Source organism: Miniopterus natalensis, chromosome 12 (assembly GCF_054644295.1).
Source record: "Miniopterus natalensis isolate mMinNat1 chromosome 12, mMinNat1.hap1, whole genome shotgun sequence".
Taxonomy (NCBI): Eukaryota; Metazoa; Chordata; class Mammalia; order Chiroptera; family Miniopteridae; genus Miniopterus; species Miniopterus natalensis.
Genome location: NC_142092.1, coordinates 65356999 through 65500217, shown reverse-complemented (window position 1 = coordinate 65500217; position 143219 = coordinate 65356999). Strand labels below are relative to the sequence as shown.

At 46.9% G+C, this 143219-nt stretch overlaps 4 protein-coding genes across 6 annotated transcripts; 2 read left to right on the top strand and 2 right to left on the bottom strand.

Annotated features, from left to right (window-relative positions):
• Positions 1-894: 894 nt before the first annotated feature.
• Positions 895-1839, top strand: LOC107535548 (olfactory receptor 1L8-like). Its single transcript, XM_016211054.2, has one exon. The coding sequence runs from the start codon at positions 895-897 to the stop codon at positions 1837-1839; it is 945 nt and encodes a 314-aa protein (XP_016066540.2).
• Positions 1840-21931: 20092 nt separating this feature from the next.
• PTGS1 (prostaglandin-endoperoxide synthase 1) lies at positions 21932-40821 on the bottom strand. Its single transcript, XM_016211091.2, has 10 exons — positions 40749-40821; positions 34308-34424; positions 33807-33947; positions 33462-33605; positions 31284-31465; positions 31105-31188; positions 29179-29425; positions 26872-27158; positions 24258-24405; positions 21932-23024 (listed from the first exon to the last, which is right to left on the bottom strand). The coding sequence occupies exons 2-10, from the start codon at positions 34384-34386 to the stop codon at positions 22669-22671; spliced, it is 1668 nt and encodes a 555-aa protein (XP_016066577.1). The 5' UTR covers positions 34387-34424; positions 40749-40821; the 3' UTR covers positions 21932-22668.
• A 34379-nt stretch (positions 40822-75200) lies between these two features.
• On the bottom strand, positions 75201-119435 carry MRRF (mitochondrial ribosome recycling factor). Of its 2 annotated transcripts, XM_016210935.2 has the most exons (7): positions 119354-119435; positions 114057-114265; positions 110936-111091; positions 106883-107001; positions 101125-101216; positions 84807-84966; positions 75201-77241 (listed from the first exon to the last, which is right to left on the bottom strand). In XM_016210935.2, the coding sequence occupies exons 2-7, from the start codon at positions 114238-114240 to the stop codon at positions 77164-77166; spliced, it is 789 nt and encodes a 262-aa protein (XP_016066421.2). In that variant the 5' UTR covers positions 114241-114265; positions 119354-119435; the 3' UTR covers positions 75201-77163. The 2 variants fall into 2 exon arrangements, with proteins under 2 accessions (XP_016066421.2, XP_087679019.1); XM_087822893.1 differs by lacking the exon at positions 119354-119435 and having other exon boundaries at positions 114057-114269.
• Positions 119436-119494: 59 nt separating this feature from the next.
• Positions 119495-139535, top strand: RBM18 (RNA binding motif protein 18). 2 transcript variants are annotated; one of them, XM_016210932.2, is made up of 6 exons: positions 119495-119586; positions 122401-122529; positions 129337-129463; positions 132415-132501; positions 134176-134261; positions 137599-139535. In XM_016210932.2, exons 2-6 carry the CDS (start codon positions 122417-122419, stop codon positions 137756-137758), a joined length of 573 nt encoding a protein of 190 aa, XP_016066418.1. In that variant the 5' UTR covers positions 119495-119586; positions 122401-122416; the 3' UTR covers positions 137759-139535. The 2 variants fall into 2 exon arrangements, with proteins under 2 accessions (XP_016066418.1, XP_016066419.1); XM_016210933.2 differs by lacking the exon at positions 119495-119586 and adding an exon at positions 120324-120871.
• Positions 139536-143219: the final 3684 nt, after the last annotated feature.

Here is a 143219-nt window from a genome sequence, read left to right as displayed (position 1 = left end):
CATCCAGGTAGCTGGATATGACTGAAAAAACACATATGGTTTAAAAATTAACATGTTTCTCATTGATACTTTTAGATACGTGTATAAAAGATGAATTTAAAAGCATGAATTGAATACTCAACAATTGATGCCCACACTGTATAAAATGTGATTTAGGACAGGGGGTTAAAGAAAGGGAAAACAATTCACCAAAAAGGGGAGACTTGCACAGACTGGTCATGATAGATTGCCATGAGCTATGGAGGGTGAGCCTCTCACTCTGTGCTGGAGGAGAAAACACACACACACACACTTTGTTGAAGTGGCCTCAACATTCCTCTTAGATTTGCCCTGTAATTTTGGCAGACCCTTATTTTTTTCCAAGATAGTGCAAAGATGAATGACACAACTGAAGTTGCTTTGGTGGGGACTGAGTATCCTGTGACTTTTCTATCTAAAACACCTCCATCCACACTTCCCATCCATCACCATTCCTTTAAATACTGCTTTATTTTCTTCACAAGTTTTATCCTTACTTTATATTGTCCTTTGTGTGAGCTACACAAAGGCAAGGATTTGTTTTTATTGTTATGTCCCCATCAGAGAAGTACTGCTTTGCAAAGAATAGGAGTTAATGAACTTGAGTCAGAGAGGTCCATCTCTGATGATTTTTAAAGGAAAAATCTTATTCTGTCCCTCCAGCTTTCAGTGTAAGGACCTTATGATGCCCATGGACTTGGAAAGGGAGTAACCACATCAAGGACTATGAGGTTGATAAACTGTCCCTGCACAGCAGCTAATTGTGATTAAGTAGAGGAAACGAAGGCTTTGATGGGTTCTCGTGATTTGGGTTCTGAAGTTGGAGCATGTTAAATAATAAATAATAAATAACAAAGCTTCTTGTTACTGGAGTCAATGGAAAGAGTCAACCAAACCAGCAGTGTCTCTGAGTTCATTCTTCTGGGACTGTCCTCCCGGCCCGAGGACCAGAAGCCACTCTTCATTCTGTTCCTCATCATATACCTCGTCACTCTAACAGGGAACCTGCTCATCATTTTGGCCATCTACTGTGACCTCCAACTCCAGACCCCCATGTATTTCTTCTTGAGTTTCCTGTCTTTCACTGACATTTGCTTCACAACAACCATCATCCCCAGGATGCTAGTTAACTTCCTGTCGGAGAAGACCATCTCCTATGCTGGGTGTCTGACTCAGATGTATTTTATTTATGCTTTGGGCAACACCGACAGCTTCCTCCTGGCAGTCATGGCCTTTGACCGCTATGTGGCCATCTGTGACCCCTTCCACTATGTCACCACCATGAGCCATCACCGCTGTGTCCTGCTGGTGGCCTTTTCCTGCTCATTTACTCACATCCATTCTCTACTACACACACTTCTGCTGAATCATCTCACCTTCTGTGACTCCAATGTTATCCACCACTTTCTCTGTGACCTGAGCCCCCTGATGAAATTGTCCTGCTCCTCCACATTTGTCAATGAGATTGTGATAATGACAGAAGGACCTATTGTCTTGGTGACCCCCTTCCTATTCATTACTTTCTCTTACATGCGAATCCTCATCACAGTTCTCAGAATCCCCTCAGCGGCTGGGAAACGCAAAGCCTTCTCCACTTGCGGTTCTCACCTCACGGTGGTAACACTCTTTTATGGAAGCATCTTTTATGTTTATTTACAGCCCCTCTCCACCTACACCGTCCAGGACCACATAGCAACAATTGTCTACACAGCCTTGACCTCCATGCTAAATCCTTTTATCTACAGCCTGAGAAACAAAGACCTGAAACAGGGCCTGAGGAAGCTAATGGGCACAAGGAAATCCCAGGCAGCAGCCTCTTGATAAATCCACTGGAATCTGCTCCACTTGGATCTGGTTTCCACTGGCTCTTGGTAAACAGACTGCTGGAGCTTAGCATCTTGAACCCGTGTGAGACAAGGCTGTTCTGGGCACTTGCATCCATTGACCACAGCCCCACCACTGGCCCTGCCTCTGCTTAAATCACGATGTCCTTCCTCACCATTCCTCCACTTCCTTACGAAGATTCATCACTCACTCCTTTCCCAATACTCTTTTAATTCTTTTCCCAAAAATACGTCCTGAACAAATTTCTGTTTAAGAAGACATCCTCCAAAGCCCTTCGCATTTCAGTATACTGCTGAAAATAATTACTTACCATATAGCTGTTGAATGCCTTTGCAAGTACTCAGAGGGGGAAAGAATGGAGGGGGAAGAGGGGAGGGAAAGGTTACAGCTCAGCTAATCGCATCATTTGGAGGATTTTTCTAATGCCTTATTGTACTCTTTCTAAAAACTTTTTCTATCCAGGGGATCTCTCATGCCGCCAGTTTTCTGTCTGTCCTTTATTATATCGCCATGGCTTTATTTCTTTTAAATTTCCTCTCGTATTTTTACCATAAAATTAAAAACTGCGAATAGCCAGGAAGACAAGAGCCAAGAGTGATAACAGGAAACTCGCCCATTTCACAGCAGGGAGGCTGGGCCCCTTCTTCGTGCCTTCTCCCCCTAAAGCTGTCTGTTTAGGGTATGTAATTAATACTTTATGCCAGATGTCCCGCCCTTAGAACCATAAACTACAGAAATATTGTCATAAATTATATTGAATATATTTACACATGCGTGTAAGATCTCTGTTTATAACAGGTCAAAATTGGCAGCAGCCTAAAAACCTATCAATAGGGAATGGGAAAATTAATTATGATTAATTCCATAGAATGTAATAATATGCAGCAGCCTCAAAGACTGTTACTTCCTCGGAAAGGTATTAAGTAGAAAAATCAAGATATGGAACAAAATATAGAAGCATGAATCCATTATGTTTTATACATACATACATGAATGTATATGTGCATATAGTCACTAGAGGGAGAATTGAAGTGTGGGGTGGGGCAGTATGACATTTGTATAAAAACACATAAATAGAGCAACGTAAAAGAATAGAGAACCCAGAAATAAATCCTTGTTTATATAACCACTTGATTTTGGGCAAAAGTGTCAGTGCAGTTTAATGGGAAAAGGAGGACCCATTCAGTACACTGTGCTGGAGCAACTGGATGTGCACATGGAAAGCAAACCTTGACCTTACCCCACACCACATGCAACAATTAGTCCAAAGTGCTCATAGACCTGGGCATGAGGGCTAAAATATAGAAGTTCTTGAAGAAAACAGAAAAGTGTGAAGGCTGAAAATATAAAATTTCTTGAAGAAAACAGATGACTGAAGATTTCATGGTCAGAAAACAAAAAGGACTAACTACATATACAAAATTTTTTTTTTTTAAAAGCTGTTACTAGTGTGGGGGAGGAAGAAACTTGACTCTTCTAGGTTCTTCCTGCTGCTCTAGTCATTAAATCAGCATGAGACAGATTAACGAGAGAAAATAACCAAATTCAATTACATGGGTATGTATGGGAGCTCCACACACATGAGTCAGAGAGCCTATGTGCAGGAGAGGGTCAGCGACAGAAAGGGGAGATGAGGCATATGTACCATTTGGAGCTGAAGATGAGATAAAGCACCTCGGGGCTGCAGGGGGGAGGAAGGCCACTCAGGGCAATAAAAAGAGGAGATGCTCAGTAATTAGAAGTTTGCCCTGCGCTATACATAGGCCCTAAGAAAAGGACTGACCATGGAAGAAAAAATATTCAATTGGATTTCATCAAAATTTAAAACTTCTGCTCATCAAAAGACCCCTGAAGAAAGTGAAAAGAGAAAAATATTCACAGTACATAGATCTGCCAAAGGACATGGTCAGAATATATATAAAGAGCTCATGCAAATCAATAAGCAAAAACATACAACTCAATTTTAAAAAGTGGGCAAAAAACTTGAATGTTTTGCAAAAGGAGCTATTCAAATGGCCAATAGCTCGTGTGTAAAGGTACTCAGCAGCATCACTCATCAGGGACATGCAAGTTAAAGTCACAGTATGATACTGCTGAATACTCAATAGCATGGCTACAATTTAAGTGACAGTGCAAAATTTTGGTAGGATTTGGACCAACTCAAAGTCTCCTATATGGCTGGTGGGAATGTAAAATTATGGAATCACTTTGGATGACAGTCTGGCAATTCCTAATAAAATGAAACATGCAACTGCCTTATTGCTATTTTTTTAAGTGTGCAAATATTTATAGCAGCTTTATTCATAATAAGCCAAACTAAAAACAACCCAAATGTTCATCAACAGGAAAACAGATAAATAAATCATCAGTAAAAAGCTATACACTTAAGGTTTAAATCACCTCACTATATGCAGACCGTTCTTCAATGTTAGAAGAAGTGGATGACCTGGAGACTCTGAGCAAAGGCTCTGGGGAGTATTCTGCGCTGGTGCACAGATTAGTGCCAGGCAGACGTGGCTTCATCTGAATACAAGGGGAAGGAGGGGGAATATATTTGCGAATGTGGGGAGGTGCAGAGGGGGCATGAGAGAGTCATGATGCTACGTATCACCTCACAAAAATTCTATTTGCCTCACAAATTTTCTCCTTGTCTTGTGAGTCCCATTGACTTGAGTCCAGGATAACATCTGCATGTGCAGACAGGAGGCATTTCTGCTCAGAAGTGGATTTAAATTCCTCTAAATTTGACCGCACATATTCCTAATGGGAAAAGGACTGGGTAGTGGCTTCCCCGACTGGGGCTAAATTAAGACTGACCGTGGCAATGCCTCCCTCCCTCCTGGCAGGGATACCAGAGTCCCATCGTCCTTTGCCTTTCTACTCCTTCCTAGAAATGCACAAAAGCAGCAGCTCTGGAGAGCCTAGTCCTGCCACGTGCCTGTAGAGGGCAGTATAGCTGCACCAGAAATGTCGATCCAGAGAAGCCCAGTCTGTGTTAAGCGTGTAGTAACTGGAAAAAGTGGGAGAAGCAGGGCAGTTGAAAAGAGATCACATAATGGGAAATAATGGCAAGGAAGGGAGTTATCACTCTTAAGAAACTACCTCAGTGCAAGAGAATAATTTTCTGAGCTGTTTCTCTCATGGTGGTGCTGAGTCATGGCCAATACAGGAAGATGCCCCAAGATTCATTTTCCCCGGAGAAGGGGGATTGGACCGAAGCCAGACTACAACGATTTCCTGAGAACACACCAACTGGAGTACCTTGATGGCCTGCCTAGATAATAGTAGATTAGGATATCATTTTAGTCACATTTCGTGGTTATATTTATCATGCTGATTCTCTGGATCCCTAAAAGGATTCCTGACTTTGAACCTCACTGGATATACTATGACTGTCAACTAACAACTGCCACCTTATGTTTCTATAAACCAGGACAACACCCTGGTTAAAGCAAGTCCCAGGGTATGAGGAAGACACATTGCTGTGGTCTGCCAGTACATGGGAATCTAAAATTTGCTCTTTTGACTACACCAGATACGAATGTGGATGGCAGACTCTACCAGCAGGCATTCAAGGAATCACAGTGATGTCCAAGAGGGCAATATTGGCATGACATGGTTGTCACTCTGGAACTTTCCCCCCAAAAAATAATTATGGGAAGCCTTTGGGATACCTGCATGGAACTGCACCTACCAAGTGAACATGTGCATCGGCAATCTCTTGAGGAACACAATACTTTTTGGTGCATGCAGTATACTTGAATTAGGCTCATGCTACAAATACTCATGGCAGCAACACTTGTGATCACATAACTTTGGCCTTGAGGGCTAAAAGGGACTTAGGGAGTTGGCAGCTTGATTAAGTCTGTTGAATCAAGGAGAAAGCATTTTCCTAGAGAATTACAGTTATAATGTAAATGGTCGCTAGAGGGAGTCCTCTTCCAGGAAACTGGCTAAACTTAGCATTCAGCCCAGAAATAGGATGAAACTGTATTTGAACGAACCATGCATTTACTAAACTGACTCAGCATCTTGTTTGTCATTGACTGTGAGAGAGAACACACACCCTCACCCAGGAAGGAACAATTGTCATGTCGACAGCAATAGCACCAGATGTCATTTTTTATTTTATCTTGTTTATTGTATCTATTTTTCTAAACAGCCCCATTCTTTTTAGAAGAGAATAAAGTAGAAAAAAGAAGAACAGAGAGAAGGAAGGGAAGGAGAGAGCAAGAACAGAAGGAAGGAGGAGTGAAGGGAAGAAACCCATCCAGCAAAATCCTTGGCTAGTTGTTTCTGTGTGAATCTGGGGTCTCTCCGAGGGTAACGTTCAGGAATCTAAAATGTAGATTAACAGAAAGTCTAGTCTCTCTCCTGAACATGCCCCCACCTCTTTTGATACGTACAGAAATTCCTGAGGACTCTTCTCAGCATCATATGGGTGAGGCCTGCATCCCCTCCTTGACCCAAGAGCCAGAGGTGCTCCCTGGAGGACAGATGACATCACATCAGCTAACTGAGACCAGTAGCTGGAAGGAGCTGCTAGGCCACTGTTAGAGCTTGGAACAACTCTAAGAGCTTCTCCAAGGGATAAACCACATAAAACATTATCCTGACTCCATACTGAAAATCCAACCCTGGCATCAACATCACTTGAACCCAAATAGGCCAATACTATGATAAAGCAACACACAACTCCAGTCCGCCTTCATCACTGTCCCTGGACGAGCATGCCTGCGGACACACACACACACACCCCCCAAACCACACCTTTCCATTGCCTGAAAACTGTTGTTTCCCCACATTAATCTATCCCATCCACACCAAAAAATAACAGTTCACCTCTACTGACATCCTCTTCTTCCAAAACACCCATCATTGCTTCTCAACCGTTAGTCACCTACTAATGGGAAACCTGAGTCACACCTATTAGATGTGACCACCACTCGGAGGAGACTCTGGGAATAGTCTCAACACCAAGTATGAAGGACCTCACCTTCTCCATTCCCTTGGGTGTCTTCTGCTTTCTGAACTTGGAGAAGGCACAGAGCAGAGCTCCCTGGGGGCACAGCAGAGAGAGAGTCCCCTTTTCCCTCATAGCACAGGGAGCCCCAAGGAGGCCAGTATGGAACTGGAGAGGTCCTGAGCTCGGTGACTCTGGGTAACGCTGTCTTCTGAAATGAGAAGTCAGGATGGGGCTGGGCAACAGAGGTGGGGAGTGAGAATGGAATTGGAACCAGTACTGGGGACCTGTGAGCGCTGTTGACCATACGTGCTGCCCTCCTTGCTTGCTTTGGATTCCTCTGGCAGAGGTGAGGGGGATGTAAGGAGGCTGGAGCGGTTAGCTGAAGTGTGGATTCTGAATAAATTTACAGACACGGTGTGGAAGAGGCTTCTGCATCTGGAGAGACTGCGGTGGAGAGAAAACGTCTGGGTATCGGAAGCAACCGGGACTATATCCCCCACGTTCACGGTCCCCACCGAGCAGGTAGGCCTTCCTCCGGACCTGCCATCTGAGTACAGTGAGTTCCAAAGTGTCCTTGAATGAAACCTTGTCAAAATTCATTTTGAGTGTTTTGATAAGATATCAGTGAATCAGGAAAGGATTATCCATGTGTTATCGTCAAAATTCAAACAAAATCGAGGGCTATCTGTGTGTACAGAAAGGAATCAGTGGTCACTGACTCAGCCTTGGTTCTCACATGTTTGATTAACCTAAGTGCAGACCGGGCAGACTTCCAAGGTTTAACCATGACTGGCTACTTACTTTACCCAAATATTTTTCCCTGCCTCACAGTATAATTAGCCAACTTTTGGAGATGAGGGTGTTGACCTCCTGCCAGGCATTGTGCTTCTAATGCTTTAGTTCACTGAGTCCTCCCAGTAACTTTATGAGATGGGTGTTCCCATTGTCCCCACTTGATGAATGGAGAAACTGTCACAGAGATACTTAAGTAACTGCCCTGTACCACTTACCTGACAAGGACAGGACCCATGCCTAGAAAGTGGGCCATGGTCTTCGTCTCCATGCAGTGACATCCCCATAACAGCCAACGCATTTTCTCTCTTCAGGGAGGAGCCAAGGGGCCTGGGTTCCAGTCTTCATTCTAACAATAAAATGTCATGATAATTAAGGTCCTTTCTCCCACCAGTCCTCAGGGTTCCCCTTCTTTAAAATGAAGGGGTTAAACTACATGTTCTCTAAGAGTTTCTTCAGCTCAGGGGTTCTATGAGTCATTTTCAAGTTCAAGCAGTAAGAAACTATAGGCACCTTCCAGGAGAGAAGGAAGGGTCCTGCCATTCCTGGCTGGTCTCTGCCCCACCCGTGGTGAATTCAATGAAGTGTTGCTCTTCAGACAGCAGCCTGAGGTCCACTGTGTTTCTTCCTTACATCTGCTCAGCATCCTAAGTGACCATGCAGGCATTCTTTCATCCTACAAATATTTATCAAGAGACTATTCTGTTCCAGGCACTGTGCCAGGGTGGGTGGTGTAACCAAGAACCAGACGCAGTCCTCATACTTGGGCAGCTCAGTCTAGTGGGGAAGACAGTGTTGTCAGTACTAAGATTCAGTTCCATGTCGCGCGTGCGAGCCGGTTGCCTGATCCAGAATTGGTGGAAGAATAGTCGCCGGGCTTCTGAAAGGATGTGATAGCTATTCTAAGCCTGACTGGTGAGGATTTATCACTGGGGCTGACGGAAGGGAGAATGGGCATTTCAGGCAGATGAAATAGTAAGTCCCTAAGGCAAGAGGAAGCAGGAAATGTCTTACAACTAGAACACGGAATGCAAAAGAGAAGGGAGGCAGATGAGATGAGGCCACATGGCCCAGCAGGAGCCCATCATGGGAATCTCAGTGGCCACAGGAAGGAGCTGGCCTTTAGTCTGTTGGTAATGAGGAGGCTTATGCAACAGGAAGGTGACTGTTATGGGTTGAATTGTGTCCCCCCAAAAAGATATATTGGAGTCCTATCCCCACCCCCCAGTAGCTCAGAATGTGACCTCATTTGGAGATAGAATCTTCATGGGGGAGGCAGTCAAGTTAAAATGAGGTCATTAGGGTGGCATCTAACCCAACATGACTGGTGTCCTCATAAAAAGGGGGAATTTGGACACAAAAACATACATGAATACTGGGAGAGGATGTGAAAGGACACAGGGAGCAGACCACCAAGGTGGTCTACAAACCAAGGAAAGAGGCATGGATCAGACCCTTCTCTCAGCCCTCAGAAGGAACCAACCCTGCTGACACCTTGATTGTGGACTTGTAACCTTCAGACTTGTGAAATAATAAATTTTTATTATGCCCCTCAATTTGTGGTACTTTGTTACCTAGCAAACTAATACAGTGACTTATTCAAATTTGCATTTTTGAAAAATTGATCTGCCTACAATGTAGAGAATATATTGAAAGGGGACAGGAGTGGCTGCAAGGAGGCTGTGTTGAAGGAGAATATGATAAAGGTCTCTTTGAGGGCAGCGATGGCAGAGACAGAGAGGTTGGCAGGCTGGGAGAGTCTGTAGAGGTAAAATCTCCAGAATGTCATCATAGGTTGAGAAATGAGAGGAAATGAGGAATCGAGGGCAGTGCCTGGTCTGTGTTTGTAGTTCAGATAAACACGTGGCCAGAGTAAAGTCTGGTTATCCACTCCATCAGGAACCCCAGGCATGAGTTATATGATACAGGCAACTTAGGGACATGCTTAGAGTCACCAAGTTCTGACTTTTATCTTGAGGTGCCCCCAGCTTCATGCTGGTGTGAGTTCATTTTTTCCACAAATATGTATTTACTACTCACAATGTGCCAGACACTCTACTGGCCTCTGGGGATATAATGGTGAGGTAAAGGAAAAAGGATTGCTGTGTAATATGTCCAGAAGACCAGTATTAATGACATAAATCAATGACTCATCACGAACTGTGGTCTGAAGGAAGGGGAGAGTTCTATGACGGCATAAAACAGGGTGACTTGATCCAGGAAAATATTGGCTGGGCTGAGACCCAAAGGACAACAGAGAAGAAAAGCACGCAGGGCAAGGACCATCGTGAGCCAAGGCAGGAAGGAGTCTGACACATTTGAAGAACTGGATGAAGCCCCTGGGGCAAACAAGCCTGAGGGGAGGCTGGAGAGGATACTAAATACTAAATAAAGAGGGACTTTGTGCTGGGTTAAGTAGTGTCCTCCCAAAATTCATACTCACCTGGAACCTCAGAATAGGACCTTATTTAGCAATAGGGTCTCTGTAGACGTAATCAAGTTAAGATGAGGTCATACTGTATTTAAATGGGTTTTAATCCAATGACTGATAACCTTATAATACAGCGATATACTATATTAGTGGATCAGAAGACTCAATATTGTTGAGATTTCAGTTCTCCGTTAGTTGATCCATTGTAGGAGTTAGCAATTTTTTTCTGTAAATGGCTACATATAAATAGTTTAGGCTCTATAGGCCCTATGGTTTCTGTCACAGCTAGTTAATTCTGCCATTGTAGTGTGAAGACAGCCATGGACAACACAGCAACAAATGAGCATGACTGTGTCCCACTGAAATTTGAATTTTGTACAATTTTTATGTTACAAAATATTCTTCTTTTGATTTTTGTCAACCGTATAAAAATGAAAAAGCCATTTTCAGCTTACAGACTGTACAAAAATAGGAATGGGCAAGATTTGGGCCATGGGTCATAGTTTGCCAATCCCCGATCTATTGGTTGATGCAACCTCCATCAAAATCTTATCGCATTAGAATTGTAAGAATGTACATCTTAAATGTATGTCATTTTTATTTATCAAAAATAAATAAAATATCAAAAGCCAATTTTTTTTTTAAAATTCTGCCAGGCCTTTTTGTAGAAATTAAAAGTTCCATAAAATTTATATGGAAATGCCAAAGAATCTAGAAAACCCAAAATAAATGTGAAAAAAAGAGGACTTACACTACTCATTTTCAAGACTTACTAAGCCTTAATAATCAAGACAGTTTGCTATTGGTTTTATAGGTCAATGAAACAGAATAGTTCAGAAACAGATCCACACATATGTGGTCAATTAATTGTTTTCTGATGGAAGTGCCAAGGCAATTTAATAGAGAAAATGTAGTTTTTTTCCAACAATTGGTGCTGGAACAACTAGATATCTATATGGTTAAAAAAAAGACTTCAATCCTTAACTTACACCACATTTAAAAATTAATAATTCAAAATGGTTTTTAGGCTTAAATTTAAGAACTAAATCTATAGAAGTTCTAGAAAAAAACATAGAGAAAAGATTTGTAACCTTGGATTAGGCAAATATTTTTTTATGTAAGAAACAAAAAGCACAAACCATGATAGAAAATAGTAAGTTCAGCTTTATCAAAATTTTTAATTCTGCTTTGTGAAAGACACTGTTTAGAAAATGCAAAGATAGCCACAGACATATCTGCTAAGGACTTGTGTCCAGAATAAATAAAGAGCTCTCAAAATTAATAATAAGACAAACAACCCAATTAAATAATGTGCAAAAGACCTGAGCAGACAAAAAAAAAGTCATACAGATGGCAAATTAGCACATGAAAAGATGTTCAACATCATTAGGCATTTGGGAAATACAGATTAAAACCACAATGAGATACCAAATGGTTTGACAGTTTCTTAAAACATTTAACATACACCTACCATACAACCCAGCAATCCCACTCCTAGGTATTTACCCAAGAGAAATGAAAATATATGTTTACACAAAGAACTGTGGGCCAACGTTGATAGCAGCTTTATTCATAGTAGCCAAAAAATTGGAGATAGTCTAGCAACTGATGAATGGATGAACAAATTGTGGTACATCCATACATAGAATATTACTCAGCAGTAAAAAAGAATGAACCACTGATATGTGCAGCAACTTGGATGACTCTCAAAAGCAGCGTGCAAAGTGAAAGAAACAAAATGAAATAACACAAAAGAATACATACTATATGATTATATTTATATAACATTCAGGAACAGGAAATAAAAAATCAAGGTTTGCCTGGAGCTAGGAGTAGGAGAAAGGTAGTTACTACAAGGGGGAAGGATAGAAATTTTCAGGGCGGTGGACATGTTCTATAACTTGACTGTGATGGTTGCATAACAGTACATATTCGTCAAAACTCATCAAATGGAATAGTTAAATGGATAACTTTTATTGTACATAAATTATACTTTATGTATAATAAAACCTGACTTTAAGAAATAAAATTCTTTGTAGAAAATAAAGGTAGTTATATTTTAGACCCTGGGCTAGGGAAATATTTTTAAAATAAAATCAGAATGTTTTCACAAGAAAATATTGATAGAGGTAGCTCAGCATTAAAGCCAGAATCTCTGCAGTGGTCTACAGGGCTCCACATGAACTGGCCCTCTGACGTCTCTGGCCTCATTTCCTGCCTCTTTCTGCTCATTCAGTTCAGTCCACTTGCCCTTTTATTATTCCTCGAACGCACCAGACACACTTCTGCCTCAGAGCTCTCACCAACCCCATTTTACACTCGTGCACTTGCTTCAACATGAAGGAAATCACAAGAGATGACTATTCAAGACCCACCCTCCAGCTTGGTGCTTCAATTCTAGGTGTCATTCCAGACCAGACCCACCATGGCCCTGCTCCTCTGAGTGGGGAGTGGGGGCAGAGGGGAGGGGAGGGATTAGCCTGAGAAAGGCTCTCTATCCCAGCAGTGCTTGGAGTTTGTAACAGCCAAAGGCTGCGGTTCCAATTAAGAGACTGATCCGCTGAGAGACCATGGCTTAATTCCTGATCACCGCTCACTTAGGAGAAGCCAAACTTTTAACTAGAGATGTCACTTAATTAAGCCACAAAGAACTTCCCTGAGTGGCTAATTAGTGCTAAAGCAGTGTAGCCAGAAAATTCTCAAATGGTGTTTCCCTGGGACCTCGTTAACAAGATCATGGAGTAGACCAGGCCCCACAGAGGCAGCTCCGAGAGACTGAAACTTTTCTATAGTATTTCACATTCAACGCCTCCTGCCTTCCTCGAGGGGTTTTCATCACTGACAACATTACCAAAAGCATCTTCCCAGTCTGACTCCCCAGCTTCATTTCTCGTCATGACTTAGCATCCTCCCATTCCCAGAATAATGAACAGTTTTCATCCCTTACGCTACCACTACTTAATTAAGTGTCTGGAGTGCTAATTTGAGGATGAGTCAAAGCTCAGTCCCAGTGAGAAACAATGCTCTGTAAAGGATTAGCAATGCTGGCCCTGGAGGCGGCATGGGGGGATTGTAGCCTTTGAACCATGTGTTCGCCACCCACGCTCTTGGCTCCCCAAACCCTTACCACCTCTCCACACCTCCGTGTTTTCCTTGGTCACTGTAATGTCTGTGCGTCTCATCTCCACTTAGTTCATGCCTAGTTGTCACCCTTTCAGGCTGGATTTCCCCTCTCTGGGTTTCTCCTAGCATTTTTCCTATCTTGGGTCTGAATGGGATTAACGAATCTCCGCGCAGTGCTTGGAACGCCGGCTTGTGGTTGCAGGTACTGCACGAGCTGGGTAATTGGGATGCGGAGACAAGTTCTTGGCATGTGGGCCGAGAAGCAGGCCACCCAAGGACTGGTAGTGACGCTCTGGTGGGCAAAGGAAAACAAAAAGAGTAGACATTTCAGGGGGGATAGGAAGACAAAAAATAGAATGTAGAAGAACAGCCAAAACAAAGCAGTTGAGGGACCCTCCTCCTTGCAGACACCAGGGTGGGCTCCCCTGGGTGCTAGCCCGGGATGTTGAGAGCGGTGAGCAGTCAGTGGAGGGAAGAGCACAGGCTCATGTGAGTGGGAGTTCTGCACTGACAGGAAACGAACGGGAATGGAAGCCTATCCCAGATGGAAGCACAAAATGCAGGAAGAAACGACATGCAGTTACGGGTAAATCCAAATGAATAGTGCCCGTTTAAATTAATAGTAAGGATGTCTTGTGAGATTCAAAATACATGTTGAATTAAAGTACTTTAAAACTATAGCTCACAAGGCAGGAGGGAAGGAAATGGGGAAAAATATCTGTTCAAAGGCTTTGGAGAGTAAGCAAAAGCAGGTAGGAAATGGAGATAAATTAACCTCACAAGCAGGGACCACACTGGGTGAGATTCAAGCTTGATTAGCTTTTCTCCTGAGGGTGCTCTCCAGGTTGCACAAAGCGGGGCAGCTAGAACTCAAGCAAAAAGCCAGTAAGTCTGTATCGAGAATGACAGAGGGGCACATCTCTACATGCCCTCCGGGCATTAAAAGCATAATAAAGGAATAGTATGAACAACTTTATGCTAATGAATTCAACAGCCTATGCTGATAAATTTAAAACCTTCCTAAAACAAAACCTCCAAGCCTAGATGGCTTCGTTGATAAATTCTGTCAAACACTTAAAGATGACATAATACCAACCTGACATAAATTCTTTCAGCGAATAAAGCCTGGAAAGTCTAGAAAGACATGGGAGAGTATCTTTTTCCCTTTGCAGTGAGGAAAATATCCTGAATAAAGAAAAGACACTAACCGTAAGGGGGAAATGGTACGTTGGATTTTATCAAAATGTTTTCAATTATGATCTTTAAAATTTTATTAAGAAAATGAAAGGGCAAACCACAGATGAGGAGAAAATATTTTGCAATATCTACAACTTATAATGGTAACAACAAGACAGACAAGCTAATTTTAAAAGTGGGCAGAACATTTAGACACATATAAAAGAAGGCATGCAAATGATCAACAAGCCTCAACATCAGTCATCGTGAGGAAAATGAAAGTTAAAACTGCAGTGTGATTCCACTTCATCCCCACCAGGAGAATGACTGAAATTAAAAAGACTTATCATAATAAAAAATATGCCAACGATGGACAACCACCACTCTCGTACCTTGCTGATGGGAGCGCAACCCCTTTGGAGAACTATGTAACAGTTTCTTATAAAGTTAAGTATACACTTACCATATGATCCAGATATGCTACTCCAAATATTTACCTAAGAGAAGTGAAGATATATATCCAGAAGTGACTTGTATCTAATGTTCATAATAGTTGTATTCATAATAACCAAAACTAGAAGTAACCCAAATGTCCATCAGCAAGTAAAAGGATAAACAGCTTTCTGTATATTTACACAATAGAAAGCTGCCCAGAGTGAAAAAGGAACAAACTATTGATAAACACAGCAGCATGGATAATCTTACAGGATATTACATGAGCAGGGGAAGCCAGAAACAAAAAGGACCTATAATATGATGCCATTCATATGAAGTTCAAGAACAAGATTTCCACAATATATACAAATATTGAATCTTTATGTTGTACACTGAAACTAATATGATGTTGAATGTCAATTATATCTCAATTTTTTAAGTGGGAATAAATAAACTAAGAAAAAAAGAACAAGCTCCTCTATGGTGCTAGAAGTCAGAACAGTAATTACAGGTGATTCTCTGTCCCTGCTCTTCCATTAGCAAGGTTATGCCCACAGGTACTCCTATACTTGGCAAACTCTTGCACTGCTTAGCATCAATTCAGTGATGAGATGCCCTTCTTTCTCCCTGGCTGGAAAGCATTTAGAAGTATCCAGGCCAGCTCATGTGTAAGGTACAGCTGTTGTTCTGAATGGCAGCTACCAGTTTGGCTATATTTATAAAGCTGGATATGTAAAAATATTTCATTGGAGACACTTAGTTGGGGAACTGATGTCCATGTTTTTCCAAACCAGCAGAGAGCTCACCTCTGATCTCTTGTCTGACTGCATGAGAAGGATGGTCAGATTTAGACCAAGGAGGAGAAGGTTCCTCGACAGTGACGCAGGGTCACCCAGAGAAGCCACAAAGCCAGGCTATTCAACGAACCCACGGGCACATTGCCTAGTGGTCACTGAGCTTTTCAAAGGCTTTCAGAATTTTTTGGGATTTGGGAGAAATCATGTATTGTCCGAAATACTAAAGTAAACTTGAAATTTAAAATGTTTAATGAAATATCTACAAAATGCAATATGTTAACTAGTCAGCTAAAACCCACCTTGACATATATGTAAATTATATGAAATGGGGCATATGGGTGCATTTTAGTATGTTTACTATGATGTAGGATGGGGTATCCAAGAAAAGACTTGCCTTAACAGCATGAAGGCCAGAAAATCATTGCCTTGATTACATGCCATATTATAACTTTTCTGATACGTCTAATAAATCCCCCTTTCTTTTTGTGGACAAGGAGATTGAAATTGTTTCTTTCATTTCCCAACCACGAGGGAAGTCAGTCTATGTGGTCCTGGGAACCAGGAGTCCAAGCTCTTCAAGAGAAACCCCCGAATGACCATTGGACAAGAACCCAGGCAGCTGGCCCTTGTCAGCGCCTTTTCCTGCACTAGCCCCTGAGCCTGAGCACGACTGGAGTTGCCCCATTTCCTCTTATCCTGCTGCTCTGCATGCCATCCTAAGACCTGTGGGGGCAACTAACAGTGTCTCAGGCACATTATCTGGGATTTTGCCATCAAGCTACTTCCCTCAAGCCAGCATCTCAGATCCTGGAAAATTCCTGGAGCATAAGTCATTTGAACATGTGCCAACTGCAGTTTTTGTGACTGCTGACCTTCAGAATGGGAAGAGCATGAGCTTAGGGGTCACCCTGACCCCAGCAGTACTCAGTATAGGAAAGGCTGCTTAGCACAGATGGACCCAGAACTTGGCTGTAGGTTCTGACATTCATAGGTTTTATGACCTCACAGAAATATCTTCTCTCTAAGTTCCCGTCATCCTATCTGTGAAATGCAAGGAAGAAATCCAATTTACATGTATTTTACCACAGTTAAAAAACATGCCGAACCCCTACTTCACCCCATAGGGTAAATGGGGAGGAGGTGGAATCTAGGCTCTGGCCTGAGACCCTCTCATGGAGAAAAGAACTGAGAACCAAGACAGGAACAGGCTTTGTGGATGTCCCCGTGGTAGCGATGGGGAGCTTGGGGTTGGAGCTTCACTGAGTGTGGCTAGAGGGGAGCCAGAGAAGGGAAGTCAGAAGCAGATGGGGAGATAAATGGGAACAGCTTTTCAGACTTCAGGGAACCAGTTCTCAGTGAACATCATCGTGGTCTGCAGAGTGCAAGTCATAGATCAGAGGAAAGTCAGCAAGCCTGGAAAAAATGAGTCATGGGAGAGGAAAGAAAACGTCACTCACCTGAAGAGGCAAAGAAGGACCGAGAGACGGCACGATACGGTGCAGAGGCCTCCATTCGAGGCTCATTAACAGAACCATCTGGAAGGGTATGAACATCAGCCATGCTCACCGCATCGTGCACCCTCCACCCCGCACTCCCCATCCCTGCTGGGACGCGGCTTCTGGAGGTCTTGAGCGAAGCGCACAGTGTAAACTGGCCCATGTTGACATTTCTCTGCTGCCTCCTACCACTCCATGTAGCTGTAGGACTCTGAACATGCTGCCTAATTTTTCAACACCTCCACCTCCTCCTTTGTGAAGCAGGAAGACCTACTCATTCGGCTGTTCATACGAGCTCATGAAATAGGCAGGCAAAGCACAGACCACAGAGTAGGCTCCTGACAAATGCGTATCCCCTTCCCTACCTAATGGTGCATGTCGCACTGTGGGCCCATTTTCCCTTTCAGGCCAGAAAGCATGAGCAGACACAGCAGGGGGTTTGAACGGAGAATAGGAACCATTTCCCATAATGTGTATAAAAGATGACATTTTAAATAGAGCCCTTGTTATTAGGATTAAAATCTGCCAAAGGCAGGTCTATTCATAGTAGTTAAACAATGGAAGAAATGCACATGCCCATTGACTTTTGACTAGATAAGTCATTTGTGGTCCACATGAAATATTTACTCAGCAGTGAAGATGAACTTGCTCATACACACAGCAACATGGATGTTACCAGACATGTAGAGCAAAAGAAGCCGGACACAGAAGTACTTCATGACTCTATTCAAAGGAAACTCAAAACCAGTCGACTGATCAACAGTCACAGCAGAATAGTGGTTATATTTTGGAGGTTTTTGACAGGGAAGGGACACAAAAAATCCTTCTAGAGTGCCTGAAATTTTCTGTCTTGGTTTCTTTGGTGGTTACTTGAGTTTATGCTTATGTGAAAATACATGCACTTTGTTGTATGTTATCCCGGGGCGGGGGGGGAGGCTGCCGCCGAAGTCTGCAATGATGCCGTGCGGCATTGTCCTGAAACTCAAAACACCACCCCTGGAGTTGTACAGATGGCTCAAAAGTCCTTTTGACCAAAAGTATAGAGATTGAGAGCAAAATAAGTATTTAGACTTAGCCTGGGAGGAAATCAAACATGAATCACAGGTAAGACAGTAGAAGTTTTTCACTGTAATTCCCTTAATAGTGCCCTATAAAGGCATCTTTGATGTTTTAATATTCCTTACTGTCATTCACCTAAAGCTATTTTAGCTTAAAGCCCATTTTTATAGGAAAGCATGCATAAGTAGAAAAGTGGGTTGCAGGCACGCCTAACGTTTTGACCCTTTTTTACTCAAACGTTGTTAGCAGAGTGGTCGATGTGTCTACAGAGTGGGCTAGTCTTGGCACTTCCACAATTTAACTTCCCAAGTTCTTTGCTTGCAATTATTTTGAGCTGTTGCCAGGTAAACTGTGGTGCCACTGTGGTTTTCTTTGTGGTTCTTGGGCACAGGCCCACAGAAGCAAAACAGAACTAAAAACAGATCACTGGGTTAGCCCATCCATGTTTCCCAGCCCCTCTGAACACCCTTCCCACGTACAGAGAATTTCCCCAAGGTGCGAGTCAGAAAACTCGCTTCCCCACCCTCCCTTGGTGCTGGAATGCAGGCATGTGAGCTAGGCTCTGACAATCAGATGCAAAATATAAATGACTTTAATTCCAAGGAGAGAAAAGGGGGGAAGCAGAACCATTTTCTGGCCAGGGTGGCTGTAGAAGCAGCCAACGTTCATAGGCAGCGGGAGCGGGGTTTGGGCAGTGGAGGTGCCGTCTGAGACGCCTGTGTGCCGTGGCAGGAGCAGAGGCACCTTCCCCGGAGCAGTAGCTGCTGTTCCTGGGCTTGAAGCCTCTGAGCATAATCCTCTGGTCCTGCCAGTGCTTCCAGGAGCTACTCAATGTCCTGTAATAAATCTCTTCCTGCTTAAATGGGCCAGGGGTGTTCTATTATTTGTGCTGAGAGCCTAGAATGAATCATGTGCTGTATCAGTCAGCCTTCTCCAGAGAAACAGAACCAATAGGATGTGTGTGTGTGTGTGTGTGTGTGTGTGTGTGTGTGTGTGTGTGTGTGTTTGCATATATGTGTGTGTAAGGAGGAGGAGGGCTGTATTTCTAGGGTTGGGGCACATGATTGTCAGGGTTGGCAAGCCTGGAATCCGTAGGGCAGGCGGCAGGCTGAAAACTCAGGTAAGTTGATGCTCTAATCTTGAAGCAGAATATCTTTTCTCAGAAGCCTTCAGTTTTTGTTTTTAAGGGTTTTAGCTGATTAGATAAGGCCAACCATGTTATAAACGATTATCTCCTTTAAAGTCAACTGATTATAGATGTGAACCATGTCTGCAAAACACATTCCCAGCCACAGCTAGATTGGGTTTTGATTAAATAACTGTAGCCCAGCCAAGATGAAGCAATGCTACCCAGCACAGCCGCCAAATTGAAATTCCGGGAATGGGCATTCGTACGATAAGCGTTAAGATCTGTCACCCTGAAGAAGCCTCCTTGGTGCATTTGACCTAAGTTTCCATTTGCAAAAACTTCATACACAGTTGTCCATCCAAAACGAAGTCCATTCAACGTAGGCAGCTGCATTCAGGAAAAGACTGTCGCTGAAATCCAGCCCATGCTCCTGTCCCTCAGCCCTTGGCCCGGCCCCCGCTGCCATCCTCTCTCAGCCGGACCGCAGCCACAGCCTCCTCACCATGCTGCTGGCCTCTGGTTCCTCCTGCTCTGTACTGTCGTCCAGCTTTCTAAAACACTAGTCTCATTGTAGCTCCGCTGATGAAAATTCCTTCCAGAGCCACCATAGCGCTCTGTCATCTCAGGCCAGCGGCCATTAAGGTTTGGTTATAAGCAACAGACCCTATCTCTGGCCGGTCTAAGTGAAAGAGGGACTCCAGGAGTAGCCCTGAGGATGGAAGGAGAAGCTTAAGTCTTAGAGTCAGGAATCCAGGCTTCCCTGGTGATCTTGGGAGCAGGAACCAATGGACAGGCTTTTCAGAGCCCAGCTGTAGGGATGAGTCAGTCTGTCATCTCAATGCCCCTGCAACTCCACTGAGGACCAGTTTATCAGGAGAGTGCGTCCAGTTGGCCAGGACTGACTCACAGGTCCACCCTGTGGCCAGGAGGGGGTCACTGATGGAACCACCAAGACTGAAATTAACAAGAGAGGTGGGTTCTCAGGCAAAGTAGGGGTATTCTCAGACGAGGGGAAATAGATACGGGCAAGTAAGATGAGATACAAGCACTTCATGCCCACTTTCCAGCACCCAAGGGACCCTTCCAGATCAGAGCAACTGGGGGAGCAGGGAAAGACTGCATTCTCTGCAGTCAACAGGCCAATGGGGGGTGGAGGCAGCTCCAGCCAAGTGAAGAAAAGCAAGGGCTCTCTGGACCATAGGACAGGCAGCCCAGCCCCAGGGACCCTCAGTGTCGACCCCACGTCCCTCGCTGTTTCTGGGCCATTGTTGTCCCCCAGGCTCTCTACAGCCTGAAGTACAGAGGACGAAGGACCTTTCTCCACCTCTTACCTTCCTCTCCTGACCTCACCTCTCTTTGCTGGATCTGGGGGTGGGAGGGTCTATCTCTGTGCTCGGGTCAAGCAGTGGAGGGCAGAGCAGAGTGAGACAGGAGATCACCCTTACTGTTTTCTTACTTAGCGTCTGCTCTCCTCCCACTGGAATGTGAGCTCCACACTGGCAGAACTCTTGTCTGTCATTTTTTTAAAATGTTGTTAATAGAGAGAGGAAGGGAGAGGGATAGAGAGATAGAAACATTCATAAAAGAGAGACATCAGTCAACTGCCTCCTGCAGGCCCCCCACCCGAGACTGAGCTTGCAACCCGGGCATGTGCCCTGACTGGGAATTGAACCGGAGACCTCTTGGTTCATGGGTCGATGCTCAGCCACTGAGCCACGCCAGCCAGGCACTTTGTCTGCCTTCATCGCTCTAATAGGCCCTAGCCTGTGACAATAACTGGCATGTAATAAGCAGTTAAGAAAATAAATATTTGGCCCGGCCGGGCGTGGCTCAGCGGTTGAGCGTCGACCTAGGATCCAGGCCACTGGGGTTCAATTCTCGGTCAGGGCACATGCCCGGGTTGTGGGCTGCAACCAAACAATGACTCTCATCGTTGATGTTTCTTTCCATCTCTCTCTCTCCATCTCCTTTCCTCTCTCTGAAATCAATAAAGATATATTAAAAATATTTTTTAAAAAAGAAAATATTTGTATTAAACAAATAGCACGCAAGTAATTTGGAGGCTACACCCCACCTTCTGCCTTTGACCCTGAGCCAGACAGATGAGATCAAGCCTGGAACTGAGTCAAACCAGGGAGCAAGAGGAAACTGGACAGGGGGGTGGGAGGGATGGAGCACAGCTCTAGGCTCAGCCAGACCTGAGCCCCAACCTGGCTCTGGCACCTGCGGGGGCATGTCACATGACCATCCTGAGTCTGTTTCCTCCATTTTGAAATGGGGATTTTTAGACCACCTCCTTCGTGAGAATTAAATGTGTAAAATTGGCACACAGTAAGTGCTCTCCTCCCCAGATGCCCTTCATCTCTGTTGTACACTCTGAAGGGGAGGAAGCTGTTTTCATCAGACGGTGGGAGCTGAATGCTACATCTCCTGGGGCTGGGGAGTCGTGTGTTTTAGGAGAGCAGCCTGGAGGAGGTGATGCCTCACCCGTGGGGTAAATGAAGCATCAGTGGTGGAAGATGTAGACAGTGACAAGCCCCAGGGACCCCAGTGGAAAGTCCCATGCTGCAGCCTTGAGCACATCTGGCTTGTGGCTGGAAGAAAGGTCATTCCAGTGTTGCCTCTGCTTCTGGGATGGGATCAAAAGAGATACATAGCAGGCAATTTGGAAAAAGAATTTTATTCACTTCGTGAGAAACAGCTGCTTTGAGTCAAGACCTGGATGGAGATAGAGCTCTGGTGGCTTCCGACCAGTGGCCTGGAAAAAGCCCACTCATTCTCTCTATATCCTTGGACCAGGGTCTGAGTTTGGGTCCCAGAAAGAACACCCACCTCCTTTCCCCCTCAGTGCAGGCACAGGTTCAGGCGGAGCATTCTTGTTAGACATCAGATTCTCCTGCTCTGCGGATAGCTCCCTGAACAGGAAAATGAATCACATCAGCATCCTAGACATTCAGACCAGGACTGATCGGGCATACCAGCCAGTATTTTGGATCAGCAACCAGGAACACAGTGTTCTGGCTCACCAATCAGAAGTCTAGAATGCAAAATAAGAGCCCTCTAACTTTCTATGTGATTTCATCAGGAGCTCCACATTCTAGAATGCCTATATTCCAAATCAGCCAGAAATCTGACATTCTAGGCGGTCACCCAGGAACCCAGTTTTCTGGCACCCCCGTGAAAACCTGATCTAACATTCTGGGTAGTTAACCAGGGATTCAGTATTCTAGAATGACAAGACCACAACACTCCACATAGTCAGTGAAAAACACGAAGTTCTAAATTTCAGCCCTCATACTCTCGATGCCAAACTAGAAACCCAGCGTTTAAGACCATTAACCTTGGCCTCGGCACTCTGGAAAGACAAGCAGAAAGCTCCACCCTCCAGAATGCTGCTGCCCTCAGAGCTCTGTGGACGGCCGCTCCACACCAGCCCCGTCATTGTGGTGGGGGTCGGGTACATGGAAGGAAACGTAGGGACAAGTCTTGGTGTTGAGACAAACCAGCTTCTTCAGTGTGGCTGTCTTGACGATGTTGAAGCCCATCTCACCACCAAACGTGCTCGCCTTCCAGTACTCTGGAGAACAGATGGCATTCCCTAAGAGGCCCTTGAGGGAAAAGGGAGCCCCAATTTCTATCATACTCTCTCCAAAGATGGAGCTTGGATGGCACTTCTCAAGAAGCAGTCCCGGGTAGAACTCCAAGGCATCAATGTCTCCATATAGCTCCTCCAACTCAGCCGCCATCTCCTTCTCTCCTATGAGGGGGAGAAGTTAGAGTCAGAATCATGATGCCATCCATTGAGGTTAATCTGGGGAGGGAACTTTCTAGGGAAAAAGTCACCTTTTTCTGGGGAAAATAAAGGACTTCTGAAAAACATTTTGAGCAACTGAACATATATGCCCTAAAACCTGGCCTGATGATTGACCCTTCTCCAGGGCTTCCTCTAGGGAAGGAATTTGCTACTGAAGGAGTCAAGGGCCTGGATCTGCCACCAAACAGCACGTGACCTTGAGCAACTCATCTCACTTCTCTGTGCCCTATTACCTGATCATGACAACAGGGAAAGCTATCCAGCTTGTTTCCTTCACAGGCAGATTTTAAGGCCTTATCCTGGTCTAAGAGCCTGCATTCTACTGAATTCAGAGATGTGATGTAGCTTGTCGAAGCTCACACAGAGATTGAGCGATAGGGCTATCAGGAGACAGACATTGAACTTCCCTACCTATTACCTCAAATCCACCCTCCATAAGACACTAGTATATAGCCATGGGTCATGTCACACCCCCATCAAAACCCTTTAGTGGCTCCCCATTGTCTGTGACAAGGGTTCCCAAACTTTGCTGTCCAACAGCTGGGGATCAGCAACAACACACACAGGGAAAAGAGCCTGCATTCGACTGAATTCAGAGATGTAATGTACACACACACACACACACACACACACAGAGTCTTGGGTACCACCCCGTCCTACTGAATCAGAGTATATGGGAGAGACATCTAGGATTTGGTATTTTTAATCAGTGTTCTAAGTGAATTCTTAGGTAGCTGGCCCATAAATGTGTATTTAAGATCCCCTAGACAGAATGAAACCCAAAATCTTTAGCATAAAATCCAAGATTCTATACAATTTGGCCCCAACCTCCCATCACTACTCTTGCCCCACCCCCACATAAGCTCCTTGCTCTAGTCAGATCTAAGACTGTTATCCATAGTAGACTCATTCCTTATGACCTCTGTGCTTTTGTACTCTCTGTTCCTTTACCTAGAATGCTCTTCCCTATATTCTTTACCAAGAAAATTCCTACTTATCCTTCAAATCCAGCTCAGAAGCCACCTTCTCTCCCCAAGTGGGGTTATTTGCCACCCCACCCCCCCGTAATCCCAGTCACAGTGCTGTGCTGGCCACGTGTATTGGTGCATTCTGTTTCCCTCACTTCAGTACAAGTTCCTTGAGGGCAGAGACCGTGTCCAGGAAATAGCTGCTCACCTGTGAACTCCTGGAAAGAGGTGTAGGGCTTCATGCCAAACCTCTTGCGGTACTCATTGAAGGGCTGCAGCCGCAGCTCTCGAGATTCCTTGATGACTTCTGTGGCCACGTGCAGGATGTGGTGGTCTATGTTCCTACCCCCACCAATCTGCCAAGAGATAAACACAGCCATGGTCTGAGAGCCTGGCCACATTGTCCTGGAAAAGAACTTCAGGGTAGGAGTCCTTCCTGAGCAGGGACAGAGAGCATGGTTCAGTCTAGCCCTCACTACACCGGGCACCTGACGCTAGGTCTGCCACTGCCACGCTTCTTCAGGGACCCCCTGGGAGTCTCAGCTTCCTCATCTGTAAAATGTGGAGTGGACCAGGAGGACCACTGTAGTGACTAACCAGCCGCACTGTTCCCAAACACTTTGAATTTGGGTGGGAACCCCCAACATCCTATTAAGGAAGGTTCTGTTTGGATAGAACGAGTATAACTAGATGGGAAAGAGGAAAAGCATTGTTTGGCTGAAATCATACAGGCTGGAGCAAAGCTAGTAGTGGCCAGTGTGGCTCTCAGCTCGACCATTTACAAGCTATGTGGTTGACTTGTGGGCCCCAAAAAGATATGTTGAAGTCCTAACCCCCAGAACCTATTAATATGACCTTATTTGGAACTAGGTATAATTAGATGTCATACTCTAATAAGGTGGTTCCTAATCCAATGACTGATGCCCTGATAAAAAGAAAACCAGAGACACAAGGAGAACACCGGGTTGGAGTGATGCTTCTACAAACCAAAGAACACCAAGGGTTGCCGGCAACCGCCAGGAGCTGAGATAAAGGCATGGAACCGGGTCTTCCCTGGAGCCTTCAGAGAGAACATGGCTCTGCCAACACCTACATTTTGGACTTCTAACCTCCAGAACTATGAAAGAATAAATTTCTGCTATTTAAAGCCACCTAGTTTGTGGTCCTTTTGCAGCTGCAGGAAACTAATACAGGAACCTTCAGGCAAATTACTGAAGCTAACTCTCAGTTTCCTCCTATGCAAAAATGGGGAAGGTAAGAGCATCCACCTGATATGGTTGTGAAGTAAGAGAGATAAAGCATGCAAAGCACTTATCACAGTGTCGGTCACATGGTGACCCCAGTATGGTAGCCATGTGCTGTGATTATCAGGGGAAGGCCTGTTTTATCACTTGTCACACTCTGTTTGATATCCTGGGAGTCAACACACTTCCGTTGCCCTTCTGCCTTGTGCCAGAAAACAACAGAGCTTTTCACATGCATTGTCATGGTCATGCCTTGAAAGTTCTTTGGAAACCAGGCAGCCCCACACAGAAACTATTGTCTCTGTTCATGTCTGTGTCCCCACAGAAAAGAGTGGCCATAAAACAGCCAGCAGCTGCCCACTGGTGGCAGCATATGCTAATTTCAGCCAAATTACCATTAGGAAACCTAAATCCATGTGGTGCCACAGCTTCATGATAGGGCTTAGGGGCAAAGATTACAGAGAAACGGGGGATGAAGGGAGCTGAGATGAAGGACATGGGAGCTTCCAAACATGGGCACAGGGAGACTGAGGAGGGAGTTGGTTAGGAATTCCAGGGGAAAAGGCTGTATTAGTTTGCCTGGTGTACCATAACAAAGTACCACCAACTGGGCAGCTTAAACAACAGAAATTTATTCCCTCACAATTCTGGAAGCCAGAAGTCCAAGGTCAAGGTGTTGGCAGGGTTGGTTTCATTCTGAGGCTCATGATAGCCATCTTCTCCCTATGGCTCCCTCTGTACTTGTCTATATCCTGATCTCCTCATAAGAACACCAATCAGACCAGGGCCTGCCCAGTGACCCCATTTAACCTTAATCACCTCTTTAAAGACCCTATGTCCAAATATAGTCACACTCTAAGAACCTGGGGGTTAGGACTTTCAACATATGCATTGGGGTGGGGAGGACATTCAGCCTATAACAAAGGCCTCTGATGTAATAAAGACCTAGTATGTTCAGGCATCTATCTTCACATGTATTACCATACCCTGACTGCCCTCCTGGTCCTCAGGTTACCATGCCCTCTGCCCTGGGGGCCTTTGCCATGCTGCCCCCTCCATCCGGAACGCAGTCATCCCTGCCATTACACACTCCCTTTCCCTGGGCGATCCCTGTACATCCTGCAGATCTCTGCTCAAACATCACTTCCTCATCCACTGTCCCCAACCCTGGCGCAGAAGCCCCTTTCCAAGTTCCCAGAGCCCTGTAGGCTTTGAGGATTTGGGGGCCTGTGGTCCCTAACATGCTCTGTTTTGGAGAAGCATTTGTCACTGGGCCTACCATGCAAGAAGTGCTCAAATGATGTTAGCTACCATATGACTGTTCTGCCTTTCTAAGGTGTAAGCCCCAAAAGGACTCAAGAAACCATACCGATCTTGGTCACTATATCCCCAGCAGCTGGAGCAACGCCTGGCATCGCCAAATGGACAGAAGGACAAGAGAATGAATGAAGGCATGCTCAAAGCCACCCTGCAGGGGTGCCACTGTCCCCATTCTTCAGAAAAGAAAACTGGGATTTGGATCCAGGTCTGCAGGATCCCCGTGTCCACCTGCCCTCACCAAGGCTCCCCCAGGCTTACCCGGCCGGCGTTCTGGCGAGAGAAGGCATCCACCAGGGCCTCGACTCCATTGTCCACCAGCATGGAGGTGTTGAACAGGAACTGCTCATAGCTGTAGTCCTGGGAGCCCACCTTGAAGGAGTCGGGCATGAGCGGGTGCCAGTGGTAGAGCACGTTGAACTCCATGGCAATGCGGTTCTGGTACTGGAACTGGGAGCCGAACAGCAGCTCTGGGTTGAACTTGAGCTGCAGGAAGTAGCCGCTCAGCTGCTGCACATACTCCTCGATCACAATCTTGATGGTCTCCCCTGGGAGCAGGGTCAGCAGAGCACAAGATGTAGCCCCCCACTCGGGAAGAAGGCCGTTTCATGAAAGGGGCTTGCTTTGTACTTCTTTATTGCTGTTAACTGTTGTTTAATTTTATGTAACTACATTCACTTGTCTTTTTGGTAAGGGGTGTGAAAATGGACCTTTCTGTCTCTAGTTGGCCAGATAAGAACCTGCCAGCAGCTCCTACATTCCAAAGGGAGGTTGGGGGCCCAGCTAACCAGGACATGCAAAGAAAGTGTCTAACTGGTTCTGCGACCCTTGGGTGGCCACCCTCCTACAGCCCATTGAGAGAAGCTAGAGAGGCCACAAAAGATGGGAAAGTGGAGGTTAACTTAGTGAGGACTCTGGGAGTGCTTGTAAGGAGAGTGGGGGAATTTGGAAGAGACCCCCCTGAAAGCAGCTGCAGCAGCAAGAGAGGGACACTGTGGACAGAAGGTGAATCTAGTCCCAAATATATTTCTTACAGATCAGAATTCTTAGGCATAGATTTTTTTCTGCTCCCTCAGTAACCAGCTACAAAGCACAGAGCCAGGGAAGAAACAAATTAAACATCTCATAACAAAGTGAAAACTGGTCACCTAGATAGTAAAAGAGACAGATATTTTGGCCAGTCAGCCATTAGACAAATAGGCTTTTAGCAAATTGATCTGGACCCACCAGATTTGCAGTCAGCTGACCTGGGTCCAAATCCTGGTCTCACCATTTCTAGCCACCTGTGATTGGGCCCAGTTAGCTAACCTCTCTGAACTTGACTTTCCCTATCTATGAAATGTGTATTATAATGATACCGGTATAATAATATTCATAGCATTGTTGGGAGAAGTAGAGAAAAGAGCATCTAAGCGGCTTGGCACAGGGCCTGGCATCATAGGGAATCTGTGCATGCAGGTAAGAAGCAGGAGCACCAAGCGCAGGTGTGAGGGGCAAATGCCCACCACATACTCGCACATTTGCAGAAGATCAGACCAAGGCCTGCAACCCCTCCTCACTCGGGAACGAGCTCCCCTGGTGCAGTGGTGGAAATAGCATAAACCTTGGTGGCAGCCAGACCTGGTTCGTCTTCCTCTGCTGAGTGATCTTGGAGAATTTACTTGGCCTCTCTGAATCTTAATTTTCACAAGAGTAATCATATCTGGTCCATAAGGTTGTTGGGGAGGGTTAAATGAAGCACTGGATATACGGCTTCATCAACTTTGGTCACAGCTTTATCACCAGTCAATATGCTGGGCAGCCTCCAGCCACAGACTTGCCCTCTGTGGTCAAGGTCTCTGCAACACTGGGACTTTAGAAGCAGCCCCTTCTTTGGCTGCACGTATTCCTCTTGCCTGGCTCTTCCAGGCTCCAGTGAACCAGGCACTGTAATTGAGACCAGCCACCCCCAGGGGTGCCCAGAGATGGGGGACGGGGCTTACTGGTGACTCAGAGTGAACACGGGCTAAATGGGATGTTAGAGGCCAAGCTCCCAGGCAGGAAGCCATCTGACATTTTAGGCTGCAGACTCGCCCCCGTAGGAGACACAAAAATATCCTGTCCCTGAGTCATCTAGAAGCTACCAACCTCCAGGAAGGCAGACACATACGGGGCAGGAAACAGGATTCCTGAAGTCCCGGGAAGCTGGGGTCTGACCTGCACAGGCTGGGGATCTCACTGTGTGCATGTGGGTGCAGTACATGGGGAAACTGAGACTTGGGATGGCTACTGAAATTGACTGAGAGTCACCCAGCTAATATCAACCGTCACAGCCATTTGCTGAAGGCTACTATGTGTTGAGGGCTTTCCCATTCATCATCTCAGCAAGTCCTTACAAACATCATTATCCCCAGTGTCCAGCTTTGGAAACTGAGGCTCACATAGGGGAATGGACCTGCCCCAGGTGTCAGAGCTCATAAGCAGAAGAGCTAGGCTTCTAATCCCAGCTCTCTGTCCCCAAGCCCTCCACCCCCTGCTTGTCAGGACAGAGAGCACAGCCTTCCCAGACGGCTGCTTTGGAGTCCTCACCTATAAGGATGAGGCGGGCTGTCTGGAAGAGCTGCTCATCTTCCCAGGTGGGGTGCTCAGCCTTCAGCAGGTCACACACGCGGTTGTGTTCACGCAGCCAGAGCGTGGCGTAAAGCATGAGCCCGGGAAGCAGTCCAAACACCTCCTGGCCCATGGCCATCTGGCTCCGGGGCGGAATGCCCCGTGGGTAGTGCATCAGCACAGGCGCCTCTTCCACCGACGGTGGGTACATCTCTCCGTCCAGCATCTGCAGGATGGGGCCACCTGGCAGCCTGGGGACGGGCAGGGCGCCTGCACCTACCACAGCCGACTCCCTCCCACTCCTACAGCTGCCGTCCTCCCTAACCAACACTTGTCAGTTCTCCCTCCTAGATCGCTCTTAAGATGGGGCCCATTTCTCCCTACCCCCACCCCCTCTATCGGCATCTGAGTCACCCCATCTTCTACCCTGACTCCTCTCGAACTGGCTCCTTACTCTTCCTCCTGCCCCCGGGCAGTCCATTCTCAGCAGTCCTTTAAAAACCCACATCTGGTAGCACACCCTGGCTTAAACCCCTTCCAAGTCCTCTCTCTGCTCTGGGCAAAAATCAGAATCCTTAACACGGCCCCGCAGACGCCTCCACCCTCACCCGCGGTCATTCCGGTGTCCGAGCGCCCTCCTTGGGCCTCTCCCTGCCGGTCACTCGGGCTGCCCCCTCCCCAGGCCTGGGCACACGTGCCCTTGCTGCCCAGGAGCGCCCTTTCCCCTTAGCCCCCCGGATGCACCCTCAAAGGTCCTGCCACTCTCCGTGCATTCCTAAGCCCTGGGGAAGACTTCCCCATCCTGTGAACACTCTCGTGACTTCTCCCTGGGGGCAGTTATCACAGGCGTAATCGATTGTATGGCAGTTTCCTCATTCATTCAATAAATATACACCGAGGGCCTACTATGCGCCACGTACTGTCCTTAGTCCTGAAGATTCAGCGGTAAAATTTCTATTTTGGTTCTCGTTTGTTTGGATTTTCACGGTTCAATGTGGTAACCTCTCCACGCGTAGTTTGTTGAGCACTAGAAATGTGGCCGGTGTGAGTGAAGAGCTCAGTTTATTTTTCTCAATTTAGGTTTAAGTTTTGAAGCTGATACTTCAGCTGTTGGAAATTCTTTAAGTGTACTTAGAACAACGGGGGCATGTGAATCTTCTTTTTCAACTGTGAATTTTATGAAATCTAAATCCAGATCCTATATCCCAATGAAAATTTGGCAGCCAAATTGAGATGTGCTGTAAGTGTAAAATACAGATCAGATTTCGAAGATTTAGCATAAAAAAAAAGAATGTGAGATATTTTGTTTATTTTGTTATTGATTACATGCTAAAATGATAATTCCTGGATATATATGGGTTAGATGAAATATATTATTACAATCAATCTCACATTTTTTTTACTTCTTTTGATGTGGCCACTAGAAAAGTTTTAATTCCATCTGTGGCTCACATAATATTTCTATTGTACAGTGCTAAAAATAACAGACAAACTGACTTTGTGGAACTAGCATCCTAGTATTACGCCTGTGGCTCCTAATTGGCTGTGAGTTACTAAAGGTCAGTGCCCATGATTATCATGACCACTGCTCCCTAATCTGTGCCAGGTACCTCATAGTGTCCAGTTAACATGGTGGGAAATTAAATGAACAAAGGCAAACTGGAAATGTCCATCTCTTATCAAGCTCTAAAGTCTACCTCCCAGGAGCACATGAGAGGCCATTTCCATTCCTTATCTGCATCTCTGGCCTGGCAGTCTCCCAGGGTTGATTTTGTCTCCTCTCACATAGCTCTAGCTCCTGCGGCTGGCCCTCTCAGAACACCACCCAGGGCCCCCAACAGCCTCTGCCAGGGAAGACCTTGGTGGAAGGCCCTTCCCAATGCCCCACCCCATGTCCATTGCTACCTGGTACTTGAGTTTCCCATCCTTAAAGAGTCGCAGCTGATATTGACGGTCCAGATTATCCCCATAAATGTGGCCGAGGTCTACCTGAGGACAGAGAGACAGTCCACTCAGGTCATCATGAGGTCCTGCAAGTGCCAAGTTAGGCCCAGGGAAGCCCTGAGCCCCTCCTAGGTACTCACCCCATGGCCCAAGGCCTTGGTGAAGCCAGGACCCATCTTGCCAGAAGTTTTGAAGAACTGGTGGGTGAAGTGTTGTGCAAAAAAGGCAAACATGAGGTTGGCGCCTTGGGGGTCAGGTATGAACTTCCTCCTGAGCAGGAAGTGACGGCTCAGGAGCTCGGCATCTGGCAGCTGCTTCTTCCCTGGTTGGGGAGGTGGGAAAGAGCAATAGCTGCCTCTTCTCTGCATCTTCCCCCAGGGCCTCTGGGCTCACCAGACCAAACTGTCTGGGCAGGAAGCCCAGAGAGGCCTCCAAGGACCACCTCCCTCCTATCAGATGGCCCCTTGTACTTTCTCTACCAAAAGACCGTAGAAGTAGACCTGGGTGAAGTGGCATAATACCTGGAATTTGCTTTTAAATACCCCATAAAAAGTAAGGTGAGAGAAGACAGATGAAAGAAGATTGGCAAATTGTGCACAAGTCTTGAAACTGGAAGATGGATACATAGATCATTTTACTTTCCTCTCAGCTTTTGTGTATGTTTCAATGTTGAAAAACTCAACCAAAAAGAAAAAAGAAAGAAAAAAAACAAAGAAACAAAAGAACTTGGACTCCCCAGCCCAGGAGCAGCAGGTAGCCTGTGTTTGAAACTGGCTATGACATTCACAAACCATGTGAACACCGATAAGTACTTTCATCCCTCTGAGCTTCAACTTCCTCTTCTCTAAAGTAGGACAAATGAAACCTATTTTATGCAGTGGTTTGGAGAAGTGCATGAAGTAATGTAAGCATGGCAGAGAATTGGTGAGGTGGGATCTTTTCAATCAAGGATCAGTGAATGTTTTCTGTAAAGGTCCAGATAGCCAAGTCCAGAGGCTTTGCCAACATACAGTCCCTGTCACATCTGCTCAGCTTCGCTATTGCAGCAGGAAATCAGCCATAGACTGTACTTCATGAGTGTGACTGTGTTCCAGTAAAGCTTTATTTACAAAACAGGGGTTGGGCTGGGTTTGGCCTGCAGACTGGAGTTTGCCAACCTATTTTAAATGATGCCAGTCTTTCTGCGTCTGGGGTAAAGTCACCTTGAAGCAGGTGTCTGTCACTATGAGAATAAGTATTAAGTGTCCTTCCTTAATTCTGTCAATGTCAGATGACTCAGTACCCAATGCCCTTGCAGAAAGGAATAATTGAATTTTTGTGTTCTGGTAAAGGCATCCTTTCAGACACCCCATGTGCAGCCCAGTGGTGAAGGTTCAAGACTAGCTCTTTGAATTGAAATGGCTGACTGGTTTCCTCTAGCAGGAAAGGACATCAAGCACCCCAAAGCGAACTCCACGAAAGGGAACTTGGACAGGTCTAAGCAAAGTGTTAGCAGAGTCCAGAAGCTCTGCGAGACCCAGCTATTCTGGCAGAATGGTTGTGCTTTGGGAATAGTAGCTACACATGAGCATGGTGTAGTAGCAAACCATCAGCATGGTGCCCATGAGACCCAAGTAAGGACATCTATATGTTTGCATGTTTGAACCTGGGAAGGACATAACTCTGGGGCTGCACAGGACCAGGGCTTAACAGCGACACCAAGTGGTGGGAAATGAAGTGATGGCAGAGGCGGGCTGATGCCTCTCCTGTCCTCTCTGTACTTGAAGCTGAAATATGGCTCTGAGCTGGGTAAACGCTCAGGTTTTTGGACAGTCAGGACTGGGGTGGGAAGAAGGCCTTAGGAGAAAGACCCCTGCCAATGATACCGAGTGGAGTTTGGATAACTAAAGAAACAAACCTGACTTTATATGTAAACTGCATTGATGAAGCATGTAAAGCTATTTGCATCAGTGAAGAACCAATAAAAGCATACTACTACTTCCCTCCTACATTTCAACTTTTAAGGCACTCGCATCGCAGCAGGATCCCACCCATTCAGTAGACAAGGTTCAGGGAAAGAGGCAACCTGGAGTCATGGAAACACTAGTCTGACTCTGTCACTGACTTTCCAGGTGACCTCAGGCAAAACCCTCCACCACCCTTTCCTGTCCTCATTTTCCAGACCGGTCCTCTACCCTGGTTCTGAATATGTCATATATCTTGCCTTGGTCCACCTATCTGTGAAATGGGTCAGTAATTGCTCTTTTGCCTAGCTTTTCCCCAGAGAGTAGAACTGGGCATCTCCTGTGATCCCTAGCCCCCTAACCCCCCTCCATTACCTTTGGTCCCCATGGGTGTGGGGCAGTCTTGCGGCACAGAGGGCAGAACACGAGTGTAGTAGCTCAGGTTGGAGAAGGACTCCCAGCTGATGTAATCGTGTGCTAAGTTGTAGGTGGGGGGGCTGGGGATAAGGTTGGAACGCGCTGTAAACGGCAAAGATAATGGTGACAAGGGAGTTCCCTCCCCCCAGTTAGACCCCCCTTCCCCACTTTCTCTCAGTTGGACTTGTTTTATCTGGCATCATAGAGTCTCCCCACCCACTGCCCTTATCAGATGCCAAGAATTTCAAGAACTGGCAGGATTTCTTGCTCCTCCAGATTAGGGGGACCTTGTCCCCCACCCACCTGTGAGTACCAGGCGCATGAGCATGTCACGGATGAAGGTGGCATTGATAAGCTCCCAGAACCAGCGCCCGTGCGTCAGCAGGAAGTGGATGAAAGAGGGGCTGGGCCGCAGTGAATTCCGGAGCCAGGTCCACAGCTCAGCTGCGGGGGCAGTGGGAGCCACTCAGTTGGGCCCTCCTGGCAGAGGAGGGAGATGGGAACCAAGGGCCAGGATGCAACAGGGGAGGACATCTGGGGTGGGGATAAGGATGGGTTCTTGGGAGTGATGACATGTCACAGAGCCAGAAGCAGGTGTGAGGACCGGACGGGGCCAGGGAGTGAGGGGCGGCTGGGCGGGGAAGACTCGCCACAGAGCCCAGAACCAGGGAGCGAGGACTGAGTCAGGGAGGGTCAGAGATTAAAGCCAGGTGAGGAAGGAGAGTCAGCCATGGCCAGAGATGAGGGCAGGAGGTGGGGGTCTCAGAGGAGGAGCCCAGGGAAGTGGGAGGGGCCCAAGCTCACGGTCGGTGCAGTTGGGGCCCGAGTAGCCGGTGCGGGTGCAGTCACACTGGTAGCGGTCGAGGCCAAAGCGGACACACATGCCCTGGTGCTGGCATGGGTAGTAACAACAGGGGTTCACTGTCGGTGAGAAACAGAGATCAGAGATCACCCTCGGGTGACCCTTCGTGGGAGCCAGAGGCCTGGACTCAAGTGGCAATTCTGTCCTAACTCAGTGTACTTCAGTGTTCCCACAGCCATGAGCAAAAAGCCCCCAGGCCTACTGTTTCTAGGCCCTGCTCTGGATCTCCAATGTGGCCCCATCAGGGTCCCCAAGGGAAGTCCCCCTCCCTCCCTGCTGCCACCAACGGGGGAAAAGGGAGGGGGCAGGGGAAGAGTCCAGGCCCCAAGCTGTAGCATCAAAGGCTAGGAAACAGCTGATAAGACCCTGAAGCCACAGGCTTCTAGAGTGTTCACTTCCTGCCAAGTCAGCGCCCAGCACCGAGGGCAGGGTTTGAGGCATTGAGAAAAGGGGCCAGGATGGGGGGCTCTCTCAAACCAGCCCCCAACCTCTGGGCACCTGGACACCAGGAAGATGAGATCGCCCACCAGCCCAGCTCTCTATTGTTGCAAAAGGGAAGGAAAAGCAGGTATCATAATGCCACTTGCAGATAGGGAAACTGAGGCCAGTTAAGGGGAACCCAGGAGAGTCACCCAGACCAACTGCCCACCCCTTCACATCCAGCCCACCCTACAGACTCAGCAGTCAAGTCCAAGGAAAGGAGTTTCCCAGAACCCTGCGGAGAGTATGGGTTTGAGTGGAGCCTCAGCTGTCTCAGCTCCCATCCCTGACAGGATGCAGAGAGGGGAGGTGGGTCTGTGCTCTAGGATCTTGAGGTAGGTCAGGGACCAAGGGAACAGGAGACATGTGGCTGTAAAAGCCTACTGAGAGGGTGAGTAGAGCTCTGGCATCAGCCCCCTGTCTCCTGGAGAAACCCCCACCAGGAAGTCCCTCCTTGAGTCTAACCCAAGTTTCACCAGGCACAGCCCCCTGGCTCAATCTCCATTGCTTCAGCGATTCTTCAAGAGCAAACTCAGTGCTCTTTCAGTGCTCAGCAAAGGAAACCAAGGCTCAGAGAGAGTTAGAGCCTTGGCCAAGGACACAGAGTGGAGCAGGGCCCTCCTCCAGACCCAGGCTCCTGGCTCCTGGCTCCTGGCTCCTGGCTCCTGGCTCCTGGCTCCTGGCAGGGGCTGCTTCCCTGACTCCCACAGAAAATGCCAGGCTCCCCTCTGCAAACATACTTCCTTATCTGGGCCCAGATCCAAAGTTATGGGGAACTTCTGTTCTTTGTGAAACTGATTATAGGGTATCAAGAGGCAAGAGGAGCCTGGGAAGTCATCTCAGGGTGCTGTGATCAGAGGGCATGATCACAAGGTGTGGCCCCTCCTCACTTCACAGCATGAGGCCTGGGCAACAGGGTCCTCCTGGTCCCCACCTGTGAGAGGGCCCCAAGCACCACCACCAACTCCACCCCCACCCCCCCCATACACACACAGGCAAGAAGCAAATCATAAGAATCATGCAAATAATTGTGCTTAAACCCTGGCAACTGCCCACACCCCCACAATGGCATCTTTGTGGCCCCTGCAGGGGGAGGGGTCAATGGAGAGGAAAGAAGGCTGTACTAAAGGCCTTATCAGGCTGACACAGACGGACCAGCAGGCAGGACCCAGGGCAGGGACCTGGCAGGACCCAGCCTCCCCCTCCCACAACCACCAGCCCAGAAATGGCAGGGAGGCTCAGGGATCTGGAACTCTCCTCACTGATTCCTCCTGCTCAGAACACTGCTCACCTGCTTAATTCACCTGCCCCAGAGCCCTACTGCCCAGCTCCCAACCCTGGCACACAAGGCCCTCCCACCACCCAGGGGGCCAGTCTCCCCATCTCTCCCACAGTAGGGATCTCAGAAGGATCTCAAGAGGTTCTTCCAGCTCATTCTGTGGAGCCCTGTCCCTTAGTCCCAAAATCGAAAGCTCTTCTCCTTCCTTTGCCCAGGCTGTGGCTCCTCCCTGGCAAATTCCCTCCAAGTCCACCTGACCCTCCTAACTGAGCCCACACCAGACAGACAGCCTCCCCAGGATATTCACACATCACTACTCCTGCTGCCTCTCACCCCGGCTCCATGTTCCAACTTGGCCTGCCCTTCTCCACCGTAAGCCCCCAAGAGAAGGGCCCACACTTGCCCCAACTTTCTCCTCTGGGTACACAGTGGAGCTCAACCCAGGTCCTGGAGGGATCCAGATGTGGTGGCCAGAGCTCAACAAATGTTTGTGGAATTAATAAAATGAAGCTAAGAAACAGGCCACCTCAAGTTTGGCCAAAGAGCTCTCTCATCTCCCCAGCCCTGGGCTGCTGACTCGGAAACTAGCTTGAAAACTTCCTGCACAGCCCCAGAGTCCTGCCGCAGCAGGAGCAGAAATGCCTCTCCTGCCAGGAGGGGCCCGTGTGTGGAATGGGGCTCCTCCCCTAGGCTGGCTGTCCAACTTTCCCTCCCTCCTCCTCTGCAATCTTTCCACAAACACCAGCTGCCCCAGGGTAGGAAAAGTTCTCCCCAGCAAGGAAAACTGCTGCCTTTGGGGTGCAAGAGTGTCAGGGTGGGCAGAGAGGAGCCTGGGAGCGGCTTTCCCAGGGGTGAGCCTGATCACTGCCAGGAAGGCAGGGCTCCACAGAGCTCTACAGCCTGGCATATTCACCACTCACCGTTATCTGCTCAGCCCTCCCTAGGAGGGGTGGGTGAGACCTTTCTACACACAGGTAAGGAATTCGAGGCTCGGGGGGCAGGCGCTTACCCAAGCCCCCCTGCTTCCAAGTTACAGAGGCAAGACTTGGGCCACTTTCCCTTCTGCTCCCTTCCTCCTCCTAGAGGTCTCCAGGCCTGGATTTGGGGAAAGGATGGAGCGGGAGAGTCACTTTGATCCCTGGGCTGGGAATGATCCCAGGGGAGGTAGGTTTGTCACCCTTCCTTCGAGGTGGACCTGGAAATCCTAAATGAGTGAAACCGGAACTCCAGGGATCACCATCCCTTACCACAACCAGAGAGCTAAGGAAGGCCTTCCTTCAGTCTAACTTAACTCCTGCATGCTTTCACATCAGCCCAGCTCTGAGCTCAGTGGAGGACACCTTGTATAAGAAACACACCCAGCACAGGGTCAGGCACCAAGTAGGTGCTAGGAAAAGATGTGCCAGAGAGTAGATGTTCTTTGCTGGCTCTGTGTGCTTGGGTAAGTCCCTTTCACCCTCTCAACCTCATTTTTCTGTGTATCCCAGGAAGGGGATGGAGCAGACCAGCTCTGAGGAGACCTCTCTTTACATGCCCCCTTCTTCTCTGGTCTTGAGTTGAGACAGTCTATCCCTCTCCATTATTTACATTGCTGTGATTCCCCTTCCCATCAGCAGACAACCTTGCAACTTGCCCCTACTGAGTCTTCAAGCCACCCCGGAGGTGGGCTTGATCAGCAGGCCCATATGGCACATTCCCACAGACAAGGCCTGGACAGGAAAGCCTGGCTCCAGGATCTTCTGAGGATTCAGGCATAGAAATATCCCCCAGCCCAGAAGTCAGGGCTCTGGACACAGCGGGGGAACACCAAGTCCTACAGGATACAGAGGCGCCAGGAGTGAGAGGCTGGAACGAAATCCCCTAAGAATAATATTTAGAGAAACTCCAGGGGCTTGGCAGCTACCAAGGGAAAAAAAAGTACCTGGGCCCCAGCCCCTACAGCCAGCCCAAGGCGGCAGCCAGAGGCCAGGCACCACCACACCAGGCCCGACAGCTGCTCCCATAGCTGGAGGAGAGCCCAGCTGGAGAGGAAGCCCCATCCCGGCCCGCAGACCCAGCTGGTGCTGCAGATAGGAGGTGGCCCCCATGAGTAGCAGGGAGGTCTTGGAATAGGCTGGGTTCCCACCCCATATGCCAGGGTTAGCTGACCTCAGGGTCCTCCACCTGGCACTGAGGTCGTGGCTAGGGCCAGGGAGAGAGGGCTAAGCCAAGTCCAAGAGCTGGAGGTGAGCATGACGGACCCCCTGGCACCTGCCCTCCAAGCTGGATACCACCTGCCGCCACACAAGAGGCAGAAACAACATTCTCCCCCACACCTGCCTCCAGGTCCATCTGCAGCCCTCATCTCGTGGAGGATCGGCCTTGGCTGCCCCTCTGGGGACAAACACAGGCTTCTTCAGCTTCCCACACCAGGTGCCCAGGCACCTAGGACCTCAATTCATTCCTTCAAAAACTTGAAAGTACAGCGCAAACCTCTGCCCCGCACCCAACACGTCACCCGTTCTTTCCTTAACCCTTGCAGCAGCCTCCTTAATGGTTTCCCACCTCCAGTCTCACTCCCTCCCAAGTCATCTATCCAACCCACTCTCCCAGTTACCCTGAGGTCCAAGGTCTGGCACTGCAGGCCCTGGAAGCCAGTGCCTTCCACTGCTCCGTATGCTCCCCTCTGCTTGCCACGGCTCAGCCCTGCAGGCTCAGCTCCTGCATCAGCAACAGAGACCCTCACAGAGTTTCACAGGAAAGTCTCACTCTTTCCCCCGCACTCGCCGGCTCCTCAGGGTCCAGGTCTCCCATTTTGGCCTCAGACAAGCCTCCCTCAATTCAACTGCTCCCTCCCCTGAGCCCCACAGTCATGGCCCTGAGCTCCTTGGGAGGCAGTCTGCTGGCATTCCTGTCTCTCCCATAAGACTATGAGCTTCTCTCAGCCCTGTGTCTCGGGCTCCAGCAGAAAAGCTAACCTTCATGGACTATTTGTAGAATGAAAAACAAAACAACAACTATTCTGTTTAAAAATATAATGATATAAAAATAAGTAGAAAAGGCAAAAACCAAAATGGCACAGACCATGGCTCCCTGGGCCCTAGTGGAAAGACCCAGGAAGACAGGCAGTCGGGCCCTGGTTACCCTGGTGTCCTGGACGGGCCTCAGGAAGCACTGGGCGGATCCAGAAGCTGACAAGACTGGTCATTGGGGCAGCCTGGTCACCCGGCTCTGTTACCAGGGTCTCAGACCAATGAGCTCACCCCTTCTGGGCCGCAGAGCCCCTCCTGTAGAATGGGACTGTCACATCTCCAGGGCTGTTGTGAGCACCAAGGAAGTGAACACCCGCAGCCGGCTTTGTAAACTGTAAAGAGCTGGCCACATGAGCCTGTCTCTTCTTCCCATAAACTAGGCCTTTGCTCCTAGCCAAACTCTTGCCTGGAGCCCCTCCATCCTCTCCCTGGCCTCCCCAAGTGCCACCCACTCAAACTCTCCTCCAGGAAACCAGGTCTGATTCACAGTCCACATGGATACCTTTCCTCTCCTCTGAGCATCGGGCCCCTGGAGCATCACAGCAGGAAGCTCGGGCCCACTCCCTGCTCCCTTCCTCTTACCCCCATTTTACAGATGGGAAATGGAGGCCCAGAGAGAGCTGGATCTCACAGCGCGGGGGTGGAGGGAACTGTGTCCAGGCCTTGCACATGTGTGAACACACATATAAATGGCCATGGTCTGTGCCATTTTGGTTTTTGCCTTTTCTACTTATCTCTACACACACATACATATACACGTGCACACACATGCTGAGGGAGGGAGGTTGGCTGCGGAAGGAGCTGAATTCCTCCTTCACCTGGAACCTTGTACATGCATGGTGGTGGCCAGGGGTGTTGGGATTTTACAGGATCCTACTTTCCCTATCATCTTTGGGTTGATGAAACCAGGGCCCACTGTCAGGGGAGGGGGAAGGTCTTCTGTGGAAATGGCCTTTGGTGGAAAGACCTTGCAAAGTGCCTAGAGTCAGATCAAAGTCCAAGCCCTGAGCCCACCATGTACTCTGTGAGCTTGAGGGGAGTTATGGCACCTTTCTGAGCCTCAGTTTCCTCATCTGCCCAGTGGGGACCTCATGGGACAGGATTTAAGCCTCGAGGGAAGAAACCAGCTCTGTAAATGTATTTCCAATTCTGTCTTCCCAGAATGGGCAGTGTGCCCAAGTCCTCCTCAGGGGAGAGCTTCACCAGGCTAGGAATCTGGATGGATCCCCAGAAAGTCAGAGGCTGGAGAAAGGGAACTAGCCAGCCCCCCCCCCAAGGCAGTTGCAGTGACTTCCTCTGAAAGAGGCCCCCACAGGAAACAGCAGTGGTGTTGAGCCTCGGGGGGCCCAGGACAGGTGAAGGTGCTGGAAAGGAGCCAGCCCTTCTCCCAAAGCCCACAGGAGATTCCAGCCTGCCCTTTCCCCAAAAAGAGCTCTGTAACCCACCCCAGCCGAGGTCACACTCCCCGGGGATCTTCAGAGAGCCCCCCATCCCACTAACAGACAAAGCCCCCTCCCTCCTCCCAGGCACCACCACCACGCGCAGAAAGGGGAACTGGACGATGGAAGGAGAGGAAAAGGGGCCAGGCCAGGGGTGCGGACGGGGCTGCCTACCAGGCGCAGGCTCCCCGGGATCTGCGGGCAGGACCGGGGGTGTCCACAGCAGCAGCAGGAGCAGCGGGAACCGGAGCGAAAGACTCCATCCTGTAGGGAGAGACAGATGAAGGGCTGAGCGTGGCATTCAACGCTCCACAGGAGACAAAGTGGATTCTTGGGACACCCGGGTAAGACTCACGGCTCATAGTGCAGCGGCGGCTGATGGGAGCAGGGAAGCCAGCTACAAACTGCCGGAACCTTGGTGTGTCTCTAATTCCGCAGGAGCTCCAGGCTGCCTGGCCCGCCCCCTCCCCACCCATTCCCTTGGCTCCACCTCTCCAGCCAGCTGTCACCTCGGCCACCACCCACTTACTTCCTCTACTCCTGGCCAAAGCCAAGACATTTTATTAATAATTCTATGATTACCATTAAGGCGACTTTTCACCTGAGATACAGGATGTTCTTGAGCTTTCAAAGTCGGATGGTGCCAAAATTGTGTCCATTGGTAGCTAGGAAGCCGAGGCCCGGGATGATGTGAGATGCGGAGGTCACCCAGGGCTTTGGGGCAGAGCTGAATATCTGAGCCTTTAGCTGCTGGTCTGAAGCGCACACCCCGCCACTCAGAGAATAAAGGGGGCTGGGAAAGGAGCAGTCCAGCCTGGCCTGCACTATCCTCATCCAACAAAAAAGACTGACTTCCCCAGAGACTGGGCTCTGTCCTCTGAGGCCACATGTCTCTGCCTGGCCTCTGCCGCCACAAATGAAGAGCACAGGCTCCAAGTCCAGGAGCCTGTGTTCAGATTCGGACTCTACGGTTTGCTGGCTGTGTTACCCTGGACCAGATACTTACCCTCTCTCTGGTCCTCAGCATTCTTCTCTATAAAATGGGGATAGCCCTGGCCTGTGTAGCTCAATGGTCAGAATGTTGGCCCTGCACCAAAGGGTCTGAGGTTTGATTCCCGGTCAAGGACACATACCTGGGTTGCAGGTTGGATCCCTGGGCCCTGGTTGGTGCACCTGCAGAAGGCAACCAATCCATGTGTCTCTCTCTCACATTAACGTTTCTCTCTCTCTCTCTCTCCCCCTCTCTCCCTCCCTCCCTCCCTCCCCTCTCTCCCTCTCTCCCTCCCTCCCACTCTCTCTGAAAAGCAATGGGAAAAATATCCTCCGGTGAGGATTAAAAATAATAATAATAATTAATAAATAATAAAAATAAAACGAGGATAATAACCACCCCATAGAGTTGTTGTAAGATTGGATGGGATAATGCACACAAAGCTCCTGGTGCAGTACCAAGCACATAGTAGGAGCTCAATTATCAGGAGGCATAGTTTTCAAAGATCTAACTCGGATTCTAGGGCTGGCCAGTGTTGATGCTATAGCCAATCTCACATCTGCCTGCTGACTACAGAATCCCAGCATCCAGCTCCTCTTTTTTGTAGCCAGGGAAACTGATCATAGCCAGGGGAAGGGATCATCCAAGGTCACTCGGAGTCTCCTGATCAAGTTTTCTCCCTCGGTTTCCCCAGCACACCCAGCCATGCTATGGGCCCTCCCCCGGGGAAGGCCTAGTAGGAGGGCTCAGAGGTCCTGTGCTTGCTCCCAGGCCTCCTTAGGTGTGGGGTGGGAACCATAGCAGGTGGTGAAATGAGACCTGCTGGGAAGCCCCTTCTCTGTCCTCACCTGAGCTGTTCCCATGCTCCACTAGGCCACAAGCCCACTGCCCCGGGGAGTCAGAGCAAGCCAGGGCAGACTCTGGGGGAGTGGGGCAGGCGGAGGGCCCTGGGGTGCTGGGACAGGCTACACCCTCCCCTCCAACACCAGATCCAGAGTCCCTGATAAAGACCCACACAGGGTGAGGAGATGTAAGGGATGCATTATCAGTCAAAGGGGTCAGGGTGAGGATTCAGGAGCCCAGCTACCCAAAGAAGAGGGGCCTTTCTGGTGATGAAGAAAGGAGAGAAGAGCTTGTTTGAGGCCCATCTTTCACTTGCAGGGTCCTCCCTTCCTTCAGGCCCCGGGCCCAGCAAATTGCCATGCCTACACCTCCTGCCGACTCCTTAGTCCCGTCACCTGCCAACACTTGTATGGCCCTGGCGCTAGGAGAAAGAGCTTTAGGCTGCAAGTCAGGAGGCTCTCAGTTCTCAAGTCTCAGCTCTGCCATGATTCAACCCTAAACAAGTCTCTGCACCTCTCCAGGCCTCTGGTTCCCCATGTGAATGATAGAAAGATTAGATCAGATGGTGTCTGAGAACAGGTCCAGCATGGAGTGATGGAGCTCTAGCTGTGGCCAGACTCTGTTACCAGCACTGGAAATCTCAAGATGGAGGCAGCAAAGAGAGGCCGGAGAGAGATGACAGGCAGGATGCCAGTTCAGTCCTGCGGGACAGGACAGACCCACACTGTAGAGTGGGGGTGGGGGTGGGGTAGAGTGAAGAGGGAAATGGTGGCAGAGAAGTACCTGGGCTGGGTGACCAATTGGCCCTGGGGCTTCAGGGAAAGAGAGGTCTGGAAGAGGACACCTGGGTTTCTGGCCTGATGCTGGTGATAACCCCCAGGGAAGGACCCGGGGAAGGGGAGCAGGCTGGGGTTTGGAGTTCACATGTGGACCTGTGTTTGGTTCATCCCAGCAGTAGGGTCCAGAGGAGAGGTCTGGGCTAGCCCTTGCCCCAGCCCCAGGGAAGGGCACAGCACAAAGTCACTTGTCCTTGCCCTTCCATTCCGAAGCCTGTAGCCTCAACATCCGGGGAGTTTTCTTAATCTTCAGGATGGTGAACTTCCACTCAGTTCCAGTGGCCCCTGGGAAACCTCCTCTGACACGCACCTCCTTTTTCTGTGCTGTCCCTGCTCACAGCAAGTAGCACACTGGATCACATTGTCCCTCTCTTTCCTTTGTTAAGCTGCAAGCATCTTGGTCACTGTCATATCCCCAGGGCCACGCACAAGCTCTGACATATAGAAGACATGCAGCAAGTTTTGGTTGGTTGAGTAAAGAAATTAGTGGGTGTCTGTGTGGGTGATCGAATACGTGAAAAAATATTGACCTTCTCTGAGTGATAGAGGGTCCAGGGCCAGTCTCATCAGGTTACTGCCAGCCCATCCATCTGCTGTGACCACCACCACAAGTATCAACACCCTGCCTCAGTTTACCTGCCTTCCCCAGCTGGGTCCATAGGCCAGGACTCCCATTGCTCACAGTTCCACCCTAGACATGGAGAACATCCCCCAGCAAAGACAGCAAGGACCCCCCTCCTTCCCTCTTCCCTGTACCCCATTGGTAACATTTCTCCCTCTGCAAATCCCCACCCCCGCTCCATCCCAACACATGCCCTCCTGGCAACCCTACCAGAGGCCCTAGGGAGGGCCTGGATTTGAATGGCCCTGGAGAGATCTCACCCCTCCTAGGTCCCACCCACTATTTCGAAATCCAGAGCTGACTCTTACCTGAGTCACTCAGGGACCCAGCCCCACCTAGCCCCACCTCTGGAGGCAGCTTCACAGGCAGGCAAGAAAGCTCTGGAATCAACCCAACATCTCTTCTGATTCCAGTCCCCCTATTCCTGACCAGCTCTCAGTGTGACCATGAGCAACCAATTGCTCCTCTTGGGCCTCTGTTTCCCAATCTATGAAATAGAGTCAATTCCATTTTTGCAAGAGTTCCAGTGAGGATGAACCAAGGTGGCCTGTGTGAGCACACTCAGCCTCCAGCAGGAGCTCAGTGCTTTCTTTACCTGCCCTCCCCCTCTTCCCTACCTGAGCAGGAGGGTTTCATGCAAAGCTCTCTTCCCCCTCCTCTTTACCTACTCAGTGCCAGGCTGGGGTTGGGCATGGGTGGTAAGAATAGTAATTGCTAGTATTTCTTGAGCATCTACTACATGCCAGGCAGAATGCTATGTATTTTACATGCAGTATCACATGTAATTACTCAACGGCCCTATAGAGTATTTTCACCTCCAGTTTAAAGAGAAAGGAACCAAGGTCCAGAGCGCTGAAGTGGTTGGCCCAAGGCCGCACAACTATCCCTTTTGTTCTGGGACACTAGGTCCCACGTGCCTAAGCCCCAGCACAGCCAGCCAGTGTTTGGAGGAGACAGAAATGCACCGTTAGGGTGGCGGTCAGCCGGCGTGGGGAGTGGGGGTCCAATGTAAACAACAAAATTCAGCTGAGAAGCTAAGGACCGAGAGGCACACAAGATTTTTATATCCCTTTCCCACTGAAATCCTCACAGCAGCTCGAAGGGGAAGGTATCATTACCCCCATTACGAAAGAGGAAACTGAGGCTCAAAGATTTCCGCAGAGCCTGGTGAGGCGCCGGCGTTGGACCCCCTGCTGGAACTCTGCCGAGTGGCGGGCAGTGTGCTAAGAGGCTCAGGTGCCCTGTGTCCCCCATCACTCATACAGCTCCACGAGTTAGGTCCCCTTGTCCCCATTACTGCAGACAGGAAAGCTGACTTGCTACAGGCCACAGGCTAATGGGTGAGAGATGGGGTCCGAGCCCTGGCCTGTGTGATGTCAACATCTACAGGCTTAGCCTCCTGTTACCCTCCATCCCTCTGGGATCCCAAACCATGAATGTTTAAAACAAACACCCAAATCCTGGTGGAGGCTGGCCAAGAAGGCAGATAAACAAGCAGGAGCGTGGCGAGTGGAGACTCCCCAAGCTCATCTGGGAAGTTTCCATTGCAGGGTCCCCTGCCCTACGGACCTCACCCCCAGGCAGCCGGCGCCATCTGATCAACATAGGCCGGCCGAGTGCTCACGCCATTGGCACCCTCCCCAGCCCGGCCCAGCCTAATCTGCAGAACATCAGCCATCAGGCCGGGATCTGGGAGGCCAGCCGCCTGTGGCGGAGGACCCAGAGGAGGCTGGGAAGAGCCATCCTCTTGCTAAGGGACAGCAGTTGCTCTGGAAGTTGCTGGGGCTGTAATATGTCAGTCCCCGCATCCTCCTCCGCCCCCCTATCTCTGCCCAGAACCTTCAGTAGCTCCCACGGCCCCAGACCTTAGCCCGGCCTTCAAGTCTCATCATTCACCGAGCAGCAAGATGCCACGGGAAGAGCCAGGTAGCGACCCAGAAGACCTGGTTTCTAGTACTGTGACCCCCTGAGCTCGCTCTGTGACCTTGGACAAGTCACTTGCACTCTTGAACCTCAGTTTCCCTACTTGTTAAATTAGCCTGTTTCATTAGATGTGCTAAAGATCGAGAGCAGAGGTTCCAGACTCGGGCGGAACTGGACTTGGAGTATTCTAGCTGGATGACTTGGAGGCACCCATATGTCATCTCTGAGCCTCAGTTCCCTTGTTCGAAAATAAGGACAGTGATACTATACTGTCTGCTTCCTGGGACCACAGTGAGGATGAAATCACTTAGTTCAATTCCTGGCTTGCAGGAGGCACTTGCTAATGGTCATTATTGGTGGAATTATTATTATTATTACTAATTATATAATTAATTCTGTCAGTGTGGTCCTAAATGTGGAAAAATAAATAATCAAACTTGTAGTAGATAGGTAAAAAGAATTAAGAGAGAATGGTTACAGGCAAATGCCAGCCTACAGTACCAGGAATGCATCTGGCTACACATAACAAAGTCCCAAACATGGAAAGTTAAACAAAAGAAAAAGGCTAGGGAATTCCTCTTCTCCAAGTCCAAGGAGAGCACCCCAGGCCGCTGCACTGCCTGGAAATGTCATCCGGAGTCCAGGCTCTCCATCTCTCTGCTGGCACCCTCAGAGGTGGCCCCAGCCCAGCCCCGCTGGCAGCTCCTTCACCAGAACTGGGTCCTGTGACCTCACTTGGCTGCAGAGGGGATTGGGAAATGGAGTTTTTTGGATGAGGCAGGAAGGCACAGGGAGTGGAAATGGAAACTAAGCCAGACTCTGTTGTCTCCGGTGTGGACTGTGGTTTCTGATGTGCAGCTTCTTTGGAGAATCCAGGAGCAAGTATGTGCTGCAGACTCAGAGGTGAGCAGACCTTCTTTGTGCCAGGATGGGGTCTGAGAATTGCAGGACCACAGTGGGTCAGAGCCAGGAGCTCCCTAAGAGAAGGTCCAACCCGCCCCCTTCGGGTGACAGACTCAGAGAGTCAGAGCAAAGCAGGGACTTGTCCAAACAGGCCAGGTATCTTTCCTCTGCGTCCTGTGGCCTCTCGTAAAATCACCAACCTCAGAGCAAATCAGAAACAGTTGTGCAAGAACACCTCATCCTTCGAAAACTTACACCCAAGGAACTGAGCACTTGGTGGGCAAGAGCTCGCACTTCCAAACAGCTCTTCGGTTCTCAGGCACAAGCCTTAAAAGTCCATTTTCTTGAGCTAGACTGACTCATCGCCAGCCTGGAATGTGTGTTCCTGCTTTAACGCCTCATTAATAAACTTACCGTCATTTGGTGCCACTGAGCAAGTCAGGATTATTTCCGTTACAACTGACAGACACATGACTCCCATTGATTTTGACACAAGAAGAAACGTTGGGCTCTCAAGCTGAAAACTGGGGGCAGGTATGTCTGCATGCAGGTGTCAGATTCCCCCCCCATCCCTCCCTCCCACTTTCCCTCCCTCCCTCCCTCCTTCTCTGCTCTCACCTCCCCCTCACTTGTTGGCTTCACTCTCAGGCAGGGGCTCCCCAAGGACTCTGCCCTGGTGCCCCAATCCCAAATGCAAGGAGAAATGCCTCCTCCCTGGACACTTCAGTTGCTCTGGCTTAGCTCATGGGCCCATCCCTGCACCAAACGCTGCGACCAGGAGCATGGAATGTCCTGATTCTGACTGGCCAGTCCTAGATTATGTGCACACGTGAACTGAGAATGGGAGAGGGATGCTCCCCCAAAGAAAACTGGGTGCTGTTATCAAAAGAAGAGGGAAGGGATGCTGGGCAGCGCTCTTGTTTCTCCATGTGACAGGCAGGGAAGCCAAGGCTCAGCAAGGTGAGGTGGCTTTTGCCTGTGGCCTCTGGGCTGGCAGGAGGGAGGCTCTCTTGCCTTGGGCCACCAGCCTGGATGGGTGGGGATGGAGAGGCGGACTAGGTGCGCCAGAGCTCCTGCTGGTCTGGAGCCCAGCGGGCATCAGAGCCCCCCCCCCCGGGGGAGGGAGAAGGGTTTGGAGGGATGCTGGACTCGCAGCTGCTGCTCCTCTGTACCCCTGGTATTGCCTGGAGCAGGAAGAGATGCTCATGTTTGTGGAACAACCAAAGCGCGCCCGACTCTGCTGGGCACTGACAGGCAAAGCCTCTCCAACCGCTTCTCAGAGGTGGAAGCTGAGGCTCAGCGAGGTAAAGAAACTTGTCCCAGCCACACAGACTCCACGACAGGGCCGACTCAACCCAGGCCTGGAGGGACTCCAACACCCGTGCTGTTTCCTTGAATGATTCTCGGTGGGGGGCACTGTTGACATTTCCTGTAGGATTGCCCCACGCAGGGCAGGAAGCGTGGCTGCCTGTGAGTAAGCTCAGTCACGGCAACAGCCCAAAACTGCCCATGCGTCCCCCAGCCTGCCCCTCCGGGGGCCACCCCTGCCCCTGGACGGGAGCCGCCACAGCGCGCTGCCCGAGGCTGGCTCCTTCCAGCGGACCCAGGGCCCGACACAGAGGGAGCCTGATAAACAGTTGGCCAGTGAGAGGCAGGCACTGACGACCAGCAGGACCGGCTGCGTGCGGAGCACAGGGCTGCCCCTCCCGGGCTCCATGGCACTGAGCAGATTGCTTAACCCTCTGTGGCTCCGTTTCCTTGTCGATAAAATTAGTAACATTTTCAGGGGGTTGTTATGAGGATGACATGAGTTAACTCTTGTAAAATGCTTAGGACATTGCTGATGTTTCAAGAGCACTGTATCAGTCTTTGTTAAATGAGTGAGCCAATGAATGAATGAATGACTCGTTCACACACACACACACACACACACACACAATCAGTTTTCTGTTTACAAAGGCTTCATGTTTGTCATCTCCGTTGCATCTCCCCCCCTTACCCTGTAAGGGAGTGTTGTGCATACTTTACACTTAGAGAAACTCACTCAAGAGTCGAGGTTGCCTGACTAAGGTCTTCTGGTTGTTCAACTGCAGCTCCAAACTTCCAGACTCTGGCTTCTCTGCATTTTCCAGCCCCTACAAGTACAGATTCTTAAGCCAAGAATGAACAAGTGAGGGAAGGAGCTGCAGGGATTTCGACCTCTCAGAACAGCTGGACAGGGAGGGGCTGCCCAGTCTCCCCTCCATCCAACCTGGGGCTCTCAGGGGGCAGCCCAGTGCTGTGGGGGAGGGTGTGGCTGCCCGGTGCTGGGGGGGGGGGTGCGATTCACCACCAGGTTGGGGAGGGAGGAGGCCAACTCTGTGGCTAGGACCACAGGACCACAAGAAAGAACTGGGTGGTAAGTGAAGACTGGTTAGCTGTCTGCCCACAGTCTCCCACTCTCTGAGGAGAGGAGCACTGTCTCTGTGGGCACCTCAAAGCCCCCAAACCTGGACCCCTCCCTCACGCCACCCCCAGGACAAGAACTGGGTGCCTCCTTGGGAAACCTAGCAGCCAGCACACAGGAGTGACCTCACTGCTCTGTGGTTCCTTTCAATTCCATCCATCCATCCTACAAAGATGCGTGAGATGGCATCTTGGACAACCTCCAGATGGGATGCGAGAGACTTCTGCTCTCAATGAGCTCTCAGACAAGAGGGTGAGCCTCAGAGGAACAGAGACAAAGGATGGGGAAAGGAAGGAGCACTGGGAACACACGTGAGCACATACATGTATTGAGATCTGATATTCCCCTCCTCCCATGCCAAGATGCAGCTCACAGCTACAGTGAACTTCCACACTCTGGACGTGTAGAGTGGTAAAAAGATGGAGAAACACTGAGCTGGGCCATTTATATCCCAAGCCATTCAGACCCTGGCTGTCAGCCTTGGACATCTCTCCTCACCAGGTCTCTCCCTGTTGGTGTCTGCCTAACAGATCTGCCTGGCTGTCAGCCTTGGACATCTCCCCTCATCAGGTCTCTCCCTGTTGGTATCTCACTCCACCTTTTTTTCCTGGCAGTATAATCCAAATTATGCTGGATTTGGACTCCTCCTCACTCCTGTCTACTTGGAATCTTTTCAACTTTCTTACAGAGTAACCCAACCTAATTCAACTCAACTCAACCCACCTCAATTCTCCTAAGTTCAACTCAAGTCAACCCAGTTCAACTTCTTTCCACTCAATCCACCCAATTCAATCAAACTCCACTCCACTCAACACAACCTAACCCATCTTAACACAACACAACTTGGCTTAACTCTACTAAATTCAAGGCCAACCAGCTCAACTCAGCTCCATCCAAATACAACTCCATTCTGTCCAACCAAATCAAATTCTGTTCAACCCAACCCACCCCAACATGACATAACATAATTCTCCACTCCACCCAAACCAAACCAGCACCACTCATCCTAACTCAACTAAACCATGCCTGCCTGGCTCAGTTCCTTCACATCTCCTCCTTCCTTCCAACACGAAATACCTGCCTCCCAACACTTTCCCCCCTGCCAGATTCCCTAGCATTCCCTGAATATGAGACAGAGTCAATGCCTTATCTAAAGAAAATGAGGACATTTTTCTTTGGGCTTCCCATCTCCTTGCTCTTTGAAACCACATCCCTCTACAGGCAGTAACCTTCACTCCTCTCTGATACCCCACCATTTACCCCTACCCTTTGATGAAACCCCAAGGCCATGGAGCCTTGAAGATGCCAAGTCTGCGTGGGCTCTCTTATCTGTACACACTGCCTTAGGGAGGCGAGGTGTGGAGGACATTTAGATGTGGGGCAGGGGGATGCCAGTCCTAGAGGATATATAATGGGCAGAAGAAGGATCGACATACATGGGCAACTTGCAGACAAAAGCAAGACCTGGCTTGACCCCACCCCCACCCCAGGGGGCAGAACACTCTTTCTTGCTATGTTTCTACTCTTTTATGGCTCTGCCCTCTTCCTGCCTTAATCTCTGTCTTGGTCTCTGATCTCTGTTTCTTTCTGTCTCTCTGTCTCTGTTGTTATCTCTGCCTCAGTCTATGGGTGGCCCTTTCTCTTCATCTCTGTCTGGGACACTCTCTCCTTCTTTCACTCTATCTGTGTTGCTATCTCCCTCTTGCTGATTGTGTTCCTCTCCATCTCGGTTTCTATTTCTGGCACAATCTGTTTCATGTCCCAAGCTCTGGCTGGGAGTTATTGCTCCTAACAGAGAAGCCTCCATCCTTCATCCCCTCCGTCCCTTCCCTACTGAGGGAACAGCAGTCACCCGAGCACCGGGCAGAGGCTGCTGAACCAGGCCTGAGGCCCACGGGAGCTAAAACTGCTTCCCCCATCGGGAAATCACAATTATACCCAGTAAATGGGAAGGAAATTTAGGCCAGTCCTCTCATTTTGTGGATGGGGAAGCTGAGCCCCAGAGACTGCAGGGGACTTTCCCTAGGTCATTCAGAGTTAGTGGAGTGAGAAGGAGGCCTTCCTGCAGTGGAGAGCCTGGACCCTGACCCACAGCAGGAAGGTTTGGGTACCAAACGGGCCAGGAGGGGGGCTGAAGAACCAAGGCACCCACCCCCAGAGGCCACCTCTGTGACCAAGGGAAATGTCTGCCTAGCTGCACCATCCCAGAGCAGTGCCATGCCCCCTCCCCCGGTAAAATGTATTCTCTGGGGGGTGGGGAAGAAAGAAGATGAGAAGCTTTCTGGGTGCCCCTTTGGTGAGGGTCATTCACCACTCACCTGACCCCTCCCCCCTCTTGGGGTTGGGACCCAATGTGGTGAAAACATGATTCTGAGAGCCTGAGGGGAAGCTCGCAGAGGTCCCGGGGCAGGTTTAGAATCCTGCAACAGAGCTGGCTGCCTAAGGGGCAGCCCTAAGCGTTTCAGCCAGACTGAAACCAGAATCCAGCCCTGGAGCCCTTGGCCTTAGGCTCCCTGCCCAGCCAGGCACAGACCCCAAGACTCTCCCGGTCCTGGTCAGGCTGAACCTTGATGGCTGAGGGCTAGGACTGGGTTCCTCCTGGCTCCACCCTCCACCAGACTCCTGGAGGTCAGTCCAGGATCCAGCAAGAACGGGTGCCCCAGGGGGCAGAGCCAGAGCAAGGCCAGGGAGAAGGCCTTTCTCCAGCCAGGAGTGAGGACCCAGCTCTCTCCTCCTATGCCCAGAACTCACTGCAGTTCTAACTGCTCTGAAGGGCCTCTCTCAGCAGCTCAGGTTCCTGGGAAGTCCTGGGCCTGGGCCTGGGCCTTTCTCAGAACTCCAGGATGTCTGAAAATAGAAAAGGAGAAGAAAGGCTGGAGTCAGTGGGGTGGGAGCGAGGGGTGCAGAGGAGAAGCTGGGAGGGGGTGGGGTGAGGGAGGAACTAGTTCCTAGACCCATGGACAGACACTACTAAGACCAGTCCTGCCCTGACCTCCAGTGCCCTCACGGCACTTCTCTAAGACCCTGCTTCCTGCCTCTCTGCAGAAGGGGCCTCAGATCATTGGGCCCAAACCTCCATTGAACAGATCAGGAAATGGTAGCCTGAAGGGGGAAGGAGTTTGCCCAAGGTCACGTGGCAGAGAAACAGCTGGAACTTGGGCTCCTGGCCCTTGATGGGGCCCTTCCCCAGTAGGCTCTGGGGGTGGAGCTCTTTTTGGGCCTGCCCCACATGTCCAAGAGGCCAGATTCTCACCCCACCACCCCAGGGTAGGGGCCTCTTCCTCAGAACAATCAGCTTGGCCTCCCAGCTCCTTCCAGAGGCCTTGGGCAGGCAGGGCCCTCCTTCCTTCTTCCTGCTGCTTCCCGCTGGTCTCTGCTCTTCCTTCTCCTTTCCCCGCTCCCCCCCCCACCCCCACCCTGGCCTGCAGAGCTGGGGGTAGACAGAGGAGGGAGGAGGGATCTGAGCCTCTGCTCTCACCCCTGTCAGCCCCTGCCTGGATTTCAAGACAGGCCAGGTGGCTGTCCCTGTGTCAGGCCTTGCAGGGCTGGCCTTGTTCACACCCACCACCAGGCAGTCCTCATGCTTGAAAGGTTCTGCACATGAAACAGGTCTGCTTCCTTGGCTTCTGGGACACTGTCTCCTGGGCGTCATGGCACAGGAGCACAAGTTGCTTCCTCTGCCCCATGAGCCCTCAGGGGTGGGCCAACTGTGATCACGTTCATGACTACTTGAGAGGCTATGCCTGGGAGTTCCTCCAAGAGGCCCAAGTCCAGCCTCTGCCCTTGTAGCCCAGGGGCCCAAGTGACTTTGACCTGCATAGCACTTCCTTTGGTGAACTTGAATCTCTATCCTTTCCCTCTAACAAACCATAACTGTCAGTGTAAGAGCTTCAGTGAGTTTCCTGAGTCTTTCCAGCGAATTATTAAACCTGAAGGCAGTTTGGGGCACCTGCTGAACTTATGTTTCGTGTCTCATGGGCAGTCTCATGGGCAGAATATGCCCTCTAACCTTGTAATTGGCCCCAACTTAATACAACTTCTTTGGTGATCATTCATTTACTCCTCACAGTAGCCCTGAGGTAGGTAACCTGACCTAGGTCACACAGTTGGCAAACAACAGAGGTGTGGGTTGAAAGCAGGCATCCAGGCACTAGAGTCTGGGCCTGTAACCACTGCCCACCAAGGGGAAGAGGGAGAGGTGGGGTTGGGAACATTTCCCAGAGGGGTCCCCCAGTGAAGAGGCTGAGCTTTGTCCTGGGGTCAGTGAGGGTCCATTGATGGTTTCAGCAGGGAGTGACATGCAGAGCCATGGGCCTTAGCAAGGCCCCTCTGGGTGCAGCACGCAGACTTATTTGCAGGCAGGCCCTCCTGGAGAGAAGACCAAATGCGAGGTACTGAAGCCAACTAGGTGAGGATGATGGTGGCTGGACCTGAGCCATGGTCGTGGGGATGGAGAGCAATGGACATGTCCCAGGTCTGCCTAAGACTTGACAGGACTTAGGGACAGACTGGATTTAGGGGATAAGGGAGTAGGAGGAGCTGAGGGTAACATCCCAGCTTCCAGATTAGACAATTAGAATACTAAGTCCTTGAGACAGGGAAGACAGAAGGAAGAAGGTTCAGGGTGGGCCACACCATCATTAATGGTCCCAGAGTTCCGAAAAGGTCAATGCCCCAAAACAAGGCCACCCTCATTCCCGGGCACAGGGTTCCTTGTCTGGACCAGAACAGAGTTGCTAGCTCCAGAACACAGGTGGCATCCTCACCTACCTCAGAGTGGCCACCAGGTGGCAGCATAGGCCGCCTTTTTCCAGGAAGACTGGCTGGAGGAGGAAGAGGGGAGCCTCTCAGCTGGGGATGCAGACCCAGGAGGGACGTCTCCCCCAGACCCACCAGGGAAGTCTCCCCCAGGGGCCTGTGAATATCAACACCTGCAGCTACGGTGCCAAAAGAGCCCCCATCTGGGACACAGGAGTCCTGGGCTCTAGATACTGCCCGTGACCCAGAGCCAGCCCCTGCCCCTCTCTGAGGCCCAGGCTTCCCCTGAGCCTAGCAAGGGAGCCGGAAGCTGGCAGAGGAACTTTTAACCCCTTCCCTGGCTTTCACCCCTATTAGCTGTAACCTGGGTATGTGCCCTGACCAGAAATTGAACCCACCATCTTTTGGGGTACCAGACGATGCTCCAACCAACTGAGCCACACTGGCCAGGGCGAGGCAACATCTTTTTTGACAAACAAAATCCTGTGTCCCCCACCTCCACCCCATGTATAAAACAGACAAAATTTACATGAACTGCTTTAGTCATTGGGGTGCCCTCCCAAATGTACACAAAGAATAAAGGCCAGACCCCTCACCCTGGCATTCTGTCCCTTCCCTCCCTGCCTCTCCTGTGCCATCTCCTCCCCCCACCCCCCCACACCACAGCTCTCCTGCTTCTCTGTCTCTGCTTGTGCTAGACTTTCCCTTAGGGAGGCTCTTCCCTCCCACCTCCTGATTTAAGCCCTCCTCACCCCTTAATGTCAAATCTTTTGTCACCTCCTCCAAAGCCCCATGGAGAGTCACTCCCTCCCCCACATTGTCCTGCACCTCAGTCACCCAGCACCTCCTGTGGCCAGGCACTTCCAACAAGTCGCCAGGACTTCCTCTGGCTCTGCAGATCTCACGTTCTAAATACGCCTCACACACCTCTCCCTCCTGCTCCTGAGCATCTCCAGGTGGGGACCAGGCCCCGCTGCCCCCTAGCTGTGTGTGTCCAGGCCTCACCCAGCCGTGCTAGCGGATAGTTCACCTTTCCTGGCCCTTGGCTCCCCCTCTGTGTGCTGGGGGCTGCTGTCATCTAACCAGCACTGTGTGTAGGGTCAGGACTGGCTACATAATTTGTGGGGCCCAATGAAAAATGAAATATGCCACCCCTTGTTCAAAAATAGTTTTAGATTTCAAAACAATGACAGCACAGCCTTAAACCAAGCCTAGGTCCCACGCTCATGGAGCCACCCACGAATTCTGTGCACACACGAAGGGTCTGAAATCCAGCCAGCCTGCACCCAAGTGTGGGGACTTGGCCACCAAGAAGACAGTCACCTTTCTCTTTACTCAAGGGCACTTTCTGCAGGTCCAGCTGGGGTCCAACAAAGCTGCATTTGCCCAGTAGGGGGCGCCTTTTCCTAAGTCTGCCAGATTGGCCAGCAGCTGCCCTTCAAAACCTTCTCTGAAATTTCATGGCCCTGGCACTGGGAACTGTGCTCCCAGACTGCTTGTTGAATGAGGAAAGGGGACCAGAAATGGGACACAAGCAATTGAAGAGTAGGGATTAGAACAAAGCCTAGCACACAACTGTGGCCCATTAATGTCTGATAATGAGTAAATGAATGACTGAATGAATACTTAAGACCAGACATCTGACAAATGGTGCTGGGGAATTACGGAGCTAAAAGAGACCGAGAAATCATCAGATCCAGGGTTTTCAAACGATGTTTTTCAAAGTTATAGGGACCTGCAAAGGTTTGTTGGGGACAACACTAAGGAAGGTGGGAAAAGCCAGGCACTCAGGGATTGGGCCCCCTTACCACCTTTCACTCTTATCTGTCTCATGTACTGGGCTTCCCGTGTAAGCTTTTGTTTGAAGAAGAGTTCTGCTGGCTCAGGAAGGGCAGGAGACTTGCCCACAGTTACACAGCACAGGCTGGGGAGACGAAGGCAAAGAAGGATCAGGGATGTGAGGCCAGAGTCAGACTGGAGCTCCTAGAAGAGAACCTGAAGCAATAAAATGCATGCAGGGAGTAAGCAACAAAAACTGGAGTTTTATTCCAGAAATGTGAAATCAAGGCAGAGGATGCAAGCTTAAATCAGAGGGTGGAGATCGGGGATGGTAAACCTCAGCTCAGAGCACAGATTCAAAGTCAAGTTTCAAGTTCAGAGGGCGAAGGTGAGAACTCATTCATGGCCTCCTTCATTCAGTCAGTATTTACTGAGCACCTACCATGTGCCAGGCACAGTTCCAGTCTCTAGGAATGTAGCAGTGAACAAGACAAAGTCTCTGCCCTCACAGGGCTCACATTCTTGAGTGCGGAGTGGAAATGTCAGGAAATAAACATTATTATAAGGAAGGGAAAAAAAGGAATGAACCAGCTGAACCAGCTAGAGATAGGTCATATGAAGAAAATTAAACAGGAGAGGGAGAGACTGCCAGTAGGTGGGCTAGTTCATATAGGGGTGGTCAGGGAGGGCCTCCCTGAGGAGGTGACATTTGAGCTGAGCTCTGAATGAGATGGGGCCCACTGTTGCCCCAGCTGACAGGAGGGCCGCGGAGTTGCCTGCCTGGAGAGCCTGCAGAGCCACATTGCGCGGTTGGGCGGGCTGGGCAGGAAGTCTGGCCCCCTGTAACCGTATCCCCAGGAAGGAGGAAGCCAGGAAGGCGCTTTCAGCAGTCGTATTCATCAAGGCCGCTGCACTAACCCCCAAGCAGCACCAGAGGCTCCTCAGAGCCCCCGTCCACCTTCAGCCGCCTGGGGAGAAGACAGCAAGGGTGGGAGGGCGGCCTAGAGTGGGCCCTGGATTCCCTTCCAGACAATAAATGCTTCCAGGTTCCTGGGGAGCATTCCATGGGTCACAGCCGCATCTGATCTCAATTACCCCCGGTGTAGGGTTCCCAGGCTGGGCGGGGGCAGGGGTGGAGGGAAGGCCATTTCTCTATAATCAGAATATCCTGGCCCAGCGGGTGAAGGCACCCCAAGGCAGGTCCCCAAATTTTCAGGACTCAGGGAAGGAGTTCTCCCCAGGAGGAGAGGTCTGACTGTGGGTGGAGAGCCTCTGCTTCACAGCCTCTTGCTGTGTGACCTGGTGCAAGTCACTTAACTTCTCTGGGCCTCTGTGGAAATGGTGAAAATTCTGCCTTTTCCTTCTCAATGAGGCAAGAGCATCCAAGCCTGGAGAGTGAACTCAGTGCTGTGGGCAGGGCTGGGGTGGGCTGGGCTGGAATGGGTGGGGTTGCTAATCCCTCACTTTTCCTGCCTTGATTAGATCTTAACCCTCACGTAAATACATCCCCACCCAAAGCTAAGGTGCCAGAGTTGTCTCGATTAATATCTCCTAAAACAGACCCAGAAGAAGACCTTCCTCTCCTCCCCCTAATCCCAACCTGCTTGGGCAAGACCCTTTAACTTCCCTGGGCCTCAGTTTACCCATGCCCGCCTCCAGAGGGCATGTGAGGGGATCAAATGAGCAACAGTGTAAAGCGGGTTTGAGAAGTTGCATATCAGTAACCATGTTCCTCTGATCTGCTTTACCATCAACAACCACAAAAACCGCACTTCTAAGCTCCGGGAGAAAGGCCCGGATTTGTAACATGTCTGCACGATCCAGTTCCCTGACTGATGACCTTGAGCGCGTCCTTCCCTCGCCAGGCCTGTGTCCCCGTCCTGGGCAGACCCGTTTGCACAAAGGGGTGCCTCGAAAGCTACCCCGATGGGTTTCCTTTGGTTGATGAAAGGGTTCCCCCTGCAGCCCGGATTTCACTAGGTTCCGTTCTCCTCCAAGGACTGAGGCACAGGGAGAGCTTTTTAATGGGACGAGCAAATTGGGGTGGGAAGTGGCCGAGGGGGGCGGCTGGGGGTCCGCTCGGGGCTTCCAGTGGCATGTTTTAATTCTACACGTGAGGCCCCGCAGGCTCGGGCGGCCGCGAGCCGGGACTCGAACCCGAGCCTCGCGCCCGGGCCTCGCGGGCCGCAGGGGCGGGGAGAGCGGATGCGGGGTCAGCGGCGCGCGGGCCGAGCGGCGCTCCGCGGGCGCTGCTTTCTCCTTTTAAGTCCGCGCGGGGCCGGGAACTCCCTGCCCGGGCCGCGGCCCGCGAACAATGCGCCGCTTCCTGCCGCCCGCCCGGCCGCGCCCGCGCCCGCGCCCCCCCCCGCCCGGGCCGCCGGGAAGTGGCCGGAGCCCGGCCGGCCGCGCGGTACGCGGGGTCGCGCCCCGGGAGGCAGGGCGGGAGGGGCCCGGGGCCGAGCCGGGGCCGCGGGCGGGCGGAGGCGGCCGGCGCGGGCCCGGCGGCTGGTGCGCGTCTGTCGCTTGCACGCGCCCAGCGCAGCGGTTAAGCGCGCGCCGCGTGTGCCCGGCCAGCGCCCGGGTCGGTCGCCCTGCCCGCGTGCCCAGCCGCCGGCTGAGCTGCGCGCCTGGCTCCCGGCTCCGTCCCGCGGGGCCCGGGCAGCTGCGCCGCAGGCGCGCACGGCCGCGTGTCCTTTCCACAGACGGTGCGTGGGCGTCTCCAGGGTGCTGGGTCCTGCCCTAGGCGCTGGGGCTTCAGCGGTGAAGGAAACGGAGATAAGCCCTCAGCCCCTGAAGTTTGCGTTCTAGAGGGGGGAAGCAATGAACATCGTAAATAATTGAATTATATAGTATATTTAAAAGGGAGAGCTTTTTTGGAGAAAATAAAGAAGGGACTGGCATGGGAAATTGGGTCTGTTATCAATAGGCTGGTTATGGATATTCTAGCTGAGAAGGTGACGTTTAAGCTGAGACACAGACCGTGAATCATAAACAAATACATACGTCTCAAAAGGATATACAGTATACCCCCAAGTATGTGCATTAATTACGCAGTGTTTGTCAGTGTGCCCATATACCCCATGCATAAGCGCTTTACATACATGTGCACATGCCAATGCCAGACCACAGATAATGCGTTGTATACGGATGGTATGTATATCTTTGTATGTCCACTCCATGCATATCATTTGTGACTATGCCTGTACCTCAGATGCCTATTATCTATGCACAAGTACAGAGCCAGTGTAGGCTCATATATATCACATACCTCAAGTATTCATTTTTTTCTAATTTCATAAGCTACTTGTCAATATCAAAATACATTTTATTTACACGTCTTGTGTTCATTATGTAAAATATATCACACATGCATATACACAAGTACACGTATCATAAACCTTGTATACATGTATGGCCTATATTGTACACACAAATACACCTACATGTGTGTCCCTCTCTTACACAAGTATACTACATGCACATTTCCCACATATTCCTTGTACCTGCTTAGTACATCCCATATACATGTACCATGCAAATAATAATAGTAACATTTACAGAGTGCTTACTATGGGACAGAGACAGTGCTAGGTGCTTTCCTTGGATTATCTCATTCAATCCTTAGGACAGCCCTATGCAATAGGCACTACCTGTTTAGCCTGGCAGTTAAAGGCTTACCTTGCAGTCAGATTGCCTGTGTTCAAATCCTGCCTTCACCATTCTCCCCACCTGTAAAGTGGGGCAATAGTAATACTTATTACTAGGGTTATTGTGAAAAGTCAATAAGATACTAATGTATGAGAAGTCTGTAGTATAGTACTAGAGCATAGTAAGTGCTCAATAAATGCTTGCTGTGAGGAGTATTATTATTATTATCTATTTTACAGATGAGAAAAGTCAGGCTCAGAGAAGTTACATGATTTACCTGAGATCACACAGTCAGTAAGTGGAGGAGGCAGGCCTTGGACACAGGCCTGTGTGACCACACAGTTCAGGTCCTTGAAGCATTCCACTGCTCATGCCCCCATATCACACACGAGGACAGGTCTCACACACACACACACCAGCCCATTCCATGCAGACTCCATATGCTCTTACTTTTAATACATTCATCGCATAGTTCCCGTGTACCTTTCATACAGATATGAGTTCTTTCAACATTTATGTAATCAGCACCTATCCACCAGCCAGACACCCAGGAAGGTGCAGGGGATACAGCAGTCAGCAAGGCGGACTTGATCCCTGCTTTCATGGCACTTACAGACCAGCACACACAACTGTGAGCTCACACCACATATAAGCTGTGTACATGCGGCCCTGCCATGTGCACTTGTCCACACACAGGTATCCTTTACATATAGCCCCGTGTGCGTGAGTCGCCCGCATGCCCCATTGCTGGGTCAGCTGCACATAACCCACATAGACATGTGTCTTGTATCATTGACACATACCCAGGGTATCCATACCACATATATAGTATCTACCTCCTGTGCACGTGTCATTCACACATGGCCTTAACCTATGTCCATGCATCACACACACTCAGCAGGGTCACTCGTGTACCTGCTCAGCTTTCTGCCCCACATGGACAGCTTGGGAGGCCCAGGCCAGCCCCTCTGAGTGGGTCTGGGGCAGGGGAGGTCAGAGAGGCAGGGCCTAGACCCCCATTGCACAGGAGAGAAGGTGGCCCCTGGCTTCACGGCTGGCGGCCAGGAAATTATAGTTGACACCAAACCAAAGCGTCCTTTTGCGGGCCAGGTAATCAGGCCTCTCCCGGATTTGGCCTGACAGCTTAAATGTTCTAATTCCGCTGCCAGGGGCCCCACTCCCCCACTCAGGCCCGGCCCAGGCCTCGGCCCTCCATTGTAATTGGACCCACGTTTTCATTACCCTGAGATTAGACAGGTCCCCTCCGGCCGGGAGGATGCCCACAGCTGCACGGGAACCATCCTCCACACAAACGCATTTACCTGATTATGGAGTTTATTTTATAGCAATTGTCCAGAATGCTCGAGGCCCCGTTCACCCCACCCCCTGTTCCCCAGGCCCCAGAGGCCTCTACTAACCCTGAACAAGTGGTTTCTGCCTAATGTACTCAATCCACCTCCCCCAGGCCCCGTGATCCTGGAGGCCCCACTGGCCCCCTGCATGGACTGGGTGCCTTTTTTAAAAAATCACTTAAGGAATTTGGAGAGGGAACGAGGGAGGGAGAGAACATTCCGAGAATCTTCTCCTGGGGTGTATATGGTGATGGGAATCTTCCTTCCAGAGCTGTGTTTCATTTATTCATTCAACAAACACACATTCAGTCCCTGAGCTAATGACAAGCCACTGATGGGTGAAGACGCTCATTCATCCAAAGCCGACCGTATGCCAGAGAAAGACGTGCACATGGCGCCTGCCTTCCCAGAGCTTTTCTCAGCCTGGCGGAGGAGACCAGCAATCTTCTCAGCACATGGTTTGTGCTTAGGTGAAGGCCCGTGAGACCCACAGGATGAAGCAGTTAAGAAAGGGGGGCCGGGAAGAGGGGCATTTTGGGCAGAAGACTCAGCAAGTGCACCAGCTGCAGAGAGAGCCGGTGCATCTGAGGAACTAAAAAAAGATAAAGGGAAAGTTTAGGGTGTGCAGGGCGGAGGTCAGACCTGAGGCTGGAGATAGGGCTGCAGTCATAAAGGGCCTCACTGGAAACTGATTGCACTTTTCCCTGAGGAACAGGAGCCATGGGAGGACTCTGAGCAGGGGGTGGGCCCATGTAGAGCATGGGTGCCTTGCACCCTCGCTCCGTGCCAGGCATGGCTCTAAAAGCCTTGTGTGTACTAACTCATTTTATCACACGTCAGCCCCATCGGACATACACTCCAGACCCACAATCCCTTCTCCACAATGTTCAAATCCTAAAAGCTTCAGTGACCAAAAAGTTTTACATGGGTTTGATGTCAAATTATGTGGTGCCAAAAATGACCCCAACCAAGAAGCAGATATTTTTCATCTTCATTTCACTCCCTGGTATGAACATTTGTATGTTTTGTTGGAAAAAGAAAATGAATAAGTTTGATTATAAGAAATGCTACAGACCCCACGGGGAGGCTGTACAGTATATGGGATAGGGTGTTGGACTTTAGAATCAGGAAAGCTCAGAAACCATCTGACTTCACAGGTTTTAAATAAGGGACTCTGGCTTATATTGTCATCTTTATTTTACAGATGAGGAAACTGTATAGAACTAGGTTAAGTAACATCAAGATCTCACAGCAAGAGAGTCGGGCTGTCTGGCTTCAGTCTGAGCACCGCGCACACATCCTGTCCTTTGGCTTTCGATGCTCTGAAGTGGGGGTCTGGACCTGCTCCAGGGGCAAGGCACCCTGGAAGGGAGGAGCCACCATTGCTCAGCACTTGCTCTGAGCCTAGCCCTGTGCTGGCTCCGCTTGCTCTGACCTCCAGCTGCACCCAGCGTGTGAGCACAGCCCCATTTCACAGGTGGGCCAAGTCAGCCTGGCCAAAGTCCTGCAGCAAGCGGGTGGCAGGGCTGGAAATGGGGCCCAGGTCTGGAGTTGCCGGAAACCTGCCTTTCCCCTTTTTGGGGACTGGCAAGAAGAAGGCACAAGCTGGGCCAGGTGGGGCCAAGGAAATAGACCCCAGTAAAAAGCAGATCCAGGTCAGGAGCTCCAGCCCAGGCCATCGGACAGTAGAGCCATTCTACTCCAGTAGCACCCTGGGCGACAGCCTGCACCCCACCTCCACCCTTACCAGGGCTGCCTCAGCCTCACCTCTGGGCCCAGCTCCCTCCAGGAAGCCTTCCCCGATTAATTTGCGCCAAGCTCCTCTCATCTTGATGTTTGGACCTTCTGATTATGCCTTTTTTTACCCTCCTTCACTAACCGAAAGTGTTTTTAAGCCATTTTATTTTCATGGCCTCACCCACCCAGAAACTGAGGGCGAGAAGGGGTCCTCCCTTTGGAAGGGGACCGAGGACCAGCTTTGGAGACCAGTGTTCAAATGCTGGCTGGGGCCCTGGCCAGTGTGGCTCAGTAGGTTGGAGGGTCATCCCAAATACCAAAAGGTGGTGGATTCGATTCCAGGTCAGGGCACATACCCAGCTTTCCGGCTTGATCCCCGGTCCGGGTGTGTATGAAAGGAAACTGATTGATGTTTCTCTCTCATATCGATGCCTCTCTCTCTCTTTCCCTTCTTCTCTCTCTCAAATCAAATCCTGGCTGGGAGCATTTTTAGCTGCGTGACCCAGGAAAACCACTTGACTTCTCTAAGTCTCAATTTCCTCATCTGTCAAGTGGGAATAACAGCAGCGCCTCCCTCAGAGGGTTGTGGTGAAGGTTAAACGAGATAAGGCTCATAATGCATTAGCAAGGGCCTCTGCTCCGGTAGCTGCTGCTACAATTACCCTTAGCTGCCTGGCGCCTCCTTGACACTCAGCAAGGTCCTTCTGCTCTGACCTGTCCTCTCCTCACTGCCTGAGACTCTGGGCTCTGCACTGGGACTCTGGGCTCTGCATTCCTGCTGAGCACTCATGGCTCCCTGTTCTCTTTCTAAGATTTCTTACCTCCATGCCCTTGCTTGTGCCATTCCTTGCCCATGCCCCATTTATGCATGTCTAAATTCGACCATTCATTCCCCATTGACTCATTCATTTGTTCATAACAGTGCTTTAACGCATGTTTATTTTGTGCCCAAACTCTGTACCAGGTACTTTTACCTAAGTTATCTCACTCAATCTTCATGCCAGCCTTGCCAGGAAAGAAGTGTTATCTGCATCTGCACAGGAAGTTGGGCTCAGAGAGGTTAAGTCTTTTGCCTGAGATGGCCCAGCTAGCAAGTGGAAGGACTGGGATTTTGCACAGATGTGCCAGCCTCTAGAGCCCTGCTCTTTCCTGTCTACCCTGCATGTGCCAAGGCCCAGGGTTGGAAAGCAGGGGAACCTGAGGAAAGCAGTCCTCTGTGCCTGCGTGAGAGAGAGGTGATTGGGGAAAGGATTGGAGGGAGGGAGGTGGGTGTGGATCAGATTTCCACTGGGTTGGGGGAACAGATTCATCCTGCAGGGAAGAGCTGGGGGGGAGGGGGGCAGGAGGGGTGCTTTCATGTGTGGGGGGGGGGAGGATCCTGTGTGGACAGCAGCAGGGCTGGACCCAGCTTGAAGATGGGCCTTGGTAGGATGACCCCAGTCTGCTTGAGGAGTCGATGGAGCCTTCCTCACCCCTGCCCACCGCACCCTCCCAACCCCCTCTTCCAGGCTGGAGTGAGACTAGTCGGGTGATGAAAGAAACAGGACTGCTTTCCCACTGTCCTTGACTGGGAGAGAAACGGATGGCCCAGGGCTGGCCGCCACAGGGAGGCTAGAAGAGTTCAGAAACCAGTCCCCGCCCCCAACCTCCTCCTTCCAGGGGCCAGAGCTCCAAGGGGGGCAGCCCGAGGTCTCAGATCTACCAGTCCCATCAGAGGCCAGCTCTGGGACACAGGCACTAAGAGCAAGGAGCAGACGCAGAGAGATGGGGAGAGGGACGGGGCAGAGAGGGAGAAAGGAGAGGGAGGGACGCAGAGACAGAGAGACTCCAGGATGGAGACGGAGAGAGATGCATGCAGAGCAGCATGGGGGGGGGGGCTGGGAAGCCGCAGAAGGCAGAGGCACAGGCAGTGAGGGGTGGGTCCATTCAGCTGGGGAGAAGTCATTGCATGACTGTGCACAGAAGGACAGAATGATGAGGCAGAGTCCTCAGGGGCAGCCAGAGGAACAGGGAAGCAGCCCCCAGACTGCAGCAGAAGGCTCTGACTCCATTGTGTCCATATGACAACTGTGGCTTGGGTCACATCCCTGACTACTTGTGTATCCACATGTCTCTCTGGGGGTCCCTGACCCTACACTGTGCCATGCACCTGGTGACACAGAAGAATCTTATAATGAACTTGCATAGACCCCTGTCCCGGCAGAACCTCAGGTCCACAGCTTCCGTCTCGGGCCTCCCCCTTACCCCACGTCCCGGTGCACAGCTGTCAGCCCTGGGTCCCCTGACCATGCTCAGCTTACTCCCCATGTTGTCTTCCAGCCTCCTGCCTGGTGTCGAGTCCGCACTTGGACTATGAACTGTGACAATCACCAGGAGCATCTGGAGGACAGGCTGGGTGGGAGGCTGCAGCCCCAGAAAAGGTGGTTCCTTGGAGCACAGTCCCCACAGCTGACCTCAGGGGGTGTCATGAGGCTGAGGAAGGAAAGGGGGGCTGTGGGCACAGAACACAGGGGCTCACAGAAGTGCCTTCTCAGCAAGGAGCTGAGGAAGCAGAAGAGACTGCTACAGGGAGAGAGCTCCCCAGCCACAGGGGAGTACAAGCACAGGCTGCCCTATCTGTCCACAGGATTCAGTCTCCGGGTAAAGGAGGCCCTCTGGGGCTATCCTGTTTCTCCATCCAAATAAGGAGAGAAATCAGGAAAAGGGTGTAAGGGCAACCGCCCAGCCTCTGCTTCCCTGTCTGCCTTGGGCTGGCTTTGACTTAGGCTGGTTGTCCTCATGGCCATGGCTTGAGCTCTGAACCCTCCAGGGAAACAATGGTGATGGTGATGATGATGATGATGATGGTAACAGCAACATTCATTGGCTTAGAGCTAGCAGCCAGCAGGAGTGCCCTGCTAAGGCCCTTGTTCGAGTACTGAAACATGTCCATGCCAGTTGTTACCAGCGCGGGCCCAAGCGCCCTGAGCACACCGCTCACGGCCCGCTGCCAGGGCTCAGGCCACCCGAGACAGAGCCGGCCCCACTCTCAGCATCTCCGCGCCCCGTTCACCAGCGGGTACACCATCCCCGCACCGGGGTGCGCTGGGCCGGAGCGGGGCCCCTGGAGCTGCGCCCCCGCCTCCGGCCTCGCCCGAAGCCGCGCAATCAAGGCAGCTCCCCGGCTGCAGCGAGGCCCGCCTCCCGCTCCCCGCCGCCGCAGCCGCCGCGGCTCATTTGCATGTGGATCGCGCCTGCCACCATGGGTGCTGGGGTCAATTGAAACTCAAGAAAAGAGAAGAAATTTATGCAAAACTGTTGATTGCATTTGTATGTAATGAAATCATCCAATATTCATCTGACTATAGAATCTAATCTGAGAAGAGAACTGAAGGACATGAGTGTCACTGCAAAACCGTAATGAGCCACTGTAGTGATTAAAAAAGCTCTTGAGCCTTCTGAAAATCCAGGCAGAAATAGCGTCTAATCAACTCTGAATATAGGAGGCGAGATTGGGCTGGCGCGTTGCGCACGGCCCGCGGCGGCGCTGGGGGTGCACGGTAAACCCAGGCGGCCCGATCTGTGGGTGCCAATCGCCGGGCCACAATCAGCCCTCGCTGCACAAAGCAATCGCCGCCTCTCGCCACGCGGAGAGAGCCCAATCACAGCTGTTGTGAAGAGCAGCTTCGGGCTTTCGCCCCCGCCCCCAAAGCCTCCCTGGCCGAAGTCCTCTCCTGGGTTCCTTACTCCCACCCTGGGAGTCAGGGAGGGTTAGGGGGTCTGGGACTGTCATACCTGGACACGCCTGGGCCCCAGCCTGCCCAAGAGAGGAGAGGGTCCTGTGTCTCTCAGGAAACTTGCCTCCTCACTGAAAGGTCACCTCTTCCATGAGGCATTCCCTGACTACCTCGCCTAAATTGGTAACATACACAGTTTTTCCCTTACTCCTGCTATTTTTCTTCATAGCACTTAGCTGTGCCTAGTATTGCGTTATTTCTTTATCCGTTTAATGTTTGCCTCTTCCAAGTAGACTGTGAGCTACTTCAGGGCAGGGACTGTGAGATGGTTTGTTCACTGCTGTGGAGTGTGGAGAACGTGACTTGACACTCACTAGATGCTCAATAAATATTTGTTGAATGAATAAATCAGTTTCAATGAACAGCCAAACAGGTGTGTTCAATCATTCAGCAAATACTTGTAGGAGGATGCACATGGGCGCCAGGCTTCATTTCAGGCACGAGCTTGTGATGGTGATAAGACAGTCCCTGCCCTCCTGGAGCTCAGAGTTGGGGCAGGAGACAGACACCGAAGACATTACATATAATCCAGTAGCTGGGGGTAGTCTGTGGGAACAGCTGACGGAGGATAGGAACCCAGCCTGGATGTCAGGGAAGGCTGCCCCAGAGCAGTGACATTGGGTTGAGACCTAAAGGCTGTACAGGAGTTAGCAAGGCAGAGAAAGGTCTGGAGTGCTCCAGGCAGAGGGATGGCATGTGCATGTGCAAAGTCCCTGAAGTGACAGGCACTGCAGGGGCCTGAGGGATGTCAGTGTGGCTGGAGCCAGGGCAAGGGAGAGCCTGGTGTGAGATGAAGTTGGAAAGATGGTCCAGGTCAAACCTTGCAGTCCAGACCTTGAGGGAAGAACTTTGGGCTTTTTCCTGGGGATGGTAAAGTCTCTGACCGGGGTGGTGGTAGGGTGGTGGTGGCATGATTTGCATTTTGCAGAGGTCACTATGTGGAGACCAGGCCAGCTATGGAGACACAGAGGGTTGGTTAGGAGGTATTCAGTTATCTGGGCAATGTGGGGCTTCTGAGCAGGGCCATGTAGATGATTAATCTGACAGCAAGAGATGGAGCGGAGGAAGGAAAATTTGGTAAGAGCAGAAATCAGCCTGCAGCAATTCATTCATTCATTCATTCATTCATTCATTCATTCATTCATTCATTCAGCATTCAACAGATCTCTGTGTGTGGAAGCTGCCCTTGTCCACATTCTTTTTTTTTTTTTACTTTTTAAATTTATCTTTATTGTTGAGAGTATTACAGGTATCCCATTTTCCCCCCAATTGATCCCCTCCACTTCCCTCCCACCCCCTTCCCAGGCCTTCACCCCATTATTAACTGTGTCCATGGGTTATGCATATAACTTCTTTGGTTAATCTCTTCCCACCCTCCACCCCCCTTCCCTCTTTCCTCTGAAATATGATCGTCTGTTGCATGCATCAATGTCCCTGGATCTATTTAGTTCATCGGATTCTTTTGTTCATTAGCTTCTTCTTAAAGAAGACCCTTCAACTTTTCCTGTAGTACTGGTGTGGTGGTGATGAACTCCTTTAGCTTTTTCTTATCTGTGAAGCTCTTTATCTGACCTTCAATTTTAAATAGCTTTGCTGGGTAGAGCAATCTTGGTTGTAGTTCCATGTTTTTCATCACTTTGAATTTTCTTGCCACTCCCTTCTGGCCTGCAAAGTTTCTGTTGAGAAATCAGCTGACAGTCATATGGGTGCTCCCTTGTAGGTAACTAACTGCTTTTCTCTTGCTGCTTTTAAGATACTCTCTTTATCTTTAACCTTTGGCATTTTAATTATGATGTGTCTTGCTGTGGGCCTCTTTGGGTCCCTCTTCTTTGGGACCCTCTGTGCTTCCTGGACTTGTAAGTCGATTTCTTTCCCCAGGTAGGGGAAGTTTTCTGTAATTTATTTTTCAAATAGGTTTTCAATTCCTTGGCCTCTTTCTTCCCCTTCTGGCATCCCAATAATACGAATGTTGGGCCTCTTGAAGTTGTCCCAGAGGCTCCTTATACTATTTTCATATTTCTGGATTCTTTTTTCTTTTTGCTCTTCTGGTTGCGTGTTTTTTGTTTCCTCATGTTCCAAATTGCTGATTTGATTCTCAGCGTCCTCTACTCTACTGTTGATTCCATGTAAATTATTCTTCATTTCAGTTCGTGTAGCCTTCATTTCAAATTGGTACTTTATTATGTTATCGATTTTCTCAGTTATTTCCCTAACAGTCTGCTTAATTATCCTTATAACCATTATTCTGAACCCTCTATCTGTTAGCTTGCTTGGATCTATTTCATTTAGTTCCTCTTCTAGAGATTTCTTCTGTTCTTTCCTTTGTGGCATGTTTCTTTGCCTCCACATTTTGGCTGCTTCCAGGTGTTTGTTTCTATGTATTAGGTAGAGCTGCTATGTCTCCTGGAATTGGTAGAGTGGCTTTGTGTAGTAGGTGTCCTTTAGGGTCCAGTGGCTCAGCCTCCCCAGTCACCTGAGCTGGGCCTTCTAGGTGCTCCCCTGTGTGGGCTGTGTGCACTGTCCTGTGGTAGTTGAGCCTTGGTTGCTGTTGGCATCCCTGGGAGGAACTGACCCCCAGGCCAATCAGCTGTGAGGACCAGATGCAACTACAGCCAAAGAGCTGCTGTGCTGGAGACACCCTTATGGATCAGGATTTACTTCAGTGGAGCTTTGGTGTTCACCAAGTGTGCCCCTTGAGTGTCACTCGTGGGTGTGGTAGGGTTGTAATCCAGGGTGGTCAAGTCTGGTCACCAGGCACACTGTCTCTGGGGCCTCCCGGGAGGTGCAAAGTCAGCCTGTGCCAGTGCCTTGCCCAGGGCCACCCAGCATGAGCTACACAGCAAACTGTAGTTGGCTGCTACTTGCGCTGGGCCTGGAGGTGTCCAGGAGAGGCCCAGCTATGAGCCAATGCAGCTGCCGCTAGTGCCAGGCCTGGGGCCGCTTATCAAGCCGTATGGGGCCCGCTGTTGCTTGTTTGAGAGATTTTAGGAAAGTCCTAAGCATGAGGCTCCAGAGGCCACTTGCATAGAAAAGCCCCTGGAAATGACCTGGATGAGCTGCAGGTGGGAGGGGCGGGGCCTCCGGGAATCACGGGGCGGGGCCAAAGGTGAGAGTCAGGTGCTGGCGATTCAAACACGGTGCCTGCCTGCCGCTGTGTGCGGGGAGGACTCGCCACAGGAGCCATGGCCTCCGCCAGCCCTTCTGCCCGGGAGGAAGCCGCCCTCCGCCTCTCGCCGGGATTTCAGGCAGGTTAGTTCCTCCCCGAGTGTCCCGGGTCCCTTCAGGCTGCTGCCCGGCGCTGGGCTCAGAGGGAGCGTCCGAGTGAGTCCGCGCCGGGCCCTTTAGAGGAGCTGCTGGGGCTCCTGCAGCCTCCGGGACCCTCAGCCACAGTCCCCGCTGGTGTCACAGCCCGGAGTTGTGGGGACGTCTCTTCCCAGACCTGGCGCCCTGGGCTGGGGGCCTGCTGTGGGGCTGGGACCCCTCCCTCCTCCCTCCTCCGGGAAACCTCCGCTGCTGAGATTCCCTCCCGGGTTTCAACAGCGGCACCAGGTGGGGCCGGCGGCCGCGTCTCCGAGATTCAGCCCCGATCCGCCCGTGTCTGCCCCCCTCCTCCCGGTCTCAGTGCTTCTTCAGCTCCCTGGTTGTGGGGCTTCTGTGCAGCCAGATCTCAGGAGGCCCTGAGTGACGGTGGTTCTGTATTTCAGTTGTCATTTTGATGTGGTTGCGGGAGGGGCGGGTGCAGCTGTGACCTACGCCGCCATCTTGTTTCTCTCTGGTCCACATTCTTTCTCACACTTTCCAATCTGCTTTGGGTTTGGCTACCAAGTTGCCTATTATTAAAATGGGATCTGACGCTGGACTCGATGGGCTCTGAGAATTAAAGGGACTGTGGATCATGAGGCTGCTTTTTTTGGCACAGACTTCCTGACATCAAAGGGGCCTTGTGAGTCATTTGCCTTCTTTAGGCCTGAAAATCCTCATGAGCCAAGACATGGAAACAACCTATGACAGATGAATGGATAAAGAAGAGTGTGTGTGTGTGTGTGTGTGTGTGTGTGTGTGTGTGTGTGTAATGGAATACTATTCAGCCATAAAAAGAATGAAATCTTACCATCTGCAACAACATGGATGGACCTTGAGGGTCTTACCCTGAGTGAAATAAGTCAGACAGAAAGACAAATACCATATGATTTCACTTATATGTGCAATCTAAAAAACCAAAATAAATGAACAGACAAAACAATCCCAACAAACTCATAGAGGCAGACAACAGATTGGTGGTTACCAGAGGGAAGGGGTAGAGGGCAAAAGCGGTCGATTGTATGGTGACAGACGGTAACTAGACTTTTGGCCATGAGCGCGATGTAGTATATACAGATGTCAAATTATAATGTTGTACTCCTGAAACTTTTATGATGTTATAAGCCAATGCTGCCTTAGCAAAAAAAAAAATTGCTCATCACTGCGAAGAGGTAGCCAAATGAGCTGATCTCTAAGTTCCCTCCCTGCTCCCCAAACCCTACAGTTTTATGTCCCATGAAGGCATAAGACACCGCAAAGCCCAGTGGATTAAACACTCCCTAGGTGAGGTCTTCCCTGCTATGTGGTAGACTCCAGGGGACAGCCAGGGAAGCCAGAAGCAGTCTGAAAATCTGGGTTCAAGTCCCGACTCTGTCACTCACTTGTTCTGTTGTAACAGATGAGTTCTTCCTTTTCTGTGCCTCAGTATGCCCTCTTGTACAATGGGGGAGTTGCCTAAAAGTAGGGAGAGCCATGCATCCCACCGTGGCAGCCTCCACCTAACAGGTCAGACTGAGTCTCAGTTCCAATATTTACAGCCACCCTGTGACCTTGAGGAAGTCACTTAGCCTTCCTGTGTCCTCAGCTGTGGAACAGGGTGAGGAAATCTAAGCCCAGAGGGCTACGGTGAGAAGTAACCCAGTTAATATATCTCAGTGCAGAGCATGGAGCACATGCTCAGTAAATGGTGGCTGCTATGAAGGCATGGGGCAGGATGGATGTCCCTCTTCCTTCCATCTCTACAGTGGCACCATTTGACCAGCAATTGGGGGTCTCTGGGATTCAGGGGTTCCTTTAGTATGCAGGTTTAGGTGGAAGGAGCTAAATGCCCCACTGGGGTGGGTGAGGGGAACTCTGCTGGGGCTCCAGCTTGAGGTTTTGTTAGCAGTGTTGCCACAACCAACCAGGTAACTAGCAATGGGGTGATTTCCTGGTCACAGCAAACAAGATCTGCTTCTTCTTCCCTGAACATTTGTGAATAGCAGTGGTCCCCACCCCAGATCCCCATTCCAGAAGCCATGCTGTGAATTTCAGGAACCCACTCCCCTCCCCTGCAAAACAATTGTGAGTGTTGGATCTGAGATGTGACCAGAGCCTTCATAGTTACCCCCTGCAGTGGTGGGATGGGAGAGGTAAGTTCAGTCTCACAGACACCCCTGGGTACCGCCTTTGTGCCAGCCTTGTGCTGAAAGGCCGTTCTCAGGAAGGTCCTGTCCAGTGGGGAAGATAGTCCATGAGCATCACAAAGGGGGAAAGCACTGTGAGCTCTGAGAATTTGATGCCAGGGAAAAGAAGGACTACTTACATCTGGTTGGTGGGTGGATTCCTAGAGGCTTCCTGTAGGAGGTGGCATTTGAGCTGGGTCTGGAGGATCTCTCTCTCTCTCTCTCTCGAATAAATTTTAAAGCACAGAAAAAAACAAAAACAAAAACAAACCCAGAAAACAAGGTTACAACCATTCCTATCATTCCTATTTTCACAATCCAAAATAACTATTTGGTGAAGTGTATATAAAAATATACATATATAGATTTTTGAAATGACTTTCAGTACACTTTAAGCCCCCTCCCCCACACTCCCCAGTGACAATCACCATTACGAATTTGGAGGTACCCCTTCACAAGCCCCCCTTAAAAAATAATTTTATAATGCAAAATAGAGTCAGGAATAATTTTTAAAAGGATCACTCTTTGATTATGTCATTCTAACTTATGTAAGTGGTGTCACACTGTATGTATGACTCCACTTGCTTTTTCCATGGCCCATTATGTTTTGGGGCTCCTTCCTTGTTGAAACTTGTGGCCCTGGCTCACCGTGCATCGTACGGATGCACACTGGTTTACCAGGAGCGGCAGGGTTTCCATGGATGGAGAAAATCACGGGACGACATTTTAGGTAGAGGGAGCGGCAGCAGGGAAGGCTGGGGATAGGGAAGCCAGGACGCAGTGGGGGCTGGTCAGGCCCAGGGTGGAGGGAGCACAGGACATGTGAGGGGGCGCTGGGGGAGGCCTCATGCCCCAGGCCAGGGATCTGCAGTTGGCATGCTGGACATCTGGGATTGTGGGGACAGCCCCCTCCCCCCAGAACCACCACACACCCTCCACAATAATTCCACTCATCCACTCTCCAAGGCCTCTCGGGGGAGGACTCTGTTACTCTTTCCATTAATTGTCTCATTAATGACCCACTGAAGTCAAGTGCCCATTGTTCTCTGGGCCCGGGCAGCCTCCCTGGCTTGCTCCCCCGGGATCAGTAAGCGTCTTTCCTTCCCCGCTTTCCTTTGGCAGGGGCCCTTATCTGGTCCCCGCAGCCCTGTGGCCAGAGCCGGCTCTTCCTCCACCCACACCCTGTGCGCCCCCGGGGCCCTGCTCCCCAGGTCTCTCTGCCCTCGCTCTTCTCCATCTAAATGTGTGTCTTTCCACGTCTTTTTTCCTTCCCTTTCCTTCTTTCTCTCTTATTTTTTAAACACTCTGTCTCTCTCCCTGGATTTGCCCCTTTCTCTCTGTGTGTATTTCTCTATCTCCCTCTGTGTCTCTGTCTCTAGGTCTCTCTTTCAGAATATCTGTTAACTGTCTCACTGTCACCATCTGTTTCTGTCTCTGTGACTGTCTCCATCTCTTTCTGTCTCTACGTGCTGATCTCCAGGCTTCTACGTGTGCCCGTGAGTGTATGTCTGTCTCCCTCCGATTCTGCCTCCCCCCACCCCGGCCTGTGTGCGTACCTCTTTGTCTCCGTCCCTGCTCCCTCTCTCTGCTGACTTACCTCTCCCTACCCACCCCTCCTCCCTGTGGGTCTCTGAACCCTCCTGATTGACTATTGTCCTGTTTCCAAACCCTGCCTCAGGGCCACCACTTGCTCACCCACGGGGTCCCTGACACCCACACAGGTCAATTCGCTGCCCCACATTGCTTCTCTCGCTGGTTACAGCTCCAGCTTCCCTTGGATGACAGCCTTGGGGACATCAGCTCTAGGAGTAGGCGTGAGGTCACATAGCTGCCAGACTTCCGGATTCATGCATCAGTAAAGTTAAAAAAAAATGGGGGGGAAAAATGGAGGGGACCAACAGGTGACCAACTTTTTATTTTTCTAAATAAGGATTATTTTTAGAATCATAAGACTATTTTAACACCAAAAACACAAGTAGAAAGAACAAGATCTAAGAATATAGAATAGTCCTTTCAGTTAAATTAAGTTGTATGAACACATTTGCTACATTACCTTCATTTTACTTATTTTGCCCCAAATGGGTGAAACTGTCAGGGACCAGCCTTGGTTCTCTGGCCCAGCTGGAAACCACTGATCTTGTCCGAGCCCCTCCTTGGTACCCATGGGGAATGGAGGGACCTTTATTGAGGGTAGAAAGGGCAAAACTGAGACAAGACCCATAGGCTCTGGCTGGCCACTGAGAAAACCCAAACGCTCTGAGCCAGTATCAGTCCGATGCTGTCAGCACTGTCACTGTCGTTACCATATGCACTGCTGGTGCTCTTCCTGCTCACGTGCTAGAGGAGTCTGCCAACCAGGCGAGGTATCAATATGTAATTTTTACTGTCTCCATAAGAGCTACCATTTCCTCTGTGTTTACAATGTGCCGGCTACTCTGCTGCTTTGTATGAAGCCCTTTATTAGCAGTAGCTTTCTAATTGCCTAGAACCCGTTCTGCTTCTCTGTACCACCTTTGGGGCCCAGAACAATGCTAGAAGGAGACGTATGAAACAAAGCACACTGATTAAGGACCCACTTCAAAATCAGATAGGAGTTTTAAACTTCACTCTGGCACCTACCACCCGTGTGACCTTGAGCAAGTTAAATATCCTTTCTGAACCTCAATTTTCTCCCAGGTAAACGATAGGAGTAATACCTACACCAACTAGGATTGTTTATAAGTTTAAATGTAGTAACACAAGTGTCCAGCATGGTAGCTGGTCCACAGTAGGCATTCAATAAATGTTAGTCTGAGGTTGAGGAAAAGGTTACCAAACAGATAAACTTAGAATAGGGATGCTTCTTTTTTATTTTTTTAAACTTTAAATAGAAACAACCTCTATGAATTTGAAATAATTTTTAAAAAATATCATAGAGGTAATAGGGAAATAAGTTATGGTACAACCGTATTGTGGAATACTACACTGCAATGAAAAAGAATAAATTGTGCCCACGTGTTCACACATAGATAGATGGCCATGTTGTTGGGTAAACAAAGCAAGCTTCAGAATAGGAACAGAACAGCTCTCCTCCCAACTTTTAAAAAATATATGTATAGAGAAAGGTCTGGAAGGATATACCTCTAATTTTTAAAGGGAAGTAGGATTGGGGACTTCTGAGGAGTGTCTTCTAATTTTTAACATTCCAGTTTCTTGTAATTTCTAACACACGCGCATGCACGCACGGAAGAAAAGAAAATAAACCGGAAAGAAAGGTTTTGAATTCTCTTTGGCCTGCATTTTTCATGAGACTTTGAAAGTGGTTGAAATGAAGAGAGGAGATGGTTAATTCCTCTGGCGAGTGTGAGAATGCCATACCCAGCTTTTGGCTTTGAAAGAGAGAGAAACTGAAGGAGGGAGAGGGAGTTGCTCTGGCGTCATTAGCTACTCAGCACATCCAAACAGGTAGTCTTAGTCTCGTCCCTGCCACCACCGAAGCCCTGACCCGCGGAGTGACAGAAAGTCTTTGATAAATGTCAACTGAAATAGAGCAATCAGCTGAAAGCCATTTGCTGAGCTGCCTGACGGCCCTGGGCCTGAGGCTTTCCTTTATTCATTTATCATGATATACGGCTTTGGCCAACATACACACAGGAGAGAAATTGTTGACATGTGGAACCCAAGTACAGAAAATCTTTCAATTTCCCCCCCGTCTGTTCACCAAATAAGTTTTTGTTTATTTAAAGACTACAGAGGATTTGGCTGTTAAGAACCAAATGCCTTTGGAGTGGAGTTACAACATAATTTATCATTTCCTCTGTTTATTAAAAAATCCTGCATCTTGGAGAAGCACATTTGCAGTGAGTGGGGGATTTTGGCCACTCACGAAAGACTGTTGCAAAGCCCTCTCTATGTGGCTCACCCGCAAAGAAGATTCCTTGATTGCTCTTTCTCACCTGTTTTCCCTTCAGCTGACTTCTAGTCGTGCGATCGCCACTCAGGGCTGGTGGACAGGGTCTGACAGAGGACAGGTAGGCAGGGCAGGGCATGTGTCAGCTGCTTTCACCTTGGACCTAATGCTGCCCGAGTCTGCACCGGCTGCCTTGCAGCCCACCCACCGGTGCAGGCGGAGGGTGATGGGCTCCCCCACTGCCCCGGAGTCAGACGTGCGGGAGCTGATGCTGCTCCGAAGGGCGAGGCTGGGCTGGGCCCTGCTGCAGCCAAACCGGATGCCCTTCCACAGGCAGATGGGCAGAACTGGACTGAACGTCCTGCCTTCCACCCGCGTTACATAACAGCAGGTCAGCCCCGGCACCGGGTACCCTCCCAGACGGGGCCACGCCTTGCCCAGTTTTGTATTCCCAGCGTGTGGCACTGTACCCGACACAGCTGGTGCTCACTGAATGTGTGCGAGGCGGCGGCTGCTGCGGGTGGAGCTCGTGCTGTAGATCAGCCTGACCCGAATCCCAGCTCTGCCGCGTGCTGGCTACATAACCAGGCAAGAGACCGCACCTCTCTGAGCGCTCCCCTCTCTGTGCAATGAGACTGGCGGTAAATAATGAAATCCTCTTACCAGCTGTTACTTTGGGCAAATTACCCAATATTGTCAAGTCTCAGTTTTCCTATCTGTAAAATAGAGATAATACACATCTCGAAAGTTTACTGTGAAGATAAAAAATATTGCCTAGAACTGTATCTAGCTCATTGTGGCTATATTATGAATGAATGAATGTATGAATGAACAAAAGAACAATTAAAAGAAAAATTACTGGGGGGTGGGGAACTAACTTCACCCAGTACCCAAAGATGAGTCACAACAAGCCGCTTGTCTGTCACTAACAGGCAGACCCTGGGGAAACGTCTCTCATTACCAACTAAATGTTGAGGACAGAGCCAAGACTGAAGAATGACGAATGACACCAGGGGTCCTGGGGTGGGGGGAGGAAGACTCCGAGGAGGCACTGGCCTGGCTGAGCCGTGAAGGATGCGCAGGACCAGCCAAGTGGGGAGCGGAGGCATGGTCCAGGCTGAGAAGAGCGTGTGTGAAATGATTTAGGGGGAAGAGTATTGTCCTGGCTGCTTTACACACAGGTCCCTAGCAATCATCCACCCACACCGATCTGTCACTTCCTTTGTGCTTACTCTTCATTCATTTTAATTTTATTGTTCGGTGAAAATGGGCCCATAGCAAAGGCATCAGTCACAGCCTAGCAAAGTGTAAAGTTGGGGACTGGGCCCGACTAATTGCTTGTAAAGGAGGCTCCTGAGATGAGGAGCAGTCAGTGGTGAGCCTGCTGGTGGTCCTAGTCATGTGGCAGCACGGACATCCTCAAAAAGCCCACCCATGCCAGAAGGCCGGGTGCAGAACGGGGCCAATGGGACCGGGGGCGGGAACGAGCAAGGCCAGTGTCCCCCTGGAAGGCTGGGCCTCACAAAGACTGCTGGGTACACGGTGACGGCCTTCGTGTGGACAAGGCAGAGATGCCAATTTGCCACCCAGGGGGTCCACTGGAAACTGGCCTAGTGCACTTTCATCCGAGGAGCTCTTTGGTCTTCACTGCCAGGTGCCTGTCCAGCTCTGCAGCGGTGTCGTCGGCCATTTGGCTGATCTGCAGAAACACAAAATGAGACAGCCTGGTACCCAGGGCTGAAGAGGAGTGGGGGAAAATGTTCCAGAATTATGAAAAGGTTGTTTGGGAAATAACAACGGTGACATAAGCTCACGTTCACGGAATCCCAGCCAGGCACTGTGCCAAAGCTTGATGTACACACTTTCACTGATTCCTAACAGCTACCTCATGAGATGCAGTTATCACCCCCACTTCACAGGTGAGGTAACTGAGGCAGTTAGACCACCTGTTCAGGATATACAACTAGAAGGCAGCAGTGACAAAAGTTAGTTCTGGGTAGTCTGCTTCCACAGCCCCCAGTTCTTAACTATTATTATAGAGTACAGAGGAGACGGCCTTGTCTGTCCCTTAACAAACTTCCAGAATTCCCTGCTCTTAGACACGCTGCTGTATAAGCCCGCATACTAGCTGATAAGAAGAATATTAAGATTCCGGTAGTTAAGCAGAAAAAAGTCTTGAGAAAGGATGAAGTACATCTGGCTAACAAACATGGAAAATTCAATAGACACTGAAGAAATGGAAATTCAAACGAGACATAATTCAGTCATCAGAGTTAACAAAATTTGATGTTGTGGTTTTTAATTACAATATTCAATGCCAGGAAGCTACGGGAGATGGACAAGGTCACATATCATCCATAAGGACCAAAACGATGCAAATGTTCATACCATTTTAACTCCAAATTCTCTCAACGGGGAAACTACCACAGGAGAGGAATCTGAAAAAAGTATAAGTTCTACATACAAAGATATTTATCCAAGCTTTATTTTTAATAATGAAAAAATGAGAGAATCAGAAGTGAAAGAACAGGGAAGTAGCTGAATACATACAGACTTAGGAAGGGTTAAGCGGACCCATTTCTCCAGAGAGGGTATAAACATGAGCAAGATTCAGTTATATTTCTGAAACGTCTCAATGGTTGGCTGTTTTAGAACAAGCATGGAGTCTTTTGTAATCATGAAAAAGGAATGCTTCGAGATATTATTTATAATATCACAGAAACATGCTTATGTTACCCCTGAATTAACGAAAAAGCAGGATACAAAATTGTGTATATGCATACATAGCAGGAACAATCTCAAATGTTAAAAATTATGCATATTTTTTAAAACTGGGAGGAAAGCTGTCAAAATATTAATAGTGATTATCTTCTAGTGATGGGAAGATAGCTGATATATTATTCATGTGGCGTCTGTCACAGCTACCAGAAGACCTAGTACACAGCAAATGCTCGGGAAGGAGTTACTAAGATAATCATTATTCAAGTGTTCTGTGCTTTTCTTATTTTATGCAATAAACCTGTACTCCCTCTGAGAATGAAAAACAGTACAATTTGGTAGGTGCTGTGGTCTTCCTCCGGCATCTAAAGGGGACATGAGGCGGGAAGCCTCGGGCAGGAAGCTTTGAAGGGGTGCTCAGCAGCACAGGGCTGTTTGACATCTTTATTTGCAGACCACAGCCCTTGGCCAGGAACTGCAAAATAAATGCACTGGAAAGGGTAGAAACTAAAAAGAATTTGGAGCAATTGGCCCCAGGCACAAAGACAGCCAGGCTCTCGCCATAGCAACAGCTGCACATTTTTTAGCTGGAAAAGCAAAGCTCCCGGGGCTGCCGGGCACTCTGGGAGAGCGCATGGGCTCAGAACGACTGCACAGTCCCTCCTCACTGAGGCGCCGCAAACCCTAGAGATGGTTCTTCTGCCCCCACCTGAGCAGCTTGCTTTGCATGGGGTATGGCCTGGTGCCCAGCAGCACTCCAGCATGTGTGGGCTGGCAGCCTGGGACAGCCAGGGACAGGGCTGCAAGCAACGAGGGCTGCAAGCCTCCTCTGGAAAAACAGTATTTGAGGACAGAGTCGGGGCCTGGGGGAGGAAGAGTACCTAGGGTAACAATTGGATAATGAGGGTTCTGGGCTAAATTTTCAGTGTGGTGACAATGTACAAGTCCTTTCACCAGGCTGAGTCTCAGTTTCCTCATCTATCAAATGGGGATGCTGGTCCATCCTCAGAGAGTAGTTGGGAGGGTTAAACAAAGTCATGAATATTCAAGCAAATTTTAAATTGGTTATTTGCTATGCAAATGCTGCTTGTGTTACTCTGATTTTTACTGTCACTTCCTGACATCTTTTCAAATTAATTAATTAATGAAAATATTTACTAACTTTCTGCTATATAACAGGCACAAAGTGCCCTTGGGGACAGTCTGCCTACAGTTCCTCTTTTCCATCTTTATCAGACTTCTTAAAATAATGATGATTAACGACAATGACAAGGATACTAACAACACCTCCCACTCACTACATGCCAGACACTGGGCTAAAAACTTCACATGCATTATTTCACATAATCTTCAAACATAGGACATTCCATAATTATCCCCCTGAAGGTATTAGGAATCTTAATTATTTCAGCTGACAGTCGCATAGTTCATACTGTGCAGAAGTGTTTTGTCCTCTGTTACTTCGTTCAAAGCCAACAACCTCACATAACCTCTCTAGGGCAGGCGGCGCAGCGACATCCCCATTTTGCAGAGGACTACATCAAGGCGTACAGTGTTAACAACCTGCTCAGAATCACTCAAGTCAGCGCTGCGACCAGGAACTCAGCCACCCGGTTGCGGCTGGTGCCGCTCCGCCCTGGGGACAGCTCGATGGCCTAGTCCTGCCCCCTTCCAGGCAGGAGTGGCAGCTCAGTAGGACAGCCAATCCCAGTCCCATGTTCAAGGTCAGCAGGTGAGGAGGGAGAAGTGGGCTGCGCAGATAGGCAAAGAATTACTGAGGACCAGCAACCACCCCAGCCACTTTTAGGGAGACTGCAGGATTTTTCCTCTTACCCATCCTGCGAGACAGGCATTACTGCTCCCACGTACAGTGAGGAACCAGACGCCCAGAAAGGTGAAGCCATTGCTGACCTTCAGAGCTGACAAGTGAGAGCCGTTGTGACTCCAAAGCAAGAGCCCTTCCCATCACAGTCCGCTGCTGCCTAGAGACTGTAACACCACCACCACCACCACCACCACCACCACCACCACCACCACCACCACCACATCTGCTCCTTACAAGTTCAGGAAGATGAAAGGGGGAGAGGAAGAGGGGCGGCAGGAGCGCAAAGTACACCCTGGGGCAGGCCTGGGAAGTGAGGCACCCTTCCTGAGGCCTGGCACCAAACACCCTCAGTGCCCTGGGTGCTGCCTCCACCGTGTCACTCAGCCCAGGCTGCTGGGAGCCTTTCCTCCCCTCAGCCCCACTAGCGCCCGGCGTCACTTCAGAGCAGCTTGGGTTCTCAGAAAAAGGCAGCAGTGAAAGGATCTTGGCCGGATTTACTGGTGGTTTCTGCCAAGTGCTTTAATGTTCAGCAGGCCCATTTGTAACAAACTAACGCGAAGGTGAAACAGCAGGCTGACAGATGTCAGAGCCCCAGTGGAAGACCTGGGCCTTTGTCAGCAGAGCGGCCTGAGCTCTGGGTGGGGTGAGGGTGGGGTTTGGGGGGGGGGGGGCGGGTCAGATATGATTGCAGGGATAGAACCTACCACAGAATCATTTCCTCCTTATATACTGAAGATGAAACATTTTTATAATACAAATTTGACCTCCAAAGACATTTAGAAAATTTTTTTAAAAATTAAGAAACTCTCACAAAGGATAAAATTAAAATTGCTCATAATCCCATTACCTGAAATGACCACCATTAATATTTAAGTAGATAAGCACCAACCTTTTTATGTACATGGAACTCTTCATTATAAATGGGAAATCATATTATAATACTATTATGTAATCTACCTTTCAAAAATAGATTCCAAAATCTACCATGTCTGTAAAATATTTTTCAATTTTTGATATATAAGATTCCAGTAAATGAATGTAAAACAACTTATTCTCCCACTGTTGGAAATTTAGACAGTGTTCAGTTTTCTACCATTATACATAATCAACAGACACTTCACTAGACAAGATTTTTGACAATTTATTTTGGATAAATTCCTAGGTCACTGAATTATAAATGTATGGGTTTTGGAATATGTTGCCATACTATCCTCTAGAAAAATTGTATGGATTTATATAAAGAATAACTCAATCTTTCCGGTAGAGTGTGCAGTAAAAGCAACACTCTTCCAACATAAGTAACGTTTTAAGCTCACATTAAAATTTCTAGGTTCAAATTTAGTGATTAGAAAAGGCAAAAAAAATTTTAAATACACATGTTCTAAAAACCCGTGAGTGATTTAGGCAGGATGTACCAAGAACCTTAAGACATGGGTTCCCTTTGCGCTGAAATTCCACGCTTGGGACTGTATCCCAGGGAAATCATCTCAACAAAGATGTGTATATAAAAATATTCACTGCAACCTTATTTATAATAACAAAAAGTTTAAACAAACTAAAAGTCCAACAAGAAGGCTTACAAAAGTGAATTATGGTATGACCACAGACAGGCTGTTTTGCAACCATTAGAAATGTCTGTTTACAAAGAGCTTTTTAAGACACAAGAAAATGCTAATGGTTTTAATGCTGAACAGAAAATAAAAAGCTGGCTACAAATTGTATGTACAGTACATGTTCTCAATCATGTTTAAAACTATGTAGTTTAAAAAAGGAGGGAAAGAAGAAAAATTCCAAAATGTTAAGAGCAGTTGCTCCTGCAATGTGGGATTATGGGGTGAATTTTTCCCATTTTTTAAAATAGTCTTCTGAACTGTACATTTTCTACAATGAGCATCCAATACTTTGATAATCAGGAACAAAGTAAACAAATATATATTTTAAAACTTCTTGATAAAGCAACAACCAGTCCCTGCCTATTTACTTATATAGAAACACACACCAAAAACTCCAGAGCGGTGCCTTCTGTCAGGAAAAGGGAACAAAGTGAAGCGTGTACAAGACTGTCTCCTGATGATTTCCTTACTTGGCCTTTGAACCACAGGACAGTAAAAAGTTATTATCAATAATGGAAAGAGCTAATACTTAAATGAGAATATCTTAAATAATAAAGATTGTTGTGAAATATATGTAGCATGATCTTTTTTCTTGTAATACGACATACATGCTTATAGAGATCATTTGAATGTTAATAATGGTCATCTCTGGTGATGGAATTTCAGTTACTTTCTTATTAATTTTTTAAAAATTTACACTAAACTTGGTTTGGTTTAGTATCAGAAAAAATAATACTTCTCACTTTGAAAAATAATTAACAGTAACAAGCACTGAATAAAAAAATCTAATCTGAAGAGGACGGTGAGAAGCCAGGTGCTCAGGAGTGAAGGCTTCCAGCAAGGCCTTTGTCAAGCGGGTTTCATCAGGAGAGCTGGCGGCTGAGCATTCTTCCTTTCTCAAGGAGCATGGGCACTGGTCCCTGAGGCAGACGCCCACACTTGCTGAGCGAGGAGTGATGAAGGTCTGGGAGTCCACAGGCTTACCATGAGGAAGCAGCCAAGAAGCCAAGTGTCCGCTGTAGCGATGAACACCCCGGGGAGATGGACAAGAAGCTGGCTCAGCTGGGGCCGGGGCCTGATCAGGGCGCAGAGAGGCCAGCCTAGCCTCTGAACCTCTATCAGCCGATGCAGGGAAAGAGGTGAACACCGAGATGGCAAGAAGGGAGCTTTGAGGGTCTAGGTGTCAGGTAATGGTGCTTCTAACAGCACCAGGGCAACCCTGCAGGGCAGGAATTACAATCCCTTTTTACAGTAGAATCAGACTGAGGAGTCAACTTCCCCAAGGTCACCAGGACATCAACTGCAGAGCAACCTCTTTCCACTTGACCCATTCCACACCCTCCATGTCTGCTTTTGCAGAATCATCTAGGGTACTTTTAAAAAATACACATTCCTGGGCAGACATGCTGAATCAGAAAATACAGGAGCAGGGCCCAGGGATCCATCTAAAATTCTCCCCTGGATGACTGTCTGGCCCGGCCTGTGACTGGCACTCAGCCTGCTGGTCCACGAGAAGGGGGGCAGTGAGTCAATGTATGGCTTCCTTGTGTCTTTGCCTTCCACTTCCTCCCCCTTCCTCCACATCCTGCTTGCACGCCTGTTCAATCTTACTAAAAAATGCTTTCACTGTCAGCGAGGTGGCTTTGGGTGAGCACTTCACAGTACACTCAGCATTATAAATTCTGTCTCCTAAACAGTGGTGAATTCATCTCCCTACTTAATTCCACCTGTACCACTCAGGTTCAGGCCACCACCTCTGCCTGGTTAGATTTCTGCAACAGCCTTCCTGCCTCCAGTTTTGCCCCCTGCAATCTGTTTTCTGAACAGCACCCATGGTCATTCTTCACAAACACAGAGGTGATTTCCCCACTGCCTGGAAAAAACATTTCAAGGGAGTTACTCTAAAAAATGCAAGACCCCTAGACCACACTTCAGACCCCAACTCAGTCTCTGTGAGTGGGGTCCCAGATACCTGTATTTTTATAAGCTCCTCAAGTGATTATGATGCTGTGGTGGATTAGATGGTTGTTCAAAAAATATTCACTCCCTCCTCCAGAACTCCGTGAACAGAAATACTTCCCTGCCCCAGTGATAATGGGGTTGGCCAGTGGGATGTGACAGGAACAGGTGCTTAAAATGTACGTGAGTGGTTGGGGCTCTACCCTTGGTGTCTGCAGTTGCCATGCATAGATGCCCTGGAAGGCTTGTTGACTCCAGAAGGTTGAGAGCTACAGAAAGCAGACTTAAACCCAATCAGAGATATGGAGCCAAGCCCACTGAGCCCAACACAGAACAGCTATATCCCAGCTGTCTACAGATATGAGGAGATGAAATAATGCTTGATATTGTAAATCACTGAGTTCTAAGGTAGTTTGTTGTACAGCATTATTGTGGCCACAGGTGACTGATAAAGATGCACAGCCAACATGGGAATCTTTAGACACGTTAAGAGTCCAAACTCCTCAGCGTGGAATACAAGACCTTCTATGAGCTGGCCGGCCGCCGTCTTATCTGTCCACCTCCTGACCTCAGCCTAGGCCCATGGTTATCTAAGTGAACACTGTTCTCAGACATCACCACCTCTGCACACACTGTTCCAGCCTCCCTGCTTGTCCCCCAGTTTCACTCCAGTAGCTCCTTTAAGACACGTATAAGCATCACTACTTGGCACACTAAGAACACTGTCAAATTCTCACTTCTCAGCACCCAGACCACCTCCGCAGACAGAGAGCAGTAGTGCATGGGCTCTGAAATCAGCCTGCCTGGGTTTGGATCCCATTTCTACTGCTTAGCGGCAGTGTGACTTGGGGCAAATTACTCTGCTTCTTTGAACCTGTTTCCTCGTTCCCCACACCTCGCAGCTTTGTAGCTATGAGGATAAATGAAGCGATGTGGGCCCAGCAGAGCCTGGCATGCAGTGAAAGGCCACCAGATCTCCTCCTCCCTTGCCCCAGGGTCCAGCATGGGCGAGGCCCAGGACAGAGACCCAGGCAATGAGGCCCATCAGTGAAATACCAGGGTACGGGGTCTTTGTTTTCCTCACCTCGGACATGAACAAGTGATTTCCTGGACCAGATGCAGAAACATTACCTCTGCTGGGAACAGTACCTGCTTTTCTATGAGCCGAATGGTGTCCTCCGAGGCCTTGTCCTTTGATTTCTTCAGCTTATTCATTGCGTTGCTGCGAACCTTCCGTAAGGAGTCTTTGGCCTTGTTGGTGTTCTGTTTGGCCAGTTTCGCCAGCATTTCCCTGTGTTCCCTGGTTACTCTGATAAAAGGCAGAAGGAGGTTCAATAAAATCATCCCGCACATTAAGTGTAGCCAAGACTTTAACATCACGCTGTCCGTGAGCTCAGCAGTTGTAACCTTACTCTCTGGTGGATGAGCCTCCCACTCCGACACGCATGGGGATGCTAGGGTCAGGCATAGTTCAGGAGCTGGCAGAGGAGAGCCGGTGAGAGTCCCGCTCAAAGGCCGAGCAGGGGCCGAGGCAGACGGCGGGTGCCCGAGCCATGACCCTCACGGAGCAACTCACTGTGTCTCCACAGCTCCCGCTCCACACCGGGAACTGTCGGCGCCCGTCTCGGGCGGTGGTGTGAAGATAACATGAGATGATGCGTGTACAGTGTTTAGCACTGACCCTGGCACATGCCAAGTGCTCAATGAAAGGAAGCGACAATTAGCTATAACTCCATCCCCTTCTCTCCCACCAAGGAAAGCGATCGATGCAAATGAGTGATGACACTATAGGAACAGCATCGTCTCTAAACCTCTAACTCACCAAGAGCAAGTAGCAACCTTCAGAATCTTAACCACTATTATAGCAAATGACTTGTGAGTCCCCTCAAAACTGACCGAGACACAACACGAGTCCCAACATAACACGTGAGAACCGACGCACCAGTTAACTTCCATAAGGACCATGAGAACATCTGGCACATTACAAATGCTAATGATTGTCAGTTATTTTTACTGTTAACATCCTCATCGTAATCACAACAGCGAGCACATGGAGGGCCACGGCACCAGCAGGACGGGCTCTTTATACGGTGGTCTTTACAGCGGTACGAGGTAGTTATTATTCCTCCTGTTTTATGTTGAATCGTCACAGCGACCCAGCAGAGTAGGCCAGCATGTTTGTCCCGCCTGCGTTTCTTTGTCATGTACACACTGAGGGCCCACTACCTCTCGAAGCCAGTGCTGGGCACTGAGGGCAAATGATGACCAAGACGGACCTTTGTCCAGCTCGTAAGGCCCTCAGCCAGGGAGAGAGGTCAGTAGAGAGAAACTGACAGCACAGTGAGGGGTTGTGGACAGGGACGTGGGGAAGCAGCAGGTGCCCCAGCACAGAAGAAACTCAGCCAACTTACCAGTTTCTGTCCGAGTTTGGAGAGGGCAGTAAGGGAAGGCTTTCCTGGAGACATAACATCTAAATGTGGTCGTCGTTTGGTCTGTTCACTAGCATTCTGGGCATCATTCCTTCCAGTAGGAGCGCATTTCCCCAGCCACTCAGTGTGGCTGCACAACTCACTTTGGCCAATGAAACATGAGAGAAATTATGTGCGTTACCACAGGGCAGAAGCTTTAAGGGCCAGTGTGTGCTCTACCATAGTCGGTTCTGCTGGCCACAGTGTACGTGCACATGGAACATCCATCAGCTCGGCTCCCGGAGTGCCTGTGATGACCGGCGTCCGTCAGGCAGCATGAGCAGGAACTAAGTTTCTGTCGTGTAAGCCGTGGAGAATGGGATTGCTTGTTACTGCAGCGTAGCCCACTCTAGCCTAACACCACACTGGGATCAAAGGAGTACAGGCTGCCAGGGCTGGCACGGCAAGGGGAGGCTTCCAGAGAAAGCGCAGGGAGAAAGGCTGTGAGCTGCAGAGACCAAGTTTCATTTGAGGAGTTGACTAGAGCGCAGATAATAAAGAAGAGAGTGACAAGAAGAGGCTGGAAATCCATATCATGGAGGATCTTGTAAGATCATGAACACCATTGTACGGATTAAAAACTGAGATCCAAAGCAGTGTGGTATCTTACACAAAGCAAGACCTAGTCTGATCTATCGCAAAAGTCTTAGTATGACAGTGGTCTTAGTATGGTCTTAGGATGACAAAGTCCTCTGCCCCCGGGGTCCTGGAGTGGACATCCTTCGCATATGGTGCCTGACCCTCAAATCAACGTGGTTCTTGCCCGGTAAGGACAATCCCCAGGTCCGGGTACATGTTCTGTGTGGAATGGTGGCGAGCAGGTGTTAAAGATCCACCTGGTATTTTTTCCCTGATGGGATGAGAAGACAACTTAAAAGTTTCGAGAAGGAACACGCTCTGAAGACACACGGACAGCTGTGGCGTAAACAAATCCTTCTGGAATCGGCCAATTAAAGGCATTCTCAAATGAAGGTGATCCTGATTAGTACCATCGCTAAGCCCCTCTGTGCCAGTGTATTATCTCGCTGGTCCTCACAAGTCTACGAGCTGGTTCCCGAACCCCACTCTGCCCAGAGGAAGCTGAGGCACGCAGAGGCTGAGTGACCTGCCCGGGGCTCGAGGGACAGAACCGGGATTCAAACCCAGACCTTTCTGGCCCGTGTTCCCTCCACTGCTCCACGCTGCCTCCCCCTGTAATCGAGTTCACATGAATTATGTGCTGCCGCTACTTCTGCTTCCAGGCAGAGAGCGTTTCAAAGCAGTAACATGAAGCTGAGCACTAACGGACAAAACCGCCATGTCGGAGTTTAGGGATTTGGATCAGAGCTTGTTACTTTTATGGTTTTTAATTCATTGAACAAAAATCATGCTGACATGTTTAGGTCTCTTTTTTGTTCTGCCAAAGCATATGTCAGTATAAGGAAGGAACAGGAAAATTAAAACTTGATCCACTGATTCAAAAAACTTAATCCTGCTGAAATACTAGGAGGGCAGAAAATAAAGGAGTGCAAGTCTGTAAGAAACCTCTTAAACTTCCCCAGCAAGAAGGATTTCAACCTTACATTTCATAGATAGTTTGAAATAGGTATCCTGCTGTTTAGACAACCTTTAATAAAATAAATTCTTTATCTAATCAACATCCTTTTCACGACACTGTTTTATTTATATTTTACATGAAGGGAAAAAAACCCATACATTTAAAAATATAAAAAAAGGGACTCAAAAAAATCTTAAGAGTAAAAGGTGATATAAAGGAAACAAAATCACAATATATGTAATTTGGCCTTAATAAAGTGCATTTTGTATTTATTAATGTAAATATGACATTGCTACACTATTAACACCAGACAGTTTCCACACATAATAGTATCCAATTATTGACACCGACAAAAATATTTCCGTTTCAGATGCAAATACAGAGGCAATAATCTAAGGAAATGGAGACGGGAGCACAGAGAGAAGGGGAAAGGGGGGAGGAAGGGGAGGGGCGCCCACACAGGAAGGGCTGGGTCTGGGGTGTTGAGCCGAGAGGTATCTAAGACGTGAGATCAGAAGCAGTGAGGGTGATGGAAAGGCAGTAGTGTTGAAGTCAGTCCTGTTTCATCCCTGTATCTATCACCCAGAAGCTGACTATGCTTGGGCAAGCTACTTAATTCTCTCTGAGCCTCAGTTTCCCCATCTCTAAGGTGAAAAAATTAAGAACACCTTAATGTCTTAAGGTGCTTGGGAGAAGCAATCGCAACATGTATAAAGAACCAGTAGAGAAAGCAGCAAATGATAGCATTTATGAATGTTTTAATCAAACACTTAATTACTTTCTCATGAAATGAGGGAACATCTGTTTTAGAAAAGAAACATACTATATTATGGAAATATTTTAATGCCTTTCCAAACCAGTGATTAATACATCCGATTGTCCCCTCTCGCATCCGTGGGGTTCTGGGAGCACACGCTAGCTTGTGTCCAGGCTCCTGGACTCAGCCGCTCTGCGCCTGGCGTGCGCTGGTTCAGCAAGCACTGGCCGAGGCCCCTGTGCTCCGTGCCAGACGCTGGGCCAGGCTGAGGGGGATCCAGAGAGGAGGAAGGCCTGGGCCAATTTCTCCAGAGGCTCAGTCCAGTGGTGGGGACAACTGTCAAACACTACTTAGAAAGTGGATGACTGCTGCTAGGACAGAGGGACGGACCTCCTGTGGAGGGAGCGTGCAGGAAGTACCACTCTTACTGCCCCGAGATTTGAACAATGCCCAGGAGATGCAGAGTAACTTGTCAGCTGCAGAAGGAAAGGGCATTTCAGGCAGAAGCACGGTGAGAAATATAAAGGCAGGAGGGCCTGAGACTTAAAAGGGTGAGTCAGGGTCAAATTTGTTCCGGAGGCCAGGCGCTTTCGAACCTTCTTTAGCCACAAAACACTCGTTTCTAAGAAAACCAAGGCAGATAGAACAGATAAAAAGAGCTGTTCCAGTGACTTAGGGAAAGGGCATCAGGGGAGGGGGTGGCCTAGGAAGCTCAGCTCCACCCTGACTGCCCTACACATCTGGGCCCCCACTTACTGGCTGAGTGACCTTAATGAAGCTATTTAAAAATATATCTTTATTGATTTCAGAGAGAGGAAAGGACAGGGAGAGAGAGAGACAGAAACACCAATGATGAGTCACTGATCGAGCCCGCAACCCAGGCATGTGTCCTGACCAGGAATCGAACCCGGATCGCCTGGATCCCAGGTCCACACTCAACCGCTGAGCCACGCCCGGCCAGGCAAGCTATTTAAGCTCTCTGAGTTTTGATCTTCTCATCCGGAAATAGAAATTGAAAACAAAAACTAGCATCTACCTTTCAGAGTTATTGTGAGGATTGGATGGGATAATACATGGAAAGCACACAGCCCAAAGCTTGGTAGAGAATAAGCAATCAGAAACGTAAACTGCCTTTGTTGCAACTGTTGCTTATGTTCTGGCAACCACTGAGGCATCTCCAAATAAGGGAGAGTTTATTCATGAAAGCTTTCAGCAACAGAGGAAGGGCAGGGCAAGCAGTCTATCTCAGATGACTTTTTGAGATCTGACTAGTAATTTAACATCTCATATACATTTTAAAATACAAATACTCCCAGCATATGGCCCTGAAATTTTCTTTCGTCAGTACCCATCCATCCATCCGTCCATCCATCCATCCATCCATCCATCCATCCATCCATCCAGTTTACAGTTTCGTTCTATAGCTATTTACTGGGCACCTATTATGTGCCAGCCACTGTGTCAGATACTAGGGATATAGCATCAGACACCCTGAGTTTACCGCCTGGCAAGGAAGGCAATCATTAAACAAACACATGCACAGTTAATCAATACTTTACAGTCATAATAAGCACAATAAAGACATATAGAGTTCAATGAAAATAATTAAGTTAAGGTGAGTAAGAGTGGCGGGGCTAAGGGAAGATCATTCCCACCAGGCGGAATGGCATCTGTAAGGCAGAGGCAGTGTGGCCGTGGTACAGAACAAAGGAAGGAGAAAGACTGTCCCAGATGAGGAGGCTGGGGAGGCTAGCAAGGGCCAGACTACATGCACAGGCCCTTCAACGTCATGAACCTCAGCAGATCCACTGATGGATAAATGGATACACAATGTGGTACATACAGAGGATGAGTATTCAGCCTTAAAAAGGAAATTCTGATTCATGCTACAATGTGGATGAATTTGAAAACATCATTCTAAGTGAAAGAAGCCAGACACACAGGGACAAATATATGATTCCACTTACACGAGGTACCGAGAATGGTCAAATTCATGGAGACAGAGGTAAAATAGCCATTACTGGGACCTGAAGGATCAGGGAATGGGGAGTTGTTTAATGGGTACAGTGTCAGTTTTGCAAGATGAAAAGAGTTCTGGAGAGTGGTTGAACAACAGTGTGAATGTACTTAATTCCACTGAAGAGTACATTTAAAAATGATTAAAATGGCAAATTTCTTATGTATATCTTACCACAATAAAAAAGTGGGAGCCAAGCTGGCGTGGCTCAGCAGTTGAGCATCAACCTATGACCCAGGAGATAGTGGTTCGATTCCTGGTCAGAGCACATGCCCCGGGTTTTGGGCTCGATCTCCAGGAGGGGGCGTGCAGGAGGAAGCCAGTCAGTGACCCTTATCATTGATGTTTCTCTCTCTCTCTCTCCCTCTCTCCCTTCCTCTCTCTGAAATCAATAAAAATGTATTTTCAAAAAGGTGGGAAAAGAAGAGTCTTAGTAGACGGTTCCTAAGAACAACAGAATACCATAGCTGTTTGAGTGGGGCAGATGAAGCACGATGAGGTTTGCATTTTCCGTAGACAGCAATATACAAACCAGATCTAAGCACATGGCTAATGTCTGCCCAGGAGCCTCTGGGCAGGCACCGGGGGAGCTCAGGATGCACCCTGTAGGAGCTTGGCTGGGTGATGGAGGCAATAGCCTTTTCCCCTTGGGTCAGAGAGCCTCCGAGCACAAGGCAGGGGTTCAGCTGAGCTGGCAAGGTCACACTATGTTTGTAAAAACTCCTCCAGCAGGTCTTCCAGTAACATCCTGGATGGGGGCCTTCCTGCAGAATTCCTTGAGCATGTTCCCATGAACAATGAGCAGAGGGCAGGCCCCGCTGGTCACTCACAGCAGAGAATCCCCGACTGAAAGACACTTCCTCTTGTTTCAGCAAGAACGGGGCACATGCACAAAGCCACCTGCCAGGTGTGGGTCAGAGGAAGCGTGCTCAAGCTTGGGCAATCACAGTGAGAACCTGTTACAATGTGTCAGCACCTGACTTCAAAAGGATCTCTGGTCACTTGGAGGAGACTTTAAAAGGTAGAAAGGACGTGCCTTAAAGCCAGGAAGACCTAAGCTGGAGTCCCGGCTCTGCCACTCAGTAGCTTCGGAACTGTAGGCATGCCTTCGACTTCTCCAGGCTCCCACCGAAAACGGGAGTAAGAGTGCTACTAAGAGGGCGGGAGCAAGGGTTACGTGAAATGACAGTGACAGGGCTGGACACCCTGCAGTGTGTATGCGCTAAGGAAGCTCAATGCAGGGTGGCTGCACTCTTATTTTTAAAGCAGAATCTCCAGGACTTGGGGTAAGAGGATGTGAGTGGTGAGGGGGAGGATGGTCAACAGGACTTAGTCACTAGGAGCTTGGCTACTGAGCGCGTGGAAGCCGGGAGGGAAGGATGGGGATGGGGGCAGTGGAGGCTTAGCTCTGCTCCAGCAGCTGTGGAGAACAGGCCAAGAGAGAAGGAAGCTACACTGCCAGGACTGGCCCATCCAACACATCTCTGACAGCTGCACAGACAGAAACCCTGCCACCTCCTCCCTGGGCTTCAGGGAGCCTCCCCCAGGAGGAGCATCGGCCTGCAACCAGCAGCAGACACGTGCCTTGCTTTACTGCTCGCTGGTGGGCGCTGCACAATGTCTTGGGGCTGCTGGCCTGAGGAAATGTTTTTGTTTGTGTAGCCCAGCCAGACTTCCTATGCTCCTAGGTACACAATCCCCCCTCCTCTCTCCTTGCACCCCACCCCTTTTGGCTCACAGGCCTGCCTTCCATGCCCTAATGGCTCAGAAAGACAGTAAGTGTCCTTTTCGCCCAAATGAAATCACACATGTTCTCTGAAAGGGCTTCTACCAGCAGAAACTTCAGTTCTCTCTGGAGACACACTGGCCACCCCTTTTCAAAGAACTGTTCTGTGACTGAGGCCCAGCTGGCCCAGACACACCATCCTGATTTCCAATCCCAGCTCTGCCACTTGTAGAATAAGTGGGTAACTATGGACGGTTAACTTTTCATCTCTGAACTGCAAAGGGTGTCTAGTGAAGCGTTCAGAATTTCTCTGAAGCCAGATTGCCTGCGTCTGAGGCCCAGATCCATCATTTCTTAGCTCTATGGTCCTAGGCAAGTAATTTTACCTCTGTCTTAGTTTTCCCATCTGTCAAAGGTGTATAATACCATTAACTTAGGAGTATTGTTATAAAAATTAAATTACTAGCATGTGCTCAGTAAACATCTGTTTTTATTTCCTTCAATTGTCAAACAGGGCGGGAGGGGGATAATAAATGTTACTTTTCTTCCACAGTTAGTGTTAGGAGCAAGTGAGAAATGGGATGGTTGAAGAATGTTGTATCTGTAGGTACTATTTTAAAACTGTCAATCATACCAGTAATAAAAATACTAGCAATGTGTCCTACTGAGAGGACAGCACAGTGGTTACAAGCCCAGGCTCTGAGAAAGACTGTCTGTCTTTCCACTTACATATACAAAGAGCACCTGTAACAGCAGTGGGCACGTAGTGAGTGCTCCCATTCACTGATTCCGTCAACACTGGTTGCATTACTGCATACTTTCTACATACTAGGACTGTTCCAGGAGCTAGAGCTACAGCTTATATATATGAACAAAAGTGACAGAGCTCCTCCTATTCACATTCTAGTGAAGGAGACAGAGAGAGAAAACAATAAATATGTAAAATGGCACATAAGCGCTATGAAGAAAAGAAAGCAAGACAGAGAGATAAGGAGGAATCTTATCACAGTAAGGGCCTAGTAAAATCTGCCTGGACATCTGATCCCAATGTCATCTGCTCCCCTTCAATAATTAACACTTGCAGAGCTGTTTCCATGCACCAGGCTCTGAGCTGAAGCCCTCTGTATGCACTAGCTCAGTGAATCTTCACAACACTCCATGACATTAGAGGTATTATCAGCTGGACTTTACAGGTTAGAAAAGGGAAGCTCAGACAGATCGAGCAACCTGCCCAAAGCCACACAAGTTCCCAATAGACCTGGAATTTGAGCCCAGTGCAGTCTGACTCTTGAATTCCAGGCTTCCCTTGTTGGTGCCAGACCAATCTAAGCAGCTAATCTTACTAGTGGTAGTAACAAGAGTGGCACTGCTCTTACATTAAGTTCTGCTGAGCTATATACTCATTACTACTCCTCCAGCTCCCCTACAAGTCCAAGTGCAGTGGGGAGAAAGGAGAAAGAGAATCTATAGAAAACTGCAACGGACTAGTGACCTGACCCATAGCTGTCAATTGCCAGGTTCTGTGAACAGGTGCAGGACACAAAGGGTGGAGAATGGAGAGGGGCGGGATGAGGAGGTCTTTGGGGTGTAGCTTTTGCATAGGTGTTGATGGCAGCTTTCTCCTCAGACCACACTCCCCTCTTGATTCCTAACTGCACTTTCTTATGTGTTTAAATCAGAACATCTGTGCTGGGAGGGAGCCCCCAATTCACACACTTGGGACCTGAAACAGTAAGAGGTGCTTCTAAAAGGCCACAGGCCCGGTGGGAAGCACTGCCGAAGGGGGAAGGCAGGGATCCTAAACTGCACGGAGGCATGCCCAAGTCTGGACGGCACTGGAGCTCACCTTGTAGAATGAATGGCCCTGCAAAAACAGCGATGGCACAAGCAGGCAGTGGGAATGAATGGGTTGGAAAGGCAGCTGCAGTTGCTCAAATGCAGTTTGTGGCTGCCCAGCCCACATTAAATCATTAGGCATTCTTCTCTGATTTCTCTTTTCCTTTCAAGATGGCTAAAGGTCTGTGTGTGGGGGGGTGTTGCAAGAAAAAAGAATATTTCCTGAAATGTGCACATTATACACAAGACCCCTGGCACAAGATCCACTAGGCGATATGGCAGCTAGACAAGGAGGCCACAGAGCTGGAAGGAGGTAGGTTCCCAGTCAGCATCCCAAAGAGCAATGTGATAATGTGGCAAGAACGGGGGCTTCAGAAACAGACAGATTTGATTTGAATAATGACTCCTCCAATTACTAATCTTTGACCTTGAGCAAATTACTTAAACTGATCCCAGTTTCCTCATCTGTATGATACTCATCTCAAAGGGAATTTCTCTGCAGCCACAAAAACAATGAGTGCGCCATGAAAAGATGTACACAAGACACCGTTACACAAAAAGCAGGTTGTATACTATAGATATTTAATCCCATTTATGTAAATTATATGTTGTATATGCATTTTTTAAAAATGTGGAAGGATATATACTAAACTTACCAACAGTTACTTCTGGGAAGAATACTTGGAAAAGAGTAAGCAGTTTTATTTTTCTGTAGGACCTGACTTTTTGCAATCACTGTGTATTCTTTTATGATTAAAAAAAGAGTTGAAAATCATATATCTGATAAGATTCTAGTGTCCAGACTATTTAAAGAACTCTTATAATGCAACAAAAGGACAAACAACCCAATTAAAAAATGGGTGAAGGACTTGAATAGGTAGTTTTCTAAAGATACACAATTGGCCATTTGGCAAACATGCATGAAAAGATGCTCAACATCATTAGTCATTAGGGAAATGCAAATCAAAACTATGAGGAGATACCACTTCATACCCACTAGGATGGTGATGATGATGATGATGATGATAATAATAATAATAATAATGTGTTGGCAAGGAGATGGAGAAATTAGAACCCTTCTCAATTACAATCCCCTCTCTACTACGTCCCACTCCCAGCAGAACAGGAACCGCCTCAGAAAACAAGGGTAGAAATGTTAAACAACCAAGATATCCAACAACTGGGAACTAGTTGATGCTACATATGAAATGCAAACACCATGCACCCTTAAAGAAGAGAGGGAAGAGCTCTCATCAGAGAAAGCAATGACACATTGTTAAGGTAAAAAAGCACAGAGCAGCCATGTATAACATAATCCCATATCATTACAAGAAAAATGGAAGGATACAGACATGTGTTTGCATTTGCATAAAAAAATCTACAAAATCAAGGTGCTAAAAGTGGTTTTCTATGGAGAACAGAATGGGGGCCTTTTCATTTCTTACTTAATTTTACTTAAAATAAAACCAGTGCACATCGATAAAAAATAATGAAAGAGGAAGACAGGAAGGATGCCACCGGGGTGGAGGGTGAGTCAATCAAAGGTACTTTTTAGTTTTTCGGTGAATTCATGATGCCGTACAGGTTTACTTAAATCAGACATGGACTCAATGCTCTCAAACCAAAGCAGCCCCGTCCCACTGTGTGTGGTTTCTCACTGATCTCTGGCACAGCAATGAGTAAGGGAGTGTGTGTTTGCTTGGTTGGGGACAAGGTGAAGATGTAAATACGGTAGAGGGAAAAATATGTCCTGGGCAAAATAAACTCCTGCTCAAGACTTTCCAGGGCCCCTGGTTATGATATAGAAGACTGATGTGCCAGAGATCTACTATTAGGAGACAAGAACAGGAAAAAAGGCAGTACGAAGACCTGAGTTCTAAAGCCGTTTGTGCCATTTAGTAGCTAAACGACACTAGGCATTAACTTCTGTGTCAGGTCTCTCATCAGTCAACTGGCATAACAAGAGTCTCCTGACCCATAACAGCGCTGTGAGAATTTGGGGAGAGCCTGTAAACCTCTCAGCACAGCACCTCCAGGCGCTACAACTTGAGCGTGTGGTTAATAAACAGCACCCAAATTTGACCACATAGATTCCAGTGACTCTTGATTAAAGGGAATGTTCAAAGTATCCATCCATTTGACTGACCTCTAAATGAAAGAACACTGGCCAGGGAAGAAAAGAAAAGCTATACACACTGTCACTTGGTACGGCTTGAGGCAGTGGCCTTTGCTGAGGAAAGCCAGGAGGACCTGTGCACAGCCACACAGAGCTAGAGCCAGGGCTGTGGAAAGGGGACCGAGGGATAAGGCCCACTTCCGGCGCAAGTCTGACCTCTTATTGATTTTGGATTATCTTCTGCCTATTTCCCCAAGGATCAGAGGCAGGCTACAGTAAGTCACATACTCAGTCAACTAATTTCAAATGAGAAGAATCGAAGGAGTTTAGTAATGACGGTGAAGCACTGAGATCTGCTGCAACTGAAAAGAAAACTTTGCTCTAAGCATCCAGAATTACCGCCAAAAAGCAAACTTGCAGACTGTCATTAGGCAGAGGACGACTCACGATCAGTCAGGAAAGGCAAATCTCCCTAGAACTAAACATGTTATAATCGGAAACTGATCCTAGGAAGTTAGGCTTCTGGCTCCCTCCCACCTCCCAAACTCCTGACACCGCTCGCCCGTTAGTTTCCTCCTCATAGCTCTGCCTGCTCCCAGCTGTGTAGTGCAGGCGTGGCCTCACCTCTCCGAATCTGTTTCCCACCCTTAAAAGGGAATGATGGTCCTACTTATAAGTGAAAGGGAATGAAGGAACATTTGCTAGCATTAATTGGGTGCTTGCTAAACATCAAAAACATTATCTCACTGAAATCTCCCAATAACCATAGAAGGCAAGTCCTATAAATATTTTACAGATGAACCCTCTGAGATTCAAGAGTGGTGGAGACAGTTGCCATTGTCACACAGCTAAAAAGCAGACAAACCAGAACTCAGTTTCATGCTTCTGTGATACCAATGCACAAGTTTAACTGTACTTTTCCACTTTCCCTGTATATGTCAAGCACAGTTCCTGACACATAGTAGGTACTCAACATATTAGCTCCCTTCCTTTTCTCCTAAAGTGTGTGTGTATATACAGGGTGAGGCAAAAGCAGGTTTACAGTTGTTCATATGGAAAATAATACAATAATAAATAAGAAGAATAAACTCTATTTTTCACGTTCTCACAATTGTAAACCTAGTTTGCCCCACCGTGTATATATGTGTATGTATATATATATAAAATTGAAAGTGCACTAAAATAATATTAGTATCTTATATTTACATAGCTTCTTTCCTCTAAGGAGCTCATACTACTTAATCTATTTTCTCTACTAATCCTACCAAATCTCTACCTATCATTATTACTTTACTTATTTTACAAATAAGGAACAAGAAGGAGGCAAGCTGCTAGGGTGACATGCCCGGAATCAAATGGAAGTCACTGCCAAAACCAAATATAAACCTTGGTCCTTTTTTTCATCTAAATCAACCTTCATCCTCTCACATGACGAAGCCTCCATAATAAAGAACAGATCATTCATTTTTTATCTGGAAAACTACCAAACGTACAATTCAGTAAGGGGCCTCATGACCTTACCACCTTGTCAAAGGGAAGAAAGTATATAAAAAATGAGGTTTGCAGGAGCAGACGGTTTTGGTCCGTCAACTTTCTCTTGGATTACGCCCATTAGCTAACATAAAATAATGTAAAATATAATGTAACAGAGCCCCATGTCTTTGGAAACTCAAGTTGAATTCCCTGATCCTTCAGACTTACATACAGTGCACCAAGAGTGATCGTTAAGTCCTGTGGGGCTGCAGAGGGGCATGTTATGTGAACTAGACCTTTGAAAGAAAAATATGATCCACAATCAGGCCACTCCAAGAGGAACTGAGGCCAGCCATGAGCATTTGGCAGCATAAATTCATAGCCTCACAGAATGTCTGAGCTCCACAAGGGACCTGGCACACCACTGAGTGCAGCCCCTTCATCTAGTATATGAGCAAACTGCGGCTCAGGGAGGTTAAGTGGCTTTTCCACGATTTCACAGACAGGAGAGCAAGAACTAAAAAAATCTTGCTTCTAATGTCCATGTACTTTCCAGAATTACACATCTTTTCCAAGAGTACAGGAGAAAGAGCCTGCATGCTGGTAACAGAAAAACTCAGGATTCAAATCCTGACTGCCACTTACTGACCATGTGACTTTGGGCAAGTCCCTTAATTTCTCGGAATTCAAATGTTTTCATCTATAAACTGTAGGTAATAGTAAGTTCCTCAAGTAAGCTGCAGGTAATATAAACAAAGGGCCTGGAATAGCTTGTGAGCTCCATGAAGGCAAACATCAGGTCTGCCTGTTTCCAGCATCCTGCACCGAGCCTGGCACATGACACATTTTCAGAAAATTTTCTGAGCAAATGAAGGAAATAACCAAGCACACAGATACTGGACTTGAACCCAGGTCTACCTGATATTTAAATACTAGGCTATACCACTTCCAATTCATGTGATTTCAAGGCAGACTGTTAATTATGACTTACAGAACACCAAGAACACAATGAAATAAGATGGCCATTTTCTGCTCATAAAGCAGGAAAAAAGTTCAGTGAGGGAAGTTCCTGGACTCTCAGTTTTGGGATTAATTCTTGTTGCTAACATGCGTGCATCTTGAGGCTTTGTAATGAACTAAACCTGGGTTTAGGTCCTAGCTACAGCATTTGCTGTGCAAACTCAGAGATGTTACTTTACCTCTCTGAGCTTAACTTTCCATATCTGGAAGAAAAAACTGCCTCAAGGGGATGGTGTGACAATGAGGCAATATGGGATGATGTGTGGCACAGAAAGACTTGGACTAGTGTTATGCTCCTTTCCCTCCCAGTTATCTGAAAGTTTCATTCAATCATTTCACTTAGGTCTCCACTCAAATGTCAACTCCTTCCTGAACCTCCCTATCCACAATAAACCCCCAGCACCTCGATCCTGCTGGTTTTCCTTCACAGTCCTTATTGTCACTTGCTATTACACTATGTATTTCTTTGTTTTTCAGTTTACTATGCCTCTTCACCTATAAGGTATGCCCCAGGACAGGGGCTTTTTTGTTGGCTGTTTTCTTTACTGCTGTATCTCGACAGCTAGGAAAGTACCTGGCATGTAGTTAGTGCTTAATAGATATTTGCTGAATGATGCAATGAATTAACTTAACACCTACTTGGAACTTGCTGTCTGTGAGGCTCTGTGTAGGGATAGGGACTTAAAGATAATTGAGAAATGATTACAGAAGGAGAAACTAATTCTGCCTGCTACGGAATCTGAGCAGGCAGATCTCTGTCTCACCTGGACTCCTGCAGTCACCTCCCCACCATTTGTGTGTCTACTCTGTCTCCTATATTCCATTTGTTAATCAGCAACCAGAGAGGCCCCCCAAAAGTCCGTATCAGATCGATCAAGTCACTCTTCCACTTAAATCCCTCCAATGTCTTCCCATTACAATTTGAGTAAAGCCCAAACTCCTTACCATGGCCGGACCATCAGCTTCTACTCACTAGTCCAACCCGCTCTCCTAACACTCCCTCCTCCCTCCCTCCCTGAGTTCCGGACACTCTGGCTTTCTCTTTCTTAAGAATGTCAAGGTCTTATCATTTCTTTTCTTTTCTTTTTTAACTTAAAAATAAACATACAGTAGTTGCCCCTTATCTGCAGGGGATATATTCCAAAACCCCCAGTGGATCCTGAAATTGCACATAGTACAGAACCTTGTACATATTATGTTATTTCCTATCCTGACATACTGATGATAGAATTTAATTTATAAATCAGGCACAGTACAGAATTAACAGCAATAACTAATAATGAAATAAAACTGTTATAATATAGGGTAATAAATGTTATATAAATATGGTCTCTCAAAATACCTTACCATACTGTACTCACTCTTTCCTTCTTCACAACTGCACAGTTAGATGACTTGTGCCTGCCATAGATCTCAGCAACCTCAGCATCTGATTTTTTTTTTCTTTCCTTATTAAGTTGAGAACTTTCACCTTTTTAGTTAAAGGAGCACTTTATGGCTTCTCCGTGGCATGTCCAAATGGCCAGCACCACTACTCTTGCACTTTAGGGCCATTGTTAAGTAAAATAAAGTTGACTTGAACACAAGCACTTCGATACTACAACAGTCAATCTGAAAACCCCAACAGCAACTAAGTGACTAATTGGGGGTCTGCATACACAGATGGATACGCTGGACGAAGGGATGATTCACATCCCAGGTGGGATGGAGCGGGATGGCTTGAGAGCCCATCACACTACTCAGAATGGCACACAATTTAAAACTTATGAACTATTTATTTTTGGAATTTTCCATTTTATATTTTCGGACCACAGCTGACTGTGGCTACAAACTGCTGAAAGCAAAACCATGGTTAAGGGGGGACTACTGTACATTTTTATTCATTTAAAATTCTAAGTTTTATATGTTTATATAATTAACAATATCCTGTTCTTATGCCTAAAATTCTTCAACAAGCAAGGACTAATGTAAGGACTAGTGTTCTTTAAGGAACATGGACTTGAGATCACAACTATAGAGGTCTTTCTGACTTGGGCCTTTGTCCTGGAAGTTTCACTGCCTGGGAAGTTCTTCCCCGAGGCTAACCCTTCCTCATCACTCAGCTCTCAGCAAATGGTACGTCCTTAAAGAGTCCTCTCAGGCTAACGATGTCCCTGCCACCATTGCCCTCAGCAAGTCACTCTCTACTGGGTCTCAGTGCCTTTTCTTTCCATGTAGCATTTCATTACCTGGAATGGTTTTATCTGTTTACACGTCCCATCTTCCCCACCAGAACATAAACTACATGAAGACAAGGATTTTATTAGGTTGGCTGCTCCATCTCCAGCCCCTAGGACATAGTAGGTACTCAATAAATATTTCTGAATCAGTAAACTGGACCTCAAATATGCTGGCATTTACCAGGATGAGAGATATAGATAAAGTATGCTATCAGCCTAATGGTATCATGGATGTTGGTTTCCTTCCAAGGACAACTGCCCCACTACATCAAAACATGTAAGTTTCAGCCAAACTTACTTGGGAATGGGTACCCGAATTAGCGTCCCCTCCACTTCTGGGTTCAGATTCATTCCACTTTCTCTTATAGCCTTGATAGCTGCAGCTGTACACTGAAACCAGATCAAAAGGTAAACAGAATTAGTAAATAATTATTACCAGATGCAAGCCCTCTGTCGATAACTGGCAACCCATCTTGGCAGAACATGGAAACATTTAGTTCTGTTACCAGTAAGATCAGGAAGTTACATTGGTGTAGAGTGCTTTGATCAAGCAGAATAGCAAACTATGTCCACTCCTGGTACCAGTGTACTGCGGGAGGAAAAAAAGCAAAGAGAAGGAAAAAATAAAAAGAAAACAGCTCTGCTTCTTTGAAAAGATTTCAATGGTTTGAGGCAAGACAGATCAAAACCACAATAAATCCTCAAGGGAGGGGGGCTGGTCTGTGCAAAGATTGGTGTAAAGACAGATGAAAGATTTTATACATTAAAAATTCCAGTTGACATTTTACACTCAAAGTATACCAGTGCCGATTTGGAGTGAGTAAATAGATTTAACTCATTCGTACCTACACTCATGCTAACCTCTCAGGTTCTGGAATGAGCAATGACTCTCGGGGCGGGGGAGCTCCAGGAAAGGGAGAATGCTGCGCTGCCTAAAAACATGGGCTCTGGAGTCAGAAAGATCTCAGTTCAAACCCCAGCTCTGCTTACTGCGTGACCCTGGGCACCAAGCCTGACCTCTGCGGGCCTCCATATCCTCATCTGAGACCATGTGGTACCCACACCTCAGAGAGGACTGAACGAGGTAGCATGAGCATGCATCTTGCTCTGTATCTGGCCACAGGAACACCCAGGGGAGTCATTACATACACTTAGTATATGAAGGTAAGAATGCGCAAAAGCCCCAAACGAGGCTGAGTGGTTGTCGTAACTTGGCGGATGCACTGCTGTGCTGTCATCCTCCCTGTCACCCTCCCGGGTCTTCTCTGACACAGTCCTGCTCTCTAATGGGCCAGGTGGCACACCGCTACACTGATTTCCCAAAGTGCCTCACCTCACCTCGAGCAACAGCATAACCACACCTGGGATGCGACCCTAAAGGGTAAGAGAGCAGTGTGGAAGACAGGTACTTTCGTTGGCATGACAGTGTGGAATTCATGAGAATGAGGCCTCTGACAGTTTCCAAGGAATTTTAGGTTTGACCAGAGCCCATCCAAATTACTTGGATTCATGGGGCCAATTCTCAGCCTGGAGTTCCTTCCTCGACTTCTGCTTCAAAAGAAAGGGGTTTGGGGTATACCTATTTGACTTTTCCAGGGCTTGCTTTGGTTTTTGAGGGAGTGCCTAAGAAGCTTATTTATTTCAGTTTTATTTTTTTTCTATTTCAGTTTTAAATGGCCTTAATTCTATAGGGACATGAGGGGTAACCATAAGGTCAAAAGATAAACCAGAACTGCCACATCACATGAATCATTTCCTTGGGAGGCTGTACACAGAATCTAACAGCGTGGCTACCACTTAAACAGTAAGTTCTTAAAATGGTACCTTTGATCACAGACTACTGGAGCTGGAAGGGATCTGTGACATAGCCAAGTACGGTCCTTTCCTTCTGTATAGACCTGTTGGATAAGGTCACATCCCTAAGCACAAGTGGCCTTCCCAGAGAGCAGAGAGCAGTGGAGTGAGGACCTCACCCATCATACTTGTGCTCACTGGCAGAGTTAAGGGGAGACACTAGGCTCCTCAACTCTTAGTCCAGTGATGTCCCTCTGCCCTTATTTTTATCCAGATCCCCAGCTCAATGTATTTAGTAATTGTAGCACAGGGGAACTGATTTTTTTAAATAGCCAAAAATAATTTGGAATTAGGTCTGGTGTGTGAAGGGTATGGCCAAGGAAAATAAAAGAGCTGGATAAAGAAATGAAGTATTCTTCTGTAAGAGACCAGCCATTTTCCTTAATAAAATGAAACAGATTTTCTACTGTTAACAAGAAGAGAGGATCTCCAATTTGAAGAGGTGGTTCCGATCTCTAGACTCCCAACCCGCCTTTTCTGATGCCTCTCACTGCATGACTGACAACATCCGACCACCATCCGCTCCCTTTCACAATGCGACCCAAGTGTTTCCCACAACCCTCCCCTGCAGGCTCAGGAGCACCCACTGCTGACCCAAGCTGGCCCGACACTATGTCCCAATATCTACAGCTTTCCAGCACCAGGCTCAGTGCTCAGTGCAAGCCCGTTGAATGCATGTATTAATAAACGGACTCAGAGCCATTAGAAAACTCACCTCCTGACTTCCACTTCTTATGTATAACCGCCCCCAACCTTATTTTATACTTCAATTGTTCTGTGTCCTTTCATATACAGAAAAAATGTAAATCGGGTTTCATTTAGCAGAGAAACCTACTAGAAGAGGTAGTTCTGAAGTATTCTAAATATGTGTATTTTAGTTTGATGTGGTAGGATGCAGAAACTCGGGGAATTACAGTCATTTTCCCAACATGACTTCTGAACTCCTCATGGTTCAGATAAAAAGGCATATATTTCTATCGCATTTCCAGCTTCTACCTTAGCCTTTGTGCCCTCACTGAGGATGCTCCCTGTACCCCAGAGCAAACAGGCTGTTCTCAAACAGCGACACTGACCAAATGGTGTGGCTGCTCGCAGCACCGTGTGGAGAAAGATCACAGACTTCATCTGGGGTCAGGCAGGAAGGAGTGGTCATCAATTAGCAACGTCTGCCATTGCCGTTCGTAAGTTAATCTATGCTAAAGGGCAAAAGATGATAAGACTTCTGTGGACAGGTGAACAAGTCCTTGGCCCTTTGGGTTGAAGTCAACTTTGTTCCATTTTCTTTGTATCCCAAAGAGTCCCTAGAATGTAAGATCGATGAAAGCAGGAACCTTGTCTGTCTTAATCGTCAGCAAATTCCAGCACCACAGATAAAACCTAATAACTTGCAGGGACTCAACAAATATTTGTTGAATTAATGCATGAATGGTAAAAGAAACACAGGCTGTAGTGTCAAACAGATGGATGTTCAAATCGTGGTTCTATCGCAATGGTGTGAACCTGGGTGAGATACTTAACTTCTCCGAGCCTCAGTTTTCTCATCTATAAAATGGAACAAATAATGCTTAATTTTAGAGGGTACCTAGAAACAAAACATGAGAAGGTAGTGGCGGGCAGCACAGTAGACACTCAATACATGTTGGCTTTCTTCCTTCCACAAGGCAATAATGGAGCCTGCAGAATTTTTTTTCATTTGCCTTGCTCAGATCATGCTGCGGTTTTCTACTCCCTTCTTTTCTTTCCCATCATTAACTCTAGCTGCAGGCAAGTTTATGGAAAGCAGCAACTATGTGTATCATTTATCAAGCAGGACACATGTTAAACAAATGCAACACAGTTTTCTGTCTTCAATGCATTTGAAAGGATTATGCATGTAAATCTGCATCGTGTCACTACAGCATGACACAGAAATGCGCAGGTTTGGAAAGAAAGCCAACCGCATGTGAAACAGAAAGGAATTACATAAACACAGAGAGGATTAGCTCAGCATTTTGAAGCTATGAACCTGGGTACTCTATGGCCAGCTTCTAAAGTGGAGGAAGGAAATGTTTAGTTAAGACTATTTGTTTAATATATACACCAGATGAGATAAAGGAATTCAAAAGACAATGTAACTCACACTTCCTCATTCTGTCCTTGTAAAGAGCCGCTCTACTGAGATGCTTGTAAAGGCTTTTTTCCCCTTTAAAACCCGCAGAATTTCAACTTGGAGAAATGGTAAAGATGCTTTGGTTGAAAAATGAAGATATTACTCCAACTTCCTAAGAAAAAATTAAGCTGTTAATACCTCCTCCTGCCTCATAAGATGCGCTGGTGGCCAATCAGGCACTGCTTCTGTGAATGCCATTTGCCATTTAGTAACAGAAGTGGCTGGCTCTGAAAAGCAATCTGCCTGATGAGGTCTTCAAGCTGTGTAATTAGGAGGCTATTCCCTAAATTGGCCTGCAGTGCCTGTGGGATTAGATGAACCAGGCAGAGAGGCCTCAGCAGTTCAGTGGGGGCCAGAAAGGGAAAGAGGTGACAGTTCCCTTTTCGTCCATTTCTCAGCTCCTCAGTAACACTAGGAATGAGAGCCTCCCTTCCATCAACTTAATAACAAGCATTCATCCAGTTGAGGAAAACTGACTGAGTGCTTCCACGTGCCAGGCACTGTTTTAGGTGCTCAACACAGTGAAGAGTTAGATATGATTCCTGCATTACAAGCTTACAATCTAGTGAAAGTGAGATGGAAAATAAAGATGTAAATAAATATATAACTATTCATAATGATAAGTGCAGTGAAGAAAAAGAATTGTGCTCTATAAAAGAAGTTAATGTGGAGGAATGATTTAGATTGATTAGGGAAAGTTTCCCTGAGAAAGTGACATTTAAGCTGTGATCCAACCAATGTCACCCAATAAATTCAATAAAAAATAAATGGAAGAGTGTGTGTGTGTGTATACATATTGCAATTAGCCTGGCAAGAATGTTCCCAACAAAGGGCAGAGCACAGGCAAAGATCTGAGGATGCAAAGGGTGTGGTGTGTTTGAAGAACTGAAAAATCAGTGTGGCTAGAGCTGTATGTAAGGGTGACAATGGCACAAGGCTGGGGACATTGGGAGATATAGGCAGGAGCACACCATACAAAGCCTTTTAAGCCACATAATCTTTTTCTTAAAGATTACTTGAAGCCACTGATAAATGTGAAGCATGGGAATGACATAATCCAATGTATATTTTTAAAAGTTCACTCCAGCTGCAGTATGGAGAAGGGAACGGGGGAGTAAGCCTGGCACATTAGCTGCAAGAGCCCTCTGACCTGACAGTGCTCACAGCAAGGGCTTTTCCTTACTCATAGCTCTAATCCAGTCTGTTGAATCCCGCAGCTTCACTGAAACAGACCATCGGAACAGGAAGGGGCTTCAGATTCCTTCATCCCATATTAACAAGTGAGGAAATGGAGGCCCAGAGAGTGAAGCGAGGTCACACAGCCAGCTAGCAGTAGAGATGGGACCGGGTCCCAGATCCTCCAGGACTCCCAATCCAGGTCCATTCCCACTGAACCATAAGGAAAAGCTCATTACCTTCCTCACCTAGACTGAAAATCACAGCCCGAGGTTGCAATAGTAATGAGGCCCACCTTCCAGCCTTGGAAGCAGTGCCCTGGGCAGTATTCTGCAATGTGACCTCCTGGAGGCTCTGCTCCAAGGACTAATGCAGAGCTCACAAACTGGTCGCTCATTAATGTGGTTTCTTTCTCACAATCTTAAAAAACAAGTGAATTAGTTATCAATATTTAACAAGGATCTTACATAAAAATTTGGATTACTGGCTTCTTCTGGAAATAAAAATCTTAGTATCTGGTAATGCTAATTACCAGGCCCTACTTTTCTGCCTGGCAATGATCAGCAGGAGCTGGGCAGAGGCTGCTCCCTTCAGCAGGGCACAGGCTCTCCAGTTTATCACAGTCCCCTCCACGTTGGCCAAGCGCCCATCGCTGCATTGCCACTATTGTTCTTAGATGGGGCCTGTTGCAGTATTCAGATTACCTGCCTGGCTCCTATAGTGTTCGAGTCTAACAGAAAAGGACTTCAGAAACAGGAAAGAGCCCTCCCTTATCCCTGAGTGCCCTTTGTTATGCCTTCTCTCTTGTTTCATCCCAAGCTGGAGGGAATGTTTCCTTCTGACTTGACCCAGCTTCCTCCATTCCAAGGGACCTTACCTCTGGGAAGCTGGCCATATTCACCAGAATCAGCTGTGGCGACTTCATGGAGATCTGGCCAATCTGGTTTAAAGCAAGCTTCCCATCCTCAGTGACCACAGGAATGTGATCAAGGGATCCTAAAAATAAATGATAGGGTCTTAGAGCTCAGAAGGACCTTAGTAGCTGTACACCAAGTCCCTATCTAACTGAGATTCAACTAATATTTAGGGTCCCTTATACATGTGGTAAGACCATTCCAGGGGCTTTCACAGAAACAGCAGTGTCACATGATAGAAAGAGCTTCGACATGCTGACAGAACTAGGCTGGAATTCCTATCAGCAACCTGGGTGGCCAGGTGTCCTGGTGTGCCTGGGCCTAAGGGGTTGCCTGTGACACAGGACTTTAGAGCTAAGACTAAAAGAGTTGGTCACCCCTCCAGCAACTTTGCCATTTACTAACCATGAAACCTCGGGCAAGTTATTTATCCTCTCTATAGCTGGTTTCCAACTCAGTCAAAAAATAACTACCTTACAGGATTAAAGTGAGGATTATAGCTAAATATAAACAACCAAGTGTGTAAGCACCAAAAAAACAAGCACATAAAAGGATATCTCTTAACCCTTTTAGTTCTTATAACTACTCCGTAGCATTGTATTATCATCTCCATTTTACACAAGAGAAAAAGGAGACTTGGGAGTTTAGATGGGCCAAGATCACCCAAGCTAACAAAAAACACCCAGGAGCCAAGCCTCAAACTCAGGTATGCTTAGTTCCGATTCCAGTCAAGGTTCTTTCCCTTATACCAATGGAACTCAAATCTGGCTGTGCAACAGAATCACCAGGGAGCTTTTAAATTTAGATTCCTGGGCCCCACCCCAGAGATCCCAGTTCGACAGGGGCTTAGGAACCTGTGATTTAGGGGAGCCTGTAATTTTTTAAAGATCACCGCATGATTCTGACATGCAGCCACGTTTGAAACCATTTCCTTATACCACCCACCTTGATTTTGGTACTTAGATCCCCTTTAGAAACAAGCAAACAAACACCAACTATTAACACTTAACTGTTACCCTTGATCTGATCTTCATCCACATCTGAATTCTAGAAAACCCTGGGCAAAATTTTCAGGAACCCAGTAACACACGGAAATAAAGCCACAGTTACAGATAGAAAAGGGGCATTATTTAAAATTCCTAATTTCCCATTGAAATGAGAACTAGAGGAAAAAAACCTTACTATTCACAGTAAGAACCACTCATGGGTGCCTCAGTCTGAGACATAAAGAGAAAGGAGTTGTGGGGGGAAAGGGGTCTTTTAAACAAACGGGGAGCTGTCCCAGCAAACCGCTGTCAGGATAATTCAGTGCCACAATATGGCCCAAGATCTGATTAGGGATACTCAACCAGACTCATGTCATCACAAAGAGAGGATGGCTGATACCACTGGCATCAGTCCAGAAAAGTCCAGGAGGTATAACAGTAAGTTTCCTTGATTCTGAAGACAAATGTCCTAGGTTCAAATAGCAACTCTGCTACCTCTTGATTGTGTGACCCTGGGAAGATCTCTTCAACTTTTTCAATGTCTGTTTCCTGATCTCTAAATGAGGCATAAAAATTGTACTTATAGGGTTGTTATGAGGATTAAATAAAAGAGTTTACGGAAAGCACTTACAGCCATGTCCTGGCATATATAAGTGCGCAATGAGTGATAATTACTCTTGCTTCTTGACTTTCTCCTATGTTTTAACCAAACTATCCTATTTACCGTTTCTCTAATACAGCCTGAAGTCCTTTAGCACATTTTTTCCTCCTGCTGAGAATGCGCTTGTCGCTCAGAGAACTCCCATTTGTTCTTTAACCCTCAGTTATAATAGTCCTATCTGAGCACCTAGGCTGGATTCCAAGCCCCCTCATGAGCTCCCAAGCATCCTATGCAAACTTCTATAGCAATGATAACCAGTATTTGCTGAATACTTCCTATGAGCAAGAAATTGTGCTAACTGCTTCTATAATTTATTTGCTTTCATTATCACAATAACCCTGAGACAGTTCCACCATTTTACAGATGAGGAAACAGAGGCACAGAGAGTAACTTGCTCAAGGGCACTAGAGCTCTTAATAATGGAGCTTGAATTCAAACGCAGATCTGACCAACTCCAAAGCTACGGTCTTCACCAGTCTGCTTTACTATGATTTTACACATTTTGGTTTACGTCTGTCCCTTCGCATTAGAGCTCTGGGAAGGTGGGGAGAGTGTCTTTTCTCCGTCTATGGCACCAATTAATCAACACAAAATAAGTGTTCAGTAATGCTGTGATGAGTAAGTGAATATCTGTATGGATGGATGACTGAGAGAGGGCAAGAATGGACAAATAGGCCTGTATCTTAGACAACTATTAAAAACAACCAACTACCTTGAAGATAGAAACTGTTAGTAGCCAGATCGGGGTGTAAGAAGAAAAGTGCCTGCTGGTTCAGACAGTAATGAAAGATAATATGGAAGAATCTAGTCAAAAAAAGACTGGTTACGTTCAGCCTGTTTCACCCGGTCTCTTCATGGCCCCAAGTTCTACATAGAACGTTACACAAACATAATCCTAAAGGGAAAGAAGCAAAGAGGAAATACCAACGGGAGGCCTTTTGAAAGTGGATCTTAATTCAGCCTTCCCGGTTCGCCTAAGACCCTCTGCCACAGACGGCCCTACGTGGGCTTCCCAGGACGCAGCGTGGTGTTCCCATTCCCTAAATCCAGAGCCACTTAACACTCCAAATCCTTTCCCCTCAATCTGTCCCCAGTGAGAGCCTCCCTCAGCCTCACTCCTGCCCCGTATTTTCTCAGAGGTTAACTTTTAACAAATTACACTCCCAACCTCTTTCCAGGCCCATCATCTTTTTAAGTTCAACAAGAGTGGAGCTTGCTGGCTAATTTTAAGTATCACATTTCTCCCTGAGCTCCTCTCAAACTACTCTCTGGTTTCGGCTGCAGAATGTTAACAGGCCAGAAAGCACAGGGGAGACAAAGCACTTTATCAGTTTCATACCTAAAATAATAAGCAAGTTTAAAATAAACAGTTGGGAGAGATTGAATGGCACGCTCTACTGTCAGCAAAAGCAGAAATGCCCCAGTCTAAAGGCTGACAAATGACGGAATGGCCTTCTGGTTTCATACTGGATCTTGTCGCTGAACTCGGTATTACTGTTTCTGCTGGTGTTTATAAGCGGAGCTGTATCTTTTTCCCTTGGTTTTATTATGAACAAGTTCATGAAATATTTTCTAGTTTCCTTATGAACTATCCAAACCAAGATATGAGTGGGAACCGCCCAGGCTCCCACAGATACCTTCAGAGGGGGTCCCAGGCTTGACTCTAGGATGACAATTTCCAAAACGCCAATTTAACAGCAATTGGATTTTTCCTGCCTGCCTGTACCATTAGCTGACAACTCACTTCTTCCATCACATCTGCAAACAGTTCTTCTAGACAGTTCTGACATTTCCCACTTAGAAAAGCCACTTTCAGGAAGTTATTAACCCGAACGTAATCTTCCTGGTCAAGCTCAGGGGTACAGCAGTGCCTCAGGTGGGCAGGTTTGCAGCCAGTTGCTTCCCAGCAAGGAAACAAATTGGAAAAAATCAGACCAAAGATGTCAGTTGCTACGAGACTAAATACCTAGAAGCATATATAGCGTTTGTTATAATCATAATAATAATAAAACTCCCCATTTTTGATAGTATAATTCCACGAGAGCAAAGCACATGCCTGTTTTATTCACTGCTGTGCACCGGCGGAATGCCCAGTTCATAGTAGACACACATTTGCTGAAGGGATAACTAAAGGTCAACTCTGTGCCAGTCACTGTGCCAGAACCATTACATATGCTACTTCACTTATTTTAATACCCACCGGAAGCTATAAGGTAGGAATTAGACAAGGACACTGAGGACCAGGAAAGTGTAGTAACTGCCCACGGTCTCCAGGTAGCAAGTGTCAAAGCTGGAACCGAAACACAGCTCTGCCAAAGCCATAATCTTTCCCCTACGCCCTTCTCCAAAATATTGGTTCAGTCACTAACCTGGTGAGGTCCTTATATTGACAGTCTTATTGAAGTTGTCCTTGAGCGCTTCCATCACTGACTTCATTTCTTCTTCCACCTCCTCCAAGCTGATTATACCCTCCACCAAGGCCGCGTTAAGATTCACTCTGGTTTGGGGCTGTCCTTTCCCTTTGGCTGGAAAGTCAGCATTCAGTGAATAAAAGATCAGCAGACAATAAACAGAGACAATGAACAATCAGTGAAGGAGGGCCTACTATGTGCAGGACAAAATTCCAAGTGCTGGATAATCAGAGAACATTATCACTGCCCTCTAAAAAGCCTCCATTTATTGAGCATCTGCTAAAGACCCAGCATGGTGTCTAAAAACACTTTCTCAGATCCTGGAGAAGGCACAGACTTTACACAGAGCTACCCCAGGAAAAATCCTGGCTATGATGCAGACTAACCTTATCACCTCAGGCACATTACTGTATTTCTCTGAGTGTCACGTTCCTTACCTGTAAAATAGGGATTATATCTATATTGCTAGGTTGCTTCATGGATATAAATGAAGTAATACGGTTACCTAAAAGAGCACTATCCACATGGTAGGCACTCCATAAGTGAATGCCTTATTTTTCAGAAAAATAAACAGAAGATGAAAAAGGTAAAATAACTTGCCTAATGTCACAAGGTCATGAAAGAGTAAAACCAAGATTTGGTCCCAGATCTTCCTAATTTTAAAGGTCATGACTTTTCACTAGGCTGCCTCTGTAAAGTCTAATTGGAGATACGGGAAATATGTTAATTAATTTAAAAGGAACACTAAGACAAGGACATGCAAAGTATCTGACGGCTGGCACAGACAAAGAGAACAACAGTACTTCAGAAACATTAACCACCCCAATGGTAGTGACAATGGCTTATATTTTAAAAATCAACAGCATTGGGACCTAAATAAAGTTCTGTTTTACGTCTAAACCATCATGGCAATTTTTCAGATACATTTTCTAATGTGTATATACATAGATCGCTTCAGTGAGTAATACAAATATTCTCGCATTTCTTTATGGAAGGTGAGGGAAGAAAAGAAAATAAAATATTTAAATAATATTATCCTACAGTTGTTTATTTATTAAATATTCAACAAACATTTATTGAAATTCGTTCACAATAAAGATTACTGAACATCGACAGTGAGCTAAATCCTGTGCTATTTGTATAGCACATTATAATTTGCAATGCAAGTTCAAATACATTCTTCTATTAGATATTCAAAGCAGCTTTGAAGTAGGATGAAAAGAGATTATTACCGTCCCCACTGTACAGATGAGAAATCTAAGGCACGAGCCACTTAAATGTTTTGCCCAAAGTAACCAACCAGTAAGCAGCAAGCGATTTTTTTCAAACATTTATTCACCATCATGCTTAAAACCGCATTGCTCTTAACAGGCTGACTTAGAATTTTCACAACCAATGAAAGATGTAAATCTTCAGATTCAGAAACACAAATTCCAAACAGAAGAGTAAAAGTAAATTCACACTCAGACTCTTGTGAATGCAGAAAACCAAGGATAAAGCGACCTTACAAATAACCAACAAGAAAAGACAGATTATCCAAAAGGATCAAAGTTTAGAACAATAGTATACTTTCCAAGAGCAGCAATAGAAGCTAGAAACAATGGAAATAATTTTTTCAATTTTAGATTTTTAAAAAACAAGTATTCATGTTAAAATTTACAGATAAGGAGGCTGATACAAAAGACACCATAAAGTAAAAAGTTAAGGAAATACTTGGGACACAATCAACAAAGGATTAGCATTCCTAATATAAAAAGAAACCAATAAAACTAAAAGAAAACGTCAAACCAACTTTTTAGAGAGGCAATCGAAGAAGACAGAAACTAAATAGCCAATTAAATATGAAAAGATGCTGCTCACATGCTGTAGCTGATGTGTAGCTACTGAAAGACTACAATGAAGTAGGCATCAGGAGCCCCGAGTCGTCAGTCCTGCCACTGACTCAGTGTGGCCATGGGTAAACATCTCACACATGTACCTCACGTTTCCTCATTTGCAAAGTGGTGAGATCTGTGCTTCACTAAATAATTATAAGCATGTCTTCACTGGGTAATTATAATTCCTTCAATGGATAATTATAAGGATTAAGTTATTAAATGTAGTTGAATTTTTACAAATTTTAATACAACATACAAATCAAAAGTTATTACTGTTGTCACTATTAACAAGATAGAAGTCTTCTATGCATTAATAATCTTTCAGTGACTTGTTAATTTTCCTATTAACTGAAAAGGGAATGTCTGCATGAAACCGTAAAAGGAAAGTCAATGGAAAAAATACTCAGCAGCATATTTCTAGCACCATCCTTGGGAGTGCACTCCCTGACCCACCACTGCAAAGAGCAGGTCTGCTTGACAATTTTCTGTCACTCGCTCATTCAACAAAAGTTTTTGATACATACTGTCCGGCCCTGTTAGATGCTAACCAAGAAAAACATAGGCCCTACCCTCATTGGGTCCAGCATGGAAGACATATAACAAACAATCATCAAACCTTCAGTGAATTAACTAATTAATGAGTGCTGGGCTAAGTACATCAAAGGTAAAATAACAGTGTGCACGAGTGCATGCAACAGGGGACCTGACCCAGCCTAAGAGGTCAGGGAAGGCTTCCCTGAGGAAGCGACATTTAAGCTGAGATCTGGGGTATATCAAAGTCTCATTCTTGGATGACACAAACCATTAAGATCATCCATCTAAAACCATAGCTCTAATACCCCTTACCCAACAACCTTCTGGTTTTAATTTTACTTCCAACACAGATCTTACTATAAGGAAAAATAGGTAGATCCCTGCCTCAAGCATTCTAGTGTGCTTGGCACTTATACCTCTAATTCTAAATTTAAAGAAAGAAATTAGGCATTTCTGAGCCATGGTAACATATGAGGCAACATGGTAATGAGAAAACAGACCTTAGGTTCTCTACCGCTATAGCCTTTTAAGCTAATCAATTGTACTATCTGGGAAACCGTTTCCTCATGTGGCGAGGGGAGGAATTCAATACATCTCTGATAGCCTTCCAGCTATGATAATTCAAGGGCTAAATACAAGAAAGGGGTGAGGAGGTCACGCGTCTCTACCTTTGGCTTTCTTGGTAGCAAAATGCCGGGTCGGTACAGCTGGATAGGCCACGCATTGCCTGTGGTCATCTTGTCTTCCACTCGCTGTCCTCAGCGTAACTTCTGAAACAGGCCTGGTCAAGCCTGCAAGGGAACTGCAAACGGCAGGGTGGACCAAGCGGAAGCACCTTAAACCCAAGGCCATGGCAGAAGACAGACCGTGTGAACATCTGCGGAAATGAGTGAGGAAAAAGGAAATCTCAATAAAACAGACTCTCTTACTTCAGAAAATAATCTGTACCAATTATCAAACAACTCCTATAAACGGAGCTGTGTGCCGGGCAATTTAAATACATTATCTCTAACCCTCCTCCCAACAGCCTCCAAGGAAGTATGTTTAGTCCCATTTTACAGGACAAAGAAACTGAGGGTGACAGGAACTGAAGTAACTGGCCCGTCTGTTGCACTCCAAATCACCATGCTCACTGCATGGCACCAAATGCTTCTTAGCACACAGGGAGCACGGAGCTAAGCAAGCAATGCTAATTAAATCCTTATAGGAGAAAAGGCACAAAATCTTGATAAAGTTACACTATAAAAAGGGAGGGCAGAGCACTGGACAAGGACTTTAAATAAGAAAACCATTTCAACAGGCATGAAATGACTGGAAAATTCACACGACAGCATTTAATTAAGATTTTCTTTGGTTCCTCATGCACTGATTACCGATTAGAATGCACTTTACTTTAATGTGAGTCTGAAGCATGGCTGAGGTTTGAGGTCTTCCATGTTACAGAACTAAAGCTCTGGAAAATGCCGCCCTTCTCTGTGTGTAACACAAGTTGCACATTATACTTCTGAGGTCTATGACTACGGAAAGATGCTGGAGCCTACAGCTACCTCCGAGAGAAAGCACAGCCCTAGTGAACTGACAAATGTGTGTCCATCAAGCACCTGCCTATTACTCAGCTAAAAATTAAGAACAATTAGCCTCAAATACCTGGAAGCTACAATCTTTGGAAATCAGTCTCAGACTTCATTAAAACAACAGCAAAGAAATCCCATCCTAACATTCTGATGCAGCACAACAGACTGAGAACGTGGGATCTGCAGCCAGGAAAACTCAGAATCCAGCGCCAGCTCCATCCTAACTAAATGTCCCTGAACATCCTTGCACCTCGATTTCCCCAGCTGGCACGTGGGGATAATCATAGTTATTTCTTAGGGTTGGGAAGAATAAATGAGTTTATGCAGATAAAAGACTTGCCCCGTGGCTAGCAGGGAGCCCGAGTCCCCAGCGGGGATATCTATGCATAGCTTTGACACTGGTTCCTTTCAATGACTTCCAAGGCGGGCTCCGCCACAGGAAAGAAATCTTGCATGTTACTACTGATGTTCAGGTAGCCCCGAGTCAGTCAGATCTGAATGTAAATGTCAACTTTGGGCAATTCACTCCATTTTTCTGGGTATTACTTTCCTCATCTGCAAAATGAGAAAAATATCCTGATCTTAAAATGAGATGCCGAATACACGTAAAACACCTAGGACAGTGCCAGGAACATGGCGCCTGCTCAGTGAAAGCCGTCACTACCATTATTTTAAAAAAGAAAAAATAGTAGCACAAAGGCAAATAATTTCTCCCAATGGAGTTTTTAATAGCAAGAGATGCTAGATGTCAGTGATCAGTGTATGAAGTCAGTAAAAACAGATCTGGATTTAAAAAATAAAGGAGTATTTTTTCCTCTCCCTCTTTAATTATTACCAATAGCTACTATTAATTGAAGTTGGGTCTGGGCTGCTTGCTTTATCCATAGTATGCTTGCTTTATCCATAGTATGTGCATTTCACTTAATGCTTTTAATAATGCCACAAAGAAATAATAATCTCCACTTTACAGATGTAGAAACTGAGGCTCAAAGAGACTGTGGCTGTCCAAGGGCATGGAGCTAATAGCTTTGCCCTATTTCAGCAAAACTGTTCACAAAAGATTGGCTCTAAGTAGGTTTCTATATCTAGGTTTTTGCCTAATATAGCCAATGCTTAACCCACACGTCTATCCAAATATGGCTGTATAATAATGTGTGCTTTTTGTTTTTTTAACCTACAGGGTCTCAATCTGGCTACTCCATTTAAGACAGGTTTCCTGGTGTTCCTGTTGCAGGTCATATAATACCAATCCAGAAAGCAACAGGATATCAAAAATGGGTTAGAAATAAACAACCTTTGCCAGAAAACGCAGCACCCAAAAGCAGACCCAGTACACGTGAACCGGAAGCCAACTCTATAAATAAACTACATAGCTGAAATGCTTAAGGCGTAGATTTTAATTGCACAGAAGTCAGGAAATTTCAAAGTAGAAGTTCAATAAAGCTAGCCCCTTGGACCTGCTACTTTAAGGACATGCATATTAACACTCAGTTCAGCACAGATGAAGTCAAGGAAAGGACCTGCTACAGGAGCCCAAGTATTATCCAACAAAATTAACCTATACTCAGAAAAAACGTGGCAGGAAGCATCTGGCTTTGGATGCAGTCTTGAACTAGAATCTCAGTTCCCCCACTTACTAGCTATGTGACCTTGAATAGATCATTTAACCTTTTTGAGCTACAGTTTCCACTGCATCTTTATCGTGGTGATATTAATGTGCCTTTAAAAAGATAATTGTAACAATAATAATGAAACCATAGCTAATACTTATATAGTGAGAACCATGTGCCAGAAACCATTCTAATTGCTGTACTGCATACATTAACTTATTTGAGCCTTATGATAACCTTCTGCGGGGAGTACTATTATTATATCCATTTTATGGATAAAGAAACAGAGGTACAGATAACTTGCCCACAAATTTATTCCAGGCTGTCTAGCTCCTGAGTCTGTGCTCTTATCTACTACACTATACTGTGTACATAAAACACTGAGTATGATTACTGGCATTATTATTCAAACTGTTATTTTTTAAAAAACTACTTGAAGCACATATTTTTCTTCCAAAGTTGAGGTTCTCAAACCTTGAATTTTCTATTATTTTTCAAAGAAAGTGCATATGAATTTTGGAAAGAACTAGATGAGGAACACTAAGTCTTGGCTTATCCATTGTCTCAGCAACCCCTCCCAATCCAGCTGTGTATTAGCTTATAATGTGTACCTTTTTATAAATGTGGGTGTACACGCACAGGCCCTTGATGTATATAAAATACTTTCACATTATGGACAGAAAAAGGGTTCTACAGAAAATAACCTCACATGGTGATCTAATCATAAATCCCTAACTGGGCAGGCCATGGTGTGTAGTCAGAAATATACCTTCTTTAGTAAAAAGTTTGTCTTTGCCTTAACTAACCCTGCCCATTGCTTCTGTGCATCTAGGTTAACACCCCTTTGAAAAGCCTCTTTTTCAAAGTAACTGCTCTCAAGACAGCATAATCTTTTAAATATATATAACTGTAATCCAACCCCTGCCTTGCTTTCTCCCACCCTAATGTTATCTTATGTCCCCTCCTTAATTCCAAATGCATAGAGAAGCTGCAAACTGTCACTCTCTGGAGCTTTTGAGATCCTGCTTCCCAGAAATTGTCAGTTTGGGCTCAAATAGACTCATAAAAATTCTCTACAGGTTTAGACATTTCTTATGTTGACAACATGGATTATCTGATTCCTATGATAACCAGAGTCGTGATTATTATTGACATTTTACAAATAAGCAAACTGATTTTTCATTTCCTTGAATACTCCTGTTCCAGGGTCTTCAGACATATTGTTGGATCTACTTGGAACATTCTTCACCCACCTTTGTAACGAACTACCTCCCATTTTACTTTCAGATCTCAGCTTAAGCATCACTTCCTCAGAGGACTGCCTTCCTTGGCCATCTCCACCAGCCCAACTAGGTCAAATGTCTTGCGGTCCACTTTCATAGCACCCTAATCTTTTTTATAGCACTTACTTTAACAATACCAGTTAACGTTGTGTAGCTGTTTGACCAGTCTAATTCCCTCCATGAGACCATAAGCACTACCAGGACTGGCATATACTTGTCTTGTTCACTGCTGTATCCCCAGTGCCTGGCACAGTCCCTGAACACAGAAGACACTGAATAAATGAAATGGATACATGAATGAAAGTCTAGAATAACTAAGCCTTTGACCAAGGTAACAATGCTGGCACCAGAATTGGAATGTAAGCCGCAGACAGTAGCTCCTTGAGCTCCACTTCCCAACACTGCTTCATTTGCCAAATTCTCACTTAGAGATAGTAAGCCGTGTTTTTCTCTAAATTCAGGGCCATGTAAAGTTATTTATAATATCTGACTATATATAGAATCAAGTCCCTGGCACAGCCAAAAGAGGGATGAGACACTTTAACAGACGGAGAAGGAGCTTTTGCCTAAGAGGTAGGAAGTCTGCATTCCAGTATTCCTACCTCATCACTCCCTGCCAACCATCCCTTTTAGATTCATAAGCACCTTGCATCCAAAAAGCGTCTGTGGCCAGCTCTCCTACTGACTTGTGGCTGGTACCAAGTCATTTCTCCCACCTAGGTCTTGTTTCCTCAACTGTAAAATAAGGAGTCAGGCCAGGTTTTCATTCTTTCCAATTATTAAACTCTCCAAGATTCTTAGAAATGCAACAGAATGTGGTGAAAGGAAAAAGGCACCAAACTGGAAAGAAGACCTGGAAGCGAGCCTTGATTCCAGCACTTACTGCATATGTGACCTTAGATGGGTCACACTCTCTGGACCGCAACCTCATCTGTAGAATGCAGATGCCAATACCATTTGCCCCGGATACCGGGTCGATCGCATGAAATAAGGGCTGCAGATGCACTCTGCAAACACAGAAGGGCTACTGAGATGACAGCTGTTCTCCCCCGGACGGCACAGAGTAATGGCTGAAAGTTGAGGCTTTGGGATTTATGTTCCATTAATTACTAGCCACGTGACCCTGGTAAAATTAGTGCTCTGAGCTTCCGTCCCCTCATCACGGGAATAATAATATCTACACCCGTGGTGCTGTTCTGAAAATTAATAATCCTGCCAAGTGGGGGGGGGGGTTACTAAACAGCGGGTCCAGTTTAGTGAGCGACCGCCGACCCAGCGAACCCTCCGAGCTCCTAGCGGACGGCACGTGTTCCGCCCCCACCACTGACGGCGGCTCCGAGGCTAGAGGTCCCGCCCCCTGCCTTAAAGGTCAAGCCGGACTCGACTGGGACTCGTCGGGGGACACGGTCAGGCCCCCTCAGGTCCCCATTAGGCCCTTGAGCAGAGGTCTCCGGCACCGGGCCCCCGCGCGCCTCCAGGCCGTGCCGAGACCACTCACCAGCTATCGCCCAGGTTATTAGGAAAAAAAAAGACTCTGGCGAACGCAGGGACGACGGCGGCGCTGGCGTCATGACGTCACGGGGCGGGGCGGGGCGGTGGCGCAGGCGTAGTGCGTCACCCGCGGCCTGGTAGCCGGCTACGTTGGGACTGACGCGCCTGGAGCGTCGTCGACCGCGGGCTTGGAAGCTGCTCTGGGGGCATGAGCCGGGGGGAAGACGCCGAGGCCAAGAGGTGAGTCCTGCCCCCTGCACCGCAGCCGCGACCCCGGAGGGCCTTCCAGGGGAGGCTGCCCGGGAGGACGCTTCTCAGGCCCCGCCCCGGATTGTCCCGCCGCTGGCCCGGAAATAACAATCCGAGTAGTGACCGGTCGCGCCTGGGAATTCGAGGCCTGGCCTGGGAAGCCGGGGTTCCACGCCTGACCCCGCCGTTGACAGTTAGCCCTTTGCTTCTCTGCGCTTCGTTTTCCCCAAATGACTGCTCCTGGCTTCCAGAGTTGTTGCAGCTCAGCTAAGGGGTTGTCGCCGTTGCAAACTCGAAGGATTTTGAAAGTCTCGTGCCATCTTGATTTCAAATTACACTCGACCGTTTCTCAAAAAGCGTTGTGCTGAGCTGTCGCGGATACCGCCTTATTTAAGCCTCATAACGACCCGTGAGTTAGGGATAATTGTGCCCGTCCTGGGAAGAAAGAAGAAACTGAGGTTCCGTGTGGAAACGGGGCTGGCTTCATTCATTCAGTGAATGCTGAGCACCGGCCACGAGCCGTGCTGGGAACAGAACCATGATCAAAATAGGCAAGGCCCCGCCCTCTAGTAGCTTACATTCTAGTGAGGGAAACAGAAGATAAAACGGTAAATAACAGCGAATGAATTAGAATTGTGCGGAAAGAAAAAGGGGGCTGTGATAAAGACTGAAATGGAGCTCACTCTATTAGGAAAGCTTTTCTGAGAAGAAGACTCTTAAGGGGAGAACATGGCTCACTAAAGTCACACAGTAACTGGGTGCAAAAACCAGGATTTGAATGCAGATCTTTTGGGCCCATTTCCTGGGCTCTTCCCACTGAATATGGTACCCTTCTGTGATACTGAGCAGCTGTCAGTATCATTGCTATTTTTAAACATGAGAAAATCAGAAGGTCCTATGACTTCAAATGTCATCTCCTTTAGAGGCCTTTCCTCTCCACTAGTTATTAAGTAGTGCAGCCCCAGTCTCCATGTCAAATCACCTTGCTTAATTGTTTGCAGCACTTACCACAAATTATTACTTCTTGTTTGTTTATTTTGCTTTTGTTTGCCCTGCCCTCTTCCGCATACAAGCACCCTGTGGGCAGAGACCTTGCTTGTTCACTGCTCTGTCCCCAGTACCTAAACAATGCCTAGAAAATAGAACCTCAACAAAATTTTGAATGAATGATCTGGAAGAAAGTAGGAGGAAAGGAAAGCAGGGAGAAGACAAAATGTTTCTCCTCCCATTTCCACTCCTGGGATTCTGTTTATGTTTTGTTTTGCCTTTCTCTTAGGTAAGAGCAAGAGCTATGGGTTATTCATTTCTCTTATTTTCAGCGCACAGCCCAGGGGTTTAGCAGTTAGTGGTTGCTTGTCGCACATTGCTGAACAGATTGAACATGCGAGTGGGAAAGGAAGAATACCCTTGTGTGGGGATAGATAAACATGGTCAACAAACAATTACCTAGGGGCTACTGTGTGCTAGACTTTATAGGCTGTGCTGAGATGATAGGAGGTGGTGCCCCTGTTCTGCGTGTGTCAGCTGATGTTATTAAACAGCTCCTGCTGCACTGACCTCAGGCACTTCTGGGTATATAGGACACATGTTTTCTCTAGCAGGGCATTCTAAAGTCTGGCACAGCCTGCCACCTTCCCAGCGCTTTTTTTTTCTCCACCACAGTATACATTTATGAACGCTGCATTTTATATCTGGCATCTCATCTTTGTCCTCTCAGCAACCATAAGGTATAAGCAGGGCAATGCTTATTGTGCAGAGATGAGAAACTGAAGCTTAGAGAGAAGTGACTTCCAGTGGAAATGTCAAAATTTGAAACCTGGTCTTCTGACACCAGGTTTTTGCTCTTTCCACTGCTGTCTCCATCATAATGCTCATCTTCCTTCCTTGTCAGTGAGATGAGACATTTCAGGAACTAAGACTAGTAATAATTTAAGCTAACATTAATTGAATGCTTCTTAGGTGCTTTAGGTTTATCAATTCAGTGAATCTGCAAAACTCTTATGAAGTATGATTCCCATTTTACAGATGGGGAAACAGGCACAGAGTGATTGAGTAATTTGCCCAAGGTTACAGAGCTAGTAAATGGTAGAAATGGAATAACTAAGGAGGAACTTACTCTCTTCTTCCCGGTCTCTCACAATATTAAACATGGTAATAGCTAATATTTATTGATTATCTACTGTTGTCAAATGCAGTGTTTAGTGATGTTTTTCTTGCACGATCATTAATCTTCACAATGGCTTTATAAGATAAGAACTGCTATTTCCATTTATATAAATGAGGAAACAGAGACCTAAAACGTTTAGGTAATTTAGCAAGTCACACATCCTGCTTTCAAACTCAGTTCTAACACCAAAATCTATGGCCTTAAATTTCCTATACTGCCTCTTTCATAAGGAAGAAGTATACTGCTGTTCCTCCTTACCCATCTTTTTCAGTGTCATTAAGCCTCTCTTTCTGGTGGTTTCCAAGGTTTATTTTGGGTGATAGTTTTAAACTGGAGTATCGTGTAGTAATAGAGACTTTGGCCTCCTGCCCAGTCAGCCTCTGGCTTCAGAAGAGGAAAACTTTAGTTTCTACACACAGAACCACACCCCTTTCACCTTAAATGGAAGCTTTTGCTTTCTGGCTGCCAGAGGAGCTGTCCCAAGGGAACTGGTGCTGGGGCCTGGTTGTGGAAGAGCTGAGGCCTTTGAAGGACTGTCCAGGGCAGGCCCTCCTTGAATAAATGTTTGTTGAACTGAATTTGAAATCTCATGTTCACATAGTGTTGCTCTTCTGCCTGAAAGATCACATTTCCTTTAGTATTTTGTAGAGATTGATGGAAGCAGAAACCAAAACTCTTCCGCTGGAGAACGCATCCATCCTGTCAGAGGGTTCCCTACAGGAAGGGCACCGGTTATGGATTGGCAACCTGGACCCCAAAATCACAGAGTAAGTCAAAGTCATCGTGATTCATTACCTATAGATTGGGATGTGTGCAGTGATGATGTTCAGAAGAATTTTTAAGGGATGTAGGATTTATTTTGGCCCTTTTACTTATGTTTCAGTTGTCTTTAGAGGGGATGTGATGTTATTATTGGCCTGTTATCTTGACATTTTTCTAACATTTGGACTCTTCTACTTCAAAGACATAGACCTGGATGTCCTTTAAGTTATACTTTTTCCTACTTGCCAAAGATCAACTATTTGAATCCTTGTACCCAGTGATCATTTTCTAGAATCAGCCTTGGGCATGATTCCCTCAAAGTGAAGGAACAAGCAGAAGAAGTCTCAGTACCTTCACAAATAGGTAGAGAGGCAGCACTTGACTCTAATTCATGTTAAACAGCCATGGGAGGTCAGAGCTGGAAGGGATCTTAGAGATCACCTCAGTCCTTTTGGTTTTCATTCATTCATTAAATGATTTGAGTGCCCACTGTGTACCAAGTGCCCCATGCTAAGCAGTTTTCCAACTTTTAAAATCTGAGGAACCTTGTCTTAAAGTAATCAGAACCTATATGTAAAGTAAAAGCTCAGAGCTGCTCTGATTAAAGGGCAGAAGAAGCACACTCAAAGCCTGGTAACTGCCACCCTTTCTTCAGCAGTCACTTGCAGGACTCCACGAGGCCCACTTGAAAGTCTCTGGTTGAATTGAATTGTCCTGGCTCGCCACTCTTTCCATGACGGACGTTATAGTGAAAAGGAATTTTTTAGCAAAGAGAATGGAAAGGTTTTTCCTTCTCCCAGTTGTTCAGTAGGGACAGAGTGGTGGTTGGTGGCAGGATAGTAAAGGGTGAGAGGATTGGGCCAGATGTGGTCAGTGCTTAAAGTGAGTATGGAAGATATCATTGGTCCTAGAAGTTACTCCGTTTGTAATAGTGTTACAGGGAAGGGGAGAAGAGACAAGGGGACCTGCAGCATTTGGGATGACAGGGGTACATATAAGGGTTGGGATTAAGAGACAGGAAAAGGGATGTAAACTAATGTATCATGACAGAAACTTCAGTTCCCTAAACCTGCTCAAGCTCAAATCAGCTAAATGTAGATATCATTGGGTCCCTCTGGCAGTTATGATGGTATTTAAGGTGTGTTGCCCCATGTTATGTGACCTTGGTTATGAGGGCCCTGAAACATAGACTGTACATTGACTTTGGCTTTCTTTATGGCTCATGGCTTCGAGGATGAATGTGTGAATCTGCCCAACCTCTCAGTTAATGTGTGCTGATCAGACAAAGTGTTTCCATCATCTGAAACCCAGGCTGCGAGGGGATACTCCCAAGAGTAGTTTCCATTCCCACCTCTGCTTGTCTGAATGGAAATCTGGAGTGTGGAAAATGTTCGTTGTTTTGGATGCAATTCCCTGTACTAAGACCCTTGTTCCAGTTGTGTCCTGCTGTTTGACAGGAAGGTTCAAATGGGCATCTACCACCTCAGTTTATGTCATAAGTTGGAGTATATGAATGTTCAGTTGCAGCTTTAGCAGGAACATTGAATCAAAACTTTCCCGCTAGTATTTCTGCTCTTTTTACATCAGGCCAGAGGTGAAGGGCAAGTCCTAACCTGCAGGTCAGGGCCTTGCTGGCTCTACCTGTGGCTTCCCACCTCTATAGCACCAGAGATCATCTTCACTCTTCTTCCTCTATGGATTCCTTTTTTTAAAACATTTTCTGTATTAAACCAATTTATTAAATAGTAATCAGTTTCTTTTTAAAGACATAGCTACCAATCATAGCTTATGATTAGCATGAAATACTTAGTATTGCCTCATTTAATTTACTTGATTATAGCAAAGAAAATGAACATTTTAGTATGGTAGGTTTTATCTTATAGAAATATGTGATTTCCTTCCAAGTGTTTGAAGCACATAAATTTCTGGATCATGTTCCTCTCAAGGTAGTTCATAGCCTAGACTATTATTAAAATACAGTCATTCCCAAACATGGAAGGGATCACATGATAAAACTTATGTGACCTTGTGGTACCTGGCTTATACTCGAATCTCAGAGAGTATTGTTTGAATCCAAATCTTTAAACTTCTAATGATTCCTGACAGAAGTTTGCAGAGGACCCTCCAGTTTTCTTAATTAAACTGATACCCCATCAACAAATTGGTACTAGTTCCTGCTGTTTCTCATTCAACAAAACCCTTCTTATCCTTCTTTCCTCATACTCTTTACCATCCCTCCTCCTGATCTCTTTTATAAGCTGTTTTGAATACCCCTTCTATAGAAATGCTTTCTTACCTCTTGTTAGAGGACAACTATAGTATTTATTTACTGTTATGAATGGTTACAGGAGTATGCAAACCAGTCACAATTAAACTTTTCCACTCAGTTTTTCGTAGTAATCCTATGTGCATGTGCTTGTTCTTAATCAGAGTCATGCTCAAGTTATGGTAGGGTACCCATCAGTCTCCTCTCAGCAGCGTATGCATTGCTACTGACTGTCCGGCACGCTCATATTCTGCTTCTCATTTACTTGTGTTCACTTTGTGTTTGCAATACTGCCCATTTTAGGGCCATGGTAGAGGCCAGGAATATCCGGATGACTAAATAGATCTTAGGGATTTGGATTTAGGGGAACGATGACATACTTTTATTTATGGAGGTAGCAGATTCCAAACTGATGTTCTTCCTACCGTATTCTAATTTCTCTCAACTACATTATACTTAATATTTCTTATCTGTAAAGAGAATATTCAACTAAATGATGTGAATGTTTCTTCTAGCTCTAATATTGCATTAGTTTCTCTTATTTAAGCTTGGAACAACCTTGTGAAGCCGTGGAACAGATATTTTCCCCCTTTTGTAGGAAGAGTTAAGTGAGTTGACTCATTTTCCCACCACCTGATTTAGTGCTTTTTGCACAAATAGATAATATTCCACATAATTGAATAGTTATAGCCTAAAGCATCCTGGTCTAAATTTTAAAATGTAAGGACATCTTTTAAATTATGGGACCCAATCTAACGGTAAAGGTAACACCTCTAAATATCATTACTGGTGCCTTCACTGGAAAAGCCGAAAAGTTTATGTCCTTAGATATTGTCTGTTTTCCACACTGTGGTTTCCTCTAAGTGTTAATAACTTCTTTCTTTTTAAAATATTAAATGTGCTATGTAGAAAATCAAATTAATAGCCACAGCATTATGCATAGGGATAAGTATGAGTGGGAATAAAACCAGGAGAAAGTCTCAGAGGAGCCTTCTGAGTGGACGGTGAATCATAAATGCAGGTAGGAATGAGAAAGATTTTTGTGTGAGCAGAATGTCAGGAAGGCCTTTTTGACTGAAGGAGAGGTCGAATACTAAATGATAATGAAAATAGTTGGATAAATAGAATACTATCAGATTAAGACAGGCTTTAAAATGTATTCAAACATGTTTGAATTTCATGTAGAAGAGACTCATTGTGGGTGTTTAGCAGGAGACTGACATCATGAAAGTGATGTTTTAGTAGGGAAGTTAGACATCAGTATGAAGGATGCATTGGAGGGGCAAAGACTGAACATGAAGATTAGCTGCAGATCTGCCAGTTAATATCCCCTAGATAGAGAGAGTGAACTTGGGGACCAGTGATTCAGAGATGAAGAAAAGTGATTGAAGAGGAGTGGAGAGTTGAAGATGATCCTAACGTTTCTTGCCTGAGAAATGCAAAAGAATCTTGTCCACACTGACCAGTGGGATAGCTGGAAAGGGCATCAGTTTGTGGAGGGGAGCAGGTCAATTTGGGGTATATGAAGTAAACTTAAAAGCAGTAGAGAATCATTCAGGTGGAAATGTCCTTCTGATAGAGATTTTCACGGATAAACTGGAATGCAAGGAAGACTAAGTGCATTAACGTGTAAGAGCAGTATGTTTGTCCCTGAAGAAACCCCTTTTTCAATGGCAGCCCATTCCTTACTTTTCCTATGTTGCCCATGCTTTTTTTCATGACCTAGTTTGCAAGAAACAGCCTTTACTGTTTGCTCACTTAAATTTGGAACACAGACCAGTCTATTACATACAGAGAATAGGTCGTGAAGACCCGCCACATAACAGTTTCTATAAGTTTAGAAAGAAATTTTTCTTAAAACAAATTTTGCACTGAAAATCATCCTAAATGTCATTCTGTTGGCTTCCCGTTGCCTACAGCATCAAATAAATTTCCCTCACAAAGCACGCAACATGCTTCACAACCTGTCCCTGCCTGGCTTGCAGCCTCATCTGCCGCATCCCCCGACTCTCTTCCAGTCTATCAGACCCTTTTTCGCCTATATGCCTGTGCACTTGGCATTCACTAACCACCGCCTTCCCTGCACAGTTGGACCTCTTCATCTTTATGCTTACCTGTATACCTCTGTGTGCAAGCATGACACTGTTTTGTAATTGATTACGTATCTCCCTCTCCTAACCAGAATGTGAGGTGTTTGAAGATAGGGACCTAGTTTTATTCACCTGGGTAGCCTAAGTGCCTAATACAGTTTTTGACACATAGTAGTTGTCTGTTTTAACATTTCTGTAGGTTAGTTACTTAACTGCCATAAGGCAGGAAGGCCATTTTAAAGACCCATTACAGAAAACACTGACTTAAGTTGTAATTCTCGAGCTCCTGAAGGCTGCAGGGCCCGTTTCCTGCAGCGAAGCAAGGCTCTGGTGAGTAGTGAGGTCTCCCATACTGCAGCAGCAGATGAAAGTGCTTGCAGATGTGAAAGCAAGAGTCTTCAGACTCTTCACTATCAGAGCTTGCAGTCCCCATCTCCAGGAAGCAAAATAGTAAACATTTCATTCCTTTTGTTTCGGTGTTCCGATAATTTCAAGAAATTATCAAACAAGAAAAGAAATCCTGGAGAAGTTGAAAGACACAGACCTAAGCAGATGTTCCTGGAATCTTAAGGTCGCGCTTCTCGGGCAAATGTATTTGTTAGCTTTTCAAAGAATAATCTGTCGGCTTTTTTTTCCTGAGTAAATTAAAATCCATTTCCTAGGAAATGCCGATCGCCTTACCTTCCTGCTATTAAGCAGAATAGAGCTAATGAAAAGATGACCAGCCCACAGAAGCCCTTTAGATTGTTTTTTTTAAAAAAAAACAAAAAAACCCCACACACAAAAACAGGTTTGGCCCACCATTCATGGCAACTGGCACAGTGTTGAGGTTTGAATGGGTATAGTAAGTGGAAAATGCAGCTGTGAATTAGAGACGTTGAGGGAGACTCTTCTAGCCCATCTGTCTGCATTTCAGAGACTTACCCTTGCTGTTCAAAAAATCAAGTAAAACCAGAAATTTGCACTTGAGGTATCTCCCTTTCCCCTGATGAATCACCTCCTACATTCTTACTCACAGTTGATGGGAATTGAGAGTTTGGAAATGAGAGGGTTATTTTTTCTTTCAAAATGGGTCTGAAGACCAGATGAATATCCTTGCATCCTGCCCGGTAAAAGACCTGTATTGTGTCTTCCTTGCTCCACTGTGTCAGGCACCTGATCCAGGATAATGGGCTTGCTTGTCAGTGTGTGTTAGTGTCAAATTTAGTATAGCTTATGATCCAGTTCCTATCTTTCTGCCTCCCAAAGGAGATTCTTAGTCAAGAATAAAATCTTGATGAGTTTCTCCTAGAAAACAATGTGAATATAAATGTGGCTGTACGGACAGCTTTACTGACTCCCTGTGGGGTAGAATTCCCAGTAATAACAGATTTAGCATGTGGGCTGATACCTTTTTAGTATCACAGGGACAGCATTGTTTAGAGAAAGCCTTGACTTCGTTTGAATAGTGCGGAGGATGCCAGGAGGAAGGCCAAAGGAAACGGAAACGGGAGAGCTGTTGGTTTGTCTCACCCTTACATCAGATGACAGGAAGTCGGAATTGAGATTGGCCACAGCAACCTGTTAAGGCCACATCTGTTTGAATAACTTAAAAGCTCTATAGAAGCCAAATAAGTTTAAGAGAAAGGACTCCAAGAAGAGGATGAGGGGCAGAGTGGCAAGCAAGAGCTTGAAATAAATCTCTTCCTTGGCCATCTATATTCTTTATTCGACCATGCTTAACACAGCAGTCTAAACTGTGTTAAGCAACTGAGGCTGGTTAGTTGCCCACAGCTGGATATTTATGGAACTGGCTGGTTCCCCTGCCCTGTGTGAGACCAGCCTCAGTCACGTTGTGGTTCCACCTTGTCCTGACATTCAGTCACATCAGGATTGAAACTCTCAAGCACTTAATAATGGCAGTGCCACTAGCAGTGGCTTGGTTTGGGGCAGAGTTTCTCACAAGCTCAATGTGAGGCTAATGACAGAAATCTAATAGGGAAGTCTCAGGATTACTTTGTGTGACCGTGTCTGTGTTTGTTACTTTATTTTTGAGATAGGGCAGGCTTTGGCTTCTGGAGTGTGGGTGTGTGTTTCTGATGGAGTTGTAGTTATTCACAAATACTATTTCATTGCCAAGAAATTAAAAATAAATAAATCGACACTATTTCTGAGCTTTTCTCCAAAGAAAAAACAAATGGTGCTTGTGGGCCAGACAGCTGTTTGTTAGGTGTGGTTTTTTGTTTGGTATTTTTGTGCTGGACAGACGCATAGCCATGACAATTCTCGTTCCCATTCCAAATAGAGGCAAACAACTCTATTTGCCAAATAAACTAACAGCAGTTTGGAGGAAGGCAGGGGGCGGGAGCGTGAGATTTTATCCCTAGGGTAAATTATCTCCTGCTTTTATCTCACACTTCAGGCTCACTGGCCAATAGATTCCCAGAACGTACTCATGGATCGTCCTTTCCCCACAGATACCACCTCCTGAAGCTCCTCCAGAAGTTTGGCACGGTGAAGCAGTTTGACTTCCTCTTCCACAAGTCAGGTGCTTTGGAGGGACAGCCTAGAGGGTACTGTTTCGTTAACTTCGAAACTAAGCAGGTAATTGGACTTCTCCCCCTTTTCCAGTACTTAGACTCTCCCTAAGTATTTGTGCCTGTCTCCTCACTACTAGAAAAGCAGTTCCTTGCAGGCAGGAGCCTCGTCTGATTCGTCCCTGTGTGCCTCGCTCTGAGCCCAAATGAGATCCCTGGTAAACAAATGAATCCATGACTAGCTTCAGAATCTACCCTCCCTAGGCTTGCGCACGAAGGCGGCTGACCTACTTTTTGGACCAAATGCTTTGGGATGCCCACATGAAGCACATGGACATCCTCCTGCCTGTCTTGTTTTGTTTTTTTCCTTTAGTGGCTGGCCAACAATGCCTCCTTTGCTTTCAGTAGTTTTGCCCTGTGGTGCAGAAGCCCTCCCTGTCTGTGGTGAGCCACCCACAAACTCTCTTTTATTTTAATTTCTTAAAAACTTACCCGTCCTCACGATGTCTCAAAATAAATGCATACAAATTCGAATATATATGGAGGAAGAAAACATCTAGCCTCAAACATGATATATACGTGTATCTTATATTAAAACGCAGTCCTTGGAATGGATAGGCATTTGAATTTGAATGTTATTAAATATAGAGGTACTGGTTAGGACTCTATAACTTTATTAGTTTTATGTGAGAACATTGCCTAGTTATTATTTTATTAATAATAATTGGATGTTTTTCTTATTATAAAAGTATAGCATTTTTATGTAGATGAAAATATAGATAACTGACTTATCACCTCAATACCCAGAAATAATCACTGTTAATATTTAGTTCTGTATCTTTCTAGTCTCTTCTTCACATTCGCTCAAAAAAACAACCCTGGAAGACTTCATACATACACACATAAACACATGTGCAGCTTATAACACATGACTAGAGTCAGATGATCCTGTTTGCCACTCAAAGTATGCTCAGTTTTTTTCTGTCACCTAATACACATCAAGATAACATTCTGTATATCATGGTATTGTGGTTTCACTGGTATAGATATAAATATGTAAGAATGGATCTATATCTTTAATATTTATACGTTCTATTAGATGTAACAGACCTCAATTTAAAAGCTAATCAACAGGATTTTTCGTAACTGCATAATATTTCATTATATGAACATGTGGTAAGTTATTTGACTAACTATTAGCTATTTAGGTTCTCCTCAGTGATTCACAAGTGTAAACAGTGCAGTAGTGAATATATTTACAGCTCTATGTGCATATTTACTACACTCAGGAAAATGGAGTGGTGTCAACAAAAGCCGTGCATAGTTTTTCTTAATACAACTGCCAGATTGCTGTCAAGAAATGATGTGTCAGTATGTGCTGAGATGTCATTGTCCTCACCAGTGCTGGGGATTTCTTTTTTGCAGCTGTGATAGTCAATAAGTGATACATTGCTATTCTGATTGTTCAAGTTTTGGCAGGGGTGGGGAGCTGAAAGAATGCTGAAATGGTTAGCATTTTTAAATACTTTATTTTCCTCAATGATAGAGTGTGATGAGAATTCTTACAGACAACTAACATCAGCAGTCTTGTTAGGGATAGATGTTGGTTTAAAAACACTGGACTAGAAGTCACAAAGCCTAGCTTCTATTTCTGGCTATTTTATTTATTAACTTTGGGCAATCTCTTAACCTCTTTGTCCTCAGTTTTCATCTAAAAATGGGGATTAAAAACCTACACCCTTCTTACCTTGTAGGAAGTTGATAGATTAGATGAGGGTACACGTGAAAACACAGTTGGCACTAAATAATACTGTTAACTACAAGAACTTTGAAACAAGGTATAGAGATAGGAAATTATTTTTTTAAAGCATTTGTCCCTGCTGGCATCTTATTAGCGCTCATGCTACAGAATTGATAGTGTCTTATAAATTCTGATTCACTGAATGAAACTTGAAAGAAGAGTAAAATGTCTCTCTCATGCATCCCTGTCACTTTACGTGCTATAGTGAGGCGAGGGTGCGAGTGACTAATATCTGATGCGCAGCGCGTGCTGAGTAAGTATCTGTCAGACGCCACGCTGGCGAGCTCAGAGGGATACAGCCACCAGTAAACCAGACTGGAAAGCCTGTTGGTCTTACCCTGGGGTCTCAGGTAGGCTGTCCCTGTTCCTCTCCTTTTTCCTTAAGGACTTCTTCCCCCCAGCGAATGTGGTTCCTCTTGGCCAAATGCCTTGTACATACAAATGGAGCAGAGAAGGCTCGGCAGGATGGGAAAGTACAGCCAGGCTTCCTGGGAATGTCGTGGAGTGCCTGTTAGGCAGCCTCAGGAATTCCTCTCAGCCTGCTTGCTCCCCTGTCTGACGGGGAGGGGTCGGGGGACTGCTGGCCCTAGAGCCGGGTGCGCAGGTTGGCTCGCAGATCCCTTGCTCTCAGTCTCTGATCACTCATGCTTTATCCGCCTGGTTTTCTTCACTCTCGTGTCCTTTGAGGCCATCACTGTTTCTCACTTTGGATCCAGGGAATATGAGCCCTAGTCCAGGATACAGTTCCAGGGTCCCTGGGGGGAGTACTAGTTCTTGACATAGTAGGTGCTGCCCTAACTAGCAGAAGTAGATAGAAAGGTATCACCAAATAAGAACAGCACTGTTAGCTAACATTGGTTGAGTGCTTCCCATGCTCTCCATGCCGTACACCATACCCTTTACCCCTCAGCCACCATCAAGGAACAAGTATCATCCATGTTTTACAGGTAAAAAAGGTAATATTCAGAGAGATTGAGTGACCTGCCAAACACTGCACTGCCAGTGTGACAGAGCCAGGATTTGAATTTTTGTTTGACTGACTAAAAACCCACACCCTTTTTATTATTCTGCTCTTTTTCCACTGTAAACTTTTTGCCAATTGTTTACCAAAAGCAGTTGGGTTAGAAATTCAGCCATCAGAGCTGATGAGGCCCTTGTGAATCCATAGCTGGTCGGGCGTTTGGGCTCTCGACTAACTGCAGCCTCTCCCCCGACAGGAAGCAGAGCAGGCCATCCAGTGTCTCAACGGCAAGCTGGCTCTGTCCAAGAAGCTGGTGGTGCGGTGGGCCCATGCACAAGTCAAGGTAAGTCGGATGTGCTAGAGGACAACTTCCAGTCTTCCAAAAGACGCTTATCCACTGGCCCATTTGCATCCCCATCTCCACATCTGGAACAGCCATACTTTGCTCTCCTACTTGTATTTACCATGTGCGTTCCCAGATTTTTCTTTTGAGAAACATCTCAGGAGGGATTAAGTTCCCTCATTGTTCCTCTCCACATACCCACAGATTCTGTTTTTGGTTGATTTTTCCATGTGGCTGATGTGGGTACTCAGACCTCTATCATTTTTTTTGGTGGGGTGGTTCTTTGGAAGGGAAAAATGTATTTATTTTTAAAGTTAGTTCCTTTAGGCATTATTAGACTCTCCCCAGCCTCTCGATTCTGTGAAGAGTTTGAATATATTTATTCTAAATGCTTGAAAAGTGGGTAGTTTGCATGAGTGCTTAAGACACTGGCATCTCATTACACCAGATATTTGGAGAGTTATTTTTGGGACTTTGCAGTGTGTGTATCGTCTTCAAGGCCTGAGAAGTGGCATGCTGCCTTATTCATCTTGTAGGAGGTCTCTTGGGAGAATGCCCTGGAAAAGCTATGACCGTTTAAAAAAATGAATAGCTTTCTGTCCTGGCCAGCACAGAGGTGGTGAAATACGGGGACTGGACTAGTCCCAAGAGTTGATTCCCTTCCTTCTGTAGTGGGGTCTTGGGAAACCTGCCTGCCAAAAGATGTGTGACCATTAAAACTGGAGCTTCAGTCAGAAGCTATACAAACATGGGTTTTTGATCAGAGACTCTACCCCACAGGCTTCCCAGTAGAGTCAGAAATTAAACATTTGAGCTCGGTGTCCAAGCTGAAGAACAGAGCTCAGACACTTTGGATCCTTATGAGTGTTTCAGGTGGTCAGTCACAGTCTTCTCAACCTCTAGGGCCATTACCTTGAAAATAGAAACAACAAGGAGAATTACCAAAGGCTTTTCATGCAAAAGGAAAGCAAGTCTCATTGCCATACTGGCTGTCAGTTTATTCTGCCTCCCTCTGGAAAGGCACGCGAGAGAAGTCACCCTTCCTTCCTCCTTTCGTTTGAGCTTCTGTACCTCGCTCTTCTCTCCTCTGACTGGTCTTTTTGACCAGAGGCTTCTGATTGCCCTGTCATGTTATTTTTACTTTTTATAAGAAGTGTGTGATTGTCTCACATCAAATTAAACTGCACGTTGCTGGGGAATGGTTCCCAATCAGTGGCTCAAAAGCTGTCACTATTTTCCTTCTCTCAGGCCTGTTAAGAGTTGAGTGTTATGCTTGGTACTTTGCAGAAATCTAGCAAAATTTCAAAGTATTTTGGATCAAGCAAAATAAACATGGTAAGAGGTGATTTGCGACCTTTAGAATAAGAATGTAGGAGGACGATCCTGCCCTGCACTTGTACCACCTGTGAATTCGAAACTTGAAATTATTTACCTACCAGATAAGGAGGACTATTGGCTAATGGGAGGCTTCTTCTGAACTTCTTTTTCTAAATGTATAGCTTTAAGCCAAAACTATGTGCAGTTTTGCATCAATTCTAAATGGAAAGCAGCTCTAAAATTGTCTAGGAATGTGCCGACAATATGCTGATGGGATTGAAATAAGTGAACCCGTGCTCTGCAGTAAAGGGCTGGGTTTTGCCCACGTGAAGTAATTTCTCTCTTTCTTACTTTCAGAGATATGATCATAACAAGAATGATAAGATCCTTCCCATCAGCCTTGAGCCGTCCTCCAGCACTGAGCCCACGCAGTCCAACCTGAGGTAAGGTGGTGTGCTGTGGGAAAGTGCAGGCAGTGCTCGGGGCTGGGGCCATTTCTTCATTCCAGCCTTCGCTCATCCTCCAGTAACTCTTTGGACTCTAAATTTACAGTAGAATCTGCTAGTGCTTAACATGTTCAGACATATGTTCAGTTAATCTCCAGAATGTATACGTTCCCTTTCCTCCCGTCTCCCCCACTGATAGAATTCCTTCAGAACAGGCTGGGTGTACTTACCACATACCAGCCACTGCGCTTGGCACTGGGAATGCAAGAGGTAAGTCAGACACGGTCTTCACCTTGAAAACAAGCACTTTCATAAGGCCTTGTGTCTCTTTGACATTTATCATTCCACACTAATTCCTCCCCAACTGTGAGTTCCTTTATACAGAATTTTAGTTTGCAGCCCCATGTACCATTTCAGCAATGATACAGTTTTGGTACTAGTGTGTATAAATTGTCGTTACATCTTTGGAGTTAGTTCAAAACAGAAGAAACTAAAGGTTGGGTAGAGAAAGAGGAAGTTAAATGGATAGTTGAGCAGAAGTAGAGTTTGGGGGGGGTGTTTGTTTTTTTTGCATTGTAGCCTATGGAGATATTTTAACAGTGACAATACACAGGATTTATTGAGTTTACTATAAATCAGTCACTGTGCTAAACTCTACGTGCCATGTGTTATTTAATTATAAAATTTTAGTGAAAGTACTGTTATGCTCATTTTACAGAACACTTAAAGCCAGTTTTACTGTACTTCACAATTCAGCGTTTCAGTTACTACTTCAGAGAGGCTCCAGGCTGTAACTGCAGGAAAGCAGTTCTGAAGCCTGTTCCGGGGGAGGGGAAGGAGACATGTGAAGAGTGCCAGTGTTTTATAAGGGTTAGAAATCAGGACTCAGTCATAAAGTCAGGAACACAATACCTAGTGGGATGGAGGGCCAGACAGAAAACAGACAGACAAAAAGCCTGTCTTGTGTATCATCTACACCAAACAAAGCCAGTTTGCAAGCATCTCATTAAAGCACAGGGGAAGGTGGTGATCCTGAAATGTTTTCAGGAGGGATAAAAATTGGTAAATGAAAATTAAATTTTTTTGTTACTAACTTAAATTTAATATCATCAGTATTTCTAAATTTTGTACTGCTTTATTGTTTTGTACTTCCAGATATTAAAAAAAAATTAAGACTTCTGTAGATTCACTAAGAACTTAAATCCACTATGCTATATTCCCCCTAAGACTGAGGCTCCTTGATTACAGATCAGTGTCCATGGAGGTTTTCATCAGCCTAACTCCTACTGGGAAGGGAGGACTACATTTTTGCTGGATGATCTTCATGTTACAGTGTCTTTAGTTTCTTATTTTCAGTGTTTGCACTTTCTACTAGATAACTTGGTGTTTTCCGTCCACTTTTTAATCCATAGAACCTCAGCTTACATCTTTCTATTAACATCTATGCCTAATTAGAGAAGGTTGTTTCCCCGTGACTCATGCGGGAGGAATGTCCGGCTGTCCAACTAATCACAGCGGTGCCAGAGTGCATTTTGGTAATACCCCAGTGCTCTTTTTTATTGTAACATAGTTTTTTAATTCACATTGCTCATGTAAAGTTTGAGCATGTGCAGCAGATACATACCTTTTGAGGGTATCTAAAAGGCCAGGTGTACGTTTCCTTCCAAGTTCCTCTCCCTGACTGTAGAACATGGACAGCATCAAGAATAGAAAATAAAGGGAGCCAGGACCAAAAAATACCCACTGCCTGAGTACATTCTGGTTCAAGGATAGCAGTGACCTTGATCAGAATGGACTTCCTGCCCTAGCCGGTTTGGCTTAGTAGCTAGAGCGTCGACTCTTGGACTAAAGGGTCCCAGGTTCAATTCCAGTCAAGGGCATGTACCTCGGTTGCAGGCTCAATCCCTGGCCCCGGTCAGGGCACATACAGAAGGTAACCAACCAACTGATGTGTGTCTCTCACATTGATGTTTCTTTCTCTCTCCCTTCCACTCTGAAAAGCAATGGGAAAATATAATATCCTCAAGTGAGGATTAAAAAAAAAGAATGGACTTCGTTACAACTTCTGCAGTGTCCCCTCACACCTTTTTTCTAATATACTCAGCTGCTCAGCTTCCAGCCTGATGGAGGGGAAAAGCAAGGGCTTGGTGGTAAACAAATTGGCCTTGAATCCTGGCTTTGCAGTTTGTTAGCTGTGTGAACCTGGACAAGTCACTACCTTTCTGCATTTGATTCTTTATCTATAAAATGTGGGCACAATGCCTGGCTCATTATAAGCACTCTTGTAAATGATAGCCTTTATAAACACACATTTGTCAGTAAAAAGAGACTTCAGGATGTCTCTTTTCCAGGGTATTTTTTGCCATTATTATTCAGTGATTCAAAAGGTGGTACAATATAATAGTTACCTAAATGGGCTTTGGAGTCCAGTCTCAGCCAGTACCACTTACTGGCTGTGTCTAACATTGGGTAAGTTTACCTTTCTGTGCCTCCGTTTCTTCATCTGCAAAATAAGAATGTGACCTACCTTACAATGTTACTTTAAAGTTTGTGTGAATTATTTTTTCCAATTTTTAAATGTACGGTTCAGTGGTGTTAAATACATTCATAACGTTGTGCAACCATCACTACCATCCACCTCCATAATGCTGTTTTCATCCTGTGAAACTGAAACACTATACCCGTTAAATAATGTGTCAACCACCATTCTAGTTTCCAGCTCAATGATTTTGACTAAGTATCTCATATTAACTGGAATCATATAGTATTTGTCTTCTTGTGACGTGTTTATTTCATTTAGTCTTAAGTCCTCAAGATTCATCCATGTTGTAGCATATGTCAGAATTTCCCTCCTTTTTTAGGCTGAATGATATTTTAAAATGTGTTATGTATCATATTTTGCTTATCCATTCATCAGTGGACAGCAGGGTTACTTCCACATCTTACCTATTTTGAGTAATGCTGTTATGAACGTGGATGCACAAGTATCTCTTCCACACCCTGCTTTCAGTTCCAACATGAATTACTTCTGAGTGCCAGCTCTCTGCCAAGACACAGGGTTTGTGTCTTTGGATTAAATGCAACAGTATGCAAAGTACTCCTAACAGTGCCTGGGCTGAAAGTAAAAACTGAGCAGGTGGTTCAGACTTGATCTCTTTCCTAAAATGGGAGCATTAGTTATTTTGTGTGTGTCTTTTACGTGGAATGTTTGAATGCTCCTGTTTGCGGATCTTGTTGCTTCTCTGACATGAAGGATAGGTGCGGGAAGATGAAGCACACAGTATTTTCTGAATGCTCCCAAGCCCACTCTGACACTCTGCTGTCCTTTTTGCAGCGTCACTGCAAAGATAAAAGCCATTGAAGCAAAGCTGAAAATGATGGCAGAAAATCCCGATGCCGAGTACCCAGCAGCGCCTGTTTATTCCTACTTTAAGCCACCAGATAAAAAAAGGACTACTCCCTATTCTAGAACAGCCTGGAAGTCTCGAAGATGATGGTTATGAGTCACTGTAACAGCAAAAGCAAATTGTCACACCTGAAACCCTCTGCCTTTGCACTTGTAGATGTGACTGAAACTCTCCAACAGAGCACAATCCCATGTTAGAGTTTGGTAAAATGACATTTTTGGCTGTTCCTATGGATGTTTCTACCCTGAAGTATGTGTGGAATTGAGCATCATCCAGAATAAATAGGATTCTTTCCAAAATTGTGATTTGAACACTGGGATGCTCTAGTTGGCTGGTTTGTTTAGATTTGTAACTCCAGAGACACTGTATGGTGTGCCAGGCAAACATAAAAAATGTTATTATTTAAATCAGGAAACTAAATTTATTATCATCTGTCTTTAAAAAATAGAGCATTTTTCTGTGCTCAAGTGTCTTGACATAAGAGAGGGAGGGGAGTGGGGGATTTTGAACCATGTTCAGAACTGTTCTTGAATTTACGATGGAAATCCCTCCAATTGGACTAAAATGGAAAACGTTCTTGGCAAAAGAAGGCTGGGTCTTTGAAAAAAAATGTTGTGGTAATTTGTTTAAGAATTATGCTTATTGTTTCAAAATCCCAATTAGCAAAATATGGTATATATCTTAAAATCGTTTGCATCAACAAAACTGTAGAATCAAAGTTAGCATTTATACCACAATGGAAGTTCTGTTTGGAAATCCAACTTCTGTTCTATAGTGGTCATTTTTTTAAAATCTAAATCACCCTGCCTTCTATCATACCAAATATTTTTATTAGCGTGGGGGTTTTAAAATGCACTTACTGCATGAGATTGTTTTTATGGCATGAGAATGTTCTATTTGGAATTGTATCATGGTCAATCTAAACAGAAAAGCAAAATTTCTTTGAAAACCTAAATGTTTCTATATTGATCTCTATCAGACATTATTTATTAATAGTTGTCTAGGGGTCTGAGTAGAAGAAATTAGATTGTCTTGTGTGGGGTGAGGTGGGGACATGCAGTGGACACAGTGGAGCAGGCACTACTCTGGCACCAAGATGGTAATGACCTCATGTTTTATGTGGTTTTTAAAGGCTTGAAAGACTGCATGACTATAATAATAGGGAGAGACGAATAAATCATGTTTATTTGGTAGTGTGATTAGGAGTGTGTTTCTCTCAGAGGTTTGGGTCATCCTGGTGCCAGGTGGACAGACTGTTCCATTGGGCAGCACCATTGCTTCTTTGCCAGGTAAATCATTATTTTACCCCAGGTGCCATTCTCAGTGATGACCAACTTTTTACCATTGTCATCCCCAGCAAGAGGATGCTTTCACTATAGGAACTTAGTCTTCCTATGAGCATAAATGAACTTAAGACACTTGAACGAAAACTTCGGCAGAGTGGGGTTTCAGAACTCACAGAACTGGTTCAGAAAAATTCTCGTCACCTTTCCCAAGGTAAATCTTTTTAGGTGTCTTTAGGTATTAGATACTCTCTGCATTTATTAGCTCTGCTATGATGCAAGTAACTCTCCTTCCACTTGGGGGACAGTTCAGGGAGGTGGAGCAGCAGCTCCTGTTTCTCTGGTGACTCCTTAGAGTATAGAATTCACCATTGTATCCTTATGTCCTCAAAGGGTTGTGGCGGAGTGGGACTCAATGCAAAATAGTCTTCTATTTTTAATAGGAGCTTAGCAAATACTTAACTTTGAATTATCTAGAGCTGTTTCCTTTAGAAACCGGAACTATTTATTTGTATTTAAAGCAGTGTTTATTATTTGTACCGATTCTTATTCCTCTGTGTGAATAAATGGAAGACAGTGTGTGCAGTTGTATCTCATCTCTTTTCTGGAATAAAAACTGCAGCTCTCTGGTAGGCTTGTTCCCCTGGGGACTTGGGCCAGTGTGGCAGGGGGGTAGGCTTGGTGGGGGTTGCTGTATCGAAGGGCCTTCTCTGCAGAAGGAAGGCTTGGCTAGAGGCCACCTCAGAGACCGTTCTCTCCACCTTTATGCCTGCCTACTTCTGTTGTTAGACATGAGAAAAAAGACTGGCTGTTCTCACTGCAAATGTATTTAAAAAGAAATTGTTATTGGAAGTCCCCGAAAGCATCATACTGTGGTTAGTCCCTTTTTCAAAGCAGAGGTTTCAAAAGACTAAATGTGTATGTCATAGATGTGCTGGAAGCAGCCTGGGGAAAGGTTTGTAAAAATACAAGTGTTAACTTGTTCCAGAGTTATCTGTACTTTAAAATTATTTGTTGGTTTACTGTTTTGCTAAAATTATGTCACTTATAATTTTGATTTACATAAGAGTGAAGAATTGAGGAAAATATTCAAAAAAGAGTTATGAACCATCTTCTTAACCTCGGCTCCTATTTTATCAAATGCAAGATGTAACCATAACCAGGGGCCTTTCTGTAGTTGGCATCTCGTTGAGGGAAGAGGAGCACATGAGGAAAGGGTTTTCAAAGCATGCCAAAAAATCAGAAAAATGTTTTTAAAACCAAATATTCTAGAGCCTGTTGTTTATTAAGGTAGGTACAGTTAATTTTTGAGTCAGAAAATATATCTGGTTTGTGATATTACCATATCAAAGAACTGGACTAATTCTTGCCCCAGAAATTAACTGTTGACTGTTTCCAGCATGTAGTTGTTATGCTCCTAAGAGGACTTGCCCCCCTCATTTTTTCCTTGGTTTTTCCTTTTCTCTCCCACTTCTATCTAGTCCTTCAATAACTCCTGTCAGCTCTGCCTTCAAAATCCATCTGAATCCAACCGCTTCTCACCATCCCCAGCACTACCATTCTTTTTTTTTTAACATGCTTTCATTGATTTTAGGGAGAGGAAGGGAAAGAAAGAGAGAGAGAGAGACATCAATCGACTGCCTCCTGCCCACCTCCTCATACTGGGAGATCAAGCCCGCTACCTGGGCATGTGCCCTGACCCGGGATCGAACCAGTGACCTCAGTTCATGGGTTGACGCTCAACCACCGAGCCACGCTGGTCGGGCTAACACTACCATTCTTGCTCAAGCCACTGTCATCTCTCTCCTGGACTACTGCAGTACCTTCCTGACTATCCCCCTGCCTCCACAGTGCCTCCTTAGAATCCATTTTCTACACATTAGCCAAAGCAAACCTTTAAAATCTGAACATGTTATTCCTTTCTCAGCGGCTTTCCCTCACACCTGGAATAAACTCCAAAGACCTACGAGGCCTTCAGTCACCTGTCCCTGACTGCCTGTCTGCTGGTGAAGCCTCCTGTGGCCCCTTTGTGCACTGCTCCCGTCCCACCGGCCTTGCTGTTCCTCTGCTAGAGGGGAGCTCCTATCACGAGGCCTTTACGCTGGCTGTTCCGCAGCCCACTCATCTGTTCATGTCTCTGTGCAAATGTCAATGATGAAGAGGCCACCTGACCTCCCTTTGTTAAATCACAGCCCTGTCACTCCCCAACCCTTTTTCTCCTTCATTTTCTAAATAGCACTTACTGTTACCCAATATTATTTTTATCAATTGTAGTTGACATTTAATATTACTTTTATTAGTTCCAGGTGTACAGCACAGTGGTTAGACATTTGCATAACTTAAGAAGTTATCCCTCCAGTAAGTTGAGTGCCTACCATACGTGGTTATTACAGTATTATTGACTATATTCTCTATGCTGTACTTGACATCCTCGAGGCTACTTTGTAATTACCAATTGTACTTCCTACACTCCCTTCGCCTTTTCCACCCAGCTCCCCACCCTCAATCTTTTTTTCATTAGAAAGTAAGTTTTGGGTTGGCAGGAACTTTTATTCACGGCTATATCCCCAACATTTAAAACAGTGCCTGGTGTGTAGTAGCTGCTCAAATATTTGTTGATGAAAAATCAGAATCATGGCACTTGAGAGGACCTTGAGAGGCTATCCCATGAAACCCAGAGAGACAGAGTGACTTGGCTAGGATCACAGTTCATAGGTGAGCATTAGGTAGAGTCCAGGTCTGCAGTCACCTACCTAGTCTGGGGTCGTCATGTCAGCAAACACTGTGTCCTCTCTGTATAACCCACAAAGCTAAGAATGATTTTTACTTTTTTAAATGATTGAGAAAAAAGTCAAGAATACTATTTTGTACCCATCTGGCATGGCTCAGTGGTTGAGCATTAACCTGTGAACTAGGAGGTCAAGCCTCAATTCCTGGTCAGGGCACAGGCCCGGGTTTCGGGCTCAATCCCCACTGAGGGGCGTGCAGGAGGCAGCCGAGCAATGACTCTCATCATTGATGTTTGTATCTCTCTTTCCCTCTCCCTTCCTCTCTCTGAAATCAATAAAAACATTTTAAAAAAAGAATACTATGTTGTAACACATGAGAACTACATGAATTCAAATTTCAGTGTCCATAAATAAATTGCTTTGGAGCATAGCCATGCCCATTCACTTGCATATTATCTATGGAAATTTTCCCACTGCAACAAGAGTTGAGTAGTACAACAAAGAGTGGCTCACAAAACCTAACATGTACCATCCATCCCTTTACAGGAAAAAGTTTGCCAGCCCTTGCTCTGAACTATGTGGAAATGTCTTTCTAAATCCTTGTGGTGTCAAAGGCTCCGGTGTAGAATAAAATCAACACAGGTGAAAGAGTGGTGCGCAGTGAGCATCGTCAGTTCCTTATCACCTCTCTGATCCCTTATACGTCTTGAGATAAGAGAACCGGCTACCCAAGCCCGGAAGCATCGCTGTACTGAAGAGCACTGTACAAGCGCAGACTAAATCCCCTCGTATGTGTGAGAAACTAAGGCCCCAAGAGCTCTGGCATCAGGTGTGCCTGAGTTCGACTTCTAGCCCCAGCTGTGTGAGCAGATTAGTCAGGACTCAGTTCAAGTGACAGAAACCCTGCTCCAACTACCTTATGGTAGGAAATTTATTGGCTCATGAAACTGAAAAGTCCAGGTGTTCGAATGATATGGTCAGGAATCTGTCTATCTCTTGATTGTGTTTTCCTCTGGGTCGGGTTCACTCTCAGACAGGCTCTCCTTAGAGACTTGAATCCCAGGTTTAAAAAAAAACCACACAAAACCCAACAAAACAGATCTGTCAGAATTTATTCCAGAACATGGTGCTGTACCTTCCTTCCTGTGCATTCAGCCTTACTTGGCTAGGATTACTGATTATATAGAATGCCATTTTATTTTTGCTATGTCCTGTGACCTTTCTAAGCTAGAAATAGAATTTAAAATTTAGCCTTAAAAACAAATTAAGTTTTCCTCTTCTGGAAACAGGCCTCTCCCCATTGAGAAGCTTTCTGGAGGGGACCTCAACAAAAGGAAAGCGATTCCTCAAAGGTAGACAGCATCTGCCATGCGCCGGGGGTGGAGGTTGGAGGATGCTAAGGCGTGGTCCCTGTGCACTGCCATGTGCCAGGACAAAGGGAAGATTCGGGAGCCGCAGAAGCACAGAGATGGGAGGCGAGGGCATATAGAGATGATTCCCAAAGGAAACACCTGAGCCGAGCGCCGAAGGATGTTT

Bases quoted from the DNA above. Each gene is read 5' to 3' on its own strand.
- LOC107535548 (XM_016211054.2), top strand. From the start codon at position 895: ATGGAAAGAGTCAACCAAACCAGCAGTGTCTCTGAGTTCATTCTTCTG.
- PTGS1 (XM_016211091.2), bottom strand. From the start codon at position 34,386: ATGTGTGTCCGCTTTGGCCTCGACCGCTACCAGTGTGACTGCACCCGC. The intron at 31,189-31,283 runs GTGAGTACCTAG...CTCTGTCCTCAG, and splicing joins CCAAGGCCTTGGGCCATGGG to GTAGACCTCGGCCACATTTA. The intron at 23,025-24,257 runs GTGAGCAGCTAT...TCCCCCTCATAG, and splicing joins CTCTTTCCAGGAGTTCACAG to GAGAGAAGGAGATGGCGGCT.
- MRRF (XM_016210935.2), bottom strand. From the start codon at position 114,240: ATGGCCTTGGGTTTAAGGTGCTTCCGCTTGGTCCACCCTGCCGTTTGC. The intron at 111,092-114,056 runs GTAGAGACGCGT...CTGACTTTCCAG, and splicing joins TGCTACCAAGAAAGCCAAAG to CCAAAGGGAAAGGACAGCCC. The intron at 101,217-106,882 runs GTAAGGTCCCTT...ATCTGGTTTCAG, and splicing joins ATATGGCCAGCTTCCCAGAG to TGTACAGCTGCAGCTATCAA.
- RBM18 (XM_016210932.2), top strand. From the start codon at position 122,417: ATGGAAGCAGAAACCAAAACTCTTCCGCTGGAGAACGCATCCATCCTG. The intron at 122,530-129,336 runs GTAAGTCAAAGT...CTTTCCCCACAG, and splicing joins CTGGACCCCAAAATCACAGA to ATACCACCTCCTGAAGCTCC. The intron at 129,464-132,414 runs GTAATTGGACTT...CTCCCCCGACAG, and splicing joins TTAACTTCGAAACTAAGCAG to GAAGCAGAGCAGGCCATCCA.